Here is a 144,179-nt window from a genome sequence, read left to right as displayed (position 1 = left end):
TTTTCTTCTAGGAGTTTTCTGGTTTCAAGTCTTACATTTAAGTCTTTAATCCATTTTGAATGTATTTTTGTATTTGGTGTGAGAAAGTAGTCCATTTTCATTCTTTTGCATGTAGCTGTCCAGTTTTCCCAACACCATTTATTGAAGAGATTGACTTTTCCCCATTGCATATTCTTGGTTCGTTTGTCAAAGATTGACCATATGAGTACGGGTTTATTTCTGGGCTCTCCATTCTGTGCCATTGATCTATGTGTATACTTTTGCACCTGTAGCATACAGTTTTGGTTACTATAACTTTGTAGTATAGTTTGAAATCAGGGAGCATGACCAAGTGAAGCTTAATTTTCCTTTATTTAGATTGTTTTGGTTATTTGGGGTCTTCTGTGGTTCCATACAAATTTTAGAATTGTCTTTGGTAGTTCTGTGAAAAATGCCTTTGACATTTTTTTGTTTTGTTTTGTAGATTGAATCTCTAGATTACTTTCAATAGCATGGACATTTTAACAATATTAATTCTTCCAATCTTTGAGCATGGTATATCTTTCTATTTATTTGTGTAGTCTTCAGTTTCTTTCATTAGTGTCATAGTTTTCAGGATACAAGTCATTCACCCCCTTGGTTCAGTTTACTCCTAGGTATTTTATTCTTTTTGCAATTATAAATGGGATTGTTTTCTTCATTTAGTTTTCTGAAAATTCATTATTGGTATATAAAAATCAACAGATTTCTGTATATTAACTTTGTACCGTGCAACTTCAGGGAATTCATTTACTAGTTCTAATGACTTTGGTTTGGTTCTGTATATTAATTTTGTACCCTGCAACTTTACTGAATTCATTTACTAGTTGTAATGGTTTTTGGTGGGGTCTTTAGGGTTTTCTATGTAGTATTATGTCATCTGCAATTAGTGAGTTGTACTTGTTACTTTCCAATTTGAATGACTTTTATCTCCTAGACTGTGTTAAATAAAAGTGACAAGCGTGAGCCTCTTTGTCTTGTTCCTGATCTTAGAGGAAAAGCTTTTAGCTTGTCACTCTTACGATGTTAGCTGTAGGTTTGTCATATATGGCCTTTATTATGTTGTGGTATATCCCCTCTTTACCCACTTTGTGAGAGTTTATGTCACAATGGATTTTGAATTTTGCCAGATGCTTTTTCTGCATCTATTGAGCTGATCATATGATTTTTTCCCCAGTGGCTCCAAATTGACGTGTTCCTTTATTTAATCATTGCAGCTTCAAACATTTTTTAACATTTGTATGATTTCTCCCCCTCCCCCAACCCAATCTAGAGTGATATTTAATCCTTTGCATTCTTCAAGCTCTCACAACTGCCGTTAAAATTCACTAATATAAAGCATTGACCACAGCTGACAGCTTGGCTAAAAATGGGCATCTTTCATCATATTGGTGCTATTCTGAAGACTGAGTTAGCCAGGAACTCTTTACCTTTAATTTGAAAGTAAAATGCACTTTGAAAATAGGCAGTGTGATTTGTTCAGTCAGAGCATTATGTAGTTACTTTCGCTTGAGATGATCATATGGTTTCTATCCTTGTTTTGTTAATGTGGTTTATCACATTGATTGATGTGTGGATATTGAACCATCCTTGCATCCGTGGGATAAATTCCACTTGATCTTGGTGTGCAGTCCTTTTACTGAATTGTATTTAGTTTGCCAGCATTTTGTTGAGGATTTTTTATCTCTGTTCATCAAGGATATTGGTCTGAAATTTTCTTGTGGTTTCTTTGTCTGGTTTTGGTAACTGGATGGTGGTGGCTTTGTGGAATGTGTTCAGGTGTTCCTTCCTCTTCAGTTGTTTTGGAAAAGTTTGAGAATGATAGGTGTTAATACATTTTGGGGTGTTTGGTAGCATTTACCTGTGAAGCTATCTGGTCCTGACCTTTGTTTGTTGGGAGTATTTTTATTACCAATTCAATTTCTTAACTGATAATCAGTCTGTTCATGTTTTCTACTTCTTCCTGATTCAGTCTTGGGAGATTGTATGTTTCTAGGAATTTATTCTTTTCTTCTAGGTTATCCATTTTATTGGCATGTAATTGTTCATAGTAATCGCTTGTGATCCTTTGTATTTCTGTGGTATTGCTGACATCTCTTTTGTTTCTGATTTTTATCAGCTGAAAAATCTGTTGATAATCTTATGGGGGTCCCTTGTAACAAGTTGTCTCTCTCTTTCTGCTTTTAATAGTCTCTCCTTTGCTTTAACTTTTGATATTTTAATTACAGTATGTCTTGGTGTAGATCTCTTTGGGTTCTTTTTGTTTGGGACTCTGTGCTTCCTGGACTTGGATGTCTGCTACCGTATCTTCCAGATTGCTGATATATTCTTCTGCATCCTCTAATCTGCTGTTGATTCCTTCTAGTGTATTTTTCATTTCAGTAACTGTATTCTTCAGTTCCTTGTTTTCTCTTTTATATTTTCTATCTCTTTGTTTAATTTCTTACTGATTTTATTTTTTTTCTCCCAAGTTCAGTGAGCATTTTTTGTGACTATTACTTTGAACCCTTCATCTGGTAAATTGCTTATATCCATTTCATTTAGTAATTTTCCTGGGGTTTTGTCTTGTTCTCTCATTTGGAAGGTATTCCTTGTCTCCTCATTTTGCGTTAACTCTCTGTGTTAATTTCAGTGATTAGGCATATCAGCTACATCTCTCACTCCTGAGAGAGTTGCCTTGTATAGGTGTCCTATGGGGTCCTTTGGCTCAATGCCCCCTGGTCCCCAAAGCCAGGTGCTCCTGAGGTACCTTCTTTGTGGGCTGTGTGTGCCCTCCCATTGTGGTTGTGGATGCACCAGTGGGCAGGGCTGGCCCCTAGCTCATCTGGCTGGTTGTCCCGACCATGACTGCTGTGGGTGTGCTGGTGTGTGGGGCCAGCCCTCTCTGGTGGGATCTGCTTTGGGGGGCATTGGTGCTGGCCAGGGCTGCCTGTCAGTTGAGTGCGGTAGGAGCTGCTTTGGAGAGGTGGGTTGGGTGGGGCGGGTCCTCAGGGGAACACCAGGGCAGGGCGCATGGTGTTAGGTAGGTTGATTGAGAGTGATAGAAACGGCCCCACCAGCACCGGGCCTGCTAGTTGGAAGGAGAGTAAAAAAAAGCTCTCCAGCCAGTACTTATGTCCTTGGAGAAAGTTTCCCCAGGTCCTTCCCTGCCTCGCATCCACCCTAATATTAGTCAGTGAATCTACTTCAAGAGTGGAGTCTCAGTTCCCCACAGCCCCCCAGCCTTCCCGGATAGAAGCCCCACTGATTTTCCAAGCCAGACGCGATGGGGGCTTGTCCTCCTGTAGCTGGTCAGACCCGTTGCTCCTCAGGGGAACGTTGCGGTTGTGATACCCTCCTGCTTGTGGGTCACTTACTTGGGGCTGTGGGTTCTGACTGGACTGCATCTCTGCCCCTCCATCCCGTCTCCGTGTGGCCCTTCTTCATATCCTTAGTCATAGAAAACCTGTCCTGCTGGTTTTCAGGTTGTCCTCAGAGAGTTGTTCTACGGGTACTTGTGGTTTTGGTGTGCCCGTTGGGGGAGTGGGGCTCAGGGTCTTCCAACTCTGCTCTCCTGATCTGGACTCTAGTCTCTAATAAGTTATTTTTTAATTCTATAAACAACTTTGAAAAGTAGTTATTCTTTTTTTTTTTTAATTTAATTTATTTATTTATTTTTGGCTGCTTTGGGTCTTTGCTGCTGTGCGCGGGCTTTCTCTAGTTGCGGCGAGCGGGGGCTACTCTTCGTTGCGGTGCGTGGGCTTCTTATTGCGGTGGCTTCTCTTGTTGCAGAGCACGGGCTCTAGGCGCACAGGCTCAGTAGTTGTGGCTTGAGGACTGTAGAGCACAGGCTCAGTAGTTGTGGTGCACAGGCTTAGTTGCTCCGCGGCATGTGGTATCTTCCCGGAGCAAGGATGGAACCTGTGACCCCTGCATTGGCAGGCGGATTCTCAACCACTGCGCCACCAGGGAAGCCCTGAAAAGTAGTTATTCTTACCAGCTTTGTTTTAAGATGAGAAAACTGAGGCTCAGAAGAACTCACAAGCCGTGGTGTGAACCTAGATCTGTCTGGCTCCAAATCTCCTTTTCCTTTGATTACAAAACACTGACTCACATACAGGGTATTATTTTGTTATTGAATTCCTGCAAAGAGAAAGACATTATTCCAATTTCGGGGCTGAAGAAGCAAGTTAGAGACATTTGAGGTCTTCACAGAGTTAGGAAATTGCCAAGAAAAGATGTGAACTTATTTTGGAAGGGTTTTATAAACTATGTTTTATTTCTTTATACCTTGCTGGATAAGGTTTGCTATTATTTTATTTAGGATTTTGTTTAGGATTTTTCTTTCAGATATTTTGTTTAGGATTTTTATTTCTATATAAATTAATGACACAGACCTGAAAATTTCCTTTCCTATGTTTGATTTTTTTTTTTTGATTGAAAAGTTTATTTTAGACTCAAAATAAATTGGGGAGCATTCTTTCTTTTTTATTTATCTTCTATTTATGAACTGTTTGATGGGATTGGAATAATATGTTCCTTGAATGATGCTTTTTATTTTTTTAATTGGAGAAGAGGATTGGGGTAAATTTTAAATGTTCGTTTATCGGTCTATTAAAGTTTTCTTAATAAATTTATTTATTTTATTTATTTTTGGCTGCATTGGGTCTTTGTTGCTGTGCGTGGGCTTTCTCTAGTTGTGGCGAGTCAGGGCTACTCTTCATTGCAGTACGTGGGCTTCTCATTGCAGTGGCTTCTCTTGTTGTGGAGCATGGGCTGTACGTGTGCGGGCTTCAGTAGTTGTGGCACGCGGGCTCAGTAGTTGTGGCGCACAGGCTCTAGAGTGCAGGCTCAGTAGTTGTGGCTCACTGGCTTTGTTGCTCCATGGCGTGTGGGATCTTCCTGGACCAGGGCTCAAACCCGTGTCCCCTGCATTGGCAGGTGGATTCTTAACCACTGCACCACCAGGGAAGCCCTAACGTTTTCTATTTCTTATTTAGCTTGGCATATCATACGAAAATTTCCACTTTATCTAAATATTCAAATTTCTTATGATATACCTGTTGATAGTACTTTTTCTAATTTGTAAAATTGCTGCCATTTTTGTAGTTCGGATCTCCCTTTTATTCCTAAAATTATTTATTTTTGTTATCTCTTTTTTTCCCTGAGAAATGATGACAAACTGTGTTGATTTTATTATTTTCAAATAATTAGTTTTGGCTTTATCAATCCTTCTTTTTTACATGTCACTAAAATGTTAATCTTGATAATTTCTTTCTGTCACTTTCTTTTTTTTTTTTTTTTTGCGGTACGCGGGCCTCTCACTGTTGTGGCCTCTCCCATTGCGGAGCACAGGCTCCGGACGCGCAGGCCCAGCAGCCATGGCTCACGGGCCCAGCCGCTCCGCGGCATGTGGGATCCTCCCAGACCGGGGCACGAACCCGTGTCCCCTGCATCGGCAGGCGGACTCTCAACCACCGTGCCACCAGGGAAGCCCTATCACTTTCTTTAAAAATGTTCTCCTTTTAACTTCTTTAGCTAAGTTTCATGCTTAGCTCACTAACTTTTATTCTAACTTCTTTTCTAATATAAGCACTTAATGATATAAATTTCTGTCTATTCACAATTTTAGAGGCATTCAGTACATTTTTATGAATATTTTTGGTGTTATTTAAATTCAAGTATTTAAAAAATTTCCCATTAATTCTTTTTGCCCTGCAAAATTAATTAGAAGTGCTCTTATTAACTTGCACATGTAAGACATTTTGTTTTATTTTTCTTATTTATCTTCCATTATTGATTATGTGGTTAGGGAACATAGTGTCTAAGACACTATGAATTTTGTAGCCTTACTTTGTTATTTAAGATATTTCAAACATGTTCCTTATTTACTTGAGCAGAATGTATTCTATATTAGGAGTCATAGCAATCAGAGAAAGGTTTTTAAAAAAAATTTTATTGGAATATAGTTGATTTACAATGTCGTGTTAGTGTCAGGTGTACAGCAAAGTGAACGAGTTATACATATACATATATCCACTCTTTTTTAGATTCTTTTTCCGTATCGGTCATTACAGAGTATCGAGTAGAGTTCCCTGTGCTGTACAGCAGGTCCATATTAGTTATCTATTTTATATAGAGTAAGAGAAAGGTTTTTAATTAATATCCTCATTGTTCAAAAGTTCCCTGACCTCCTTGATACCTGTAGCATGAAAAATATGAAGAAATGTGCTTAGGTCAGTGGTGTGGTGTTTCTCTGTCCCGTTAAAACCTCGAGGGAGGTTCGTTGGATTAGTTCTCTGCATTTTGTTACCGAACAGAAACTCTCCACTGTCAGGTTTTATGCTCCATCGGACCGGCAGGTTATTTTTGAGCACATACGATGTTTTCAGTTCTAGTCCACACTGATCAGGACTCTTGAGTTGATGAAGAAGAATTCTCAGTGGATCTCAAGGCTCCAATTAATTGTCCCAAGATGTCAGGTGTCCTTGCTGTAATTCTTGTAGACTTTACAAGGTGGACAGCAGAAGGAGGTGGAGGAAGGTACGTGTAGTGTGCGGGGTGGCTGGGAGAGTCCTGGGAGAGGCTGGTAGGGGCGTGTGCAGACTGCAGCTGGCCCGAGGCGGGTGTGTGCACACACTTGACCTTTGCCTTCAGTGTCCTATAAATGCACTTTCACAGAGGGTGTGGCCGAGGAAATGGGATGAAGCAGAGAAGCTGTGATACCCTGCTTGCTCTTCCTCTTCTCTCAGCCTCTCCAGGAATCGAAACCTAAGGCAGGAGACTTGGCTGGTGTAGAGAGGGCACTGCCAGGGCCTCGGTCTGAGCAGCAGTGCGCTCTGTTCCAGGTCTTCCCGGGGCCTCCCAGGACACCTGACCCCATCCTGCAGCAGCTGCCGGCCGTTGGGTGTGAGGAGGGAACCACAGATCACAGGTAGGAGGGGGTTTGGTGCCTTGTTTACAGATAAGGCAGAGAAAAAAGTGAGCGCATGTGTTTGGGGATTGTTTAAGGAAAGAAGTGACTGCTAATAGCTGAGATAAACTTGAAAGTTAGACTCGGGGTGGCAGAATGGTGCTGCTTTCAGTCCCAAGACTAAGTCACTTATTTGAAAGTAAATTAAGTCCAAATGTCCCCTTTGGATTGAATTCATATTTTTTAAACATAGCAAGACTTGGTACCAGCTTGATTATTTTAAAAAACGTGATGCACAATTTTGCATTAAGTTTATAGCTTAATGTAACTGACAGACATGCGAAGGACACAAGCGTTTGTGTGAGTGTGTCTGTACGTGTGTGTATATGTGTGTGTATCTGCGTGTGTGTGTTTATATCAATGAGGAGCTTGGCAGCATTGATAGAGAAATAATGGCATTAACAAGTGAGAAATCTACCTTAAATGCTGGTTTATAAACTTGGATTTAAAAATACTGTCAGCATAGTTTTCTTAACTGTATTTCTATGTTTAATAGCTAAGAACTGCCTTTTACTTTAGGGTAGGGGGTGATTTGTGACTCAGCTAAATTGGGGTTCTCTGAACAGCGAAGTGTACTTGCAACATTTCAGTGAAACTGGAAATCAAGGGCAAAGTCAGTTCTTGTCTGTAGTTATCCAAGTCCAACTGTGCGGCTCCCTGGAGCAGCTGCGTACCTGCCTGTGACCTCAGCAGTGCTGTTAGCCTCCTGGGAAAGATGGGGCGTGGCATCAGACAGACTCACCGCTTCAGCTTACTCGCAAGCTTTTACAAAACCTCTCTGATCCTCTGATGACTCGCCTCTAAAATGAGAGATAATAACTCCAACAATATGACATTATTCAGAGGGCTATGGGAGAATGTCTGGAAAAGACTTTTCAAAGAAACTCCTTTTATATTAAAAATACTGATCTATTATGTGGTAGAATGCAACATTTATATGCATTTTTACTAAAAAAGGTAAAGTTAGAGGTTTCCCCAGATCCTGTGCCGTTGGGTATTTCAGGGGAAGCATGTGAGAAAAAAAATATCATTTGTGCTCATCATTAAGACAAGCATGATTGTCTAGGAGGATGTGCTTGCAGCTGTTTCTTGGTACAATTGGCCGGTGGGCTTAATCGAATAATGTTTACACGTATTCTGTCTGGGGACCAGGGAAGACCCTGATGCTCTGTGAGCAGCACACCTGGGGCGAGTCCAGGGTGGGGCTACATTCCTCAGAACTGCTGCCGCCCTGTTTCTCCAGAATACTCCTACCTGGTCTTTATCTGACAAACCCCTTCGAACTCAAGCTGAAGCATCCTCTCCCCTGAGAAGCCTTATTCACTTCTCCCGGGCACTACCCCCTGGTGTTGTGCTCTAAATACTTTGTTTACCAGCTGCAGTGCAGCCCTCATCATGTCATTTCTTAGTCTGCGAACTTGTCTCTCACTTTCTCTAGACTGGGTTCTTCTAGACACTAGCGGCCTTGAGAATATTGCCTAGAATAATATCTAATATTATATTAAATGCCCAGTAAAAGATGATTGAGTGGATTAATGAATGAACGAATGAACATTCATCAAAGTGAAATTATATTTATGGGCAATTGCATTTGCTGAAAAAAGCCAGAAACAGGAAGGGTTGGAAATGCGGCAGAGTGGTCAACACTTTTACTTCTTCTCACATTATATTTATGCTTTCATGCTTTGTGAGGGAAATATATTTTTACTGCTATTTTAAAGAAAAGGAAACTGCAGCCCAGAGAGATCAAATGATTGCCCACTTACTGCATTGGCAGTATCACAGTGATGCATTTTGATGATGTTAAAAAACAAAATTCAACTGAGTAGATTTGAAGGTCTAATTGGCTGTATTCAAAGACTCATGAATCAGGTACCATCCCATCCAGCAAGTAGAAAGGAGCTCCAAGGAGCTGTGCAAAATGGAAGGTTTTTATAGACGTAAAGGGGCGAGATAAGAGAAGAGCAGATGACCTTATCTTTCTTTGGGCGATGGAAGGGGTCTGTCAGATGGATTGCCTCACCACTGCTGACCAGGAAATTCCAGACTGACTGGTTTTAGACCACGATTGAGGTACAATAAGTCCCCTATGTATGAATGAATTCCGTTCCGAGAGCACGTTCATAAGTCCAGTTTGTTGCTAAGTCCAACAAAGTTAGCCTAGGTACCCGACTAACACAGTCGGCTGTATGGTACTGTACTGTAATAGGTTTATAATACTTCTCACACAAATAATACATAAAAAACAAGCAAACACAAAAAATAAAGAAAAGCTTTTTAATCTTACAGCTCAGTACCTTGAAAAGTACAGTAGTGCAGTGCAACAGCTGGCATCCAGGGGCTGGCATCGAGGGAACAGGCAAAAAGAGTTACTGACTGGAGCGGGGGAGAGGAGGTGGGAGATGGTAGAGCTGAAGGATCGTCAACAATAGGAGACGATGGGCAGGCTGCAGTTTCACTCACGCCTGACCTTGATGGCACAGGATCTGGTTCCTTGCTGGACTCAATTCTATCCACCCTCTTAAAAAAATGATCCAGTGATGTCTGGGTAGTACTGTACCAGCTACATCACTGCTGCTTTTACGCTTGCTTCCGGACATCCTGGGCTTGAAACAAAGATACTGAACCACTGTGCTCTATACAGTCCTGTACAGTAAAGCACACGAAAGCACAACCACTTGTACGGGATGCATGCATGTGACAGTGTATGCCAGACACGTGTGCTAACTTACGTGATTGGACATGCAAGCGCACGTTCGCACCTTTGAAAGTTTGCAACTTGAAGGTTCGTATGTAAGGGACTTACTGTATATTTGAAACGAGAAGACATGAATGTTCAGTTTAACGGTAATTTGAAAATTTTGTTCTGGGAATTTTACTTATTGCAAGAGATAAAAATATGATAGTAGCATTGGATAAGTGAGCAGGGCAAGCAGGGAGCAGGGTAGAGTGACGTAAACCCGGATTCCATCCCAGCCCTGCTACTTAGCACGTAGGTGGCCGTAATCAAATTTCTTCATCTGTCAACTGGGCATCATACCAGTACCTACTTCAAAGGATTGCTGTGAGGATTGAATTAATGAATATATGTAGCGGGCTTAGAGCAGTGCTTGGCATATAGGAAACAATACGTGTTAGATCTTATTTTCATAATTGTCATTATTTACGGACAAAATGACTGGCCCCTGAAAAAGACAAAAGAATCAGCAGAAAAATAAGTATTCAGATGCAGAATAGATTTAATGAAATGTATAGCTTTCCCATACACTAAAGTGATGAAGAAAATAAAGTGTGATGTAATCTCCCCAATAGCAGAATAATGGGAATTAACAAGATACTGCAGTTCACTCGTTAATCTGGCAGAGATTACAACGAACGGTTATGTTGATAGGATTGTACTTAGATGGATCCTTTACCAATATTCTTTACTATAGTATTTATACTATAAATTTATACTTAGAACTATATGTCCATCCAGGCTTTTAAAAATATTGTGACCCTGTGTCTCCCAGACTTGGTATCCTGTACTTGGGCTTTAACTAGTTACACATTCCCCTGGTAATTCTGAAGGACCTTCCCAAGGACTTTGCCGCTATGGTAGAGGAACACAATGACAGAATTCAAAAGAATTCTGCTTCCTTCCTCCCAACAGTTTCTAAGCTGGCTGACATGAGAAAAGAATACCAACTGCCTCTCTCAGAAATTGGTATGGTTGAGAACGTCCACGAACAGACTGTGTAGTCAATAGCGGAAAATAAATGTCAATATTTTGAGATATTCAATAAAATTAAACTTTAGCATATAAGGAGAAAACTCTTGCAAAAAGAACGCTTAGGAAACGAACATAATCCTTCAGATCTATGCTGTGCAAAAGTTATACTGAAATATATTATTTGGAATTAGCTAAGCCACCATGGATTTGATTTGACACTAAATGCTTAAAATACTTTTACATTTTCTAGTGTCATTATAAGCTAACAGACCATGCAATTGTCTAAATTTAGTCCAGACTCTCCCCTTTCCTCTTGATGCTATTTGTCTTTTGGTCAATAGTGATGCTCTTCACTAGTTAAGCTTTCAAATCTGAATAACTTTGGAAATATAAGAAAAGGACTATTGGCATATTTATGGGGTTCATCAGTATGTTAGTACTTTCTTGAGTACTACGGGGGTGGCAACAAGGAAGTTGAGGCATTGCCCGTGCCTTTGAGGAAAGGACAGAGTAAAGGAAAAGAACATGACAAAAATATAAGGAAAATGCACTAATGTGTGCCAGAGGAAGTAAAGGCTTTGGAAGCAGAGAATACACTCACCGCCCCAGGATGAAAAAAGAAGAGGAGAGACGCCTAAGAGGAAAGGGAGAAGGGGGTGGAATTCTCTCCCTCACCTCCAGAAGCAAGGAGGAAAAAATGGAGCAGTAAGGGCTGCTTGGGTTTATTCATATTTCTGGATAGATTATTACACTGGAATGTGGAAGGCTTATGAGGAACAGAGAGAAAAGGGTCAGTTCATTCGATCATGGAATACGAAATTAGCTAGCAATGAGTCAACTTCATAGGAAAGAATTTATGTGCTTCCAGGAAATTGCCTACATTTGGGACTTAGAGGGGTGAATACATTTATCTTTTTTTGTTTTTCTCTGGGCCAATGTGTGTAGGCATAATAATGCCTCCTCCCCACGAAGGGGTCTGGGTCCTGATCCTGGGACCCTGTGAGCATGTGATGTAGCCAAAAGATAGTCTCTGTGATGCTGTTAGAGAACAAGTTGAGAGGAAGGAGGGGATGCAGGGGGGGTACAGACACAGGGAGACCACGTGAGCCGTGGCAGTAGCTTCTCCTCCCAAGTTCACCTCTCAGGCCTGGGGGGCTCAACCAGAGCCCGTGGAGAGGGAGGTAGGAGTTTCCTCCCTTCTGCTGGGATATGAAGGGGAGAGATAGCCTAAGTGGGCAGCGATGCCAATTTTAACTCTGTTATGGGAAATCTTGCAGTTTTTGTAGCTCCGTAGCATTTTTTTAAAATTATTGAAATACAGTGATTTACAATGTTGTGTTAGCATCTTAAAAGCAATTAACTGATAATGAAATACGTTTTAAAGGACAGGCGGATGGTGCCTGAGATCCTCAGATCACTAGGGTCCAATGAAGTGCGTTTTCTGTTTTGTAAATGGTGTTCATCCCTTTTCTGGGTGATAGACACAGAGTTACCCCACTGGACCAGTCGATGAGGACAAATAACAGCACCTCTAACAGATGCCAGAATGAGTTTAGTTTAAGAAGAATGCCTTCCCAGTGATGGTCCAGCAGTATAATTCTTAAATTTTCATCTTAAATATTTTCCTTTCTAAAAATCTTTAATCATTTGCTTAGTAATAATGGTATAAACAAGTCTGATTTGTTTTAAATAATTCGTGTTGAACAGGAGAACAATTTTCAACTCACTTCTTCTTTGATTTTCCACTTCGTTTCTTACTAGACTTTTCAGGTCAAGAATGTGTGGACTCGGAGCTGGTCTGTCGTCTGATGCCCGGGGCAGACGGCAGGACGGCAGTCTCCCCATTTGTCTGGCTGTCCAACGTAACCAATCAAGATTTGTTTGACATCATTGTGGTAAAAGATGTACGTGAGTGTATGGGTGCATCTTTCTTTTATCTTGTTTATTCATTTAAGAGAAATAATTTTTACACGATGATAGTAGTAGCAAAGTGTCCACTCTACCAAAGCCATATTACTCGTATTCCAGAATAAGAATTCCAGCTTTTCACTGAAGTGGAAGAACAAATCTTTTTTTAAAATACCTGAGTGGTTTTCAAATAGAAAATTAAATTAGGTAAGGAAGAGAATGTTACATTTTCAGTTAATCATCATGTACGGATTATGCCTTACTGTGGGGATCATTACGCCAGAGGCCCTGGCTGCTCACCTGTGGACCAGAGACCAGCACCAGTAGCGTTATTAGCATTACCTGCTGGAGATGCCATCCTATAACCACTGAGTTCCGACGCACATCAACATCGGGCACCCCTGTGATAGGCAGTTTGTGTTTGTCCTTATTTTTGTGATCCTTGCACCTAAAGAAGAAGGTGTGTGATATACAGAGTAGAAATAACAAATATATAACGCACACTTTAATTTTTAAGATGAACACATGAGCCACTGTTTCCTGTCACATGTGATTGGGGGTAATGAGTCTGCCGGCCAGTCCTGCCTGGGGCCCTGGTGACTTATCCACAGCATGTGGAGGGGCAATACATCCCTATTTTAATTTTGGATGGAAGGTTCTAGGAAATATTGCCTTGCTCTTTTTCTTTTAATTGAAGTATAGTTGATTTACAATGTTGTGTTAATTACTGCTGTACAGCAAAGTGATTCAGTTATACATAGATATGCATTCTTTTTTTATATATTCTTTTCCATTGTGGTTTATCATAGGCTACTGAATAGAGTTCTCTGGGCTATATAGTAGGACCTTGTTGTTTATCCATTCTATATATAAAAACTTATATCTACAACCCCAAACTCCCAATCTATCCCTCCTCCACCCCCCTCCCCCTTGGCAACCATAAGTCTCTTCTCTATGTCCATGCTTCTGTTTCTGTTTCATAGATAGGTTCATTTTTGTCGTACTTTAGACTCCACACATAAGTGATATCATATGATGTTTGTCTTTCTCCGTCTGACTTACTTAGTGTGATAATCTCCAGGTCCATCCATGTTGCTGCAAATGGCATTATTTCATTATTTTTTATGGCTGAGTAAGATTCCACTGTCTATATGTACCACTTCTTCTTTATCCATTCATCGGTCATGGACACTTAGGTTGCTTCCATGTCTTGGCTATTGTGAGTAGTGCTGCTATGAACATAAGGGTGCATGTACCTTTTCAAATTAGAGTTTTGTCTAGAATGGGATTGCGGGGTCATATGGTAGCTCTATTTTTAGTTTTCTGAGGAACCTCCATACTCCTCTCCATAGTAGCTGCACCATCTTCCCACCAACAGTGTAGGAGGGTTTGATGGGCAGTACGTTCTAAATGACTGTGAGGACATCATTGGCCAAAGTCAGTTAATTATATTCTGAAAGGCAGTTTAAGAAAAAATAGATGTATATGGAAAGGGGAATGCTATTCTTGTTATATGTAGCTGATACAAGATAAGTTTGTAAAGCCATGAATACTTTTTCAGGAAAAATGGGTTCAAAAAATTTTTGTAGTATAATTCCGGGATGATAAAAGTGACTGTGACTTCACATTTCTAGTAAATGAGAGACATTATTTCTATGATTTCAGAGTCAATATTTTGAGTATTGATTTTTTTAAACTGATCTTATTTGGTCATTTATATTAAAGTGGAGAAAACCTTAATAAACTGTTTGCATGTTTGACAATACTTCATTAAAATATAATGAGTTATTGTTTTAGTGAGCTAGATGTAAAGAACCAGAATGATCACATTTTATAACAGACTAAGGCATATCTCAAAAGAAAGATACTAACAATCTAAAATCTCTGCATATACTCAGGCTATGTTACAAACGATTCATGTGGATGCAAAAAATATTCCTCTCCTTTGCTTGAATAAATATGATAAGAGTGGAAGGGGATGCCCTCTGAACAGTTACATATTGAACTTCAACAAACACAGCTCCCTGTCGGCGCTGACCAAGGATAACTGGTATGACCTTTTCTGTTTTAACATTCTTTATGTGTTTGTGTAATGAATGCTGTTGCATTATGACTTATGAGAATAATTTCAAGATGCAATAATTTGGGTCATTAAGGTGCAATTTATTTCAAACAGTTTAAAAAACACCTTTTCAAATTATGATTGTGGTGAAGCTCACGTATCATAAAATTGACCATTTGAAAGTGAAGAGTTCAGGGACATTTGATGCGTTCATAATGAACAACGACCGCCTCTATCCAGGTATTAAACATTGTCATTGACCCAAGGGGAAAGTCTGGACCCCTGAAGCAGTGACTCCCCTCCCCTCCCTCAGCTCTGGCACCTACTGTTCTGTGTCTGTCTGTTCTCCATCTTGTGGATTTAGCTAGTCTGGGTGATTAATGAATGGAATCATACAATTATGTGACTTTCTGTGTCTGACTTCTTTCACTAGGATATTTCGAGGTTCGCCCATGTTGGAGTGATAGCAGTACTTGACTCCTTTTTATAGCTGGATATTATTCCATTGTTTGTATATATATACGATTTGTTTATCCAATAAATGAACATTTGGGTTGCTTCAACTTTTGGCTCCTGTGAATAGTGCTGCAGTGAACAAGCATGCCCATGTATTTGTTTCAGTGCCTGTTTTCATTTCTTTTGTGTATAAACCTAGGAGTAGAACTGTTGGGTTATGCAGTAACTCCTTGTTCAACTTCTGTAGAACCGCTGAAATGTTTTCCACAGCAACAATTTTACACAACCAACTGCACTGTACAAGGGTTCTACTTTCTCCACAACCTCACCACACTTGTTGTTTTCCTTTTTTATAAAAAATTATAGCCATTCTAGTGTGTGTGAAGTGATCCATATCTCACTGTGGTTTTACTTTACATTTCCCTAAACACTAAACATTTTGAGCTTAATTTTATGTTACGAAAGAGATGTATATAGTCTTTGGAAAAATGTCTATTCAAGTCCTTTGCCCGTAACTCTACAAGTCATTGCCCTCCATACAATTATGTTGTTTATCTTTTGTTGTAGAAGTTCTTTAGATATTCTAATACTAGACTCTTGTCAGATATATGATTTGCAAATATTTTCTCTGACTCTGTAAGTTATCTTTTATTTTCTGGATAATGCCCTTTGATGCACAAAATTTTTAATTTTGAGGAAATCCAACCTACCTAATTCTTCTTTTGTTACTCATCCTTTTGGTGTCATATCCAAGAATTCATTCCCAAATCCAAGGTCATGAAGATTTCTCCCTATGTTTTCTTCTAAGAGCTCTTATATTTAGATTGTTGATCCATTTTGAATAGATTTGGTGTATGGTATGAGATAAGTTTACAACTTCATTCATCTGCATGTGGATTTACAGTTGCCCCAGAACCATTTGTTGAATTCTTTCTCCACCGAATGGGGTTGGTAACTCGTCAGACCTCAGCTGACAGATATGTGGGTTTATTTTTGAATTCTCAGTTCTATTCCGTTAGTCTGTCTGTCTATTTTCATGCCAGTACCAGCCTGTTTTGATAACTATAGCTTGTGAAATGTGTGGGTCTTCCACCTCTCTTTGTGTTCAGTACTGTTTTGGCTATTCAAGGTCCTTTGTAATTCCATATGAATTTGAGGATTGTCTTTTCCACTTCTGCAAAAAAGGCTGTAGGAATTTGGATAAGGATTGCAATGATCTGTAGATCACTTTGGAGTACTATTGGCATCTTAACAAGATTGTCTTTCAATCCATAAACACAGGATCTCTTTCCATTTTTAGGCCGTCCTTAATTTCTTTCTGCAATGTTGTAGCTTCCAGTGTACAAGTCGTTGACCTCCTTTGTTACATTTATTCCTAGGTATTTTATTCTTATGCATGCTATTGCAGTTGGAACTTTTTCCTTAATATTATTTTCAGGAAGTACCTCGCTTTCATGTAGAAACACAAATGGTTTTTGAGTATTGATCTTGTACCCTATGACTTTGCCAAATTTGTTTATTAGCTCTGATAGTTATTTTGTGGATTCTTCAGCATTTTCTACATAGGGGATCATGCCACCTGTGAAAAAAGGAGTTTTACTTGTTCCTTTCCAATTTGAACGCCTTCTTTTTCTTCCTCTTACCTAAGGGCTCTGCCTAGTACTTCCAGTAAAGTGTTGATTAGCAATGGTGAAAGCAGACATCCTTGTTTTGTTCCTGATCTTCAGTCTTCTGTCATTGAATCTGACCTTAGCTGTGAGCTTTTCATAAATGTTCTTTATCATGATGAGAGAGTTCCCTTATATTCTTAGTTTGCTGAGTATTTTTATGAAAGGACTTCTTTTTCAAATGCTTATTCTGCACTAACTGAGGTGATCTGGTGGCTTTTTTCTTTTATTCCATTAATGTGGTGTGTTACATTGATTAGTTTTCTCATGTTGAATCATCCATGCATTCCTGGGGTAAATCTCACTGAGTCATAGTGTGTAATCTTTTAAATATACTTTTGGACTCAGTTTGTTGGTACTTTGCTGAGGATTTTTGCATCTGTGTTCATAAAAGAAGTTGGTCTTTTCCTGTGATGTCTTAGTCTGGTTTTGGTATTAGGGTAAAATGGGCCTCATAGAATGAGTTAGGAAGCATTCCTTCCTCTTCTGTTTTTTTGCAGCAGTTTGAAAAAAATTGGTGTTAATTCTTCTTTAAGTGTTTGGTAGAATTCACTACCAGCTGATCTGGACTTTTGTTTGTTAGGAGGGTTTTGATAACTGACTCAGTTTACTTAATTACTATAGGCTTTATTAGATTTTCTATTTTTTTGAATCAGTATTGGTAATATGTATATTTCTAGAAATTCATCCATTTAACGTAGATTATCTAATTTTTTGTTGTAATGTTATTTGTTGATAATAACCTCATATAATCCTTTTTATTTCTGTAGCATCTTTCCCTATGTTTATTTCTGATTTTATTTGCATCTTCTTTCTTCTTTGTCAATCTAGCTAAAGATTTGGTCAATTTTGTTGATCTTTTCTGAGATCCAACTTTTGTTTCACGGATTCTATTTTCCTATTATTTATTTCATTTTCCACCACACTAATCTTTATTATTTCCTTCCTTCTGCTAGCTTAGATCACACTTGTTTCTCTAGTTCCTAAAGTGTGAAATTAGGTTGCTGATGTGAGATCTTCCATCTTTTTTAATTTGGGCATTAACTGGTATAAATTTCCTTCTGAGCAGCTTCATGTATCCCATAAGTTTTGGTATGCTTTGCTTTTGCTGTCATTTGTCTTTGTTTTCTGATTTACCTATGATTTCTTCTTTGACTCATTGTCTGTGTGCTGTTTAATTTCCATAGAGTTGTCAATTTTCCTATTTTCCTTCTGTTAATGATTTCTAGCTTCATTCCACTGTGCTCTGAAATGGATCTGAAAAGACTTTGTGTGACTTCTGTAATTTTAAATGTATTGAAACTTGTTTTGTAGCCTAACTTATGGTCTCTTCTGGAGAACGTTTGATACGCTTATGAAGGGTGTAATCTTCTGCTGTTGTTGGGTGTGGGCTTTGAAATACGTCTGTTTTTTTTTTTTCCCTGTAATTCATTTCTAATCTCATAGTGCTGTGGTCAGAAAAGATGCTTGATATGATTTCAGTTTTCTTAAATTTACTGAGGCTTGATTTGTGACCCAAGATGTGATCTATCCTGGAGAATGTTCCGTGCGCACTTGAGAAGAAAGTGTGATCTGCTGTTTTTGGATGGAATGTCCTATAAATATCAAGTAAACCTATCTGGTCTATTGTGTCATTGAAAGCTTCTCTTTCCTTATTTATTTTCATTTAGGATCATCTGTCCATTGGTGTAAGTGAGGTGTTCAAGTCCCCCACTATTATTGTGTTACTGTCGATTTCCTCTTTTATAGCTGTTAGCAGTTGCCTTATGTACTGAGGTGCTCCTATGTTGGGTGCATATATATTTGTAATTCTTATATCTTCTTCTTGGATTGATCCCTTGATCATTATGTAGTGCCCTTCCTTGTCTCTTGCAACATTCTTTATTTTAAAGTCTATTTTGTCTGATATGAGAATTGCTACTCCAGCTTTCTTTTGATTTCCATTTGCATGGAATATCTTTTTCCATCCCCTCACTTTCAGTCTGTATGTGTCCCTAGGTCTGAAGTGGGTCTCTTGTAGACAGCATATAGACGGGTCTTGTTTTTGTATCCATTCAGCGAGCCTGTGTCTTTTGATTGGAGCATTTAATCCATTCACATTTAAGGTAATTATCGATATGTATGTTCCTATGACCATTTTCTTCACTGTTTTGGGTTTCTTTTCGTAGGTCCTTTTCTTCTCTTGTGTTTCCCACTTATTGAAGTTCCTTTAGCATTTGTGGTAGAGCTGATTTGGTAGTGCTGAATTCTCTTAGCTTTTGCTTGTCTGTAAAGCTTTTGATTTCTCCATCGAATCTGAATGAGCTCCTTGCCAGGTAGAGTAATCTTGGCTGTAGGTTCTTCCCTTTCATCACTTTAAGTGTATCATTCTACTCCCTTGTGGTTTGTAGAGTTTCTGCTGAGAAATCAGCTGTTAACCTTATGGGAGTTCCCTTGTATGTTATTTGTCATTTTTCCCTAGCTGCTTTCAGTAATTTTTCTTTGTCTTTAATTTTTGCCAATTTGATTACTATGTGTCTTGGCATGTTTCTGCTTGGGTTTATCCTGTATGGAACTCACTGCACTTCCTGGACTTGGGTGGCTATTTCCTTTCCCACGTTAGGGAAGTTTTCAACTATAATCTCTTCAAATATTTTCTCAGGTCCTTTCTCTCTCTCTTCTCCTTCTGGGACCCCTATAATGCGAATGTTGTTGCATTTAATGTTGTCGCAGAGGTCTCTTAGGCTGTCTTCATTTCTTTTCATTCTTTTTTCTTTCTTCTGTTCTGCAGCAGTGAATTCCACCATCCTGTCTTCCAGGTCACTTATCCGTTCTTTTGCTTCAGTTATTCTGCTATTGATTCCTTCTAGTGTAGTTTTCATTTCAGTTATTGTATTGTTCATCTCTGTTTGTTCTTTAATTCTTCTAGGTCTTTGTTAAACATTTCTTGCATCTTCTCGATCTTTGCCTCCATTCTTTTTCCGAAGTGCTGGATCATCTTCACTGTCATTATTCTGAATTCTTTTTCTGGAAGGTTTCCTATCTCCACTTCATTTAGTTGTTTTTCTGCGGTTTTGTCTTTTTTTTTTTTTTTTTTTTTTTTGCGGTACACGGGCCTCTCACTGTTGTGGCCTCTCCCATTGTGGAGCACAGGCTCTGGACGCACAGGCTCAGCAGCCATAGCTCATCAGCCCAGCCGCTCCACGGCATGTGGGATCTTCCCGGACCGGGGCACGAACCCGTGTCCCCTGCATTGGCAGGCAGACCCTCAACCACTGCGCCACCAGGGAAGCCCTGCGGTTTTGTCTTGTTCCTTCATCTGGTACATAGCCCTCTGCCTTTTCATCTTGTCTGACTTTCTGTGAATGTGGTTTTTGTTCCACAGGCTGCAGGATTGTAGTTCTTCTTGCTTCTGCTGTCTGTCCTCTGGTGGATGAGGCCATCTAAGAGGCTTGAGCAAGTTTCCTGGTATCTTAGATTAATTTTTAAGTGTATTTTCTGCCAAACTGTAGATGGCTACTGATGACCCAGTTTCAATATTGAAGAGCTGCCATTTAGACTCTAGTTATTTTTGGAAAATCTCTCTCTTCAGAATGCAGCAATTCAGTGAGCACTGAGTTTTCCATGTGCCAAGCATACCTCCTATATACCAGCCACTCCTCTAAGGACTAGTCTAGAGGCACAGAGATGAAAAGAGCCTTTGCTGTCAGGGAGCTGGCATTCCAGTGAGGGAGACAATACATGAGGTGAAATTTTCTCAGGCAAGTGAATGATGAGCAGGCATCTTCTGTGTGACTGCTGGAGCCACTGGACTTGTCTAGTAGGATTCCCTGCTAGTGTTGGAGGGTCTCCTGCAGAGGCAGGGGTGGCTGTGGCTCACTGTGGGGATTAGGACAGTGACAGCAGAGGTTCTGGGAAGTACTGCTTGGCGTGAGCCCTCCCAGAGTCCCCTTTAACTACTATTTTAGAGCTGTCACTTTCTCTCTTAAATTCTGTCAGTGTTTTGCCTCATATATTTGGGGGAGTCTGTTATTTGGGGTCTATATGTTTATTGTATCTTCTAGATAAGTGTTATATCTTCTACATGAATCAATCCTTTTATCCACATATAATGTCTTTTTTGTCTCTTGTAACAGTTTGTACTTAAAGTCTATTTTTTTCTGATATTAGTACAGCCACCCCAGCTCTCTTCTATTTACTGTTTGCATGGAGTATCTTTCTCTGTTCTTTCACTTTTCAACATCTTTGTATGTTTGTATCCAAAATTAGTCTCTTATAGACAGTAAATTGTTGGATCATGTATTTTTTTTTGTTTTTCAGTACGCGGGCCTCTCACTGTTGCGGCCTCTCCCGTTGCGGAGCACAGGCTCCGGACGCGCAGGCTCAGCGGCCATGGCTCACGGGCCCAGCCGCTCCGCGGCATGTGGGACCTTCCCGGACTGGGGCACGAACCCGTGTCCCCCGCATCGGCAGGTGGACTCTCAACCACTGTGCCACCAGGGAAGCCCTGATTATGTATTTTTAAATTCATTCTGCCAATCTTTTGATTGGAGAATTTAATCCACTTACATTTAACGTAATTACTGATAAGGAAGGACTTACTTTTACCATTTTGATTTTTTTAAATAAGTCTTATGCTCGTTTTTGTTTCTCAGGGATAGTTTCTGGCAATTTTATCTGTCAATGGGTATACTTTCTAGTTTCTCTTTACGCTTCATACATTTTTTTTGAGCACTATACATTTTGAATACAATAATGTGGTAATTCTGGAATTGTCCCCCTTCTCAGGGTTTATGTTTCGAGGGGTCCGTTGTGGCGTTGTTTGGTTTAGTGACTTTTCTAAACTATTTTTATAAAAATCTGTGTATATTTTTCACCATGTATGGCCTCTGAAGTCCTTGTTTCTTTACTTTTTTAATTTAAAAAATATTTATTTATTTTGGCTGTGCTGGGTCTTAGTTGCGGCATGCAGACTTCTTAGTTGTGGCATGCGGACTTCTTAGCTGTGGTATGCATGCGGGATCTAGTTCCCCGACCAGGGATCGAACCCTGGCCCCCTTCACTGGGAGCGAGGAGTCTTACCCAGTGGACCACCAGGGAAGTCCCTGAAGTCCTTGTTTCCTTAGATTGTATTCAGCTAGTGTTTGGACAGAGATTTTTTTGAACACAAGGGGGAGTGGGAGAGAGAGAGGAAGAAGAGAAACAAGAAGGAGGAAGAGCAGGAGAAGGAGAAACGGGAAGAAAATGAGAAGTAGGAGAAGGAGGAGAAGGAGAAGGAGAAGGAGAAGAAGAAAAGGAAAGAAAAATCTTCCTTCCATTCTTTGCAGATTGGCTCTGTGCTGGGATCTCCTTCAACACTGAAGCCGTTTATGACTCACCCTTCCCCCACGTCCTGCTTGCACTCATCCTGGAGACGAGCATTAATGAAGGCTTGGGGTCTTCTCAGGTCTTTTCTAAGCATGTGTCCTGCCCTAGGCATCTGCATGGCTGTCTGAATTCCCCGACGTATGTGGGTTCACCTAGATTTTCATCAGAGGTTTTCGTTACTCAGTTGTTTTGTCACCTACAAATTGGCACTTGCCATCTACCTCTGCAAAGGATCAGCTGCTGACCTTCAGCACCCCCTGAAGGGAGTTCAGGGTGGAGAGCAGAAATGAGGTGCTCTGGGCTCTGGGGAAAACAGGCAGAACAGGTCTTCAGATAGGTATTTTGAGGAGAAGATTTTATGAGCCAAATTCTTGCATGTCCTCATATCTAGCAAAGCACTAAAATCCTTCATGGTGAACTCTGCTCCTCGTGACCAGCAGTAACCTTCGTGAGACTAGCGGAAACCTTCTGCAAAAAATATGTGCTTGATTGCATGTACTCCCCCTTCACCAAAATCACATCTATGCTGACTTCTCCGCCGCCTCTTCAGAGCTGTTTCTCAGAGCTCTCTGAAACGCTGTCTCCCGGGCTCTAGTCCTCATTTTGCCCCAGATAAAACTTAACTCACAACTCTCACGCTGTGCATTTTTTTCAGTCGACAGTCTCGACTGTCGTCTTTCACCCTCGGCAGCTGCCTCGCTATCTCCCTCCCTGACTGAGCTCTGAGCTCGGCCAAACAAAGACAAGCCTCTCACCTCAGTCCTTCCTGCAGCTCCCAGACAGGTTAGGACAGACAGATGAACAAGGCCGGCTCTGCTCCCTGGGGAATCAGGGACTGGGAAACAAGGCTGATGCTAAGCTGGAAGGAGGGTGGGGAAAGGGTGAATAAAAATGTCTCAGTGCTTTCCTACTTTTCTAACCTGTTCTTGACTCTGAGTTAAACCTTGGCTTATTTTCCACCCTTCTGGCAGCCTTTGCTTGAGTTTTTGATGTTTCTGTGCAGGGCTGGGCCCTCCTTCTGCCTGCTCTGCCGTCTTTGGTGACGTCACTCACGTTTGGCACTGTTTTAACATGTAAAATAACAACTTTGGTCATAATAATGGGCTACTCTATAAGAGCACTAAAAGTCATGCTTCTCTAGCCAAACGATTAGCCTCTTTACTAGTTTGGTCACTTTAGGGCTACACGGAACAGAGTAAGGCTCTGGATGCAAAGCACAGGGGTATGTCCTGAGGTATCCCCATGTCTGGCTTTATTTTGTCTCTGGAAGGGCCAGCAATTCAGTGGTAATTTATCTTTTCCTTGGCTGTAGATTGAGAACCCATCAAAACAAAATGTATTCCTGTAATGTTACTCTCTTTTTTTGTATAGGTTAAACATGGGCAGTGCGTTTAAGTTAATCACAGATTTTGTGCCTGTCACTCAGACCATCAGATAGAGTAAACGCCCCTGCATGTGAATTTCCTATAAGCAGCTGAACATCTTTAAGTACGAAAGACCATGATAATAATTGAAACACTTCATCTCGTACAGGATCTCACTAAGTGAATTACGCGATGACAAAGATGACAACGTTGTGTTGGCATTTAAACAACTAAGTGAAGCATTCGACAGAAAACTTGGGGGAAAAGAACGACCCTGACCGTGTCCAGTTTTCCTGAGTCCTGTGCGCCTAGGAGACAGAGATAGCCAGAATGCCACCCTTTGTGTTTCAGGACATGGGTCACTTGCCCCTTCCTGCATGACTAAGAGGAGGCTTGCAAACAACCCCTTGTTCCCTGTGACCATCCTCAACACACCCTCCAAATTCTCATGCTTTGTCTCATAAAGGATTAGCTGAACTGCTTTCTCCTGCTGACCAGCTGGGCAAAATACCTGCTAACTTGACCAAATATTAGTCAGGCTTCTCCCGTCTGCCCCACAAGTCCCTGAACTTTAATCCACCCTTAGGCTCCTCCTGAAAGCTGCCCGGAGGGGTCCCCAGATCACCTGTCCCTGCCCCAACCGCAGGTCACTGTGAGGTCAACTGTGTAATCACACCACACACACCCCCATTCCCCCTCACCTGATCACTTCCAGCCTTGTTTACTAATCCCTATAAATTGAAGATCTTTTTCTGCTGACCTTTGAGACCCCTGCACGTCCCACAGTCACAGTGTTTTCCCTTTGCAGTAGGCTTTTCCACTTACTGCAATGGTCTTTTCCAATAAATCTCTTCTTACCTAAGTCCAGATTTGTTTTTGATTCGATTTTCTCACTGCGCTAAAGACGTAAAAGATATTACTTAACTATAGATTTCACCATTTATTGAACAGCGTATATAAAGATATCTTAGGGTGGAAAGTTTTTTGTTAGATTTCTAAGTTCTCATCAGGAATTCTAACATTTTTCTTCTAAGAGTTTTAGCTTGTGTAATAGCTATGCTAAATGTCTCAAACAATTACTACCTTGGCTTGAAATGCTAATGATTTTTTTAAAGGCAGAAATAAAACCCAAGTTAAAATTATACATCATACACTGTAGCAGTGAGCTGAACCCTTGAAAGTAGTTTCAGATATCTAATTATTACATGTTTCTAAATGTCCTGCATTCTTCCCCCAGGCAGACCCCAGGTCCTGAGCACATTTTCCATGTCCCTGAGACCAGTGGGGACACATCTACAGAGACTAGGCTGTGAGCCATTGAGAGCTCTCCACGTGGAATAAAGCACATCCGCCAGCGTCACCAGTACGTCTAGATTTATTGCCTGCGTGTCCACATTAGCCTTGCTCGCCTTCCTTAACCGCTGCTTTCTGTGACCTCATTTGTGTGTCCCCCCTGCGTATCCTGGGAGCTTATCCCTTGGGCTCACCCATCTCTGTCCCTGCTTTTGCTCTTGGCTAGACTGTGGCGTCAAACTAGATTCTCCTCCAAATCTGACTCAGTGAGTACTTTTTCTTTGCTGCTCCTAATTTAGCACATCTTCAGACACAGAAGGGAACAGCCTTGACTAATGGCACAAATCGTAGAGTTACTTCCCAGATAGGCTTTGATGCTGATGTTAAGGAGTGAAGACAGACAAGCAGCAAGGACTCTGCTGACGTTGCCTGGGCAAGTGGCTGGCTAGGCACTAACGCCAAGAACAGCAATAGCTAGAGATGTTGCCTTTACCTGAGTGGCTGTCAAATACACAGCACTCATGCACACGCGTGTGCACACACATGCCTGTTTTTCCATCTAAGTCTCTTACACAGCTCAGCTTGACAAGTATATATCTGGCGGTATTCTGCTGTTTTATACCTTTATTTTCGTTTAAAGGGGACTGAGATGTTCACTTTGGCTTTACTGCGTTTGTCCAGAGTCTCGAGTGGGGAAGGGGATGGCCATGCACCCCGTTTCCCTCATCTCTCACAGCATGCTGGGACAGCTGTAAGCAGACCCACTCCTTGTAGGGAATTGACGGTTCACATTAAATAACATATGTCAATGCAATAATGTCTTTTATTATTCTGTTACACGCAGTCTAACGAATTCCTGATTTAGATATGTGCAAATCCAGTCTCATACACTTTTGTCAATAGGTTTTTCTTGAATAACCTATTGATAATCATTATTCTTGGAATAATTTTAAAGAGAGAAAAGAAAATATGATTCTGTCGTTTTGTAATAATGCTACTAACAATGCATATTAATCACAGAATCTATATTTTGACGTGTCTCTGAAGATGAGTGCATCCTCCAAATCCTTCTTTTTATTTAGTAATCGTCAGCATCACCGGCACAGATGGCAAGCAGAGCCTTCTCGTAATGCCCTGAAGCGAAATGCTGAAAGGAAGAAAATGTAATGTATTTGAAATACAATGTCATAGTATTTCTAAAAAGAAGCATAATTCCTCTGAACTATAGAATGAAAGACCATGGGCCGTTAGCATCACAAGAATTATTTATTTTTTTCATCTAAGTATTTAATATGCCCTGAGAACTATTCCCTGGAAGTTACTGAAAAATAATACCATGGTTATAGTCAATAGAACGAAGTTTATATGAAGTTGATGGAACCCTAATGTGTTTTTATAAGAAGAATAACTTCCAGTAGAATCAAATCTTCTCCTCAGCTTGAAAGAGGTGTCCTCATTTATTGTTGTAAATCAGTGTAGAGTCTGGAGGGCAGATTGGGCAGTATGCCTCAGATGGCTTAAAAATGTTTATACTCATTAATGCAGAAATTCTACTTCAAGAAATCTGTCCTAAGGAAATAATGATCAATTATTAATGAGCCCAAGATTTATGCTCCAAAATATACACCATAATGTTATGTATAATAGTGAAAAAGTAAAAAGCAATAAATAATAATGTGGGGCAGTTTATGTACTTTAGAACTTTTACAGTGGGATCCATGATTTAATAAAAATATTACTTTAAGTAGTAAAACAGTTTTTAAAAGAAAACATGTACAAAAAAATTTTGTTATTGGTTATCTGTGGTGGAGAATTAGGGCCATTTTAATCCTTTTATCATGCTTCCGTAGTTTCTAAGTTTTCAAAAAAAAGATAGTAATAAATAAAAGGAATTATAAAACTTATCTTTGTTAAAAGTCAACTCTCACATCCATGTTCTCTTACACAAAGTTGTGTAATTATAATTCACTGCCTTAAATGCACATAGTAAAGTTGCATTAATCATATGTGAATATTAGTAGATTTTGAGGTGGCTGTCGTTAATTGCTGTATAAGTATTAGAACTAGTTTATTCATTTAGAAAATGAGTTATGACACGCATTTCTCAATGAGAACTGTTTAGCACCACTAAAAGTTTAAGGTTTTGAAGGTGGCTGTAAGGAGAGTTTTATCAAAGACGAAGGAGGAAGATGTCTCTTAAATGCTCCCTTAACCCTTCCTCTTGGAAACCACTTCAGCTCCCTGAGGGCCTACAAGGTCTTCTGGGTCGTGTGATCTCTTCCTCCTTGGGTTGTGAAGTTTCTTCCGTATCTTTCAATAAACTAAAAAGCTATTTTATGCAATTGAAAATTTCAATGGAAACAACGTGGACAAGGTAACAGGACTTAGCTATGTGCAAAATATACATTAAGATACATTCTAGGGCCCTGTGCTTGGGTTAATGCTCTGAGGGTGCCATCTTGAAGTTCTTTATACTTATTTGAACAAGGGATCAAATGTTTTCATTTTCCATGGGGTGCCCCAAATTACGTAGATGGTCCTACATACTCTGATAATTCTTTGCTAGGTTTTATCAAAATCCAGGCTCAAGCTTAGGTGTATCAGAATGAAGAAACCACCAGCCTGTTGACTTCTGAGTCATCGCTTCTAGGCATGAGCTTCAAGGGCTCATGGGATGGCAGTGTGCAGAATTTTGCACCCGTGTGATGGGATCTGACTGGCTGCCCCCTCCTGTGACAACACAGGAGAGCTGATCTCAGAAAGCTCTTCACAATTAATGGGCTCTTCTTGCGAAACGTTTTCTTGCTGGTGCTAGTCATGCTTGGCCATTTAGCTTGTAGAGCCTCATCACATGATCGTGGGATGAAGAGTTTGCATGACAAACCAATGACTTTTGCTTAAAACACATCAAAGAGGAATAAGTTTTGTCACCGAGGTGAAGGGATTTTTCTCACCTGTCGTGGTGCAGTAAGGCTGCCTGACCTACTAATGTAGATGATCCCAGCCAGAATAGTTAACTTTTTAGATTCCACCGTGAGGTTACTTAAATTACAGCCCTTGTTTCAGTTTCGAAAAGGATCAAATATGGCTGCAAATAAGTCACGAGGAGGAGACTTACTTTGATGTCATGGAAGAGGGACTTCCCGTATCTCTCTTTGTATCGTTTCCTTATGGTCATCAGGTCTATTTCACTTCTGGCAATGAGAATCCTGATCACGGTTTTATTATGGAAACCAAAGTCCTAAAAGACACAGCCAAGGGGAGAAAAACAATAAGGAAACAGCACCTTAAAGTCAGTCTCTCTAAAATCGACTCATCCTCTTTTCTGTGGCCGTGGGGTCCTGGTCCTGTGTCCCTCAAGCCCTGGCATCCCCACCCACGGGCATCGACTCAGACTCCGCCTCCCCTCTGTGACCCGCCCCCGCCTCCCCCGGCCCCTCGCACTGTACACACACAGTCAAGTGGTCCATCTACTCTGCTTCTTAAATGCCCTCTAATCTCTATTTTCAGGGTCACAGCCTTGATGCTGGCCCCCATCACTTCACCTGATTCTGCAATAATCCTCCCTTTTATTTAAGAAAACATTTTTTTATTGGAGTGTAGTTGATTTACAATGTTGTGTTAGCTTTTGCTGTACAGCGAAGTGATTCAGTTATACATGTACATGTACATCTATCCACTCTTTTGGATTCTTTTCCCATACAGCCCATTACAGAGTGTTGAGTATCGAGTCCCCTGAGCTATACAGTAGGGCCTTACTAGTTATCCATTTTACGTGTGTTTATGTGTGTATATGTCAGTCCCAATCTCCTAATTTATCCCTCTCCCCTTTCCCCCTGGTGACCATAAGTTTCTTTTCTACTTCTGAGACTCTATAATTCTCCCTTTTAAACCTGGTCAACCTCCCCGCTGTCTCCTGAACGCTGCATCTGAAGGTGCAAATCTGATCATGTGGTCTTTCTAGGTAAAAATTCTTCCTGGGTTGGGAGGTGGGTCCCAAGCCTGTTAGATGAACGTCAGCGTTTCTAAGACGGCAATTATGTTTTTATTTTATCGTCTGCTTATTGTGGAAAACTGTAAAAGTAAGAATTCCAGGTGCTCAAAATATTTGCTGACTTAACCTCCACTACTGAACAATACACAGCCATCCCTTCCTGTGTACTAGGTCCGGAACGAATACCGCTTCACAAAGCAATTGCAGCTTGTCTGTTCAAATGGAGTACTGGTGACATCCAGTGGCCAGGAAGCAGCAGCGAATTTTTGATGTCTGAATGTTTTGGGTATAGACCTACTAACAAACTTCTCCATAACTTGAAGTGATAAAAATGAATGATCCAACCAACTTCCCATATTTAAGTTGTGTATCATTTGCTTAGAATACACAGGAGAAAAACAGAGATTTTTCTTTGGTGAGAGCTGGTGAAAACAGCTTTTGAACAATACTTGACATTGGCAGGAGGCCCTTGTATATGAACACTCTGATTACTGGAATATACACTCCTCTGCTGTACCTGCAAACCGTTCGTGAGTACGCATACCTTCCTTTTGGCATTGACACACACAGCAAGGGTAGAGTTTTTATTTATTATTAGGATAATTGGCCCTCGCTTTGGGCATAATTGGAACCAGAGTAATGTGATTATTTTCCCAAGGTCATTCACAAGTGAAGCTTCACTCTTTTTGTTGGAGAAGGAAACGGTTGATGTCATCCGATATCCTTGCCCAATACACTTTTAAATATATAGTTAATCCACCTTTATTCTTGGAAACAGAATCAAAAAGAAGCAGAGGACTGTGAGCTCTGATCCTGTGTTCTGAGGATACATGGGTTCTTGTACCTAATAGAAAATACTTGCGCATCAATAAAAATAAATAAAATATTCTTGATGATTCACGTCTTATCCAAGCTTGCTGGCTACCTCTAAGAAGCTGGTCTATGACAATTACTTTGAGGATAAAGCACTCCCGTGAAATTATTGTACCACTGAATTGATTTTAATGATTTTCTTGGAGTTTTCAGGGCTATGACATGTATAGTGATTTGTATGAGACCTTTTCATTTTCTCAATATTTTCGTGCGCATTGTGGATGAGATACGCATTGTCTCATGCACATAAGTGTTTGTTTCTTTGAAAATGAATGCACCAAAGATGTGCAGTTGACTATCACCCGAAACTAAAAAACATTCTCACTTAATTACAAAAATAGCTTTAGAGTTTTTTGTTGTCTAGATGTCTCATTTTAAGTGTTTTTTAAAATAATACTTTATGTTTAAAAATAACCACTCACCTTTTGTGTTTTTAAAGCTCAGGAATGCAGCCATTTCTTTCTGAGAGTTTGTAATGCTTTGACATTTTCTGCTTGATGCCATATGTTGTGTAATTGCCTGAGTATGAGGGGGTGGTCTTCATATGCGGTAAAAGTATTTGGACCTACCAGTTTCTCTAGATGCTAAGAAATGCTAAAGCACATCTCCCTGGGGGGAGAGGCCCCAAGGAATACTTCTTAGGTACCTCTGTTTGATACAGAAAGCAGAGCATTATCTTTATTTGATGGGTCTCATTTTGGTGTATAATATATTTCTTCACTGGAGCATATTTTCTTTGAAATTAATATATTTGCATACAAATTCAAATATGGGAATCAATATTTAAATAATTGAGGTAAAACTAGTCCTTTGAGAAAGTAGACATGATTTCTGGAGAAATTTTAAAAATACGTGGCTCATACTTACATGGATTGCACTGTATAATCTGTAAGCAAAATAGCCTGGTTTGTCTCGAACACAGAGAACTAGGAAAAATCAGAGAGAAAAGAAGAAAGTTTGGGAGTGACAGTACATGTTTTCTTCAAAATTTGGGAAACAATGAGAATGCTTTTTTTTTTTCCAGTTACAGTCCTGGAAGACTGATACTTTGTGAGTTCTCTGTGGGATCCCTCATTGTACATTGTATTAAAATGTCAACATTTAGAATAGCGGTAAAACCATAACCTTCTTTACAAGGGAAAGGAAGTTAGTATGTACAAGATGAATTTAAAGGTGTGAGATCCCAATTACCTGAGAATTCAAGGTTTCCTAGTGTGAAAGTTGACAGCTGTTAGGAAGGGTGTGGGTTCATGAAAGTTATTAGCTTGACAGTTCAGTGCATTGTATCAGTAGCCGATGCATGTTTCCTCTACAGAGTTAACATTCTGTCTAAATAATTAAATTCAGGGGAAAGTGGCTCAATCAACAGCTTGCTCATGCCTCTTTAATTCAGTCAGAGCTAATCAGGATTCATTGTGCCAAACACATTATTACTCACCAATTGCAACTAGCAGCTCTTGAAAGGATCCATCATAACATCCATTAATGGCGTCTACTATGTCTTGCCCAGAAATAGTTTGAAATTCCTGGAAAACTTCAACAAATGATATAATTCAAAGGAGATTTTATGAATATTATAAATTTAAAATGCAAACATGGATTTGATTGCTTATACACAGTGAAGGTAAATAAAGTATAGGGGTGGGTGTTGGGTTGCAGTAGGCCATCTTTTAAAATTTTTTAATCGACTTTTGTGTGTTATATATAGTAGAAAAAAAACAAAAAAGTATTTTAAAAAATAAGGGAGACAGGAAGGTACAGCAGTTTGGGGAAAGTTGAACAAAGTAGGACCAGTAAGGCAGCTTCACATAAATCACGACTTCATAATAATGGCCTTGGTTCGTTACGGACTGTGTTCACCATATTCTTTTTTTTTTCGGTACGCGGGCCTCTCACTGCTGTGGCCTCTCCCGTCGCGGAGCACAGGCTCCGGACGCGCAGGCCCAGCGGCCATGGCTCACGGGCCCAGCCGCTCCGCGGCATGTGGGATCTTCCTGGACCGGGGCACGAAGCCGTGTCCCCTGCATCGGCAGGCGGACTCTCAACCACTGCGCCACCAGGGAAGCCCCCACCATATTCTTTTTAAGACAACATATGATGCACCTAACAGGAGATAGGTAATATAGGTAAGTTCTCCATCAGAAATAGAGGTGGTTTTAAAAAGTTTAGTTTTGAAAGGTTATGTGATTCAATTATTGGCAAAATAAAATTCTAGGGGAACTTCATCCTTAGTAATGTTATTAGATGAGGCACGTCTGTATAAACATAACCCCAAAGAGGTACCTTTGAGATAACTGGCTTTCCTCTCTTTATATGTAACACCCCCCTTTCCCAATTACCTACTTGCTTTTTATTCTATAATCAGGGGATAGCTGTAAAGAACAGAGGGCAGTTACCCAGCCATAGCTGCTGGTAGCTCTTGTTACACAGGATCATTTGCAAAAGCGTTTTGTGCTCCCCTGTCCTCTTCTGGCAGGTCTCCCACAGCACCTGAAACATCACAGGCCGCCAGGTAGCACCGCGGCCCCAGGCTGGAGTGCCCAAGGTCCCGCGGTTGCCCCAGGGCTGGCCCATTACCATGGCGTCCTGGGCAGCCGTGGCAGGGTCCGTGTACCCTTCTTCCCTGGTTCCCTGTGAAGTAAGCACAGGTTTCCCTCTGTAAGTGCTCTGAATTGACAACTTAGTAGGGTTACCGGGACACAAATCTTTGAGCCACCAAATACAATGGAGACCCCTAAGAAAGTTCTATCATTAGTCGGAGTTAGTCTACATTTCTTGGGTACTTTATGCAATGCAGGTCTTTTTAAAAATGTGGGCACTTTTCATTTTTTTTTTGTAGCCGAGGTAATTTTTCAAAGGAGTTGACAAGTTTTTCGCTTTTCCAATTCCCTGAGTGGTATCTCCGCCGCCCACCCCTTCAAACAGCGCCCACTGCCTGGCCGGCTGGTAGAGACGGGATTTTAACATCGTCAGAAGGAAAAGGCAGAGAGAAAGCGTGAGTTAATGCTCGGTCTCTGACTTGTAACATCTCATATTGGCAACAGTAAAATAACCATGAAATCCAGAATGTGTGCAGTGAGAGTATTTTGTAAATTTGTTTCACTCCAGCCTCTTTATCATATGAAGAAAGAACAGACACGGCCAAGCTGCCCTAAGAGAAGTCCTTTCAAACAGGAGGGAAGGAGAGCTCACTAATGCAGGACCCCCTGGTCCCTGAGGGTTATGAGGACCAGAGGGCAGAAAGAGGTAGAGACATGTGATGAGACAGTTTATTTAACCTTTCCTTTCCTTTGGGTCCAGATCTGGAGGAAATGCTTTTTTTTTGTCTTTTTTGACTTTGCTGGAAGAACACAGAGGTCACTGTCTTCTGCTCCTGTTGTCTTTTCGGACTCTGGAAATGAACTCGGTGACAGAGCAAGATAGGACAGCCGAGGCCCTGAGGACACCTTCCTGAATTCATTTCAGTTCTGAAGCAGCACGAATGGGCCCCAAATCTCTCATCTGCTCCTGATGGAGGAACTTGCCTGCTGGCTGCCGAGCCAGAAGCGGAGCCTGACAGGTGGAGTGGTTTATGGCCGCAGCAGGGCAGACCCTTCCAGCAGGCCAGGGCTGTGAGACAGACCGCGCTGGCTGGAGCCCTGTGGGGAACATAGCCGGGCACTAGTGGGAGTCTTAGGCTCCAGAGGGAGCAAGGGTGAGGCCAAACCATCATGAAGGTTACCTGGTTCTGATCAAACTGAGACAGAAAAAGCAACATAAGTTAACCAGCTTAACTGGTCAAGTCTCGTCTTCTCACTGGGATTTGCCCTGACCAAGCTGTGCAACATCATAACCTACCCGCCATCCCCTCCCCTGCCCTGCCGTATCCTTCATCGCCTAACATGCTCTGAAATGCACCAATTTATTAGATTTCTCCTTAGCTGTCTGCATCCCCTGACTAGAATGCAAGCTTCTTAAGACTGGGGTCTTTGTCTCTTTGGATAATTCCCAATTGTCCTTGGCACGTTGTAGGCTTTTGAGAAATATTCACTGAGTCAATACTAAACGAAGGAAGGGAAGTTAAAGAAATACCTTTTAGATGGCAGAATTTAAACACCAGTTAGTAGAAACGGGAAGATTTTCTGGATCATTGAAGTGTTTTTTGTGATTGCCAATCAAACGATGTAGCTAACTAAACACCTACGCATGCAAAGTTTGTGAGAAATATTTAAGAAATTTCTGCCGTTCTGAAATTTTTGTGAGAGTTTTGATTTTTGGACATTTAACTTGAAATGGTGCCCATCTGTTTACTTCTTTGTGCAGTTAATTGCCAAAAGCCCTTTAAGCAGACTGGTAGATTAAAAAAATGTGTATCAGTTTAATGTGTGATTTAGCTTTTCCCAGCAAGTGGATTTTGTCGTATAAAAAGCCTAAGACAGTAGACTTCTGGTTGAGTGGTTTTCTTATTAGAAATAGCTCTGTTGGAAAATTCTTTATAGATTAAAAGCTCTTTTTTTCCCAGAAAATATGACCGTAATTTAAACACTTCACATTTCATGAATACCTTAAAGCTTCCAATTCCCTCAGTCTCTATTAATTCACAAAAAAGATGTGTATCTGAATGTTCATGATGTCAAAAAGATGAAAGCCATGGGCGGTGTTTCCCTTGATTCTGGAAGTGAAGCTGCAGAGGGAGGGAGGAGGAAATGATTGTAATTGCTGAAGAATTTTAGAATATGGGTACTGGGAGGGAATGGAGCAGAATGGGTTCACTTCCTTTAATTTACAGGGTAAATATCTGGAATCTCAAGAAAGCAAAATGATAAACCCAAGGACACACAGCTGACTTAGAGCCAAGAGCAAAAGATACATAGATATATATACCTGGTTGTTTTACACAGAGTATCTGTCTGTTTATCTATTATCTATCCGTCATCTATCTACCTGTCTACCTATCTGTATCTCTATCTATCTGTCTATCTATCTATGTATCTATCATCTATCTATGTATCTATATGTATCTATCATCTCTCTATGTATATATGTATGTATGTATCTATCATCTACCATCTGTCAAACATCTATCTATAGAGAGAGATAGGGGCAGAGAGAATAAGGATCCCAACTAGAGGGTAGAAGGAACTTGGTCATGTGACAGTGCCAGTTATTTGGCTGGAACTCATCACCCCTTTTTGTAAGATGTCTAGACAGAGTCTCTGAAACGGTGTACACTACAGATAGTGGTCAGAAGTGATGGACTTCTTCAATTCTCTAGTTAACGTTACATCATTTTCACTCTTGGAAATTTACTGATCCAAAGCCTAAACCAGGAGGTCCAAAATGAAGAGCCATTAATGTAGAAGTCAGAAGTCAGTGGTCAGACTTCAAAATATTTAAACATCTATGAGAAATTATACATTTTACTAAGCATTACATGGGACTCCTGATCTTGAAATATAAGTTTTTTACTTCCATTTTCTATTATGAGTTAAGTGCTTTCTTTGAAATATGTATTATCTTATACTTATGTATTATCTTATACTTAGAAATACATAATATTTAAGTAAACCTCATTAATTCCCCTTGGCTTCTTATAAAATCTAGGTCTTGCTTCACCGTCAATTTTTATATTCTATGTTGAAAGGACAATTTTACTGCTCTGAAGAGCTGTTTCAAGATTAAACACACACACTTAAGTCCCAACTCTAGAAATTGAACTTAAGACGTAATACTTTATCCTGTAAAGTCATAATCCAAATTAGGTGAAACCCAGTGATAAAATAAATTGTGTATTATTTTAAAATACGTGTGTCTATACAAATAATATTATATATACAAATACACATCCTCACATTTATACTCTATCAAAAATAAAGCATTATTGTTTAATTTCAGGAAAAAGGACCTGCAATTGTGCATAAGATAGATAGCTCTATTACATCAAGGGAAAATATCGTTCACTGATTTTTTTCCCCTTGTGATTTATTTTCTCTCAAGTTTAGTTTTCAGAACTGTGTGTTTTTCCCTGAAATATAAGAGCTTTGCTTTATAAAAACACACTGCGATCCTGATTCTTGGCTGTCAGTTACTTTTAGGGGGGTTGTAGCATAACCTTTGACGAGGTGCAGAGATTCTGAGAGGTTATTTGAATACTTGATCATTGGAATTTTACCAGATGGAAATAGAACTGGAGTACAAATAGATGGGGTTGGAGGTGGGAGCAATCACATTTAACAGTGGAGGTGGAGGTATGGTGTCTTGGGGCTGTTTTCATGTTAGTCTCTCACTCAGCAGACGTGAAACGTCAGGTCAGCCACGGAGCCCATCTGAGTTCCCAGGGACGGGGTGCAGCCATTCGGCTCCCCTGGGGAGCTGACTCTGAGATGGAGACCAGCAGGTACCTTGTTATATTTTTTTGCCTTTTTAAAAAAACAATTATTGAAGTATAGTTGATTTACAATGTTGGGTTAGTTTCACGTGTATAGCAAAGTGATTCAGTTATACACGTACACATATTGAAAAGATACCTGCACCCCTATGTTCATAGCAGCACTGTTTACAATAGCCAGGACATGGAAGCAACCTAAATGTCCATCAGCAGATGAATGGATAAAGATGTGGTCCATATATACAATGGAATACTACTCAGCCATAAAAAAGAATGAAATAATGCCATTTGCAGCAAAGTGGATGGACCTAGAGATGATCCTACTGAGTGAAGTAAGTCAGACAAAGACAAATACCATATAGCGCTTATATGTAGAATCTAAAACATGATACAAATGATCTTATTTACAAAACAGATTCTTGTTATTATGGGATGTGCTGGGGATCAACCATGGATGGGAGAGAAAAGAAGCCAAATTTGGAAGGAGAGGCTGGACTGTGATATAGGCCTAGTGGAATGCAACATAGTCCTAATGAAATATATTTTTTGTCTTCCTAGAAAGCTTATATATTTCTTTAATAAATTGACATAAATTTCTTTTCGGATACTAAGAAAATAAAAACGTGTTTGCTATTAAGATGCAACTCATGGATTTATAATAGGGCTTTTGGTTTTATTAGGGGCAGTACTAATGCCAACACGAATTTCTGACTGGAAACTGTTGTTTTAATTTACATTACAGAGCATCAGTCTTAGAAAACCAAAAGATGAAGACCCTTCTAAATTGAGAGAATGTTTTAATTAATCTTACAACGTTGAAAAGTTAGAAAATATTCAACTGATGTTGCCAAGTGAGATTATTTTTAATATTAATAATGATTATTAAAAACTTTTTTCCTATAATGACTCAACTTCTGTCACAAATTTAAATAAGCTTATTTCTACAACACCTTACACAGAAGTCTCAAGTTGGACGATATCTATTCTCTATTGATGTTCTCATCCCAGAGATTAGAATCTTCAGAATAGGACTTGAGGAATTGATACAGGCAGTTTTATGAACTATGCGGCCATGCCATGCACATGCAAATTAAACCACAGCAAACCAAATTAAACAAGAAAGCAAATTCTTGATTTTGTTTTTACAAATAGAATTTTTACTTTAATTGAAAGGTCAATAGATTTGCTCAGTACTATGCCATTTTTTTCAGTTGAACAATTTTGAAGAAATCCAACCAGCCCTAGTCACCAATCTCTCCTCCGTCTGGGACAGCTAATACTTGCTTCCTCTGGAATCTTTCCTTTTGGATTTCTTTATTCCTAATTCAGAACTGACAAGAACTTGGGCTCAAAAGAAAAATTTTTAAATCCTTGTTGCCTGGCAATGAATGGAATTGTTAGTTTGTGTTCTAATCTGGCTGATATATTTATTCATTCTTAAATTATAGAGACTATTGTGAAGTACAGTATAAAGTTTTTAATCACAATAAACACACATTAAAGAAACCACACCTCCTGTGTTTTATTGGATGTGTTAATCCACCCCGAAGGAGGAAGATAGCAAAACTGCCCAATCAGAAAAGAAGGAAAATGAAGTAGTCACTTAAATTTGCACACTGCCATTGATATTTTAAAGGAAAAAAAATCATTATCAATAGTCATTTTCTCATTTTAACTATTTTCTGTATATAGAGTAGTTCTAGACAGGGTAGAAAGAATTCTTAATTTTTATCTTTCTTGTGTAAAGTAATACAGCACTTTAACTTGAGAAATAAAGTTGTTCATTTTTGTAAAAAAAAACTTTGTAGCGTTAAAAAAAAAAAAGAACCTCTCTCTAGGTAAAAGTTTGAACCTGCGATTTCAGAAAGAAAAATTAGCATATGGCTGTGGGTCTATTTTCTGGAGTGGTTGGGAGATTTTCTGTATTTTTTTCCTGATGTGATGTTCCCTTGTTTTCTTTCATTCTATAAGTTCTATAACCTGCCCTGGAACATTGAGTTCCATCCACTGCTCTCCCTGCTAGAAGATGGCTAGTCAACAATCTGAGTGATAACAGAGGAACCGAAATAGCTTTTCTTGCCTAAATCCAAGCCCCTTGTTTCCTGCTGAATCCTCTCCCGTTTCCTGCATCACTTCATCAGGTACTGAGGGTGTGTCTGATCGATTTGGTCAACACAAGCTGAAGGAGAAGATGGAATTACAGAAATAAAGAGATGGTAAGAAGGGAAAACTAGTTTTTATTTTCAGTAATCCAGATTCTCCTCATTTAAAGTCATGCGTGAGGCTCCTGGATCCCTATGTATATTGTACTCTCATCTGGTGACTCTAACTATTCACCTGTTGGTGCGGTCCTGGGTCCCTGGGGCCTTAGGCGATGCTCTCATTCTGCTAATTGTAACCGTAGTATTTTAAATCTGTTAACACCCTTGTAATATATAATTATTTATGCATTTACTGATAATTATAAACATTTTACTTATAGCAGATTGTTTTGAGAACAGAGATGGTGTCTTATGCATATTTGTTTGTTTCTATATCCAACCCAAGTTTCTATCACAGTGCCTTGAATTTAGCTGGCATTCAGTACTTGTTATTGTACAGAATTCACTGTTAAACTGGGGTAAACTGGAGTTTTCTGTCCTATTTTTTGAAAACGAAACATACCTGTTTTTTTAAATAGTGCGAAATGGTGTGAATTTTGGAGTTTCATACCTGGACCAGGTTCACCAGCGTATCTCTGAAGTGTCCCGAGGTCTCTGAGTAAATGTCCTCCTGCAGGTCGCGGCTGTATTCTGGGTACGAGAACGCCCGTGTTGGAGGGTTGGTTTATGATAGAACCACGTATCGCTGTGCTTGCCTAGGTCAGTGCTACTTCCCCCGTATGAGTGGAAAGTGAGGAGACATCTAATCTGCTGACATTTCTTTGTCTTTTACCACATTCTACTCACATGAAGCCAATAAACAGTCCACCCAAGTAATTTGACAGCAATGGTAACATAGGTCCAGGTCGGTTTTCTTAAAAAAAAAAAAAGTACTATGTCTATTCCAAAACTGAGAAACAATATTGAGAATCATTTTGCATTCTGCAATCTTTTTTTTTTTTTTTTTTTTTTTTTTTGCGGTACGCGGGCCTCTCATTGCCTGGGCCCCTCCCGTTGCGGAGCGCAGGCTCCAGACGCGCAGGCTCAGCGGCCATGGCTCACGGGCCCAGCTGCTCCACGGCATGTGGGATCTTCCCGGACCGGGGCACGAACCCGTGTCCCCTGCGTTGGCAGGCGGACTCTCAACCACTGAGCCACCAGGGAAGCCCGCATTCTACAATCTTTAAAATTCAGAATCCTGCCTTCTCTTTCCTTAGCACACTGCCCAGCCCAGCTCTCCCCAAGTCTTTGTCCTGTCTTAATATTTTCAGTGAAGGGTCTTACTTCACTCCCCTTGGGAAAGTCTTGTTTTTGTTTGAATGCAATAGGGCTGATTGTCTGGAACATTTTCTTGACAGTTCAATGTCACATAATACACGATGCAGTGGAACTTAAGGCATTAAGCCTTTTTAAAAATGAAAAGAGTTAACCTTTCCACTTTTAACATGCGTAAAAACCTGATTCTGAGGTGGATCGCAGTGATTATGAGGTTTATGTAAATTGAAGTAGTTGCCCATATTTGTAGAATTCGCTGAGCGATCATCGCGCTTTGCTTTGTTCTGTCTTTATACCTGGTCCCTCCTAGGTAAGAGATACGATGCTCCCTGAGCCACTGTGCCAAGTACTTGCTGTCCTAACGTAAACACCCACCTCATAGAAACTAGTAATTATTTTCCTGGAAAGTCCGCTTAACTTGATTGTCTAGGGAATTGTTTCATTTTTAGTACCCTAATCATCGATTCTACCTAGTGAATTAATTAGTCTTGAGTGAGTGGTATTTCACACATGAGTGTCTTAGAAAATTCTTTAAAATACATAAACTGGAATATTTTACATGTTATTTGCAAAATATAAAGTTTATATGAGTATAAAACATATGTACAAATGTACATTTCCTTACGCAAATAGTAGGCTTCTCGCATCTGGAAAATTTCTCCGTTTGTTCTTGAAGCTAATATATCAATGAGGCAATTCTCATCAGTGCCTGCTCCCTAGAAGGACAGAGCGAGAGAAATATAAAGGCATCTGCGCTGGAAATAACAGTGCACTCTGCAGTAAAGGGATACAGCCTCCCTGGTGTTCTGAGAGGTGGCAGAGGGCAAGGAAGTATGTTTGGGTTAAAGACAGGCCCAGTTCCGTCTGCCTCTGCTACTTACTAGCTGTTTGGTCCCAAGAAGATAATATTATCTGAAACTCTGTTCCTTCATAGAGTAAAACAGCATGGGCATTTCTAAATAATGTGGGAAAAGATGTTTAAACAGTGCTCATGACACTGATTTTTTTCCTGCTAGAATATCAATTCTTGGGCAAGCTCGAATTTGATCCTGGGTCTCTAATTTTGCACAGATGTTTTAGAGACGTCTCCCTGCCTCTCCCAGGATGTGGACTTCTGCACCGTTTGCCTAAACATTTGGACTGGCTACTTTCTGTAATCTCTTTCAGCCATAGGCATAAACTCTTCTCTGATGGTGATTTTAAAGACAACACATCTTTTTCAGAAAGCTTCAGAAATCCTTTCCATCCTATGAGACATTGATACAATGTAACAGTGTCATCTAAACAGTAACATAGGACTTACTTCACATCATTTTGCAAGAGGTAGGGATTGACATTATGCAACACTCAATACTCTGTAATAGGCTATATGGGAAACGAATCTAAAAAAACGAATAAAAGTGGAGTGGATGTATGCACACGTATAACTGACTCACTTTGCTGTCCACCTGAAACTAACACAACAGTTTAAATCAACTATACTCCAATACAATTTTTTTTAAATAGTAAAAACAAAAATCAATACTTTTGAGATTCATATCTACTCACTGAATTTTAACTGAGTAAATTCCACATACGGAATTGTAAAAAAAAATTAGTTGAAATTCATATTTTACATAAGGCTTATTCTGATCTACAAATATGATGGCCAAGATCCAGATTCCTCAATATTTTTTCCGTTTCCCTTTTCGAGTCACACATTGTTCCCAGACCAGGGTAATCAGGTCATTGGCAGGCATTGTATTGGAATGATTTCAGCAGCTCTGCAGGTGTTTCATATCAGCATTTGGAAAGATGTGAAAAGCCGTTTGGCCTCCATCCCTAGCCAACAAACCTCTAACAAATCTGTAGTTAATTTCTTTCCTGTAAGAAAGAATTGTTCTAATCCTTCAGAAGTAACATTTTGCTACATTTGAGCAATAGTTTTTGTAAAGGATTATTTTAGGGTCACAAAAATAAAGATGTCATCTATATTTTGTCTCTGACTCAGTATTACTGCTGACTCATTACTTTATGAGCCCAATTTATACCACAGTGTAAAGAGATTCACATGAATTATAATATTTCCTCTTAATGTATGAAGATATACTTGGGAGAGACAAATCCAAGCAGCCCCGGAAGCTTTCCTTTTGGCAGATTGGCACAGAGCGGGGTTGGTAGGTCTGAGTTTGCACAACAGGAGAATCGACTGATCCCGCCGCTGGGCTCTGGAGGTACCCCCTTTCCTGACAACCCCCCCCCCCAGCATTTCTTTTGTTTCTTCTTTGTGCAGAAGTTCCCTCCCCTCCCTGATCACACATAGCAGCATCATAGGGCAGGTCCTGCACTATGGAAATATTTTCTCATCCGACCTCTACCTTCATGGCATGCCAGAGCTCGTGGGCATCGTAGGAGGGTGGTGGGTACATGAGGCCCACCATGACTTCCTTGAAGTGATTGGAAAGCTTCTCCTTCAGGTCACTAACCAGGTCCTGTGGAGGGAAAAACAAATACCTTCATTATATCGCTTACCAATTTTATGAGAGAAATGGGATAATTGCAGAAAGTCTTCTAGTACGATTTCCTTTTCCACGTCACTTCACATAATAACTAGTCTGGTTTTAGTTCACACGTGTGTACGTGGATTACATGAGATCGTGGACTTGAGGGTTTGAAAATGACTGATGTGATGACATCTCTGCATGAAACATCATCTGTATGGATATTCTAGCCACGTAAACACAGAGGGATACTCCTTCCCTAATCCCAACCCGACCCCTCTTCTCATCTCATTATGAAAATAAATAAAATTTGAAACCTGAAAGCATGTTACTTGGGAGTGCTTAGTTTTCTTGTGTGGAATTAATGAAAGAAAGTCCTTAAAGAATATATGCATTTTATTTTATCATTATAGCAATGTCTTTTAGCAAAGAGTTTCTGGTTATACTATTGCCAAAAAGCTTGTATAAATGAATTAAGTAGTCTTAGAACTTTCTTCAAATAGTCACATGAATATACTTACTGAAAATATTGAAAATTAAACGCTTAAAAGGAAAAATAAGTGTGCTGGATTTTTGGCCTTGATATACAGGTACAAGAGCATGAAATTGATCGTTTTAATGTGACTTTCCTTTTACTCATGTAGAATGGATTGTTTAAAAACATATATGTTCAATTTATTTTTTGTAGGGTTACAAAGATATCTGAAAGATATTTAAAATTTACCATTTCTTGCTAAAATGTATAGTGTATATTCAGTTTTATGTTGAAATACACAATATTTTAGTTCTGACTTGGCTCAGTAATGATTCAATAAGGCATAATAAATAAGCTTTGTTACAATAAAAACGAAATAGTCATAATTTTCATTTTATTTAGTATAATCTGGAAGCACGTTTCCTATACTGTGGGTTTTCTTTTTTTAACAAATAAAAGCATCAGCCACAAGGTGGTAATTGGTAGCAGAGAGAATCTATTGAATTTGCACCCAGGTCAGTGCAATTTGTTTAATGAGCAGTTAATAGGGGTCTGGAGTTGTGGCAGGTGCTTGGAGTAGATAGATATAAGACTTATAAGATCGCTTCCTCATGGAGATGGTAGTCTAGTTAATTCCCTCGTTGTTCACCATCGACTGTTTCTAATCCCTTTACCAAATAGTCCTTACGGTGCTATTAGGAGACAGGTGATAGCAATGGATAAAGCTGACGTGAACATCTGAGCTCGTGAAGGCTTTGTTCTCATGCTTCCATGAGCTCAATACATCTTTTTTGAAGGAAAGATGGCAGTGTATTCAATGAGTGTTTATTTCTACTCTTTCCCAGACATGGTGGTAGGAGCTGGAGAAAAATAACACAGGCTCTCTGTTTTCAAGAGGACCAACATCCCATAAACCCAGACGTAGCGTAAGTAAAAATGTGAGCTAATGCTTTTGAAGACTCTGATCTTCATTTTTCACTTTATAAGATCCTAAAGCAGTAGTTCAAGAGAGTTCTAAGAATTCAGATAAGATATCAGAATGGCCTTACAGGATCAGAGGACACAAGACACAGTTACACAAGGAAGGACAAGTGGCATGGAGATAGGAGTTCAGATGCCATTTGTGATGGTTAATTTTATGTCAGCTTGGATGGGCCACAGCACCCGGATATTTGGTCAAACATTCTTCTAGATGTTTCTGTGAAGGTATTTAAAAAACTGTTTTTTAAAATTGAAGTATAGCTGATTTACAATGTTGTGTTTGTTACTGCAGTACATCAAAGTGACTCAGTTATACATGTATATGCATTCTTTTTTCCTATTTTTTTCCATTACGGTTTATCCCAGGATATTGAATATAGTTCCCTGTGCTCTACAGTAGGACCTTGTTGTTTATCCATCATATATATAATAGTTTGCATCTGCTAACCCCAAACTGCCAACCCATGCCTCCCCCACCCCCTCCCACTTGGCAACCACAAGTGTGTTCTCTATGTCTGTGAGTCTGTTTCTGTTTAATAGATAATGTCATTTGTGTTGTATTTTAGATTCCACATATAAATGATATCCTAGGGTGTTTGTCTTTCTCTTTCTGACTTACTTCACTTAGTATGATTATCTCTAGTTGCATCCATGTTGCTGCACATGGCATTATTTCATTCTTTTTTTATGGCTGAGCAGTATTCCGTTGTATATATGGACCACATCCTGTGAAGGTATTTTTTAGATGATTAACATTTACATCAGTGGACTTTGAGTAAAGCAGATTACTCTCCACAATGTGGGTGGGTCTCATTCAGTCAGTTGAAGACTTTATAAGAAAAGATTGATTTTCCTTCAAGAATTCTACCAGCAGACGGCCTTTGGAACTGAGCGGCTACCCTCTCTGAGGCTCTAGCCTACCATAGTCTCTGCTGGCCTGCTGTGTGTATTTGGGCTTGCAGGCCTCTGTAATCACGTGAGCTAATTCCTCAAAATCTCTCTCTCTCTACACATCTGTTGACATTGTTCCCAACAGTGAGGACCTTGCATAGTTGGAACAGCATGTGGTTGAGATGTTTCCTTCAATATGGCTCATAATGTGCCTCTCACAGGTGTTTATTCTCCCACTACAACAAAATTAACTTCAAACTAGCAATAAAAATATAGCTGGAGAATCCCAAATGTTTGGAAAATTTAAAATGCACTTTTGTATGATCCAAATCTCAAAGAATATATCACAAGGGAGTTAGAAAATACTTTTAATTTAATGAAGGTGAAAATGCAACATGTCAAAATTTGTGAGATGTGGTGAAGATAGTAATTGAAGATACACTTTTAGCTTTAAATATTTATGTTAGAAGAGAAACATACAGTCAATGACCTAATCTTCCACCTCAAAAAATCTAGAAAAAGGAAGAGTAAATTAAGTCCAGGATAAGAAGGAAGGAAATAAGAATAAGATCAGAAATCAATGAAACTGAAAATTAATAAATACTAGAAACTGTGAATGAAATCAAAATGTAATTTTCCGAAAAGATGAGTAATGTTAATAAAATTCTAAATAGACAAGAAAAAAAGAACAAAAATATTGGCAAAGAGTGAGATATACAAATACTACAGACATTAAAGGAAAAAAGCAAATTATGAACATATTTATAACACTATATATGTAAGTGAAATATAGCTGATTTACAATGTTGTGTTAATTTCAAGTGTATAGCAAAGTGATCCAGTTATACATACATATATATTTTAATTTTTTCCAGATTCTTTTCCCGTATAGGTTATTACAAAATATTGAGTAGCGTTCCCTCTGCTATACAGTAGGTCCTTGTTGTTTATCTATTCTATATATAGTAGTGTGTGTCTGTTAATCCCATACTCCTAATTTATCCCTCCCTCTCCAACCTTGGCAATCACAAGTCTCTTCTCTGTGCTGTCAGTCTGTTTCTGTTTTGTAAATAAGTTCGTTTGTGTCATATTTTAGATTCCACATATAAGTGATATCATATGATATTTGTCTTTCTGTTTTACTTCACTTCATATAATTATTTCTAGGTCCATCTATGTTGCTGCAAATGGCATTATTTCATTCGTTTTCATGGCTGAGTAATATTCCATTGTATATATGTACCACATCTTCTTTATCCATTCATCTGTCGATGGACATTTAGGTTACTTCCGTGTTTTGGCTATTGTAAATAGTGCTGCAGTGAACATTGGGGTGCATGTATCTTTTTGAATTATGCCATCATCAAAAAGTCTACAAATAATAACTGCTGGAGAGGCTGCTCACCACCTATAGGTTATGTCTATTGCCTTGCTGGTGCATCCCTAGAAGTTGCCTGTGGCTGCATCACAGAAACAGCCAAGCAGAAGCCAAGGCTTGATTTGCTGGAGAGGGTGTGGAGAAAAGGGAACCCTCCTACACTGTCGGTGGGAATGTAAACTGGTGCAGCCACTATGGAGAACAGTACGGAGGTTCCTTAAAAAACAAAAATAGAGTTACCGTATGACCCAGCAAACCAATTCCTCAGCATATATCTGCAGAAAACCATAATTCAAAGATACACCACTATATTTTAAAATTTAGTTGAAATGGTTCGATTCCTTGACAGACACAAATTACCAGAATAAACTCAAGGAGAGTTTGAAACTCAGTTGAAATTTCCTTAAATTTATTTTGAAAAACTGGATTCACAATTAACCCACACTCTTAATCTCTAGACCCAGGTGAAATCACTTGATACAATCTATGAAACATTTAAGGTGGAAGTAAAATCAACTCTACACAAAATCTTGTAGAAAGCAGCAGATGAAAGAATACTTCTCAATTTATTTTATGTGACTAGTGCTGTCCTAATACCAAAAAAAAAAAACCCAAAACAAACAAAAAAACAAAAAATTAAATCCAGCGCAGTGCCTTAAAGATTGAAATGCAAACAGACCAATGGAATAGACTTTTATGTAGAGAGTAAAGGGTCCTGGCAGCTGATGGAAAGATAGAAACGTTAGAATTATCATCACTTTTGCGAGCCTTCCTCTGACCCTCGGGGAAGCTGATTATTTCTTTGCCACCGCTGCTCCACCCTCGCACTTATTACACTAGATTTAATGACCATATTATATGCATTTATGTCCCCCCAACGTCTGTCAGACACGGACTTTCTCACAAATGTCCCCAAATCCATCATCTCGCTCTGGCACAGTGCTGAGTACTCAAATGTGCAGAGTACGTGGTATATAATGCATAAATGAACATGTGAACGAGTGCGAGAATAAAGGAATAAATGTGGGAGGAGAAAGCCCTGAATTTACTGATTAAATGTAAAAGATAAAGGCAATGGCCTGGGCACTGCAAAATCTTCCATTTGATCTTCAGTCACTTTTTGGGTCCGTATCCCTCCCAAACATTCATAACAGCATCTTCCCTTACTTCACCTGTGATCGCCTTGGGCGCTGACCCTGAACACCTGTGCGGTTTCCACTGCTGATAGGGATCAGCGCGGCCGCTAGATGGCGCGGGGGAGCTTTGCTTTGGAGCGCAGGTGTGCGTGCGTGCGTCTGTGCGTGCGCGTATGCGTGTGCGTGCGTGCGTGTGTACATGGCTCTAGCAAACTGATTTCATAAGGTAGCTCGAGGAAGTCAGAGAATTTGGGTGGTACAGGCAGCGCCAGGCGTCTTCCCAACCCGTCGCGCCCAGGCCTGGGGGTGGCGTGTGGTTCCGGTCCTGGCCGAGCATCAGCTGTGAGGTGACAGGTAGGTGCCCTTACTTCTGTGTTTGCTTCCCGTCTGTACAGTGAGAATTCTAACAGCACCCACCTCATAGCATTGGCCTTAACAGAATATATTTAACTCAGGTGGAATTCTTAAATTATTTTCTGGGAGGTATGAGGCACTCAAAATGTCTTCCCCCCCCAAATATTAGGTAATTTGCTGCAGATTTAAAATGGCTGATACTAGCTGTTTCCTCTCTCCCCTCTTTCTGTCTCTCTGCACCCCAGAAGTTTGCGTGTTACACTGCATTTCTCACACGTTACCAATATCCATTGTCAGTAAATTCTGTGGTCTCTAACTTTCATCCAGAAACTGACGACTTTGTCCCACTTTTACCGCCATAACCCTGGCTTCGGCACCGTCGTGGCTCCTTACGTCAATGCAGCAGCCTCCGAGTGAGTCCCCTTCTGCCCTTACACCTGTCCTCCCCACACACACCTGACAGGTGCTCCTGGAAAAATGCCGATCAGTTAGTCACTCCTCTGCAGAAACACCCTTTGCCACTCCCAACTCCAGGATGAGTTACAGCTACTTTTGTGCGGCTGAGCTCGGGATAAGCAAACATGCAGGTGTTTTATGCGATGGTCACCAAGGCACACGATGTCCCCTTGGCCAATCTGTGCCCTCACCTCCTGCCCCTCCTCTCCCTGCTCCCGACCCCCCTCCACCCCCTGGGCTTCCGGTGGCTCCTGGCACAGCAGACCTGCCGCCTCAGGGCCATTGCTTTCTCCTCCCTGTAGCTTGAATGTTCCTTCTCTAGCCCAGCACGTGGCTCGCCCCTTGGACTTCTTCACAGAGCCTGCCATCGTCAGGCTATTTACAATTACAGTAAGTCCTCTACATACGAACGTTCACGGTGTGAACTTTCAGAGATGCGAATGTGCCCAGAGAAAGGACAAAGAGAGAGAAGAAGAAGTAACTGAAGAACCGAAGAGGTTCACGACGCAGGAAACGGCAAGGGGATTTTCTCTATCTGAGGAGGCACTGTTAGCTTCTGAGGCACAGAACCCGAACGTAGAATGGTACACGAAGGTTGCAGCAGCCGTTCAGAATGCAATCCAGTGCTACCGTGTCATCTATGACGAGAAAAAAAGAGCTACTACCCAGACATCACTGGATCGTTCTTTCAAGAGAGTAGATAGAAGTGAATCCAGCAAGGAACCAGACCTGTGCCATCAGCGTCAGGCGTGAGTGAAACTGCAGCTTGCCCTCCGTCCCCTATTTCTGACGATCCATCAGCTCTGCCATCTCCCACCGCCTCTCCCTCCTCCAGTCAGTAACTCTTCTTGCCTGTTCCCTCGATGCCAGCCCCTGGATGCCAGCTCTTGTACTGGACTACTGTACTTTACAAGGGACTGTACTGGAAGATTAAAAAGCTTTTCTCTATTTTTTGTGTCTCTTTGTTTTTTATGTATTCTTTGTGTGAAGAGTATTATAAACCTATGACAGTACATACTATACAGCCGACTGTGTCAGTGGGGTTCCTAGGCTAACTTTGCTGGACTTACGAACAAATCGGACTTGCGAACGCGCTCTGGGAACGGAACTCGTTCGCACGTGGGGGACTTACTGGCCACTTGGTCAGCCAGCACTCCCTGTCCTTCTCACCAGGCTTCATCTTTTCTCCAGAGCACTAGTCCCTTCTAACAGGACACGTTTCACTAATTTTTCTCTCTCTCACCAGGTAAAGACCCTGGCAGGGCTTCTGGTCTGTTTTATTCATGGCAGTTTCCCCAAGCCATAGCACGGTGCCAGCTACACTGCATTGGTATAAAATAATGAACGAATGGGTCCACTCGTATTTCCTCAGTTGTTTGTTTGGAGGCATTGGCTGCTCAAGGAAAAACAAGCAATGGTCCCCATCTGCACGCACTTTGATTTCATGGAGGGGCCTGGAACTCAGGAATTACAGTGCCCTTGCACTGCAAATGGGCAAAGAGTGCTACAGTGGTTTTTCAGGGCATCACAAGAACATATCACTTTCATTTGCGAAGATACGTATTGAATAATATGTTTAAGTAGCTAAACTTTGCAAGTTCAAAGAGGAGCCTTCAAACACATTCTCTAGTTAGAGTCTTAAATTCTGTCCGGGAGGGATAGAAATAGCTTTGCCAATGCAACCTTTGGAGTGTGCCTTTCCCCAGGCCGACTGCCTCTGCTTTCTTGTTTGCCCTAAAGGGACGCTATGGACCTCACAGCTTGGCCCTGCATTAGGCTAATGAGTACATGCTGTTCAAGCTGCGCTGCTCTGAGCTCCTGGGGGCTGCAGGTGGGCCACCCACGGCAATTCCGACAGCTCCATTTAAACAAAGTAACATGGCGGTTCCTTTTCCTTTCTTCTTTTTACCTTTATCTAATTGTGTGCACTCAGGGGCAAGACATAGAAGGATGACTAGCACTCTGTTTGTCTGAATATGCTCAGGGGAATAGTTTTATATGCTTTTAACTTGTATGCCTTTTCTGTTATCATAAAAAAAATACTTGCTGTTGAAACACTCTGTGATGTAGGCCTGTACAAAGTGTAACTTAGAAGTTGTCTTCATTCTACCCCCACTGGTATTCATTGTGTAAATACTTGGGCAATTTTATATTATAAAAACACTTGTGCAAGCTGCTTTGTCACTGTGCAGTGATAAGTAAATTTTTAAAAAATTTATTTATTTATATTGAAGTATAGTTGATTTATTATATTGTGTTAGTTTCAAGTATACAGCAAAGTGATTCAGTTATAGGTTACTACAGGATGTTGAATATAGTTCCCTGTGCTATACAGTAAACCCTTATTGTTTATTTTATATATTCAGCGTGTATCTGTTAATCCCAAACTCCTAATTTATCCCTTTCCCCCACTCCCTTTCCCCTTTGGTAACCATAAGTTTGTTTTCTATTCTGTGAGTCTGTTTCTGTTTTTTATATAGATTCATTTGTATTATTTTTTAGATTCCACATGTAAGTGATATCATGTGACATTTGTCTTTCTCTGTCTGACTTAACTTCACTTAGTATGGTCACCTCTAGGTCCATCCATGTTGCTGCAAATGACATTATTTCATTCTTTTTTATGGCTGAGTAATATTCCATTGTATATATGGGCCACATCTTCTTTATCCATTCCCCTGTCGATGGACACTTAGGTCGCTTCCATGTCCTGGCTATCGTAAACAGTGCTGCCGTGAACACGGGGGTGCATGTATCTTTTCAAATTAAAGTTTTCATGTTTTCCAGATATATGCCCAGGAATGGGATTGCAGGATTATATGGTAACTCTATTTTTAGTTTTTTGAGGAACTTCCATACTGTTTTCCATAGTGGCTGCAACAATTTACATTCCCTTTTCTCCACACTCTCTCCAGCATTTGTTATTTGTAAATTTTTATTGATGGCTATTCTGACTGGTGTGTGGTGATACCTCATTGTGGTTTTTATTTGCATTTCTCTAATAATTAGTGATGTTGAACATCTTTTCATATACATATCGGCCATTTGTATGTCTTCTTTTGAGAAATGTTTATTTAGGTATTCTGCCTATTTTTTGATTGGGTTGGTATTTTTGTTTTTGTTTTTTTTGATATTGAGCTCTATGAGCTGTTTGTATATTTTGGAAATTAAACCCTTGTCTGTTGCATCATTTGCAAATATTTTCTCCCAGTCCATAGGTTGTCTTTTTGTTTTGTTTGTGATTTCCTTTGCTGCACAAAAGCTTTTAAGTTTGATTAGGTCCCATTTGTTTATTTTTGCTTTTATTTCTTTGCCTTGGGAGATTGATCTAAGAAAATATTGCTAGGATTTATGTCAGAGAATATTTTGCCTATGTTCTCTTCTAGGAGTTTTATGGTACCATGTCTTATATGTAAGCTTTACGCCATTTGGAGTTTATTTTTATGTATGGTGTGAGGGAGTGTTCTAACTTCATTGATTTACATGTGGCTGTCCAGCTTTCCCAACACCACTTGTTAAAGAGACTGTCTTTTCTCCACTGTGTATTCTTGCCTCCTTTGTTGAAAATTAATTGACTGTATGTGTGTGGATTTATTTTGGGGCTCTCTCTTCTGTTCCATTGATTCATATATCTGTTTATGTGCCAATATCACACTGTCTTGATTACTGTAACTTTGTAGTATTGTCCAAAGTCTGGGAGGCTTATGCCTCCAGTTTTTTTCTTTTTTCTCAGGATTGCTTTGGCAATTCTGGGTCTTCTGTGGTTCCATGTAAATTTTAAGATTATTTGTTCTAATTCTGTGAAAAATGTCATGGGTAATTCGATAGGGATCACATTAAATGATATGGGAGTATGGCCATTTTTTTTTTTTTTTTTTTTTTTTGCGGTAGTCGGGTCTGTCACTGCTGCAGCCTCTCCCGTTGCGGAGCACAGGCTCCAGATGCACAAGCTCAGCGGCCATGGCTCACAGGCCCAGCTGCTCCGCAGCATGTGGGATCCTCCCGGACCGGGGCACGAACCTGCGTCCCCTGCATTGGCAGGCAGACCCCCAACCACTGCGCCACCAGGGAAGCCCGAGTCTGGCCATTTTAACAATATAAATTCTTCCAAGATCATGGGTTATCTTTCCATTTCTTTGAATCATTTTCAGTTTTCTTTATCAACATTTTATAGTTCTCAACATATAGGTCTTTCACCTCCTTGGTTAGGTTTATGCCTAGGTATCTTCTTTATTTTGAAGCAATTTTAAATGGGATTGATTTTTTAATTTTCTCTTTCTGATATTTCATTGTTAGTGTAAAGAAATGCAGCAGATTTCTGTACATTAATTTTGTATCCTGCTACTTTGCTGAATAGTTTTTGTGCGGGGTCTTTACAGTTTTCTGTATATAGTATCATGTCATGTGCATATAATGACAATTTTACCTCTTCCCTTTGAATTTGGATACTTTTTATTTCTTTTTCTTGTCTGATTGCTGTGGCTAGGACTTCCAATATTATGTTGAATAGAAGTGGTGAGAGTGGGCATCTTTGTCTTGCTTCAGAATTTAGTGGGAAGGTTTTCAGCTTTCACCACTGATTATTATGTTGGTTGTGGGCTTGTCATAAATGGCTTTTATCATCTTGAGACATGTTCCCTCTGTACCCATTTTGGTGAGAGTTTTTATCACAAATGGATGTTTAATTTTATCAAATGCTTTTTCTGTGTCTATTGAGACTTTGTCCTTTCTTTTCTTAATATAGTGCATCACGTTGATAGATTTGTATATGTTGAACCATTGTTGTGACCTTGGAATAAGTCCTACTTGTAATATGCTGTTGGATCCAGTTGCTAATATTTTTGAGGAATTTTTCATCTATATTCATCAAAGATATTGGCCTGTAATTCTATTTTTTTGTAGTGACTTTGTCTGGTTTTGGTATCAGGGTGATGGTGGCTTCATAGAATGACTTTGGGAGTGTTCCCTCCTCTTCAGTCTTTTGGAAGAGTTTGAGAAGGATAGGTATAAGTTCTTTGTATGTTTGGTAGAATTCCCCAGAGAAGCCATCCAGTCCTGGACTTTTGTTTGCAGGGAGTTTTGTTTTGTTTGTTTTTTTTTAATTGCAGATTCTATTTCACTTCTAGTATCAGTCTGTTCAAATTATCTGTTTTTTATTGGCTCAATTTTGGCAGGTTGTATATTTTTAGAAACTTGCCTATTTCTTCTAGATTGTCCAATGTGCTGGTATATAACTGTCAAAGTATTTTCTTACAATTTTTTTTGGTATTTCTGCGGTATCAGTTGGTATTTTTCCTCTTTCATTTCTTTCTTTTTTTTTCTTTGGCGGTACGCAGGCCTCTCACTGTTGTGGCCTCTCCCGTTGCAGAGCACGGGCTCCGGACGCACAGGCTCGGTGGCCATGGCTCATGGGCCTAGCCGCTCCACGGCATGTGGGATCTTCCCAGACCAGGGCACGAACCCATGTCCCCTGCGTCAGCAGGCGGACTCTCAACAACTGCGCCACCAGGGAAGCCCTCTCCTCTTTCATTTCTTATTTTGTTTATTTGGGTTCTCTCTCTTTTCTTCTTGGTGAGCCTGACTAGAGGTTTGTTGATTTTTTTTTATCCTTTCAAAAAACCAGTTCTTGGTTTTACTGATTTTTTTCTATTGATTATCTCTATTTATTTCCTCTCTGATCTTTAATATTTCATTCCTTTTGCTAACTTTGGGTTTTGTTTTTTCTTCTTTTTCTAGTTCTTTTAGGTGGTAGGTTAAGTTGTTAATTTAAGATTTTTCTTGTTTCTTGAGGAAGGCCTATATCACTGTGAACTTCTCTCTTGTAACTGCCTTTGCTGCATCCCATAGGTTTTGTAAGGCTGTGTTTTCATTGCCATTTGTCTCGAGGTATTTTCTGATTTCCTCTTTGATTTCATCATTGACCCATTGGTTTTTCAGTAGCATGTTGTTTAGTCTCCATGTGATAATTTCCCCATTCTTTCTGTGGTTGATTTCTAGTTTTATGCCGTTGTGGTCAGAAAAGAGGCTTGAAATAATTTCTCTCCTCTTAAATTTCTTGAGGCTTGTTTTGTTCCTAGTATGTGATGTATACTAGAGAATGTGTATTCTGGCGTTTTTTTGGATGTAGTGTCCTGTAGATGTCAATTAAGTTAAACTGTTCCATTGTGTCATTTAGGGTCTCTGTTGCTTTACTGATTTTCTGTCTGGAAGATCTGTCCATTGATGTCAGTGGGGTGTTAAAGTCTCCTACTATATTGTATTTTTGTCAGTTTCTCCCTTCATATCTGTTAGCATTTGTTTTATGTATTTAGGTGCTCCTATATTGGGTGCATATATGTTAATGAGTGGAATATCCTTTTGTATTGATCCTCTTATCGTTATATAGTGTCCTTCGTTGTCTTTCTTTATGGCCTTTGTTTTGAAGTGTATTTTGTCTGACATGAGTATAGCTACCGCTGCTTTCTTGTCATTTCCATTTGCATGAAATATCTTTTCCGTCCCCTCACTTGTAATCTGTGTGACTTGTGCCCTAAAGTGAGTCCTTGTAGGCAGCATATTGTAGGTTCTTGTTTTTATCCAATCTGCTACTCTGTGTCTTTTTAACAGAGCATTTAGTCTATAGACATTTAAAGTAATTTCTGATAAGTATGTATTTATTGCCATTTCAAACCTTGTTTTCCAGTTGATTTTGTATTTCTCTTTTGTTCCTTTCTTCTTTTTGTTTTTTCTTTTGCGATTTGATGATTTTCTTTTGTATTATGCTTGAGCTCCTTTCTTTTTGGTTTTTGTGAATCTCTTGTATGTTTTTTATTTGTAATTACCCTGATTTTCAAGTATGTTAGCCCTTAACCATCTAATTGCTTTAGACCGATAGTCATATAAGCTCAAACACATTCTAAAAGGTCTACATTTTCTTACTCGCCTTCCCACATTTTGTAATTTTGACATCCTATTTTTATCTTCATGTTTATTCTTTTGCTGTTAATTGTAGTTACAATCACTTTTACAAAAATTTTTGATTGTTTTTAATCTATGTATTGGCCAATTTAAGTGATTTTCAGTCCTTTTATATATTTGCCTTTCCTGTTATGTTTTTCCTTTTCTTATAGATTGTTGTTTCTTTTCTCTTTTGAGAAAACCTTGCAATATTTCTTTTAGGATAGATTTAACATTGCTATATTCTTGTAGCTTTTTCTTGTCTGAGAAATTCTTTATCTTTCTTTCTGTTCTAAATGATAATCATGCTGGGTAGAGTATCCAAGTTTGCAGATTTTTCCCTTTCAGGACTTTGAATATATATTGCCACTCCCTCTGGCCTGCAAAGTTTCTGCAGAGAAATCAGCTGATAGCCTTATGGGAGTTCCCTTTGTTTTTCTTTTGCTGCCTTTAGAATCCTCTCTTTGTCTTTCACTTTTGCCATTTCAATTATGATATTCCTTGGTGTGAGTCTTTTTGCATTCATCTTGTTTGGGACCCTCTGTGCTTCCTGTTCCTGGATAGCTATTTCCTCCTTTAGGTTTGGGAAGTTTTTAGCCATAATTTCTTCAAATACATTTTCAATCCCCTTTCTTCTTTTTTCTCTTTCTGGGATCCCTATTTAGCATAGGTTGGCACACTTTATATTATCCCATAGGTCTCGTATGTTGCTTTTTTTTAATTTGTCTTTTTGTCTGCTGTTCTCATTGGGTGATTTCCATTATTCTATCTTCCAGATCACTTATTTGTTCTTCTGCATTATTTAGTCCGCTATTCATTGCTTTTTGCTCAGTTTTTGTCTCAGCAATTGAGCTGTCTAATTTTGACTGGCTCCTCTGTATAGTTTCTAGTTGCCTGTTACAGTGATCTGCGTTTCTATTGAAATTTTTCTTAATTCCTTTAGCATTTGTATTACCTCCTTTTTGAACTTGGGAGCTGTTAGACAGGAGTCAAGTATATAATAATAGGTATTTATGGAACATGCCTAGAATTGTACCTTACTCAGTAGCTAAGAAAATAATTCCCTCTAATCTTGATTATTCACATTAATAAAAATATAAGAATATCAATGATTAACATACAAGAAATCTATAAACTCTCCTGCAGAAAGGGAAAGCTAGCAGAAGACACACCTTGTCCAGGTGGAAGAAATCAATCTGAACGTGAGCACTGGGGGAGGTCAAGGAGCCCTCACCAAGGTCAGGCAGGGTGACCCGGGGCAGCCAGAGCGGGGAATGAGGGAGAAGGGAAAATGTAGGCAATTTGTGAATGTTCTTTTTAGCTATTGAATTCTAAAGTGATGGTTTTCTTTTTCTCCTTTGTTTTTAGAGGCAGAGTGGAATTCTATAAATGCAGTGCCTGTTCTGTGTCAGACCCAGGCAGGACTCTGGAGGGAAGGATGGCGGCCAGTTACCCGGTGCCTGATTTCCAGGAGGTGATGGTCGAGGGGTCAGGAGGTAAGTAAACCCGAACCCCTGGCGGGGAGGAGAACAGCATGACCACCTGACCTGGGCGCCTGCAGGAGAGGATGGGGCAGCAGCTGGAGAGATGTGGTGCAATGGTGTCAGGTGTCAGGTATGCGTGTCTAGGGTGGCCTGGCTGTGCAGGTCCGGGCCCTGGAGTACACGGAGGACCAGGCGGGCCGGGCAGCCCGCTGTCAGTTCGCAGACCGCAAGGCCTGCCTTTGATGCGGTGGATGAAGCAGGAGGTGGTGAGCCGGCTTGAGGTGCGGAGCAGAGAGGGGCTGGGGGACTCGGTGAGCCTGTGGGCAGGTGGGTTGAATTTGGTGCCCAGATGGGTATTTGTGAGGGGAATTGAGATTAACGCTCAGGGATTAAAGCAAGAAAGTGGAGTTTTAGATTTGGACTCTTTCTGGCTTCAATTTGGGGGGTACCCAGGGGAAGGGCTGGGGGGCAGCAGCTCTGGGGGTGAGGGGCATTTCCACATCCATCTGGGTACCACATGGTGAGGGCCCAAATCAGGACAGTGTGAGCCAGGGACACGGGACAGGAAAAGTGACTCTGAGACCCGGTAACTGATGTCTGACGGGGCATTTCAGAGCAGAGAGGCCCCTATCAGCTCGTCTAAGGGTCCCTAAGTTCCCCGATGCCCAGGGACCTCAGCACAGGGGATCTGACCACTCTGAGACCTTGGGCGTGTGGTGAGTGCTTTACCCTGGAGGATCCGTTGTTTGATGAGTTGTAAGCACCTCATTTCTGAATTATTTTAATCTGTTTTAGGGTAATTTTGTAGAGAGTGATAAAGTAATGCTGTTACCTAAGTTAACCTGATCTATGAAAAGCACAGATGTATGCAAAGTTTTGGGTTAAATATTTACTGCAAAATGACCTCTCTTATGGCAGTATGCATATTAAAACAATATTGGATTACTAATGCTGCAACTTGTGTAGCTTTTACATTCTCTTTCAAAAGAGAACTAGCACTGGGGTCATAGGAACATAAGAAAAGTAACAATTTTACTTGGAAAAAAGCAAAACTGGTTTCCAACTACGGCTTAATTCAGCCAATTTCATGAGTAGTGGTGGCTTTTTGGACTCGTCATTCATTTGAAAGCAGAGGTATACCTTTGTTTTGTGTACTGTAGTTGTTGAGACTGAGGTTTGGAGATTGAGTAAGTTTTTAAGGACTAACGTTACAGAAAAAGATTTATGATGGTGTTTCATCGATCATGCTCAGTTGACAAAGAAATTGCTATTCCAGGTCCTTTTGGCCTGGAGAGTTTTTGTTCTGAATCTGTGGTTTAAATGCATAACAAAAGAAAGCTTTAATGGCACTTGCTTTGAAATTGGGTGTGATGACTTTAAAGTCCTGTGGGTAGTTTTATTGCCTGAAACTAGTTTTAAGCGCAACTGCAGCTGTGGGAAGAAAAGCTAGTGGGGAATTTGCTTGGGTTGAGAGGTGGGTGAGGACCTCTGGAGAAATGCAGGAAAAGATCTTATTTGGGGGCCTTGGATTATCAGCCCCTTGTGCACCTTCCCTAGAGCTTGACGCAGGGGTGTTTTTAGCCTAACTGGACCAAGTGGTGGTGTCGGGCTATCAGAACTTTTACTTTATGAAGCTGAACAATTTCTGAGAAAGGGCTGGTGGGATCACAGGCACATTTGATGTGTCTCTTTCCGACATTCTGTGCAACACATTTGGGGCAGAAGAACTGTTTCTGATGTTTGGTGAAGTCGGAAGCCTTTGTAATCAGAGGCTGAAAAGGGTAATGGTACCAGTTCTGAGGCTTCTCAGGAATTTCCTTGGAAAGGGGTGGGGAGGGAGTGACTCACCCGGCCAAAGGTGCTCAGGTAGGCCTCCGCGATCACCAGCCTCTGCGCGTTGCAGCGCTGGGTCAGGATGTCGATCAGCAGGTCCTTGTCACAGCCTGGAAAAGGGGCGTATTTGGAGAGTCATGAGACTGCTACCCTGTAGGTAGGAAGAACTCAGTGTCCAGGGATCAAAGCCAGCATGCAAGCTTGTCCCCATGATGCTTCCAGCAGGCAGGGAACAATTCCAACTCAAATGGAAGTCACAGGGCAGCCCCTGACATGGCGAGGTACCTCCTGTCTCTCCTCTTGATGCTACAACTACAGATTTTTCTTCAAAAGGATTCAATAAAAATACAGAGGACTGAAGAATGTGGTCTTTCTTCCACCACCCCTCCTACCCCACCAACAAAAGGCTTTCCCGGACGCCAAGCTGATTCCTGTTTGAATTGGCCACGTGTCTTTCTTACTGTACGGTTTGATATGACTTACAACAAATGTACATTAAGAGAAAAGTAACTGCTGTGGTGCTGATGTCAGCAGGTGAGAGGATCCCGGTCATTGTCTCCTTTGGAGAAAGAATCCCACAAAGAGACACTGTAAAGCAGGCACAGAGTTTATTGGAAGCACAGTATGTGCAAAGAGAAAAAAGAAGCGATTTATTTAGAGCAGAAGCAAAGCACAGATACACACCCAGAGAAGAGTGCAGGAGTCCTGAACGAGGAGAGTGGATTTAAATCACTTATATGGGACAGTTCTTCCAGGCCTCTGTTCTCCTCTGGCCAATTATCTCCCTTCTTCTTCCACATCTGACCTGTCTCAGGGCCCTCCCGGTATGTGTGCACATCTTTTTGCCGAGATGGATTCCAGCGCCGAGGCTGACGGGAGGTCTGACAACACATATTATGGGGTAGTACCCCCTCCCTTTTTGACCCCCTGAGGAGCCTCTCTGTGCATGTGCGCTTGGAGAGGTTTCCCTGACCTCAGGAGATGTGATAGTCATGGTCATCTCACCTCTTCAGCAGAACTCAGCTCCTGCCATTAACTTTGTCCTTGGAGTGTCAGGGGAAAACCGAGCTCCAGTTGAGTCCACTTGACAAACCCTAGCTGCTCAGCCCAGGGGTGCATCTGCCTCATACCTCAGTCCAGACCCCAACAGAAGGAAGAGTCCTGGGGAAGGGGCTGTGAGGGGGGGACCATGCCCCTGCCCAGGGGTGGGCGGCCCCTCCCCTTAACAGAGGCTCTGCTCCTGGGCTCTGAGGCCCCACTTCCTCCTGCACCAACCCATGAACCTGAATAAACGCCTGAATGCACAGCTGCTTCAGGGAAATTTAGCTGCAACGTTAGTGGTGGTAGAGTAACCAAGAAGGTGTTAGCATCCCCTCAGCTTGACCAAAATTCAGACAAACTTCTCCTGATTAGAAGCCTTTGACCTCTTTCCTTCCTCCTTTCTTTCTTTCTTCCTTTCTTTCTTTCTTTCTTTTCTTTCCTTCCTTCCTTCTTTCTTTTCTTTCTTTCTTCTTTCCTTCCTTCCTTCCTTCCTTCTTTCTTTTTTTCTGAGAGCGTTTACTTCAGAAAACTTGCAGTTGTAAATTCTTTCTTTTCCCCTCAAGACATAAATCTTGTCCCAACCACCTGCCAGTTTTAATGCCCAGAAATGCCTTTCTCAAGGACTTGGGATGCATCCCTTTGAATACAATTGCCAGGAAAGATGGAGCCACTGTCTCCCAGCCTCTGTGGCAGGCAGGACCCTGAGTACCAATGAGCAGCCTCAGAAGTCCTCATTGTGTTGACCAAGGCCCCCGCCCCTGTGACCTCTAGAACATCCCAGGGCTCAGACCTCGCCTGCCTTTTGTTTCAGAGGAGCTGAGTTCAGTCTCTCTCCTCTTTCATAAAGGCTTCCCTGCCTGTTGAATTCTGTGTGGTATACTTTCCCTTTGACAAATGATGGAGATGAGGAGAAGAATGAGTTAAAGTGCTAGGATGTTAAGCAGATCATCTTTTTGGAAGTTAAAGCCATCCTGGATGTGTTCAGATCATGGGAGAGTGATGAGCTGCATGTGAAAACGTTCAGTGAATGAGGGCACGGGACTGGATATACACAGATGACCGTGCCTGGAAGAACCCAAAGGGGGAGCGAGGTATTTATGCAGGTGAGAGAAATGGTCCGGCAGCTGCAGAATGGAGGGAGGGAGGCAGAGGATCAGCTCCAGAGCCTGGGATTTCGGGTTTGGGAGCAAAGGCAGCCTGTAGAGAAAGGCACAGAGCATCAGGTGCCCGGGGCCCCAGGTTCAGCGCTGGAGCCAAGGGACATTTGGTGGTTCTGAAGGGATCTGCTGACTGCGTGATGGGTGGTCCAGATGAACATATTTTTAATAATAAATAGAAGGTTTTTCAATTGGATCCATTGTTGATTTTGCTATCGTCACACTTTTGTAATTTTTGTAGCCTTCTGGTTTTCGTTGTTGTTCTGTTGGGATTATCCACAACCTACCTCTCTGAATTACTCTCCATTTTTCAAAGTTCATAGCAACTCTGGCTCATTTATCCTTCTAGAGATATTTCAGAGTAATATCATATGGATCTCAAAAATATTATTAAAATTTCAATTAAAATAACTGTAAACTTAGGAATCAATTTAGAGAAATTATATTTCTGTCACTAACATGATGAATCTGTTGAATTAATTATGTGTTTTTGTTTTCTAAAAGACTTAGTAAAGATTTGTAGAGCTTTTACAAATAACAAGAAACTTGATTTTGTTGAAATTATTCATATTTGCATTTCTATTGATATTTCAAGCTATATTATTTTTGCTTTGTTTCTTAACACATAATTGCTTAATGAAGTAAATGATGTCAAATTTTATGTTGACTTTGTATCCAGAAAAATTATTGAACTCTCATAATTTTTAATAATGCTTTTGCTTGATTACCTTGGATTTTGAGATATATTAATAATGTCCTCTGCAAATTCAGAGAATTTTGATTTGTTTTTTAGAATCATCGTATCTATTTCTCTTTCTTGTCCTATTATATTAGGGGCAGGAATTTCTAGATAATTTCTATCCGACGGTTTAACAGAAAAATCTGACATGATGAACCATAGCAGTCTTATAGGTTTTTATGATGTACAGTTGATTCTTGTTATTAGTGAAAGCTTTCTACAAAGTCACCGTGAGCGTGAATTAGTACATGCTGAACGACTGCTTCTAGGGGAAATATAGGAAAACTCAGCCGCTAGGAATAGAGGGAAACTCTCTCCACTTCTGTAAAGAAGGTCTACACACACCCTACAGCTCACATCATATTGGTGGTCAGTAAGGCCTGGGGCAGGTGAGGACGCCTAGTCTGAATAGCACCCAGTGTTTCACAAAGATTCATTTTGTCCTGTATGCAGCTTTACCATGAGTTAGGCATATAGGTTAAAAATAGTTCCCCTTGCCCAGGATCTCATAGGCATGATCTGGAAATTATATATGTTAACTGAGACAAAATAAACACAGTTGTTCTAAGAGTGCGTGGGTAGGGAAGTAGCTTGTCGCAGTTAGGACTTGGCAAGTGGACTGCACTGTTAGACATTGTTACCTGAGAGGTACTGCTTCTCCTTGGTGAATTGTTATACAACTTAAGACAATTTTTGTTAAAACTACTCATTTCCATTTGCGTCAGAGAATATTTTTGCTTTCTGATTTTTCTATGTAAAACACAGTAGCCAAGTCAAAAACCAACAAGTGAGACTACATTAAACTCAAAAGCTTCTGCAGAGCAAGAGAAACAATCAACAAAGTGAAAAGGCAACCTATAGAATGGGAGAAAATATTTGCAAATCATATACCTGATAAGGAGTTGATAGCTGCAATGTATCAGGAGCTCATACAACTCAATAGTAAAAAAAAAAGTAATAATAACCTGATTGAAAAACATGGGCAAAGGACCTGAATAGAATTTTTTCCTAAGAAGGTGTACAAATGGCCAAGAAGTACACGAAAAGCTGCTCAACATCACTAATCATCAGGGAAATGCAAATCAAAACCACAGTGAGGTGCCACCTCACACCTGTCAGAACGGCCGTCATCTGAAAAACAAGAGATAAAAAGTGTTGGCAAGGATGTGGAGAAAAGGGAACCCTCCTGCACTGTTGGTGGGCATGGAGATTCGTGCAGCCACTATGGAAAACATTACGGCGGTTCCTCAAAAAATTAAAACTAGAGCTACCATATGATCCAGTAGTTCCACTCCTGGGTATTTATCCACAGGAAATGAAATTGCTATCTTGCAGAGTTATCTCCACCCCCATGCTCATTACAGCATTATTCACAATCGCTGAGACATGGAAACCACTTAGGTGTCCCATCGCCAAAGGAATGAATAAAGAAAATATGATACACACACGATGGAATATTACTCAGCCACAAAAAGAAGGAAATCCTGCCATTTGTGACAACATGGATGAATCTTGAAGGCGTTACGCTAAGTGAAATAAGACAGAGAAATGCAGATACTGTATGATCTCACATACATGGAATCCACAATAGCTGAATTCATAGAAACAACCAGGGGCTGGGGGATGGAGGAAAGGGGGAGGTGACAGTCAAAGTGTACAGACTTCCAGTTATAAGAGGAATAAGTTCTGGGGATCTAACATCCGTCATGGTGACTACAGTTAACAATACTGTATTGCATACTTGAAAGTGGCTAAGAGAGTAGAGGGTAAATGTTCTCACCATAACAGTAATGACAAAAATGGTAATTCTGTGAGAAGAAGGATGTGTAAACTAACCTTATTGTGTTGACCATTTAGCAAAATATACGTCTTTGAAATCATCACATGGTACACTTTAAACTTACACAATGTTATAGGTCATTTGTGTCTCAGCAAAGCTGGAAAAAACCCACAGTAGCCGAGGAAAACATTTGCAATTGTCGTTTTCGATTGCCCTTTGCCAGGGGCATCAGGATGGATAGACTTTCACAGCATCTTGAGCTGTGTTCTTGCTTTGTCGTACTAGAGCAGAGGTGTGCCGTCAAACCCCAAACCTCCTGAAATTCTTCAGCTAAAACACTGACAAGCAAAAACCTACAAGGGTCAAAATGAATCCAAATTCTGACCCTAAAATTGCGATGACAGGAAAATTGAAACTGGCACAAAGAACAATTTTCAGTGAATAGATTGCTCTGATTTATAGTTTTAAAGCAAAAATTATTCTCCTGAAGAAAAAGTTAATCCATAACTGTTCGTTGCCCTGTCTCCAGATTTTTCTAGCGATGATTAATATTTTTAAAGGCATAAGCATTGCAGACTCTTAATGTTGACTTTAGAGCACATTCAAAGTCCTTTATTGTTTTCCTCCAGGGTCCTGCTAGTGGACACACACACACACACACACACACAGTATAGCTCGTGTAAAGATGACCTTGTCTTCAAAGCTGAGAGCTTGCTTTCTCATGAAAGGCTTTTTATGTTTCATGCAAACGTTTCCTTTCTGTTGTCAGTGTTCATCTTCGTGCTCACCAGAAGTCTCCTTAGGACAGGTTGGATGTTTAACAGCTCCATATCATATCTTAAAGATTAAACCTTTTTTAAAAGAACCCAACAATTTCCCACTTCTCTCTACATTTCTTTCCTAAACTCTAGTTCATTCACTGGACATGCACTTACAAGCACCTGACCCAGCCTCCCGCCCTGGGAGCTCAGAGGCCAGTCAGCAGGTGATGGGGGTGGGGGGAGGGGACAGGCCTGGTGGAGGTGGGGTCAGAGGCAGGACCTTGCAGAAGCAGGTGCTGGGCTTGGGATGACTGATGAGCTTGGAGGGCAAAGAAGGGTTCAAAGAGGAAGGCTCAATGGAAGGGATTCCTGAAGGAAGAGAATTTGAATTCCAAGTAGATGGGAGAAGAATATAGCCTTCCAGGCAGGGGGATTACTGGGCCAATTTGCAGGGATGTGGAAAAGCAGATCCCCTGGGGGAGCAGCAGGAAGTCTGATTTGGCTGGATGTGGAAGTCTCAAAGGAAACAGGCTAGAAAACAAACAAGGGCGAAAAAAGGATGTTTATCCCAGATTAAGTTTTTTGGTTTGGAATTTCATTTAGTTGTTAGGCATTTAAGCATCTAAGGCAAAAACACGTCCAGGTCAGATCTGCCATTGCGAGAGGCAATTCTGTTGATCTTTTCTATTATTTTTCTTGTTCTACTTTTTTGCCCAGCTTTTTGTTTGAATCTGTGTTTGCTTTCTGTTAGACATCAGCTGTTTACATCCATGTTACAGTCTTAAGACAAGGTAAAGCACAGGAAAAAAATGACCAAGAAAGGTGCTAGAAATCACCAGGCTTACCAAATCCCTGGAGTGCTTCCCCCAGCATTTGGGCGTCCATCATGGGGTTGAAACTGGGAGCTGGGAAGATGGTTCCTTGCACCTGGTGGGGAGAGTCAGAGAGAAAGGGATTGCAGTAATGCACTCCAAAGGTTTCAACATTTTTTTAGATAAATAAAAACAAAAGTACATTCTATGTGTTTGAATTACTCTAAGACATACACACGGGTCTATTAAACAAATGTGTTAATTGTATGTCAATTGCAGAGACTTAATTGTGTTCTTTATAGTCTATTGGCTTCTCCTGCACTGGCATTGTTCATCTAGGAAACGGAGAAACTAGAACTAATAGTAGAAGAGTGTAAGAATCAAATAAATACATGTCTTCTTAGTAAACAGTAAGCATTTTCTTAGGAATTGGAGACTATTTTATAGAAACTGAAAAGAAATGAATTGTGGGGATTCATCCCATTTAAATGAGTTATAAGTGGCAGTTAACCACCACAGCTTTTTTTTTTTTAACAATTCAGGGGCCCTGAAATCATATTAGAGGAAATTGAAACATTTGAATTTGGATTAGGGATTCATGATGAAGACGGGGCAGAGATTTTTGGCAAAGCCTCTGCAGCTACAGAGGAAGACGTGAACTCCTGATAATTCTCTGTTTAAGTTCTCCCTCGTGCTAATAATAAAATGGCAGAAGACACAGGTGAGGCTTTGAGTCGCTTATTTGAGACAGAGCCAGCAGGACTGGGCTCTGTAGGGTGACACTCAGACCACCAAAGTGTATTAAGAAGGGGAGCTCTCCCCTGTTTGTCGTGAGTTTGCCCAGAAACATTGGGAAAAATGTCTTCCTGTAGAAAACAGGTCTCCAGGCCTTCAGCGGGCAGGTTCACCGAGCTCTTTTGCAGAAGGTGAAGTTTTCCAGGGCCCATCGTCTAACAGCAGAAAATTCATTAATTGATGAGCAAAAGACTGGACCGAACTTCTAGTCCAAGAAATATGCATATACCGATGCCAAAATATTTATGAAAAGATTTTTGGGGGATTAAGAAAACTGTTCACTTGAGTTAAAACTAAGAATTCAATTCCATTTGTATTCCACTTCACTGATGTTAATAAACAGGAAGCTGCCTGTTTGAAGTAGACTGGAAACCATAGAGTGGTTGTAATATGGACATATTTTCGTACGTAGAAGTACAACCAAGTTAGTGAAACATTCTTCTTAAATCCTAGACGGACAGACATATGTAATTAAAATATGAACACAGTTTGCATCTTCTGATGCCCGTGCCTGAGTTTACGAACCAATGTCCAATTTGCTTCTAATAGTTCAAGCTTCTTGGCAATGATCCAGAAACTAAGTTCTCTTGAGTCAACCCGTGATTCTAGAAGCTATTTATTAGGAGACATCATGAATTTTATCTCCCTTATTCACTAGCCAGTCCCATTGGCTGAGATTCTATTAGGAAAACAGACTATGATTCTTCTTATATTTACTAAATTAGGTTCAGAGATCAGATTCTAAAATAAATTTCCTGATTGAGTTCTCCTCACCTCAGTCATTTTGTTTTGAATCTTATAACCCTAGAGAAATTTAAGATTTAAACTTTTGAAAGAAGAGCCATGCCTTTAAGTGTAAAATTTCTTTTCTGCTCTTTGTCACTGCCTTTTACTAAATCCTTTTTTGTCTGTGTAGCTTTTTCTGTTTTTTTTTTTTTTTTCATTGGAAATATTAAAGGTTTTTTGAGGCATGGGAAAGAGATACTTTAGTTCCCTGTCTCAGGAGTTAGAAGGCTTGTTTGGACAAGTCTGGAGGGGCAGTACCATTCAATGCCTGGTGACCTTAGTCTTGCTGTGTGCTCTCAACCAAAGGACTGTTGTAAAGTATAAAAGAGAAAATGTATTTGAAAACAATGGGACATATTGTTAAATAAGTGTAAGTTACCTAGGCAATTTCAGCACTGAGTGTGGAAATGTCCATCACAAAACAGAACATTTCATTCCTGGCCGGGCTAGGATCCCCCAGTTTTCTACTGGAGTGTGTGCTACAAAATGAAACTGTTTATCTTTTGCACAAAATAAACAAATAAAAGATAGAAAAAAGAAAAAAAAAGCTCTGAAAGTTATACATAAAGTTAGAACTGTCTATAGTGATTTATCAGACACAATTTGTATGTGAAATAAGAGTCCACAGTTTTTTTCTTCACAGTTTTTTTAATCCTTATATAGACTACTAGTACAATGTATTTTTACAGTGTAGTGCAAAAATTATTATTCATTTATTTATTTATTTATTACAGTTCCAATATCCTTTGTCACTTAAAATTATCTCCTTATCAATTGGCCTTAAACGAATACACTAAAAATTTTTTTTAAGAAAACATCGTGAATGTTTAGTAATTCAGGAAATAGTTTTATAGTACTTGTCATTCATGCCCATTTATATAGCGTATTAAATCATTGTATTCATTTTATGTCAATTATACTTGAGTTAAGCTCAAGTGAGCAGCATTATTCCGTGTAAGACACGTACTTAGTGTTCCTTTTACTTATTTTCTCATTGGGATGCTCACTTTGTCTTTTAATGGTCATATTTTTCCAGTTTCATTGGGGTATAATTGACATGGAACATTGTGCAAGTTGAAGGTGCACAATGTGACCTGATCCACGTGTACACTGTGAAGTGATCCCCACGGTAAGGTGAGTTAACACACGCCTCACCTTGCACATCCCTTTTTTCTGATGAGGACATTTGAGACCTACGCTCCTAGCGGCTTTCCTGTATACAAGACAGTGTTGAAAACTGGATGTGATGAATTGGGAGATTGGGATTGACATATATACACTAATATGTATAAAATGGATACCTAATGAGAACGTGCTGTATCAAAACATAAATAAAATTAAATTAAAAAAAAAAGAAAAGAAAACTGGAGTCACCGTGCTGTACGTGACATCCCAGGACTTGTTCACCTCAAAACCGGGAGTTTGTACCTCTGACCAACATCGTCCCTGACAATCACCATCCGTCAGGGGCCATTTTGACTGAACTGACCAGTTAAGCTATGGAAACAGTTCAGTTACCAGTTTTAACTTTGTCCCCTGAATTAAACAATTATTTGAAAAAATTGATTGATTAATTGCTTTGGGCCATAAAACTTTTTTCAAGTGATTACAATATACCTGAGGTATGTATTCCTCTATTTTCTTTGGACTGTTTTCCAATATTTGTGCTCGGCCGCATTCTATGCATCCTTACACCCAACACCAGGCTCCCTGATGACGTCAGTCTACACTGAGAGCTTCTTAAACTTCCCTACCACTCACTGACCTTTTATTTTTCATTAGTATCTTACATTTTTCTATTTGATACAGTTCTTTTTTTTTGTTTTTCGCGGTACGTGGGCCTCTCACTGTTGTGGACTCTCCCGCTGCGGAGCACAGGTTCCAGACAAGCAGGCCCAGCGGCCATGGCTCACGGGCCCAGCCGCTCCGCGGCATGTGGGATCCTCCCGGACCGGGACACGAACCCGTGTCCCCCGCATCGGCAGGCGGACCCCCAACCACTGCGCCACCAGGGAAGCCCCTCTTTTTTTTTTTTAATTATTGAAATACCATTGATTTACAATGTTGTGTTGATTTCTGCTGTACAGCAAAGTGACTCAGTTATACATATATATACATTCTTTTTTATATCCTTTTCCATTATGATTCATCTCAGGATATTGAATAGAGTTCCCTGTGCTCTACAGTAGGACCTTGTTGTTTATCCATCCTGTATGTACTAGTTTGCGTCTGCTAATCCCAAACCCCGAGTCCATCCCTCCCCCACCTTGCCTCCCCCTTGGCAACCACATTGTGTCTGTTCTCTGTGTCTGTGAGTCGGGTTTTATTTCGCAGATAAGTTCATTTGTTGATACAGTTCTTAAAGTTGGGGCTTTGCCTATGTCAAGTACAGTATTGTTTTATAATTTGCTGCCGTACAAGTAGTTGTTCTGTGGCTTCATTCCTTATCCTTCTAGTTATATTTTATGTCCCTTGTCTGCAGAGGGTACCTCAAAACTATGCGTGATTTTCTATGCAGTGAGACATCTTTTTAAAATGTTCTCATTCACTGGTGATGTCACTGAAGTTAACTGATTGCTTTAAAAAAATTCATTAATGAGATTTTTGGCCAAATGACCTGGCTTTATATATAATTACTATGATAAGCTTTCTTTTTGTTTGTTTTTTTTTTTACAAATACAGAATGTACATGAATTAAGCAGATTCTTGAAGTCATTATACTGATCATATTTATTGTTTGTATCAGGAAAACTGAAGAGAGACAAACAGATCAGACAAATGAGAATTGTCCTGGAGAAGAGGGTGTGGGGTGGGAGACGGGCCTAGTTAATGGGGCACGTCTGGCTTGACAGTGACTCGGGTGGGAAGCAAAGATAGAGGTGAGCTGTCACGTGATTACCAAGGGACATCGAGTGTTTTTTTAAGCAAGAGAGTGAAATAATCTGACTGGAGTTCCACTCTACAGCCACATAAAGAAAGAAACCAAAAGAAGTGATAGAGGTTGTAGGCATGGCTAATTCAGAACCTCTAGCAGGTATAATGCACACCTGAACTGAAGCAGACTGTGTGTTCTTGATGAATGCAGTTTTGCTTGTTGACCGAGTGTAATTTAACTTACTAATTTTTGAGGTGTATTTTAAGTTAACCCAGTCACGTTAGTTTAACCTTCTGAAAGAGTAAGAGACTGTCGTGTCAGGTATTTCTCAGCGTGTATACCTTTTAAAGCAAAGTCCTTTTTAATGTACGTGTTCCTAATTTGTTCACATCTTAGAGCAGAATGGAAATTTTGAAAAAGTGGACACTTTCCAATGTGACATGAAAATAATGTGTATATGGTAAAATTATTTTCTTACCTTGAAAATGGTCAGATTTAGAAATAGTATCACTTGTCGCAGGTAAACACTTGTCGCAGGTAAAGTAAGTTCCAGTGTCTGTCATTTCCATTTGAACTCTCACCACAAGGTGATCAAAATATAATCTTTGCTTCTAGTCATTTGCGAATTAAGGTTTTGACAGAGGCATAAAAAACACTCCCTTTTTAAATGACAGAATAAACTGCGTCATGAACTCACTGTGCAGGAGATCATGAGTGATTTGAAGATTTAAACTTGGTTCCAGAATCTACCCCCTGAGCAAATAATGAACCGAGTTCTTTAACTGACAGAAGAATTTCACAGTTATTGTCTGGAACTGAATACAGACTGGAAAAGTCACATATAGACGGCTCATGAAGTTGATAAAAACATGTTCATCATCTCATATCAGTAGGTACATGGATAATGCGTATTTCACTCATTCATAGTGACCCAGGGGCCCGGGGTCCATAAACCCATGTTGCTTCTTATTCAACACCCACATTGTAGTCCTTTCTCTCATCTGGCTTTTAAGTCACCCTCATCCTGACCACCTGAGAACCTAAAGAGTTTGGACTTTGAAATATCAGCTGGACTGACTGGGCACCTGCCAGCATGTGGGTTTCAGCGAATAATTCAGCTTTGTTTCGGTGTAACAGAGATTCTTAGATTTCTAGTGAACTGAGGGTTTTTGGAGCCCTGTGAGGAAATCCTACAGAAGTCCTGGGCCTCCGTTTCCATAGGGCACATACTCACCTTTGGGGCACTGGCCCCTGGATCTCCAAACGCCCTGAACCCCACTCTCCTTTGACTTCTGTCTGACAAGAGCTTCCTGAATGGTTTCAGTGGCTTCAGCATGACCAGCCCTAGGGGTTGAGTAACCAGCGTGTTAACCCACCCTCTCTCATCTTCCACGAGTGTGTCCTTCAGTCCAGTCCCGTCCGTCCTCTCCCCACAATACCTTCCACAGGGCCCCCTTGTCTTAACCTCTGCTACTGCCCCCTTTACCCCTTCCGCCGGCGCACCCAATGAGCTGTTCCCTCAGCCAGAATGGTCCTTCCCAAGATCAGACACGTCCTGTGTCCTTCTCTGCCTAAGTCCTTCCTGCCCAGAGCAGTGCTTCTCTGTTTTCTGCTCTGACCCACGGGGTGTTTGATTTCCACATGAAAGAAACATCCCCGGGAGCACCTAGGTTTACAAACACATCCCAGTGTGCTAGCCTTGAGGACACTGCAGTGTCGTCCACTCAACAGAGTATATGGTCATAGGTCGGGGTGAGAATATCATATATTGGGCAAAACGTGAGTGTATAGAATAGAAAAAGATGTTCGAGCTTTGGCTTGTTGGTCTTGATGGGAGTATTTTCAGTGTTTGCGGCAACTCGTTCCCATGACTGAGAACAGATGACTGTGGGGCTCAATGGGATATTTTAACAGTGTGAACAGTGCTCTTCAGGACTGGTCCCTGACCGTCTGCATGGGTTCGTGTCTTACTTTCTCGCCCTGAACCTCTTGGCTCCTATACACGACACACAACCCACACCCCAGCCCTCAGTGACTCTGGCCTTGTCCCTTCTGTTTGGCTTCTTCTCCACCTGTGCCCATCTCCACACACACTCGCATCCTCCGACTCCACCGTGAACATCTGTTCAGGATTTAACTGATGGCTCCAGGGCCCTCTGTGCAGGGAGTCCTTCCTGACACCACCCCCACCACCTGCCGCCCCAGGAATTGTCTACCCTCTTCCTGGTGCCAGAGCTGCAGGACATCCTACTCGAGTGCCAGGAGCACAGCAGAAAATATCCATTCCTAGTTCTACCAGGTTTCCAAGAGTAGTAACTCTCATTAACTGGGCGTCCTTTGTTTTGTGGAAAACGGACCTGAATGTGAGTGGTTGTGCAAATTTAGAGATTGGACTGTTCTCGTGAATAAAGGAAGAATATTTGGATTTCCAGGAAACAGTTTGGGAAGAGGTATGGTATGACAAGTAACACGAATGGATAGTGATGCAGAATTACTCTCATTCCAGCCAAACTCTGGAGTCAACTCAAATTCCACCTGTTATGTGGGGTCTTCCCAGGTTTTATCGAGTATTACCTATGGTTTACTTTGCACCTCTGTTGACCACGGCCTTGCATTTTTTGCATTTGCCTTTTCCTCTAAATTTTCAATTTCTGAAGGGCAGGGACACTTCTTCTCTTGCTTTCCAAAGCATTTAGGGCAGCACCTTAGGTAGAAAGTGGGCTCTAAGAATGTTTATAAAATACTAAATAGAAAAATACATGGACTCAGAGACATCTGCTCTCATCCAGCAGCTTAAAAATTCATTATTCATACAAGCAGGCTGTGCTCTGGGCATTTTCACCTGCATTTCCTGGGTAATCGCCTCAGCGGTCTTGTGAAGCTGGTGATACTAAGCTCATTTCACAGATGAGGAGATTCTGAGGCTAAGTTGTCTGAAGCCATGCGGGTCGTGTGTCGTGAAGCTGACACTCAAATCCAGATCTAACTCCCTGGCTGGAGCCTTTTCCCTTAGAGCTGAAACTGATGTAAAATAACATGTACGATTGAGGCCCTTTATTCATCTTTGCAACTGAAAAATACCTCTATTTGCAAAGGATCTTGTGGGTAAAACCAAAACTCTAAAAGCATAAGTTCTTCTTCTTATACCAATTCTAAGAGAAAAAGAAAGGGGTGTGTGTGTGTGTGTGTGTGTGTGTGTGTGTGTGAAGGAGGGATTGAGGAAATTAGAGAAAGACAGCCAAAAATAGATTCCCATTAGCTGGGTCACCAAAGTGCATTTAAGAACAGAATGTCTAATATTTAACTTCAGTAGAACCCCAGTATAGATCCCCCCTGTTATCATGAACCCCCGTTGTTTTCTGTCTCTTTTGGTGAATGCTATGGACGAGAACGGTGCCAGGCAGAGTAGACACCCTGGCCCGGCACCTGGCAGGGCAGTTGGCACGTCCAGCTCCAGCCCCAGATCCAGGACACCCAGACCGTGTCCTCGAGCGGGCAGGAGGCCGGCTGTCCAGCTCGTATGTCCCTGGCCAGTCCCTCTGAGTGTCTGAGCTGCTGCCTGCACATCCCCACCCCTCCCTCGTGGTGGGGCTTTTGGGCACACAGAGTGGCAGCCCCCGGGGTTCTGCCAGCCTGCTGCCGGCCACGGGGAGTGGGGCTAGCATGGGACGTGGCAGGGGGCCAGGCACGGTGTTGGTGGGGATGGCTTTCTCTTGATGGTATTTTGCGGGAGGGAAGGAATTAGGGTTGTCCCGTGATGGGTCACCAGCCACTGAGAAGGGACAGCATACATGAACAAAAAGAAACGGAAGCATCGCTTACGGTGAGTCACAGAACCATTGATCTTTATTCCCTGGGTTCCTCTGGCCTCAGATAAGAATCTTTAGGGAGGAAGAGTAACCGGGAGAAGAAGTTTTGTGAACTTAATTTGAGTCGTAAAGGACAGGATGACTGCAGCTTACATCTGGGTTACACTTGCAAAGGAAATATGTATCTATCATATAATCAAAATAAAGCTTAATGATCTGATGTCTGCCACAGCTACTGATATTAAGATAGGCTGAGTCATATTTTCAGATTGATGCAGAAGTGTTTATGACTACGGACCAATTACTAAATTAGTTGCTGTAAAATCTTTACAGCTTAGTAGATGGATGTCAAGGAGTTTAAGAAAAGCATGGAGGAACCTGGATTCACCCACACAGCCTCTTATGATTACCATCCAAGAGCGTCTTCACTCACGTGACTGTATGTTTTGAGGAAACAGTTGTGTAGGAAGATGAAATTGATGATAACTTTATCTTAATAACAGGTACTGTAAACTTTATCTTAGTAATATGTAGTAGAAGACCACAAAACTTAACCTCATTAGAGTAAAATCGATGGCATCAAATGACTGCTTACTCTTGAAGGCTCAAGACATTCGAATCCTAAACCCTGGTATCTGCGAATGTTACCTCACCTGCCAAAGGGGACTTTGCAGCTGTGATTAAGTGAAGGATTTTGAGATGGAGAGATTATCCTGGATTAACCTGGGAGGCTGTAAATATAATCCCACCTGCCCTTATGAGAGGTGGGCAGAGGGAGATTTGACTACAGGACAAGAAGGTGACAGGAAGCCGAAAGCAAGATGCCACAGTACTGGCTGTGAAGATGAAGGAAGGACACATGGTCCAGGGACGTGGGCGACTGCTGGCAGCTCGGAAAGCTGAAGAGGCCATCCTTCCCAGAGAGCCTCCAGGGGGAGCCAGCCCTGCTGACAGCCCCACTTTTGCCTGGTAAAACTGTTTTCAGATTCCTGACCTCCAGAACTGTAAGAGAGTACATTTGTTTTAAGCCACTACCTTGTGGTAATTTGTTATAGCAGCAACAGAAAATTAACAGTCACCATGGAATCCTTGTTTTCACGTGTCCTCCCATCCTAAACGCTTACATCACAAACTTGGTCATTCCCAGTCAGGCCCACACCCCCTCATCAAAAGATACACTTAAACCAAACCCCCCAACCCTCATAAATATCCTGCTGTTCCCCCTCTACTCTGAGATGCTGTTAAGATCATCAAGGTAGACCTTCCCCTTAGATGTGCTTCATCCTCGGAGGGTTTTTGGTGCTGTTTTGGGGAAGTTAGCATTTGATAAGATATAATGAGGAAATTTGAAGTAACATTCTGTCTGGATAAATAAAAGGCAATGGGTTATTACTGTCCTATAAGTAAATCAAGAAAGTCACTGAAGTTACCAGAAAGAATATGTTTCATAGTGTAAAAGATCATAGAAGAATTTCATGTGACTGATGCCACCTAAGGAGGATTGTAAGGAAATTATTGCTACTTGATAATTCTGTCCAGGGTCTTTCAGAATAAATGGAAAAAAGACTTGGCGATAAATTATGGAAGAAACAATAAAATATGGAGACATAATTTAGGACATTATATTTAATGTGTTATACAGCTGGGAGAGAGGAGAACAATGGAAGAAAAACAATAACAAAAGAAAAAGTAGAAAAAATTCAGGCAGTGAAAGAATCACATTCTTGTGATGTGATGAAAAGGGACCATCCGTATTGGGGAATATTAATGAAAAAATCAACACTTAAGGGACAACATATTCAAGTTTGCTTACAAGGGAAATAATCAAACTGGGATCAGAATCCTCTTCCACAAAATTCAATGTTAGAAGGCATTTGATCAGTCTTTCCAGAATTCAGAGGAAATAATTTAGGATTCAAAAGTTTTAAACCCAGCAAACTGTAATTTAAAAGAAAGGGCAAAAGAAAAAGATACCACCTACATACCCTTTTCAGATCATGATAAGAATGATTCAGCCCAGTGAAGCTGAATCAGTGCAAGGAAGTCAAGTAAAGAACAGAAGTAGTTCAATACTATTAGTACCTCAATCCACTAGTCAGCAGCCATTGAGTTTCCAGTATGTCCCCCAAATCGTGTTAATTTACACTACTGAACTCCAAGGAATTAAACAATCAAAAATACACACAAGCCAGGTTGGTACTATTGCTACGAGGTTTACAGAGGTCAATTTCTGTTCGTAGATCACATACTTAGTGAGCAATGGTGCCCAGATTCAGACCCAGTCCGGTCTGATTCCAGTCCCCGTGTTCTTTTTTTTTATTTAATTTTTTAGTTTATATTGGAGTATAGTTGATATACAATGTTGTGTTACTTTCAGGTGTACAGCAAAGTGATTCAGTTATACATATACATGTATCCATTCTTTTTTAGATTCTTTCCCCATATAGATTATTACAGAATATTGAGTATAGTTCCCTGTGCTATACAGTACATGCTTGTTGATTATCTTTTTTTTTTTTTTTTTGCGGTATGCGGGCCTCTCCCTGTTGTGTCCTCTCCCATTGCGGAGCACAGGCTCCAGACGCACAGGCTCAGCGGCCATGGCTCACGGGCCCAGCCGCTCCACGGCATGTGGGATCTTCCCGGACTGGGGCACGAACCCATGTCCCCTGCATCGGCAGGCAGACCCTCAACCACTGCGCCACCAGGGGAGCCCTGATTATCCATTTTATATATATTAGTGTGTATCTGTTAATCCCAAACTCCTAATTTATCCCTCCCCCCAATGTTTCCCTTTTGGTAGCCATAAGTTTGTTTTTGAAGATGTGGTACATATACACAGTGGAATATTACTCAGCCAAAAAAAGAATGAAATAATTCCATTTGCAGCTACATGGACAGTCCTAGAGATTATCATACGAAGTGAAGTAAGCCAGACAGAGAGAGAGACAAATATCACGTGACATCACTTACATGCTGAATCTAAAAAAAAAAAAAAAGTTACAGATGAACTTATTTATAAAACAGAAACAGACTCACAGGCTTCAAAAACCAACCCCTGTGTTCCTAACTGCTAGACTCCCTTCTTGAACATTGAAGGAATTCAAGTGGGAATTTTTTATCATTAAATAATAAACCTACACTCAATATAATCGAGTTAGCCAATAAGAACATCTCTGACAAAAAGTTAAAACATCATTTATGATCTCATTGCCTACAAATTATTGTTAAATATTTAATGTCTATAACAAAATGAAATATCTCCCACATCCTTTTCTTGTGCTTTTCCTATCTTTACATATAATTGTATTTTTCCAAATGGAATCATGTGTTACGTATTTGGTAGTCTTTTCCTGGTGTACCACTGTATAGGAGATACCTTAAAGTCTCTTCTGCTCTTTTTTTATCTTTGAAGATAAAAAGATCATGCAGCAGATCTAAAAATACTGCTCAACCTTACGTATGAATAGTCTAATTAATACTGTGTCCTAACACTCTTAATTTTCATCCATAATATACTATTTAAGAGACCTGAAATCACATTTAAATCTAGTAAACATATCCACGTGCCCAATAAGACAATGTGTAAGGGTATTTTGCAAACCTGGTTTTCTGAGGTGAGGGAGGCTCTATACTTCTTGCTTGCCGTATAGCTACTTTGCAGTTTAAACAGCACCTTTGCGTTCTTTGTTTAATTTGAAGTTATCAACAAGGCTGTATCAGGCAAGGCAAGTGTTCTTATTTCTACATTACATATAAAAACTGATGACTCAATATTTACATAACACCATTGGCTTAATGATTGGCAGACCAGAATAATAGTGTTCTGACTTTAGACCCAGTGCTTTCCCTGTATATCCTACCTCTCATTCTTCTTCTTTTTTACTCTTTGTTGATTATTATTCTTATATTTCGAAAACCTAATGCTACTTTCATATTTGTTTATGTCCCTTATAAAAAGATTAAAATATCTTAATGCCCGTAACATAGTCTAGAGGAATAGAGCATATCATAACTTCAACTTTTTAAAGGTTAACTAGGAAGCACATTCAATATAGGATCTATAGCTCAAACTCAAGGGACACATGTAGTCCTGAATTTCACTTTTAAGATAGAGATTATGTTGACATTTAATGTGTGAAGAATTGCATCTCATGGGTTTATTAGAACAATTTCTACAAAATGAGGTTGCAGCTCTTAGATGAATGGTGATTTCAGCCACTCTCCTCTAATTTGATATTTTTAGAGGTTAGTAACCAGCACTCTCAAAGCCCAATAATCTGTTTCACAGATAGAAACAGCCTCCTGGTGATAAGAATTCTTTAGCTTTCCTTAACAGAAATCAGTGATAATGTTATCTAGTGAACTGCATGTCCTTGAGATGTTAATGAGAAAAAGAATGGCTTCTTTGGCCTACCATTTACTTCCTTTTAAAACGCTGAAAGGCTACTGTGAAAAAAATCATGATGTTCTTTTCCCAACAGATTTTACCTTTATAATAATGCCTGGTTCTAGCTGGTATGACAATTTTTCTTTTCTCTGAGTTAATATAAACTAAAGCAAGAGAATATGTTTTTCTTTTTTTTAATCTCCAAACAAGCTTTATTTACATTTACTTTTAATAAGAGCTATAAAACAAATATCAACAAGCAGAAATTTAATTACATCCATGCATTTGATCTGATGAACATACTGTTCACAGTAAAGCTTTACCTGTAAATATATGTTGAAAGTACGAATTAAGCATCCGTGTTAAGCAGTGTGGCCTGTTTTCTAGATATCGTAAATTTTGTTCTGGAATTATCTGTATAGTCTCAGGAAGGGCCTATGTTTTTATTTTTATTTTTTTTTAACATCTTTATTGGAGTATAATTGCTTTACAGTGGTGTGTTAGTTTCTGCCTTATAACAAAGTGAATCAGCTATACGTATACATATATCCCCATATCCCCTCCCTCTTGCGTCTCCCTCTCACCCTCCCTATCCCACACCTCTTGGTGGTCACAAGGCACGGAGCTGATCTCCCTGTGCTAGGCATGGACTTATAAATACTACCAAATGTAAAATAGCTAGCTAGTGGGAAGCAGCCGCATAGCACAGAGAATATGGTTTTTTTTAAAAAACAATTCTCAGCTAAATAAAGTTTTGGCTGGATAATCCGTAAATTAAGTTGTTTAGCTATAAAACGAAGAAATTTTATATTTCTCTATTGAGGGAAATTTAACCCAAACAAAAGTTTTAGAGTTTTGCAATTAATTTTGATAGACATATGACTAATATATTTTACAGAGTTAGACTAATATATTTTACAGAGTTCGACTAATGGCCAGTTTGTTTAGGGCAATTTTTGCTTTGAACTGTTTTAAATAAGTATGCGGCGAAGCATTTCTATTTCATTCAGTGAGTGAAGATGTATAAATCTAAAACTAAGCAAAACCAAACACCAAAACCCAAAAACACACACAAAAAACAAAAACAAAGAATTATACTGAAGAAAAAATATGGTGTCACAATAAACATGGAAAAAATATGGAATCATAATAAAGGTGAAAATATGGAATCACATTCGTTACTAGAAGATTTCTTTATAGACATTAGCTGTGCCTCAGGCCATCATTTGCTCTGGGGATGAAGGAGGCAGAGGACCACCTTGTACCTTGACTGGTTTTACATCAGTTGGTTCACAGCTTTCTACTTCCTTAATGAAATACATTGATGGCATCATAGTAAGGAATCCAAGATCAGGGAGACATTAATTAACTTTACTAATAGATAAAATGCTTTTAAATTGTTTAAAGTATTTAAAGGTAATTTTTAATTTCTCAAGAGTACCTGGGTTCTTGGATTTACATTTTGTTATGCTTTTACTTGTAAAAGTTGGTGAAGGTTCTGATAAATAGCAATTAAGAAGTGACCTCATTGTGAAGACTAGATCTCAGAAGTCATCTAATGTTTAGGAAGGGAAAAATTCAGAAAATATTGAGGGCCATCTGATTATATGGTAAAGGTGTCCCCCTTTTTTTAATCTTCAAAGTAATCTGTCAGCTATTTGTCAAACCCCACAGTGATACCAGGATACATTCAGGAAATGATCATCACCTACTCAAGGGGGGAATCCAGTCCTTTTATTTTTTAAAGTAATTCTCAATTGGTTACTTTTACACTTTGAAGCATTGGTAATGCACCTGTAATTTTCCTACTATGCACTTAAGTACAGTGCCATAGTCTGCTCTAAATTGCATTTGACATGCTTTTATGTTACTTTTCTTCATTTAAGAAATGTAATAGCTACAGAAATGTAAGCGTAAGAGGTAAAGCAGTACTAGTATTCAGATACTTTACAAAACGTGAGAACACGTGCCGAGGAGACCAAAATCCGTCAACATTCATATGGTGCCTTATATTAAAGGGAAAATTTCTACCAAATAAAATATGGGTGTGTTGGATGCGAATCAGTTATGGGTTGCACCACATGAGACATATATTAATCTTCTTTCTGGAAAGTGAAGATTGGTAGAGAGATTCATTTCATAGACAAACAACAGGGAAAAAGTGGCAAACAGTCAAGATGTTTATATAACACTGTAGTAGGATTTTAACTTTGGTCCCTACATAGTTCCATTTCCCTGAGGCTCTAATTTTCTGGCAAAACAGTGGCTGCCAACGGCATCCACACTCCAAAGTGAAGGGTGGACCACCTGGGCGGAGGTTGCAAAGATGGTTCTAGAAACCAGTTTTGTAAATCTTAGCCACTCAGCAACCTGGAGGAGGTGAAGTGGCTCTGAAATTATAGGTGGGAGTATTTGGGTCGAGGTGATGGTGTTCTGAGACCTTCCTGTGCTGCCATGGGAACCGGGGTGAAGGGTACAGGGCGGGGGTGTCTTCAACAAGGGGGCTGCCTGGAGAACTTGAATATGTCCACAGAGTTCTGGGGACCCAGTGACACACACTGCAAATGAGGCCAAGGCCGAGACTCTGGCTAAGCAGGTGCCCAGTGTGAGGAGGACGGCTTTACTGGGGATGCCTCAACTCCAAGTGTTTATTCCATCCCAGAGCTAGTGGGGATGTAGGGCGTGTGCGTGTTTACTGGGGACCCAGTGAGAGCCCCAAAGTAGGACACGTTCGTCACAAGTCATTTTGAAGGGATCTGGCTCCAAATCGTTCTTCAGGGGGACTAATAGGAACTCTGAGAACAGACGGATAAATAAACTTCAGGAGAAGATTCCTGCCAGTGAGAGGTGTCCTGTAAACCCACAGTGGTCCCAAAGAGACATCTTCTACGGCCACAGAGCATCAGTGACTAAAACACCTGTTAAGTAAGACCCAAGACGTTCCTGAACTTTTCCCCCACGTACACACTCTTCCCCAGTCCTCGGGGTGTTGGGTGCCTCAGTCAGGGGACTCACAGGTGGAGGGGGCCACCCACAGAAGGATAAAAAACTCAGTCTCACCCTCTTTACTAATGCAGGGTTTTGACCTGAAGCTGGCAGGAGTAGGTGAGGGAGAGATGCTTTAATTAAGAAGAAATGTTGCTTTTATATATAGAATGGATAAACAAGGTCCTACTGTAGAGCACAGGGAACTATATTCAATATCCTATGATAAACCATAATGGAAAAGACTATGAAACAAAGAATTTGTATATATATGTATAACTGAATCACTTTGCTGTACAGCAGTAATTAACACAACATTGTAAATCAACTATACTTCAATAAAATAAATAAATTTAAAAAAGAAATGTTCAAAATTTTCACCTTGCACAGATCTAGATATTTTTAATTTCTATACATTAAAGATATAGTGAAAGTGATTTATGAATATTTAAGTACCAAAGAGCAAAAGTCAAGTCATGAGATCTCTTATGTGCAGAATGTTTGTGTCCCCCAAATTCATACGATGAAGCCCTAGTCCCCAGTGTGAAGGTGTTTGAAGGAGCCTTTGGGAGGTGACTAGATCTGGATGAGGTCATGAGGGTGGGGGGCCCCATGATGGGATTCATATCCTGATAAGAAGAGGAGGCCAGAGCTGAGTGTCTCTGTCGCATGAGGACACAGTGGGAAAGAGGTCTGTGAGCTGGGAAGATGGTCCTCAGCAGACCCAGAATCTGCTGTCACCTTGATCTTGGAATTGTAGGCCTTCGAACTCTGAGAAACAAATGTCGGTTTAGCTACCCCAGCCTATGAAATTTTCTTACAGCAGCCGGAGCTGACTGAGACAGGACCCAGGGGAAACTAGCCCTGTAGAGTTTAAACGGACAAAGTAGGAATCAAGTAAATGTATATATTGTTTTCTCTATGATAAGTAGTCCAAGTTTAATTTAACTACCTGAAAAAAATTGTGTTTTTCCCCCCAAAGTACCTGTTAAATAAAGTATAAATAATAGTGCATTCATTTATCTAATCAGAAAAGTTAAATTAACAATGTGTCAGATTCACTTAACAAAACCTCTTAGGACTTGCTCCCCACCTTTCACTGAAAGTCTTCATTCTGCTTTGCTCTGTTACCCGCTTTGTCGATTTTCTCAATCCGTACTTATTTCATTCCCAAAGAACTATCTAACCATGGAAACTGCAACGAACTATGAGCCATTTTGACTACAAATTATAAGGGTTTGTCTTTATTTTTTTTTTATTAAAAAAAAAAGCCCAATCTAAGAAATTCCAATGCAGCAACATATAAAAAGAATAAGTAGCATGACCAAGTGAGGTTTATTCCAAGAATGCAAGGCTGATTTGACATTCAAAAATCAGTCAATTTATTTCATCATACTGAAAGTCAAAGGAATTAGAACAGCTGAAACAGATTTGAAAAAGAAAAACAAAATTAAAGGAATAATGCTAATTGATTTTAAGAATTATTATGAAGTCACAGTAATAATGAGATTGTGGTATTGGCTAATGTTATAGAAAATAAGATCAGTGGAACAGAATAGAGAATCTAGCAATAGATCCATATAAAAACATAACTTTTTTTTTTTTGCGGTACGCGGGCCTCCCACTGTTGTGGCCTCTCCCGTTGCGGAGCACAGGCTCCGGATGCGCAGGCTCAGCGGCCATGGCTCACGGGCCCAGCCGCTCTGCGGCATGTGGGATCTTCCCGGACCGGGGCACGAACCCGTGTCCCCTGCATCGGCAGGCGGACGCTCAACCACTGCGCCACCAGGGAAGCCCAATACATAATTTTTGACAAAGTTGTAAAAGCAATTCAATGGAGAAAGAAAGTTTTTCCAAGAAATGGTGCTATAAAAACTGAACATCCATATGAAAAAAAAAATTAAGCTTGACCTATACCTCACACCTTATACAAAAATTAACCCCAAATTGATCATAGACCTAAATAGAAATGTTAACTCTGTGAAATATCTGGAAGAAAATGTAGGAGAAAATCTGCATGACTTTGGGTTAGTCAAAAATTTTTAGACATGACAACAAAAATACAATCTATAAAGAAAAAAAGATAAATTGAACTTCACCACAATTGAAAACTTTGGCTCTATGAAATATATTGTTAAAAAATGGAAAGATAAGTCACAGAATGGGAGAAAATATTTGTAAATCGCATTTTTTATGAAGCCCTTTTATCTAAAATATATAAAGGCCAATAAAAAATAAACAAACAAACAAAAAACCAACTTAGAAAATAGGTAAGCATTATAAACAGACACATTTCCAATGAAGGTATAATAAATAAGCATATGAAAAACTACGGATATCATTTACATTAAAAAATGCAAAGTAAAACTACAGTGAGATACTGCTACATACACTGCTGGTCGGAATGCAAAATTGTGGGTCACTTTGGAATAACAATTGGACAATTTCTTATAAAGTTTAAACACAGTCTTAGCATATAACCTGGCAATCCGACCCCTAGATATTTATCTAAAGCAATGGGAACTTTACTCAAAAACCTTAACTTGAGTGTTCTTAGAAGATTTGCTTGTAATTATCAAAAGTTGGAAACAAGCCATTTGTCCTTCAAGCTAAATGGATATACAGACGGCGGTATACTCATTCAAGACTGCTTTTCAGCCATAAAAAGACAGTTAGTGATTCATGCAGCAACTTGGATAACTGTTAAATGCACCCCACCAAGTGAAAGAAGCCATTTCCAGATGGGTTTATAGTCTGTGATTCCATTTATATGACAATCTGGAAAAGGTAGAACTAGAGAAAAGGTAAACAGATCAGTGTTTGCCAGGTTTGAGGGCTGGGGTGTTGGTTGACTACAAACCGGGAGTGTGGAGGATGTTTGGGGTGATGGAAGTCTCTATAAGGAAATGGATCGGATACATGACTCAAAACTTACGAGTGTATATACCACAAAGAACACATTTTACCACACATAAATTTAAATGTAACAAAATCAGCTATGAAGTAAGGGAACCCGACAGGGAATGCAGATTGTAGCAAACAAATCTGTCTAAATTACACACGAACCTTGTAGCCACAGTTAAGTGGGCTGGGAGAAGGGACGTGCCCTAAGTAACTTCACAAAATAGTGTTTGTCGGGACACTGTAAAGCTAAGGATGGAAAGAACCCAAACAACGTCCTCTCCTTTCTGACAGGGCTATGGCTTAGCAAACTGCATGTACATGTATGATGGAGTTAAACAAATGAGCACATGTATTTTAGATATTGATAGTTACCGTTTTTATTGTGTGAGAAAGAATTTGTAACTAATGGTGATGGTTAAAATGTGGGGCTGAATTAGATTGGATGTATCACTATGAAGGTAGATGATAGGTAGCTAGAGAGAGAGGGAGAGACAGAGAACCAACACCGCAGGTAACTTTAATATGAACCAGGTGTGTCGACAGGGAGGGACCTGCAAAGTCTGTTAAAATCCCTTCTGTGCCCCTTGTCTCTGCTGGCCCAGCAGACACGTGTTTATCAAACGTGTGCTTTTCCGTCTCCATGTGAATTGCCTTCCTCCCCTTTGAGGTCCCAACCCCTACCCCGCAACATTCTCTTTTATCTTTGAAGATGTTGTATAAGCTGAGGGTTTCAGCCATTTTGGCAAGTGACTCAGTTTTCCTGGGTCTCTCCCATGTATACATGCTTTTCAACTTCTGTGTGATTTTCTCCTGTTCATCTGTCTCATGTCCGTTTAATTCTTAGACCAGCCAGAAGAACCTAGATGGATAGAGGAAAATTTCTTCCTCCCTGACAGGCTTACTATTTGTACTTATTTCCCTCTGCTAAATAACTAAAGTAACATTTTCCAAAACCATTTCCATCTTTGAAGCATTCAAATTACTCCAAATCAGTATTATTATACATAAGAAAAAGACCGGGCTTCCCTGGTGGCGCAGTGGTTGAGAGTCTGCCTCCCGATGCAGGGGACACAGGTTCGTGCCCCGGACCAGGAAGATCCCACATGCCGCGGAGCGGCTGGGCGCGTGAGCCATGGCCGCTGAACCTGCGCGTCCGGAGCCTGTGCTCCGCAAGGGGAGAGGCCACAACAGTGAGAGGCCCGCGTACCGCAAAAAAAAAAAGACCAAGTCCACTAAATCAAGAAATCAGCTCCTTGCAGGAAGACTTGGCATATCTGTACATGGTCACCCTATCAGGCAGTGTCTGGAATAACACAGAATAAGGGCTGCAGGGGCCTGAGATCTCCAGGAGCTTCTACTGGCAATTAAGTTGCTGTATGTTCAGTTGTGACCACGGTTGCACCAAAAATTCCCATTTCAAAACCAGTAATTGACATGTCATTGAGGGTTCACAAATCTGACCCTTTTTTGCTTTGAAAGGACTACTGTACTCACGATGAATATTTGCTTTTTTTATGAGTTACATGCTTGATTAAACACACAGTAGTCGGTAAACAGGTGATGAAAGGTACACAGAAGGTGTGTGGCTCCAGGTACCTGTGTCTCTATCTTTCAGCACCCTTGTCTTTTTTTTTAATTTACCCTTTAAAACAATATTTTGAGACTGGCAACTAAATGAAAACTTAGCAGAATGTGTACATATATTCAGTATCTCTAAAGAACAGAGCAATAATTCAAGCACATTAATACGGTAGTGATGACAAGAACACAAGAGTCATCTACCTATAAAATACAGTAGGATTCATATATTTTTTAAACCATTACTAATACACATTTCTAAGAACAATGTGTCTGCTGGGGTTAAAGTGCTTTTTGTTAGTAACTTGAAAAAATATTTCTGCCCTGGTATCAATTCTCACTCATTTAAAAATAAAATAGTACAAACATTGCAATTGAGAGATAGGATGGTAAAATACATTGATATTCAGTTGCTTTATTACAGACTGCCACAAAATAAAGATGAAAAGACAGTCCAAAGTAGCCTGTGCGTGAAATTGATTCCCACTTTCTCCATAACAGGACAATGTAAAACACAGTATCTTGTGCACAGATAACCTAGAATTACATTTGTGTTTCGTACATGATACATGTCACGGCCTGTTAACATTTTATTTTCCTGGTTCCTTTGAGCATAATTACCAGAATGTCTGAAGGATATACATCAAAGTATAATTGAGAAGGAATATAGTCACAACTACGTGTTGTGATAAGATGGGATGCTGGAGAAGAAGATGGGTCTTAAGAAGCAGTCTTTTCTACTCCCTGGATTGAGAAAGGCATGTCCGCAAACTGTAAGCAGAGTTTTAGGAATTCCTGGAGGCAATTCGAAAGAGGCTGAGGCAGGGAGATTGCCAGCGTGAACTCTGAAAGACTTAAAAATACTCCCATAATCCTTTCTTTTTTTGGTGAATAATTACAAGGAATTTGTGCTGATAGCAGAAATCTGTGGTAGATAGAGGGCTGGGTGTTGGTCTAGAGGTGGTGCTCCAGCAATGAAAAATCAGCAAGTAACGCCCTCTAAATGGTGTCTCTCTATCTGCTTTCCCCAGTTCCCTTCGTCCCAGGAGGACGTGACTCATTAAAATCGCTCTGAGCCTCATTGCTCCAACATCATTTCTTCAGTCTTTAACCTCGTGACTTAACAAAAGAAGTACAGTTTTTGAAAGTGGTTTGTGATACTCCAATGACATTCTCCTTGTACTGTTGAAGTGGGTTGATTCATCCGAAAAAGTTAAAATATCATCAACCGTATTTCTCCTGTTCCTTGGGTTTTACAGCCCCCAGTGCTGTTGACATTTGCAGCGGGTTCTGGCTTTGCCATAATGCTTATTGAAATGAGCACAATGTATTAATGTGACGTTAATACATTGTATAACGTCAAAATCTGGAAGCCTCTAGCATTTAAAAGAAGTCAGCATATCCAGAGAGGTATGTTAGAAAGGTGTCTTATCTTCCCTAGAACCTGTGGTCCGTATACTGTAAGCACTTGGGAAAATGGAAATGACCCTACACATTGAAGCCTCATTCTTCTTCTTCCTATCATGGTAAATACTCTAAGAACTGGTAAACCAGGACCAAAAGCTTGTTCACAAGCTCCTCTTTAATGTTTTTACCTCCTACTCTGTAACTCACTCCAGGATGATGATGGCTCCTACACCATCATCAATGTGTCAATAGAATGCGTGTTTTTGACAATCATTCTCACTGTCGTGTCCCCAAGACATAGAAGCTAGAGCAAAGATAGAAGCAGGGGACCAGGTAGGAGGCTACTGCATGGAGTCGGCAAATGATGACGTTGCTGGCATGGACCAGGGCAGTTGGAGAGGGAGTGATGAGAGGTGGTCCTATAATGAATACTGTGAATGTGTAGAGCCAAAAGGTTGTGCTGATGGATTGTTTGTAAGGTATGAGAGAGACAGAGGAATCAGGGATAACTCCGATTTTTAGGTTTTTACTTTTCTTTTCCCCCTTTGACCTAAAAGGAGGATAGAGTTTTCACTTCCTGTGTAGATACCTGGTTTTACGAATCTGGGGTTTGGGCATAGATGCTGGGTTGAGGTACATATTCAAAGAAGACTCTGTGTGTACGTTGTAATTAAAACCGTCAGATCGGGCACAATGACCAAAAGAGTGGCTATAAGTTGGAAAGAGAAAAGTCTCCAGAATTTAGCCCTGGGGCTTTGCTGGCAAAAGGAGACTGTGTCAGACCACACTCATATCTAGCAAGAAAAGGCATGAGAGTCGGGTATGGGGTCAGGAACATGGAGGTCGCTGCTTACCTCTGTCGGACCCTTCAGGCGGAGGGGCTTTGGGTGAAAGCCCAGTTAGGATGGAGTCAGAGATTTGGAGGAAAGGAATTGGATACAAAGGAATTGGATGCAATTCCTACAATGAGGCCTTTTGCCATAAAAAATAGAATTTGGCAATAATTGATGCGGGAAGTAGGATTGTGAAATTTTTTAGCATGGTAGAAACTATTTAGAAGTAAATGTTATACTGAGTTTAAGATAATATATTTCCACCCATGAAACTTTTGATGTTATTAAAATTTATGCATAAATGTTATGAATAATCACACACATATATGAATATACATATATATGTCCCTATGACTATGTGTAGGAACAATCACACACACATATATGAATATACATATATATGTAGCTATGAATATGTGTAATGGGTGCAAACTCAGCCTCCCTTCCAGAAGCCGTGTACCGGGCTGTTGAAAGCCAGGGCTTTTGCATTAGTTGGGTTCAGGCTTTGGCACAACTACTTAATTAAAGCTGTTAATAAAGTTCACCTTTCCAGGTGCTATTTATGCTCCTGGTCTTCTTGGTGTTTTGCCTGCCACTTAATTCTCAAGAGACTCTTCTAATACACGTGCTATGATAACACCCATTTTACAGGTAGGAAAGTTGAGATGCAGAAAGATTAAGTACCTTGTCCTCAGTCATGGATCCTCAGGGTAAAGCTGGCCTGAGTGCTTGTTCAATTATTATTCTACAGTCATGTTTGCCCAGCCCTTACCACAAAAGCAATCTATAGCTGTTAAAAGGGAGTTTTAAAATTTTAACCGACATGCTTACATATCACAACTAGGAAAAAGTGACTGCATTTAATTTTCCAATCTAATACGTGTTAATTCAACAGAAGCTTCAGTTAAAGTGGAGGCCCTAACCAGTATGATTCATAACTTTTGTTGAATCCTAGTGTGTAAAGTTCAGACAGTGCAGTCTTGTGATAGTAAAAAGCAATCTACAGTATGAATAACCTTTTATTAATATTTGTTCAGTGAGTCGTATTGCAGATAAGCCATCAAAATCAGATTTCTTGGTTGGAATGTTTCTCCCAGGAATCCCTTTCAATAGGAGAAACCTGCTTTTAAAATGATCTTGCTTTTAAATCAGCTATACTCCAATAAAAATTTAAAAAGTAAAGATCTTGCCCCTCAGCAGCTTCTGCCCCCACGGGAGGCCTGCTCGGCCTGCGGCCCCTCCTGGATTGAAAGCCCGGAATTTGCTTCTGATTTACTGAGTGTCTGCCTTCACCACCTGCCATTCACACCTGAGCCGCAGCGCAGTTACTTCATGTTAGTTGGGCTAACATGCAGGATGTCTCGCTGCCCATGCTGGACGTTGCCTCAGTTGCTGATGTTCGACTGTTGTTGAGTCATTCTGGGAGCACATTTATGAGTAAGAGCATCTTTGTGAAGATACTGGTGCGCATTTTCTCTCTTAATTGGGCTCACAAAGGATCTGCTCTTTCCTTCATAGCGTAAAGTCTATATTATGTAGGATAATCACGCTTAGGCGTGTTTGACCTCCTTCTGCTGGGAAAATTATCTAACTTCTCTAAGCCTCAGTATATTCATATGGAAAATGGGGATGATAATACTTTCCTTGAAGATTGTGAAGCCTAAAAATAATACACGTAAAACCACTGAGCAGAGTATCTGGAGCCTCCAAGAAGAATGGCAAAACCCTTGCATGTTCAATGGTATTTTTGTAAAAAGATTTTCTGTGACTATTAAATTAGAGAAGGCACACAAAGCTCCTGAAGTTTAGTAGAGACTCAGGAAATTTTAATAGTTTCTCTCTACGTAATAGAGAATGTTAATTCACGTTCTGAATATGCATTCCATATGTTATATTGCTTGTGATACGCCTCTGTGTAACTTTTTTCTGTTAGTCAATAAATACGGTAGAAATAGGAAAGCTGTCAAAAGAAAAGGAAAAGGAATAGGACTAAAGTCTCCTTAGAGGCATAAAGGAAGGGTGTAACCCAATAAAGAAATCTATAGTAAATATAATGCTTCTGTACAAAAAAAGGGGGGGATCAGTTGATGACAAAACAGGACAACGGCAGCCAGCAATTTCTCTAGAAGAATCAGGGCAATATATTTGGAAGAGGCAGTATATTTTAGTGGACAAGAAGAGCTTGAGTTACAATGACAGAGAGATACCTGGTTTAGATCCTGGCTTGGGCAAGTTTTTTTTAACACTGCAGTGAAATTTCCTCTGCTCCAAGAAGTAAATTATAATAACATCTTCCTGAAGGGGGATTCATATCTGGCTAATAAAGAGATCAAAACAATTCCAGGGCTTCCCTGGTGGCGCAGTGGTTGAGAATCTGCCTGCTAATGGAGGGGACACGGGTTCGAGCCCTGGTCTGGGAGGATCCCACATGCCGCGGAGCAACTGGGCCCGTGAGCCACAACTACTGAGCCTGCGCGTCTGGAGCCTGTGCTCCTCAACGAGAGAGGCCACGATAGTGAGAGGCCCGCGCACCGCGATGAAGAGTGGCCGCCGCTTGCCACAACTAGAGAAAGCCCTCGCACGGAAACGAAGACCCAACACAGCAAAAATAAATGAATTAATTAATAAACTCCTACCCCCAACATCTTCTTAAAAAAAAAAAAAAAATTCCAGGCTTGCCAAAATCCTTTAATTAAGTCTTGCTTTCAATAGACAGTTTTACAGCTAAGCACATAGTAAAATACTTGCGTGCGTCAAGGGTAAATTTACCATCCCAGTGTAACTAACTCAAATTACCTTAATCATTGAGGATCATCTAACTCCATAATTCTAGAAAGTAATTTTAAAGGAGTGCATATGCTTATTTCTTATAGAAATATAACTACCTTTCTATAATTCTTGCCTCTTGCTTGATTTATATTTAAATTTTCTGTATTTTGTAACTGACATAACACATTACTTTGGTGTTCTCAAAAATAGTCATGCATTTATACGAAGGGGGTAAATTCAGACGTCATGTATATTGAATTAGAACTGCAGAGCAAAGGGGCTGGGAGTCTGTTTTTAAGAAGCCACCCAGTCAATAATTATCTGCACTGTGATATGAGGACTTCCGCTTTCCTGCCCATGGAAGAGCTTATCTTTTGCTTAAGGACGCCAGACCCAGAATGGAGATTAAACAGACGAACTTAACCTCAAATATTGGTCTCTTTAATACCAAATTTTTACGAATTGGACCATATATCTTAAGAATATAAATGATTGCTCTAAAATATAATAATATTGATGATGTAAAACCATTTTATCATCAAAACTTGCTGAGATAATACATAAAACCTAACATCTGGCCCTGAAATAGCTGATCAAAATACTTAAAGTGAGGGCTTCCCTGGTGGCGCAGTGGTTGGAAGTCTGCCTGCCGATGCAGGGGACACGGGTTCGTGCCCCGGTCCCGGAGGATCCCACATGCCGCGGAGTGGCTAGGCCCGTGAGCCATGGCCGCTGAGCGTGCGCGTCTGGAGCCTGTGCTCTGCGACGGGAGAGGCCACAACAGTGAGAAGCCCACGTACCGCAAAAAAAAAAAAAAAAAAAACTTAAAGTGAATTTTCAGGTTTGCTCCAATCCAGCTTTTTAATCTCTGATTTTTTTTCTTTTTTAATCTCCGGTATTCTTTATCTGTTCCAGAAGCATGGCAAATTATTGCATTTCTTTGTTTTTTTGGTTTGTTTTGTTTTGTTTTGCGTTATACGGGCCTCTCACTGTTGTGGCCTCTCCCGTTGCGGAGCACAGGCTCCGGACGCGCAGGCTACCGGCCATGGCTCACGGGCCTAGCCGCTCCGCGGCATGTGGGGTCTTCCCGGACCGGGGCACGAACCCGTGTTCCCTGCATCGGCAGGCGGACTCTCAACCACTGCGCTACCAGGGAAGCCCCAAATTATTGCATTTCTTTAAAAGCTTGTTATCATTGGTAACTTTTAACAATCCCTGAAATATAATTTAAATATCCTATAAATGTTTATTTTGATACATTGGCATATAAATGTTAATATAAAAACCATACATGGCACACAGAATATAGTATTAATTACTTCCAAATAATTGTACTAGAATGAATAGAAAGGGAGAAAATTTCTATTCATTCAAGTACAATTATTTGGAAGTAATAGTTGGGAGAAAGCAACCTGATTTTTACAAACTAAATCATTTACTGTACTGGCCTAAATTACCTAATGGCTTTTATTTCTGTGGTGAAATGTAACTGCCTCACAATTAATAAGACAAAAAAGTAAGTTTCAACTGCAAATGAGATCCTGAAATCTCAAGATAAAATTAAGATTCTTGAGCCAACAGTGATGGAAAGTGGCCGCATTTAGGTACTCCTTCAATATTTGAGAAACAATATAAGTAAATAAAATTTTCTAGGAATTAATACTTCGTAAATAACATTATTTTTGTGCCAAAGTTTAACCAAATAGTTATGCTGTATTTTTTGCATAAAATTTTTGCATTAAAAATGCAAGGCTTCCTGAAAGCATATTTCATAATACAGATTTCTAAAACATCGTCATCAACACACAACACATTTATGTGTAATTTCCAAGAGCACGTGAAATGGATATCTTTTCAAACAGTGTATATTTAGATAACTCAGTGTCTATGTAGGCTCTTCCAAAGTTCGTGGACCATTAGAGCAATTGGGTCAAAATGATTCGGACAAGGAAGAAAAATAAAATGACTAAACTGAGTTTTGCATTTGCTTAAATTCAGCAGATAATTAGTCAAAAATGAACTGTACTTTCTGAAGATATCATGGATTTAAAATAAAAATGAACAATCACGTTTATTTTTAGTTCCTTATAGAAAATAAATATGGAGACAAAAACATCTTGTTATAACTTCAGTTAGAATTCTGAGTCAGGTTACTTAAGAAAGTAGGCGTCACTAAATTGCCTCTAGAGAACAATACATTACTTCAAAATTAGCACGAATTTGACATTTAATAGTATTAGCTTTGTTTAATGGTTACACTGAGCATCTACTAATTAAAACTTTAATGAAGATAAATTAGAACACCAATATTTCCTGTTGAAAATGTCAAGTCCTGCAAATGAAATTTTATAGACAAGGTTCAAATCTCAAAGGACTGGAAAGTTTTACAGAAATAGCCATTATACTTACATAGTCTCCACAGAACATTTTGCTGTTAGTGGTTAAGTTCAGAGCAGTTCAGAAGGTCTTTGGTGTGTGGTCAGATGAATAGACTTGTTTCACTGTGTCACTAGAACAAAGTGAAGTTCACTGTTCAATCCAATTTAAATATGTCCACTGTCCACCTCAGTTTCTCAGGCAAGAAAGTGAAGGGTCAGTTCTGGACACAGCAGGTCTCAAGACACAGCATTTATACTTAGCTACCAGTCACAGGTGAGTAGGCAGAATCTGTGTACAAAACAAATAGAACCAGTAGCCTAGCCCCTGGCCCCATGTTGATATAAGAAACATAAATTAGCGAACCAATGAAAGAAGTGTAATCTTTTGAGAAGGCTGGTGACTTATGGAAAGTAGGTTGATTAACCACGAAGTTAATGATTTATTTTCTGCTTTGTCGTTTTTTAACACCCAGACTCTTTCAGGTACTCAAGCCCCTAGCTTCATGCTTGAAGTTGGTAGATTTTATGTGCATCTATACCATTCTCTAAATTCTCTAAATGTTTTGAACTATTATGTATCCCGTCATATGGTAAAAAATAATTGATTTAGGACAGAATTGATTACCCAGCAGGAAAAGTCTTTGGAGAAGTCATATATGCACCATGATTTTCACACTTTCATATATATATTATTTTAATATTTAACTTTATTACTTTTTTTTTTTTTTTTTTGTGCTGTATGCGGGCCTCTCACTGTTGCGGCCCCTCCCGTTGCGGAGCACAGGCTCCGGACGCGCAGGCCCAGTGGCCATGGCTCACAGGCCCAGCCGCTCCGCGGCATGTGGGATCTTCCGGGACCGGGGCACGACCCCGTGTCCCCTGCATCGGCAGGCGGACTCTCATCCACTGTGCCACCAGGGAAGCCCTAACTTTATTACTTTTTAAGGAAACAAAATTTAAAAATACCTTCAACACCCAATATATTGTTAGGAAATATCTATAATCATAAGTTTCATACATTATTCCAAAAATCACACAATAAATGTGTATTATATCATTTTACTGCTACTTGCCATTTAGGGAACAATACAGTGTTCATTTAGTCTATAAAATTTTTTAAAGATTTTGAAGACAAATTAGGGATAAATAATTCTTGGTTGAAAGAACAGAGAATTTTAAGTATTAACTGATCATGCATAACTCTAGGACCACTTTCCCCCAAATAAATCTGATGTTAAAATATGAAAAAATCATTAAGCAGGATGTTTTAATTTAATATATATATTATGAACAGAAAAATGTCTGATTTCTGCAGAGTTCAATTTATAATAGAATATGATTAACTTAATAATATACTTAGTACTATGAAATATGTAAAGAAGCATGCCTGTTTCCAAGGAAGTTAAAATCTAATAAGTCATACTATGTACATGTATGTGTGTGTATGCACATCTGTATTTGTGTCTGGATTTGGTTCTTGTGTTTTTTCTGTGTAGATTTAGAGAGCATATGGTAATTACTAAATAATAGTTATATGTATAGGATTCAGAATTTTAAAACAAATTTATGATTATTTTCTTTTTATGATTGTTTTCAAATGTTGTGTGATTTATGGCTTTAATTATATAGACTCAGTGTGACAATGTGAAATAAAAATTGTCAAAAAATTTGAAGCAAACATATGTTCTTCAAATATCAGATAATTGAGAGAAAAGAGATTTGATAATATTCCCTAATTTCCTGCCAAACAATTATTACTTACTGTTTATTTTTATTCATCATTATTTTATGATTTAGCTTTTTTTTAAAAAAAAATATATGCAGTTTATAATGTCTGGGATTTGTTTTATAATAGTTCCTGCAAATAAAGGTTTGGGAGATATTAATCCAGTATGGAAAAATCTTGAAAACTGTTCAGAAGATAGAAGTCCATTAGATAATTCTAATTTTTATGCATTTGAACATTTTCATAGTAAAATTTTAAACATTTTGCATTTAACTTATTTACTCATATTTAACTATGCTTTGAGTATCTGCTGTATGAAAAGTAATAAATGCTAACAATACTTGAGCTTTCACTCTCTATGAGACACTGTTTCACTTGAATTTACCTGTATAAATAAATTTAATTCTCACAGCAACTCTACGGGCTAGGTACTATTATCACCCATATTTTAGTGGGGAGAACACTGAGGTACTGTGTAGTCAGAAAATGTGCCGAAGATCACACTCTAAAAAAAGAGTAGAAATTTCAGCCTTGACAGTCCGGTGTCAGGACTTATAACCTCAGTCTCTATGCTGTTCGGGTACTCTGTGAACCTCAGTCTCTGTGCTGTGTAGGTACTCTGTGAATAAAGCAAGACAACTGTTAAAAAGAAAAAAATTTAAAAAGCACATTTCTTGATTCAAAGGATTTATATTTTGATAGGTGGATAAAATTAATAGAATACAAGATGAGAAGCAGTAGGTGCCGTGAGCAAGTTACATAAGACGTTATGGACAATTCCATGAGAGGCAAGTTCTTTTAGGCTGCAAGTAAATCCAGAAGCCTTCCCAGGTGAAGTAGCATTTGAAATGTAGCTTAGAGATGGAAGAAGAGCCTTCCAGGTAGGGAAACCCAGAAACTAGCGCTCACACGGATAGGGTAGGGAGGTGGAGGTCATGAAATGTGTACTGTAATTGTTATCAGTTCTAAATCTGACCCTGAATAGTTAGTTATATATGGCCAACAATAAAATGCATTTTTTTCTGCTTCATTTTTTGGAGTTAAAATTCAATGTGATAGACTCAAAGGAGAAGTATTAGCAGCATCCAATATCTTCGAGTGAATATGTCCCCTGGTCATAAATCAATACATCCTGGATTAGAGAGGATCACATCTTCTTAGCCAAATCAGTCTAAAAATACAAAATGACTTGTAGGCCAAGAAGACATGATCCTAACCTATCAAAGTTAATAATTTGTTTAAAAAAGTAATGTGGATGGGGCTTCCCTGTTGGCGCAGTGGTTGAGAGTCCGCCTGCCGATGCAGGGGACACGGGTTCGTGCCCCGGTCCGGGAAGATCCCACATGCCGCGGAGTGGCTGGGCCCGTGAGCCATGGCCACTGAGCCTGCGCATCCGGAGCCTGTGCTCCGCAACGGGAGAGGCCACAGCGGTGAGAGGCCCGCATACTGAAAAAAAAAAAAAGAAATGTGGATGAATTCAAAGGCAGGTGGGTCAGTTAGTAAAGCATAGACAAGTGGGGCAAGGATTGGTGGCACCCACATAAGAATTACATACTTAGATGGCACATCGGCCCAAGTACCAGGCATGTGGGGTCTTTTGCTAAGTGCAGATGCACTTATGCTTGTGGTAGATTGTATTATTGTTCACAACGATTCACTCGCTTCACTTCTGTTATATGGTGTGTATTACTTTTACACCCCTTCGATTTGGGGTTTGCTCATGTGCCCTGCTTCAGCCAGTGGAATATGAGTAGGCAATTTTATAGACATCTGAGCACAAACTTCTAGACACATTGTAACTTTCTGTCCCTCTTTGCAAAAACAGTGTGTGCCAGAATAGAAGAAGCTTAAATGAGAGGCCAGGGGAGCAGCCTCTTAGATCTGCCTTAGCTAACTAACGCAGTCTCAGTTTTGGCAATAGTCGTCCTAGTCTCAACATTAACTTTACGATTTTTATCTTCTGATAACTATACAGCAACGATCTTCTAGCTAAAATGTGAATGCCTGTGTAGTGCGCCATACCAAACAAGCATTTAATCCCCCTGAGTGTGTAATTTCATATTATTCATTCAGTTTATTAGCAAATATTCATTAGGCAGCTAACATGTGCCTGGAGATGCACTGGGTGCTTGGGGTACTTCATTGAACAAGACAAAGATCCCTGCCTTGTGGCGCTTTTATTTGTTAATGAATAATTTGGAATTTTTATTTTATATGTGATTCAAAAAAGTGTAATTAATGTATGTTGTTCGATGCAGGCTTATGCATACTCACGTGTAATGAGACTCCTCCTTGAGCAGTCCTCACTGCCTGCCACATCATAAGAAGGCAGCTCTGAATAGCACAGATTTCCTTCCTGTTAGGCAGTGGTCTTCAAACCATTTGGCGTCGGTGAATTTGGAAAAACTATGTACCTCTTTATCCTTTTAAAAATGTGGCATATAAACACTTTAATTCAAGATGAGATAGTTGCAGTTTGGTTTTTAGTCTTCCAGAAGCATTCAGTGAGATCCAAAACCCAGAGCAATTCAACACCCACAATCATTCACATAAAAATGTGCGACAAGGCCGTGTTTAACAGTCGAATGTTTAGCCTCTCCCCTCTCTCTCTCAACCCCTATTTCCATTTTGTTTCCCTTATGTTTATCATGAGGTGATTTATGTTTGAATATCTTTTGAGGTCACCTTATCATTTATTTACAAATTATGTATATACATTTTTTTCTCTGCTCTTGCCTGTAATGATTTCTATTTTTATTTACATCTGGAAGCCACTGGCTCTTTTCCACGAATCTTTGCTAATTTTCATAAGTAACTTTAATATAAATTATCTGCAAGTAACTGTATCCGTTTAAAGTGTATAATTTGGTGGGTTTTGAAGGTGTACGCATCTGTGAAGCTAAATCCACAATCAAGGTTCAGGTCATTTCCACCAGCCATGATGTTTTCCCACCTCCCTCCTGTAGTTTCTCCCCCCATCCAGGAAACCTCTTGCCCCAGGAAACCACTGGTCTGTCTTCTGCCGCTATAGATTAGTTTGCTTTACCTAGAATTTCATATAAATCGAATCATATGATATGTACTCATTTTTCCAGCATAATATTTTTGAGATTCATTTATACTGTATATATATCAAGAGCTCCTTTCTATTTATTTATTGCTGAGTAATATTCCATTGTATGGATATACTACATATTATCTACCCACTTACCTGATAATTGTCTGCTGCTATAAATAAAAATGCCTTAATGCCAACACTTGACATTATCATCTTTTAAAATTTTAGTCATCTAATTGTGTAGTCGTATCATGTTGTGATTCTACTGTGCAAATTCTTTTTGACTAAGAATATAGAATATCTTTTCATATGCTAAATGGCCATTTTTACATCTTCTTATATAAATTGCTCAGATCTTGTATCCATTTTCCAACTGAGTTGATGGTTTTAGTGTTGAGTTTCAAGAGATCTTTGTACATTCTAAATACACGTTCCTTATCAGCTGTGATTTACAAATTCTTGCTCTCAGTGTATACCTTGTCTTTTCATTTGTGAAATGGTGTCTTAACGATAGAAAAGACTTCTTTATTTTTAATAATTGTAAAAAGTCCAATTATTAATTTTTAACTCATATTTTTTTTACTCTAAAAGATTTTTGCCTACTCCAATGTCACAGTGTTTCTTTTAGAAGTTTATAGTTATATCTCGTACGATATACATGATCAGTACTCAAATTTGTATGGTATAAAGTAGAAGTCATGTCTCATCTTTCTCCCCATAGGGAAACTCAGTTGTTACAGCACCATTTGTTTAAAAGATTTTCTTTTCTCCATTGATTTATCCTGGCACTTTGGTCAAACATTATTTTACCACATATGTGTGGGTCTAGTATGGACTCTATATTATGCTCCATTGCTCTAAATCAGTGATCTTTCACCTGTACCACACCGTCTTAATGAATAACTGTACTCTATAATAAGTGTGGAAATCAAGTAATGCGAGTTCTCCAACTTTACTGGTGTCCCCCTCCGCCACCCCTTCCTCATCCTCTTCGTCCTCCTTTAATTGCTTTGGCTTCTGTAAGTTATTTCCATTGTTTTATGAGTTTTAAAACAGCTTGTCAGTTTCTTCAAAAAAGCCTGCTGGAAGCTTGATTGAGATTTCATTGAACTTATATTGGGTGGGCCAAAAGGTTTTTTCCAGTAGAATGGCTCTAGTAGCAGTTAGTTGTCTTTAACTTCATTTGAAACAATTTCATTAGATTGTATGTGACAGCTGTCACATCAGCGTGCATTTAAAAAAAAAGACTTATCAAAATTGGTGAATTTTTGTGTAGCCATTTTAATATTGAAGATGGAAGAAAAAAAGCAACATTTTCGGCATATTGTGCTTGATTATTTCAAGAAAGGTGAAAACGCAACTGAAACACACACACAAAAGATTTATGCAGTGTATGGAGAAGGTGCTGTGATGGATCGAACATGTCAGAAGTGGTTTGTGAAGTCTTGTGCTGGAGATTTCTCTCTGGACGGTGCTCCACGGTTGGGTAGACCAGCTGAAGTTGATAGAGATCAAATCAAGACATTAACTGAGAACAGTCAACGTTATACCACGTGGGAGAGAGCCGACATACTCAAAATATCCAAATCAACCGTTGAAAATCATGTGCACCAGCTTGGTTATGTGAATCGCTTTGATGTCTGGGTTCCACATAAGTTCGGTGAAAAAAAATCTTGACAGTATTTCCGCATGATATTCTCTACTTAAATGTAATGAAAACATTCTGATGTAAAAAAAATTGTGACGGGCAATGAAAAGTGGATACTGTACAACGCTGTGGAATAGAAGAGATCGTGGGGCAAGCGAAATGAATCACCACCAACCACACCAAAGGCTGGTCTTCATCCAAAGAAGGTGATGTTGTGTATATGGTGGGATTGGAAGGGACTCATCTATTATGAGCTCCTTCTGGAAAACCAAACGATTAATTCCAAAAAGTACTGCTCCCAGTTAGACCAACTGAAATCAGCACTAGATGAAAAGCGTCCAGAATCAGTCAAGAGAAAATGCATAATCTTCCATCAGGTTAACGCAAGACCCCTTGGTTCTTTGGTGACCAGGCAAAAGCTGTTACAGCTTGGCTGAGAAGTTCTGATTCATCTGCAGTATTCACCAGACATTGCGCCTTCAGATTTTCATTTATTTTGGTCTTTACAAAATTCTCTTTTTGTTTTTAGTTTATTTTTATTTATTTATTTTTTGAATTTTATTTTATTTACTTTTTTATACAGCAGGTTCTTATTAGTCATCAGTTTTATACACATCAGTGTATATATGTCAATCCCAATCTCCCAATTCAGCACACCACCATCCCCACCCCCCTGTGGCTTTCCCCCTTGGTGTCCATACGTTTGTTCTCTACATCTGTGTATCAACTTCTGCCCTGCAAGCTGGTTCATCTGTACTATTTTTCTAGGTTCCACATACATGCGTTAATATACGATATTTGTTTTTCGCTTTCTGACTTCCTTCACTCTGTATGACAGTCTCTAGATCCATCCACGTCTCAACAGATGACTCAATTTCATTCCTTTTTATGGCTGAGTAATATTCCATTGTATATATGTACCACATCTTCTTTATCCATTCGTCTGTCGATGGGCATTTAGGTTGCTTCCATGACCTGGCTATTGTAAATAGTGCTGCAGTGAACATTGGGGTGCATGTGTCTTTTTGAATTATGGTTTTCTCTGGGTATATGCCCAGTAGTGGGATTGCTGGGTCATATGGTAATTCTACTTTTAGTTTTTTAAGGAACCTCCATACTGTTCTCCACAGTGGCTGTATCAATTTACATTCCCACCAACAGTGCAAGAGGGTTCCCTTTTCTCCACACCCTCTCCAGCATTTGTTGTTTGTAGATTTTCTGATGATGGCCATTCTGACTGGTGTGAGGTGATACCTCATTGTAGCTTTGATTTATATTTCTCTAATAATTAGTGATGTTGAACAGCTTTTCATGTCCTTCTCGGCCATCTGTATGTCTTCTTTGGAGAAATGTCTATTTAGGTCTTCTGCCCATTTTTTGATTGGGTTGTTTGTTTCTTTAATATTGAGCTGCATGAGCTGTTTATATATTTTGGAGATGAATCCTTTGTCCATTGATTCGTTTGCAAATAGTTTCTCCCATTCTGAGGGTTTTCTTTTTGTCTTGTTTATGGTTTCCTTTGCTGTGCAAAAGCTTTGAAGTTTCATTAGGTCCCATTTGTTTATTTTTATCTCCATTACTCTAGGAGGTGGATCAAAAAAGATCTTGCTGTGATTTATGTCAAAGAGTGTTCTTCCTATGTTTTCCTCTAAGAGTTTTATAGTGTCCGGGCTTACATTTAGGTCTTGAATCCATTTTCAGTTTATTTTTGTGTATGGTGTTAGGGAGTGTTCTAATTTCAGCCTTTTCCATGTAGCTGTCCAGTTTTCCCAGCACCACTTATTGAAGAGGCTGTCTTTTCTCCATTGTATGTCCTTGCCTCATTTGTCATAGATTAGGTGACCATCGGTGCGTGGGTTTATCTCTGGGCTTTCTATCTCGTTCCATTGATCTATATTTCTGTTTTTGTGCCAGTACCATATTGTCTTGATCACTGTAGCTTTGTAGTATAGTCTGAAGTCAGGGAGTCTGATTCCTCCAGCTCCATTTTTTTCCCTCAAGACTGCTTTGACTATTCAGGGTCTTTTGTGTCTCCATAGAAATTTTAAGATTTTTTGTTCTAGTTTCGTAAAATGCCATTGGTAATTTGATAGGAATTGCTTTGAATCTGTAGAATGCTTTGGGTAGTATAGTCATTTTCACAATATAGATTCTTCCAATCCAAGCACATGGTATATCTCTCCATCTGTTGGTATCTTCTTTAATTTCTTTCATCAGTGTCTTATATTTTTCTGCATACAGGTCTTTTGTCTCCCTAGGTAGGTTTATTCCTAGGTAGTTTATTCTTTTTGTTGCAATGGTAAATGGGAGTGTTTCCTTAATTTCTCTTTCAGAATTTTCATCATTAGTGTATAGGAATGCCAGAGATTTCTGTGCATTAATTTTGTATCCTGCAACTTTACCAAATTCATTGATTAGCTCTAGTAGTTTTCTGGTGGCATCTTTAGGATTCTGTGTGTATGGTATTATGTCATCTGCAAAGAGTGACAGCTTTACTTCTTCTTTTCCAATTTGTATTCCTTTTATTTCTTTTTCTTCTCTGATTGTTGTGGCTAGGACTTCCAAAACTATGTTGAATAATAGTGGTGAGAGTGGACATCCTTGTGTTGTTCGTGACCATAGAGGAAATGCTTTCAGTTTTTCACCATTGAGAATGATGTTTGCTGTGGGTTGTCATATATGGCCTTTATTATGTTGAGGCAGGTTCCCTCAGTGCCCACTTTCTGGAGAGTTTTTATCATAAATGGGTGTTGAATTTTGTCAAAAGCTTTTTCTGCATCTATTGACATGATCATATGGTTTTTATTCTTCAATTTGTTAATATAGTGTATCACATTGATTGATTTGCATATATTGAAGAATCCTTGCATCCCTGGGATAAATCCCACTTGATCATGGTGTATGAACCTTTTAATGTGTTGTTGGATTCTGTGTGCTAGTGTTTTGTTGAGGATTTTTGCATCTATATTCGTCAGTGATACTGGTCTGTAGTTTTCTTTTTTTGTAGTATCTTTGTCTGGTTTTGGTATCAGGGTGATGGTAGCCTTGTAGAGTGAGTTTGGGAGTGTTCCTTCCTCTGCAATATTTTGTAATAGTTTGAGCAGGATGGGTGTTAGCTCTTCTCTAAATGTTTGATAGAATTCACCTGTGAAGCCATCTGGTCCTGGACTTTTGTTTGTTGGAAGATTTTTAATCACAGTTTCAATTTCATTACTTGTGATTGGTCTGTTCATATTTTCTGTTTCTTCTTGGTTCAGTCTTGGAAGGTTATACCTTTCTAAGCATTTGTCCATTTCTTCCCGGTTATCCATTTTATTGGCATAGAGTTGCTTGTAGTAGTCTCTTAGGATGCTTTGTATTTCTGCTGTGCCTGTTTTATCTGATGTGAGTATTGCTACTCCAGCTTTCTTTTGATTTCTATTTGCATGGAATATCTTTTTCCATCCCCTCACTTTCAGTCTGTATGTGTCCCTAGGTCTGAAGTTGGTCTCTTGTAGACAGCATATAGATGGGTCTTGTTTTTGTATCCATTCAGCGAGCCTGTGTCTTTTGATTGGAGCATTTAATCCATTCACATTTAAGGTAATTATCGATATGTATGTTCCTATGACCATTTTCTAATTGTTTTGGGTTTTTTTTTGTAGGTCCTTTTCTTCTCTTGTGTTTCCCACTTAGAGAAGTTCCTTTAGCATTTGTTGTAGAGCCGCTTTGGTGGTGCTGAATTCTCTTAGCTTTTGCTTATCTGTAAAGCTTTTGATTTCTCCATTGAATCTGAATGAGATCCTTGCCAGGTAGAGTAACCTTGGTTGTAGGTTCTTCCCTTTCATCATTTTAAGTATATCATGCCACTCCCTTCTGGCTTGTAGAGTTTCTGCTGAGAAATCAACTGTTAACCTTATGGGAGTTCCCTTTTATGTTATTTGTCGTTTTTCCCTTGCTGCTTTCAAAAATTTTTCTTTGTCTTTATTTTTTGCCAGTTTGATTACTATGTGTCTCGGCATGTTTCTCCTTGGGTTTATCCTGTATGGGACTTGCTGCGCTTCCTGGACTTGGGTGACTATTTCCTTTCCCATGTTAAGGAAGTTTTCAACTATAATCTCTTTAAATATTTTCTTGGGTCCTTTCTCTCTCTCTTCTCCTTCTGGGACCCCTGTAATGCGAATGCTGTTGCATTTAATGTTGTCCCAGAGGTCTCTTAGGCTGCCTTCATTGCTTTTCATTCTTTTTTCTTTCTTCTGTTCTGCAGCAGTGAATTCCACCATCCTGTCTTCCAGGTCACTTATCCGTTCTTCTGCCTCAGTTATTCTGCTATTGGTTCCTTCTAGTGTAGTTTTCATTTCAGTTATTGTATTGTTCATCTCTATTTGTTTGTTCTTTATTTCTTCTAGGTCTTTGCTAGACATTTCTTGCATCTTCTCGATCTTTTCTTCCATTCTTTTTCCGAGGTCCTGCATCATCTTCACTATCATTATGCTGAATTCATTTTCTGGAAAGTTGTGTATCTCCACTTCATTTAGTTGTTTTTCTGGGGTTTTATCTTGTTCCTTCATCTGGTACATAGCCCTCTGCCTTTTCATCTTGTCTATCTTTCTGTGAATGGTTTTTGTTCCACAGGCTGCAGAATTGTAGCTCTTCTTGCTTCTGCTGTCTGCCCTCTGTACAAACTTTTCTTAATGGAAAAAATTTCAATTCCCTGGAAGACTGTAAAAGGCATCTGGAACAGTTCTTTGCTCAAAAGAATAAAACGTTTGGGGAATATGGAATTATGAAGTTTCCTGAAAAATGGCAGAAAGTAGTGGAACAGAAGCGTGAATATGATGTTCAGTAAAGTTCTTGATGAAAATGAAAAATGTGTCTTTTATTTTTACTTAAAAACCGAAGGCACTTTTTGGCCAACACGGTAGATTCATTTGGAGGAAAAATAATTTTTCTAAAAATATGTAATCTTCTGATTCATGAACGTAGTGTATTTCTCAATTTATTAAACTCTACTTTCTTTCGTGAATGTTTATTTTTTTCTGTGCATTTATTTTAAATTTATCTGAAATAACACATTTTCTAATTTCATGAAAATCATATTGTATTTATTTAAATTTACAGTTATTTAGTAATAATAATTGGGTATACTACTTATTTGTGATGTTTACATTTAACTCTGTGACTTTGCTAAGCTGACTTGTTAGTTTTTGCAGCTCTTTTGTACATTTTTTATGGTATTCTACAAATACAATCAGGCCAATTTGAAAGAAAAATAGTTTCACCCCTTCCTCTCCAATCTGTGTGTGTCTTTTTAAAAATTTGTTTTTGTTATTTTATTGGCTAGGAATTTAGTATAATGTGGAATAAATGAGAGAGCTGACATCCTAACTGTTCATGAATCTTAGAGGGAAGCACTCCGTTTTTCTTCATTAAATACATTATTAGCTTATTTGTCTTCAATAGATTTCTTTTTAATTTAAGGACGTCTCTTTCTAGTCATAGTTTAGTAGCAGATTCTTTTTTTCAGCATGAATGATTAGTGGATTTTTAAAATTTCTTTTTCTGAAACTATTAAGATAATGAAATGGATTGTTTCTTTTTTTTTTTAATTGCAGTATAGTTGATTTACAATGTTGTGCCTATCTGCTGTACGGCAAAGTGACTAAGTTATACACATATATACATTCTTTTTTAAGTATTCTTTTCCATTATGGTTTATTGCAGGAGATTGGATACAGTTCCCTGTACTGTACAATAGGACTTTGTTGTTTATCCATTCTATATGTAATAGTTTGCATCTGCTAATCCCAAACTCCCAGTCCATTTCTCCCCTCCCCCTTGGCAACCACAAGTCTGATCTCTATGTCTGTGAGCCTGTTTCTGTTTCATAGATAGGTTCATTTTTGTCGTATTTTAGATTCCACATATAAGTGATATCATACGGTATTTGTCTTTCTCTGTCTGACCTACTTCACTTAGCATGATAATCTCTAGTTGTACTCATGTTGCTGAAAATGGCATTATTTCATTCTTTTATTTACGGTTGAGTAGTCCATTGTATATACGTTCCACATCTTCTTTACCCATTCATCTGTTGATGGACATTTATGTTGTTTCCATGTTTTGGCTATTGTGAATAGTGCTGCTATGAACATTGGGGTGCATGTATATTTTTGAATTACAGTTTTGTCCAGATATATGCCCAGGAGTGGGATAGCTGGATCATATGGTAGCTCTATTTTTAGTTTTCTGAGGAACCTCCATACTGTTCTCCATAGTGGCTGCACCAACTTACATACCCACCAACAGTGTAGGCGGGTTCCCTTTCTTTTTTTTTAAACATCTTTATTGGAGTATAATTGCCTTACAATGGTGTGTTAGTTTCTGCTTTATAACAAAGTGAATCAGCTATACGTATACCTATATCCCCATATCTCCTCCCTCTTGCGTCTCCCTGCCACCCTCCCTATCCCACCCCTCTAGGTGATCACAAAAGCACTGAGCTGATCTCCCTGTGCTATGCGGCTGCTTCCCAGTAGCTATCTATTTTACATTTGGTAGTATATATAAGTCCATGCCACTCTCTCACTTCGTCCCAGCTTACCCCTCCCTCTCCCCGTGTCCTCAAGTCCATTCTCTACATCTGTGTCTTTTTTCCTGTCCTGCCCCTATGTTCTTCAGAACCTATTTTTTTAGATTCCATATATATGTGTTAACATACGGTATTTGTTTTTCTCTGACTTACTTCACTCTGTATGACAGACTCTGGGTCCATCCACCTCACTACAAATAACTCAGTTTCGTTTCTTTTTATGGCTAATATTCCATTGTATATATGTGCCACACCTTCTTTATCCATTCATCTGTCAATGGACACGTAGGTTGCTTCCATGTCCTGGCTATTGTAAATAGAGCTGCAATGAACATTGTGGTACATGACTCTTTTTGAATTATGGTTTTCTCACGGTATATGCCCAGTAGTGGGACTGCTGGGTCGTATGGTAGTTCTATTTTTAGTTTTTTAAGGAACCTCCATACTGTTCTCCATAGTGGCTGTATCAATTTACATTCCCACCAACAGTGCAAGAGGGTTCCCTTTTCTCCACACCCTCTCCAGCATTTATTGTTTGTAGATGTTTTGATGATGGCCATTCTGACTGGTGTGAGGTGATACCTCATTGTAGTTTTGATTTGCATTTCTCTAATGATGAGTGATGTTGAGCATCCTTTCATGTGTTTATTGGCAATCTGTATGTCTTCTTTGGAGAAATGTCTGTTTAGGTCTTCTGCCCATTTTTTGATTGGGTTGTTTGTTTTTTTGATATTGAGCTGCATGAGCTGCTTGTAAATTTTGAAGATTAATCCTTTGTCAGTCAGTTGCTTCATTTGCAAATATTTTTTCCCATTCTGAGGGTTGTCTTTTCATCTTCTTTATGTTTTCCTTTGTGGTGCAAAAGCTTTTAAGTTTCATTAGATCCCATTTGTTTATTTTTGTTTTATTTCCATTTCTCTAGGAGGTGGGTCAGAAAGGATCTTGCTGTGACTTTTGTCATAGAGTTTTCTGCCTATGTTTTCCTCTAAGAGTTTGATAGTGTCTGGGCTTACATTTAGGTCTTGAATCAATTTTGAGTTTATTTTTGTGTATGGTGTTAAGGAGTGTTCTAATTTGATTCTTTTCCATGTAGCTGTTCAGTTTTCCCAGCACCACTTATTGAAGAGGCTGTCTTTTCTCCATTGTATATTCTTTCCTCCTTTATCAAAAATAAGGTGACCATATATGCATTGGTTTATCTCTGGGCTTTCTATCCTGTTCCATTGATCTATATTTCTGTTTTTGTGCCAGTACCATACTGTCTTGATTACTGTAGCTTTGTAATAGAGTCTGAAGTCAGGGAGCCTGATTCCTCCAGCTCCATTTTTCTTTCTCAAGATTGCTTTGGGTGTTCAGGGTCTTTTGTGTTTCCATACAAATTGTGAAATTTTTTGTTCGAGTTCTGTGAAAACTTCCATTGGTAGTTTGATAGGGATTGCATTGAATCTGTAGATTGCTTTGGGTAGTATAGTCATTTTCACAATGTTGATTCTTCCAATCCAAGAACATGGTATATCTCTCCAACTGTTTGTATCATCTTTAATTTCTTTCCTCAGTGTCTTATAGTTTTCTGCATACAGGTCTTTTGTCTCCTTAGCTAGGTTTATTCCTAGGTATTTTATTTTTTGTTGCAATGGTAAATGGGAGTGTTTCCTTAACTTCTCTTTCAGATTTTTCATCATTAGTGTATAGGAATGCCAGAGATTTCTGTGCATTAATTTTGTATCCTGCTACTTTACCGAATTCATTGATTAGCTCTAGTAGTTTTCTGGTAGCGTCTTTAGGATTCTTTATGTATAGTATCATGTCATCTGCAAAGAGTGACAGCTTTACTTCTTCTTTTCCAATTTGGATTCCTTTTATTTCTTTTTCTTCTCTGATTGCTGTGGCTAAAACTTCCAATACTATGTTGAATAATAGTGATGAGAGTGGGCAACCTTGTCTTGTTCCTGATCTTACAGGAAATGGTTTCAGTTTTTCACCATTGAGAACATAACATTTGTTATTTGTAGACTTTTTAATCATGCCCATTCTGACTGGTGGGTGGTACCTTATTGTAGTTTTGATTTGCATTTCTCTAATAGTTAGTGATGTTGAGCATCTTTTCATGTGCCTACTGGCCATGTGTATGTCTTCTTTGGAGAAATGTCTATTTAGGTCTTCTGCCCAGTTTTCAATTGGGTTGTTTGTTTTATTGTTGTTGAGTTATATGAGCTGTTTGTATATTTTGGAGATAAGCCCTTTTCGGTCACATCATTTCCAAGTACTTTCTCCCAATCCGTAGGTTGTCTTTTAGGTTTTTTGTTTATTTGTTTATTTTATGGTTTTCTTTGCTGTACAAAAGCTTGTAAATTTGATTAGATCCCATTTGTTTATTTTTGTTTTTATTTTTTTGCCTTGGCAGACTGACCTAAGAAAACATTGGTACGATTTATGTCAGAGAATGTGTTGCCTATCCTCTCTTTTGGGAGTTTTGTGGATTGTTTTTTTTATCTTATTAGTTTGGTGAGTTATATTAATTTATTTTGAATGCTAAATTAACCTGTATTCCTGGAAAAACCTCTGCTTGGCCATTATACATTATATTTTTAATATACTGTTGAATTTAATTTGCTAATATTTTCTTTAAAAAATTACATCTAATATTCATAAAGGGTATGATATTTGTATCTTTTTTTTTATAATGCCTTGTCTAGCTTTGTTATCAGGGTAATAGTGGCCTCATAAAATGTGATGGGAAGGATTTCTTTTTCATCTATTTTCAACAGAATTTTAATACCATTTGTGTAATATTAACAATATTTCTTTAATATTTGATTGATTTCATCTGTGAAGCCCAACTTGTCTGGAATTCTTGGTAAAGTTTGTATTTTTATAGATATAATGTTAATAGCCGTTCAAATTTCCATTTCTTCTTATGTTCAAATGTTTATAATAGGGGATTTAGAGTCTTTTTCCCTAAATTCATGTGTTGGCCCACCTAGAATCAGTTTCTATCGACTCTCTTCCTGGATTTGTGTCATACTTTGCTGTTTCTTGGAATGGCTAAAAATTTTTTAAAAATTTCCAGCTGCTATTACAATCCTAAACTCTCATTTCTGGTACTTTGCCCACGTAAAACTATATTTTGTTTGTTTTTGTTTTTTTTGAGCTATAGTTGATTTACAGTGTTGTGTTAGTTCCATGTATGCAGTACAGTGATTCGGTTGTGTGTGTGTGTGTGTGTGTGTGTGTGTGTGTGTGTGTGTGTAGTCTTTTTCATATTCTTTTCCATTATGGTTTATTACAGGCTACTGAAATAGTTCCCTGTGCTATACAGTAGGTCCTTGTTGTTAATCTATTTTATATGTAGTTGGGTGTATCTGTTAATCTCAAACTCTTAATTTACCCCTTCCCCACCCCCTTTCCCCTTTGGTAACCATAAATTTGTTTTCTATGTCTGTGAGTCTGTTTCTATTTTGTAAATAAGTTCATTTGTATCATATTTTAGATTCCACATATAAGTGATATCATAATTTTCTTCTGCTGATTTACATCATTGAAGGGCGTTTGAGAAGATCTGTAATCCAAAAGCCACAAATTCAGGACTGAAAGCATCAAACTCACACATTTCTTACTATTTGAAGAGCTGTTTTTTCACAGCAAAATTTCCTGCAGCCTCTGTCTGATTTTGGATACTTTCTACTGCCTTTACATAGTTGAATTTTTATTTCATCTGGTTCTGTAATTGTTATCTATTATAATTTTTATCTAACGTGCTTGAGTCTGCACAACCCTTTTACAGGGACACCATCCCTGGAAGTTCTCTCTTTATGCATTGAAATTTAATTATTAAAAATCCTATGAATGTAATCCTCTAAGTATTAAAATTGTTTCTCCTTTAAGGAGATTTCCTTAGAGTAATAGCGCACAATTTGTCAAAAACATAAATATTTTCAGGTATATTGTAATGTAATGAGATAAATGATCTTCTCAAGTCTCCATGGGTAAATGTTACTGGTGGCTGGAATGAGAGAGTGATAGCATACATTCTGGTTTTTTAAAAATAGGTGTAAGCTTTGCAGAGCATATTCAGTTAAGTATTTTGGTAGGAACGGGAGAAGTTTTTTTTACAAGAATATAATTCAATTCTGTGAAGCTCTGATTAGTATGAACATTGTGATGTATCACCAAAATATTTATCAGTTTATTAGTTGACAAATTTGGTTCAGAAGGATTTGCTCTTCAATCATTATAATCATTCATCTCAATTTCTAGTAAATACACCAAAAAGCAAGACCTCTCTAAAGACTATTCATTTTGCTGTTAGTACTTTCTTAGGTATATCTTGTTGTCAGAGTTAGAATTAAACATAACTGGGGAAAGGCAACTCTATAAACAGGAAAATTTTTAGTCAAATTGTTTCTGTCACCTGGTATCAAAGACCTCTATTTTTATACCAATGTTCAATTTTCTTGGTTATCTTTAAGTCCCTTGAGAAGACTCGACAAATTGACAGAAGTCAGACACTGTAGAAGTATTAGACGTATTAGTCGCTAAATATCATGTTTGAAAATAATTAAGTTTATAATTTAGACTTCCACAGAATTAGAACAGCAGTGAACATCTGCAGGAAAGTAATTATCTTAAGCTGATGAAGCTGGTTTTCCAAATTCCTAGGCATTAGTCCCAGACTGCAATGAGGAATATTTTGCCCTATATCTGTACATAAGTTGATATTCTTAAAATGAAGGTCTCTATACTTTGCAGACATTGATAATAAGGATGTGAGTAACTATTGGGTCATTAAAAGGTTCAGGGCTTACAAGTCATGGTAATAATTATTGCTAAGTGAATTTGTTTCCTATAAAATTCACATTTCTGTTATGTTGATCTAAACCTAATAAGTATGTGGTTGAAACTTGTGTGTGAAGAGTCACAATGAATAAGGAGACATACACAGAATAGAAGCACTGTATTGATGGGGTAAAACACAAACGTGCGACAGGGAACCTCAGGGGTGTGGGGACCAGCTCTGAAAAGCCACTCTTTTTAAGGCCTATTTCATATCTTCATTCCATCCAGCCCCTGCCCTACACTCTCCACCCTTCTTCCAGTTTTAGCTGAAACTGCTCTTGTTGTTTCATTGAGGAAACACCCATTAATGCAAATAGATAAGAACTTTTTCACCCATTCGCCATGTGCTACCCTGCCCTGTGTCTTCCTCACCCCCTTAGCGATGCTCGCAGCTCCTAACCTAGGACCTTTCCACATCTGTATCCAAGCACTGGACTTGTACCTTCTTTCTCACTTACACGAGGTCTTTCATCTGGAAATTATCCCGTTTCTGCTCAACATCATCATTTTATTCTCTTAATATTTCCATCAACTCCAAAACACGTTATAGCAACTCTCATTTTAGAAAGCAAGTGACCCACCAAATAGAAAACAGCTTCCCTTGACTCCCCGTTCCCCTCCAGCCACATCTCCGTTTTCCTTCCCCCAAAGTTGGGAAGCTCCTTCACAGGGTCCTCCATCCCCCTCTTTCCTCTTTCCTCTCATTTCAGTCAGCCCCTCCCCCCAACACTGAAGCTGCTCTTGTCGTGAACAGTGGTCCTCTTTGCAAACCTAGTGGCCTGATCTCTGTTCTCATCTATTGGGAATGGTTGCCTTACCCCCTTTTGGACGCCTGTTCTTCTCTTTCACTTGGAGGGCCACCGTCTCCTGGTTTTACTCTGACTCTGCACTGGTTGCACTTTCTCAGTCTCCTGTTCTGGAAATTCCTCCTCTTCCCAACTTCTGTATTTAGAAATGTTCCCAGGGTTAGTCTTTGTTCCTTTTCTGTTTCTATGTAAACACTTGTTCTAAATGATCACATTTAATCCCTGAGCTTGAAAGCCATCCCTCCACTTAGGAATCCCGATTTTACATCTTGTCCCTGAGCTCCAAAATGTTTATTCAGCACCCTCATTTGACCATCTAAAATGTACCAAATAGGACCGTACCTTTTCTTCACATCACTGCACACCTGCCCTTCCACGTGAGTCAGGGCCACCACGATCCACCCACAACCCACAGAGCTGCTCAAGCCGAGAATCTCCGTCTCACCCTTCAAAGCCTTTGTCTACCTCGAGTCATCCGCAGGTCCTGGTGGCTCTGCCTTTACGATGCATCCTGAATGCATCACTGTATCCTCATCCCCCATGGCCACCTAATCCCAGCTAGACTTCTGCACACACCACCTCCCAGAGCTGCTTTGATGATGTGCTTTACTGTACAGGGTCCATTCTCCACACAGGACCCAGAGTGAGTCAGATCCATCGCTCATCCCTTCCAAATCCTTCACTGAATTCTGACATTTCAAATAAAACCCAGACTTCTTCCCCAGTCGTGCAAGGCTGTACGTGGCCTGGCCCTGACTGCCTTTCTGCCCTTTTGTCCACCTCTTCTCCCACAGTTCATTCTTCCCAGACTAAAGGCCATCTCCCTGAGGTCTTGCAGACACCAAGCTCACCACTTACTCAAAACCTTCACACAGGACATTTAAACTTGCTCTTCATTTATGTAGACCCTTCCCTGTCTGCATGTTTTGACCAGGGTGGCTCTTTCTTCTTATCTAGAACTCTGCTTAAATATTGCTTCCTTAGAAATATCTTACCTGGCCAACCTGTCTTTAAAAAAAAATTTTTTTTTATTGAAGTATAGTTGATTTGCAGTGTTGTGTTAAATACTGCTGTACAGCAAAGTTATTCAGGTGTACATATATATATATATATATATATATATATATACACATTCTTTTTTAAAATATTCTTTTCCATTATGGCTTATCACAGGATATTGGATATAGTTCCCTGTGCTCTACAGTAGGACCTTCTTGTTTATGCATTCTATATATAATAGTTTGCATCTGCTAACCCCAAACTCCCACTCCATCCCTCCCCCACCCTCTCCCCTTTAGGCTAACCTGTTTTTAATAGACCCTTCCTCTTGCTTCACTATGTCTACCTTTATTCTGTTTTCTTCTTCACATCTTCTGTAGCGGGAATGATAGTTTTTCCTTTATTTTTTAAAATGTGTCTCTACCACTAAAATAAACTCTGCGAGGCTAGAACATTTCTTGGTCTTGTTCACACCATACTCACAGAACGTAACATAGTGTATAAAATATATACAGCATCCAAAATCATTTTTGAATGAATGCATTTGATTTTCTAAGAATTTGGAGCTGAGAGCAAGGCTGTCAGTCATGTTGGTGGGGCCGTGGCAGTGCTGTCACCCTGAAACATACATACAGATTATCTGCTAATTTAAAGACCAAAGTTATACATCATCCGAATTCATCTACTTTTCACAAATACTCTTTTCCACGACCTTAGAAATGTTATTATTGGTCATCCTAGCTAGGAATCTCCGTAACCTCTCTCTTTGTAAATCTCAAGATTCTTTCCAAAGCAAAATAGGAAAGGTAACCTTTCCTGAATTGTGTGGCTTATCAATTACAACAATAAATTTTTATTGCATATACCACACTCGTCCTGCTCAAAGTGCCATTGTCAATTTCATACATTGACGAAGAGAATTGCTGCTGAAATCTAAAGCAATTTTTCCTGTAAATTCACATAGAACACGCAATAGGTATCCATGTCATGTATAAATGAACAAAAACGTGATTGTGAAAATTCTCTTTATCTCTGCACTTTGGACATGGGCTGATATTTGAAAGCCCATTTAAGGCTCACTCTAACTGGAAATTTGCACTGACCCTTTCCATTTCGTAGCAATAGAATTCACGAATAACAATAACCCATTTTAAATTATTTTTCAAATCAGATCTTCAAATCCTTATAGGAAGAAACTTAATTAAAAGTCAAAGAAAAAAGTAACATACTATAAAATTATTTTCATCACTTTGAAAATTAGTTTCTAGCACATTAGTTATGTATATTAATTTGAAACAAAGTTCACATTTCTGGTATAATAATTTTCATATATTTCACAGAGCTTAGGAGTCAGAGAATCATTATCATTAAAGAAGAAGAAATATTTATGATGCTAAATTGGCCTCATCTGAAATTAATACTAAAAGCAAGGCATATTAAAAAGTGGTATCACATGTTTCTGGATCATATTTACCTTTTAGTTTATCAATACCTCTTCTTTTGTTTTGAAATGAAAACACATGATGCTCCTTATTCCTGTAAGACATGTTTAACCTGGTCATACGGAGGAGCATGAGCTCTCGTGGAGCAAATGTGGCCAAAGTAGAGCCATAAATGTGATTTAACTTTTCTTGAAATCAGTAAATAAAGCTCATACCGTCGGATGAAAGTACTCTGTTTTTAACATACATATGCTAATATAACAAATATATTTTTGGTAAAATAAGAGATTTCATTTTGATGTGTGACTATGAAGTATTTAAAAAATAGACATGCTAGAATGTATATATCCAAGTGTGTATGGTCCTTGACCTTGGGAGATTTTTTTTTTTTTTTAGATGGTAGGTTTATTTTTATTTTTTATAATTGCTTTGCAGTGGTGTGTTAGTTTCTGCTTTATAACAAAGGGAATCAGTTATACATATACATATGTTCCCATATCTCTTCCCTCTTGCGTCTCCCTCCCTCCCAGCCTCCCTATCCCACCCCTCCAGGCGGTCACAAAGCACCGAGCTGATCTCCCTGTGCTATGCGGCTGCTTCCCACTAGCTATCTACCTTACGTTTGGTAGTGTATATATGTCCATGCCTCTCTCTCGCTTTGTCACAGCTCACCCTTCCCCCTCCCCATATCCTCAAGTCCGTTCTCCAGTAGGTCTGTGTCTTTATTCCTGTCTTACTGCTAGATTCTTCATGACATTTTTTTCCCTTAGATTCCATATATATGTGTTAGCATACGGTATTAGTCTCTCTCTTTCTGACTTACTTCACTCTGTATGACAGACTCTAGGTCTATCCACCTCATTACAAATAGCTCAATTTCGTTTCTTTTTATGGCTGAGTAATATTCCATTGTATATATCTGCCACATCTTCTTTATCTGTTCATCCAGTGATGGACACTTAGGTTGTTTCCATCTCCGGCCTATTGTAAATAGAGCTGCAATGAACATTTTGGTACATGACTCTTTGAATTATGGTTTTCTCAGGGTATATGCCCAGTAGTGGGATTGCTGGGTCATATGGTAGTTCTATTTTTAATTTTTTAAGGAGCCTCCATACTGTTCTCCATAGTGGCGGTACCAGTTCACATTCCCACCGGCAGTGCAAGAGTGTTCCCTTTTCTCCACACCCTCTCCAGCATTTATTGTTTCTAGATTTTTTGATGATGGCCATTCTGACTGGTGTGAGATGATATCTCATTGTAGTTTTGACTTGCATTTCCTGAATGATTAATGATGTTGAGCATTCTTTCATGTGTTTGTTGGCAATCTGTATATCTTCTTTGGAGAAATGTCTATTTAGGTTTTCTGCCCATTTTTGGATTGGGTTGTTTGTTTTTTTGATATTGAGCTGCATGAGCTGCTTGTAAATCTTGGAGATTAATCCTTTGTCAGTTGCTTCATTTGCACATATTTTCTCCCATTCTGAGGGTTGTCTTTTGGTCTTGTTTATGGTTTCCTTTGCTGTGCAAAAGCTTTGAAGTTTCATTAGGTCCCATTTGTTTATTTTTGTTTTTATTTCCATTTGTCTAGGAGGTGGGTAAAAAGGATCTTGCTGTGATTTATGTCATAGAATGTTCTGCCTGTGTTTTCCTCTAAGAGTTTGATACTGTCTGGCCTTACATTTAGGTCTTTAATCCATTCTGAGCTTATTTTTTGGGAGTTTATATGTATACGATGGCAGTGATGCCATTGTTTCAGTGATAAAAAGAATACTTTTGAGCACCTGATGTGCCAGCTTTCTTCTAAACTCTTCAAATAGTTTAATTTACTCCTAAAAACAATGCTATGAAGTAGGCATTATTATCAGTCCATAATGTAGTTGGGGTTGAATAGACTGAAAACTAGATTCAGATAATCGACTCGCAAGAGTGCACAGAGCATCCTCGTGTAAGGCTTTTAGTGAAGAGAAGGGCCTAGAGTGGCAGGGGAGAGGGTTCAGGGAAGCAAAAGGCCTGCTCATCAAGGGCCTCCTCCTTTGCGAGGATGTGGCATCTCCAGGTGGAACCATCGTTCGTGCAATGTATCTTGCTTTGGGAGATTTTGCTAAAAGTTCCTGGTGAGATCTGTATGTCTCTCTGGTTATGTAGCCAAGCCAGGCTGACTAACCAGTACCAGCAGTTCTGGGGTTATTGTGGGAGTTATTTGAGGGTTATTTTGGACATGCTGCATTTTGATACCCACCCACGATTCTGAAAGGAATACAGCGCTTTGCATTGGGGTTCTTTTCCTTCCAGGCACGTCAAGCCTGTTTTCTGGACTGTATCACAACCTCGTTGGCTAGTACCCAAGAGCTGGCAAAAGTCACTTTTGCTGTTGTCTGTGTCCCCTGATGTTGTGAGGAACACCACTTAGTTCTGCCCACTGGGAAGGTTTTTCTTTTTCCTCTTGAGTTAATGTAACATCATCAGTGCGTCAGCAGAGCCCCTGTTCTCTAGATGGAATATAGCTTGGTCATCTAGATCGTTGATGAGCATCTACAATCCATGCTGCTTGGACCCTTTGATAATGTGTTACGGGGGGGATCACTCTGTCACATCCTTCCATAAGTCCACAGGGAGTTGTAGGACCCAAAGGGATGCCAGCCTCCTGTTCATACACGTGCTGAGGACCCCAGTGGTCCCCCCATTGGATGTTCTTGAATGCACTATTTCTTTTAAAGATAACGAATTTCATTAAATTCTTCCCTTCATTTACCTCCGTGTAGTTTGATGATATGACATAACCAACAATGATAGGTATCTCAAGTCTTAAATTTATGTCCTTTATAATGGGAACAGTTTCAATTAAGTCCCCAGTAACAGTAACAAGCCCAGTCGTTTTCACATGGTGTCCGGGAACTTGCATCAGGTTACTTTCCAGTCTGAATACCAGCGGGTGCCACTGGGTGGCAGCAACAGGCTTTTGCCAAATGCTCCAGCCAGCTTCTAAGGGACAGTGGGAGAGGGGGGTACAAAGGCTTGATTGTGCTATGGTTCTTTCTTATTTATTTATTTACTTTTGTCTGCGTTGGGTCTTCGTTGCTGCACGCGGGCTTTCTCTAGTTGCGGCGAGCGGGGGCTACTCTTCGTTGCGGTGCATGGGCTTCTCATTGCGGTGGCTTCTCTTGTTGTGGAGCATGGGCTCTAGGTGCCCGGGCTTCAGTAGTTGTGGCTCTCAGGCTCTAGAGCGCAGGTTCAGTAGTTGTGGCTCACGGGCTTAGCTGCTCTGCGGCATGTGGGATCTTCCCGGACCAGGGCTCGAACCCGTGTCCCCTGCATTGGCAGGCAGATTATCAACCACTGCGCCACCAGGGAAGTCCCTGTGCTATGGTTCTTTGAGGGCCTGAAAAAGTCAAAACTGCTGTTTCTCAAAGCTGTACTCAAATTTAGAATTTTTTTCCTTGGTAATTTTATGAGTAGGGGCTAATAAATTTCTCAGATGTTACATGTGGTTTCTCTACAAACCAACCAACCTACCTAATCAATTTTAGTGCTCCTTGCTTTGATTTTGGAAATGGCAGGACCAATAACTCAGTTTTGGTTGTCTGAAGGATGCCCTAGTCACCCCTGTCCAAGAGATGTCAGGGCATTTCACGGTTTTTGCTGAACCCTGAAATTTAGTTGCTTTAATCAGTGTCTTCTGGTGTCATATGGCTAACAAGTATCAATCCTTCTAATTCAGTTTTAGCTTAGGGACCAGATTGAGAAATACACTTATCAATAATGTAATAAATAACTGTGCTTTCCAACTGAATCTTTATCTCTAGTGGCAAAAATATGTAAAGAACTCATACAACTCAGTAGAACAAAAAAGCAAACAAGATGATTAAACAATGGAAAGAGGAACTGAATAGACATTTCACCAAAGACTTAATTATACAGATGGCCAAGAGGTACATGAAAAAGTGTTCAACATCACTAATCATCAGGGAAATGCACATCAAAATCACAGTGAGATGTCACCTCACACTTGTCAGAATGGCCATCAAAAAGTCTATAAACAATAAATGCTGAGAGGGTGTGGAGAAAAGGGAACCCTCCTACACTGTTGGTGGGAATGTAAATTGGTGCAGCCACCATGGAGAACAGAATGGAGGCTCCTTAAAAAACCAAGAGTTGCCATATGATCCAGCAGTTCCCCTCCTGGGTGTGTATAGAAAGGAAATAAAAATGGGATATTGAAGAGGTATCTTCTCCCCCATGTTCACTGCAGCATTATTCACAATAGTCAGAGTGTGGAAACAACCTGAGTGTCTGTCAGTGGACGAACGGATAAAGAAGATGTGATGTGGAATATTATTATTCAGCCACAAGAAAGAAGGAAACCCTGTCATTTTTGGCAACGTGGATGGACCTTGAGGGCATTATGCTAAGTGAAGTATGACAGAGAAAGTCAAATGCTGCATGATCTCATGTGTGGAATCTAAAAAAGCTGAGCTTATTGAAACAGAGAGTAGGATGGGGATTACCAGGGCTGCGGGTGGGGAGATGGGGAGATGTTGGTCAAAGATACAGACTTCAGACTTCCAGCTGTAAGGTGAATAATTTCTGGCAAAAGCAGGGAAATTTAAATATCTTCATGAAAACACAGTAAAAGTGTATTTTTCTGTCCATCTCACATGAATGCAAATTGGCTTTGAATTTCTTCTTAAGTAGAAATGGAGGGAAAGCATTAGACACATTGATCCCAGACCTGCGGTCTCCCTTAGCTTGTCTCCCTGTCTGAATATTTAATGTCACACCATGCACTACTTGTGGCCTGGAGGCCATTGTTTTTTAAGATTTTCCTCATCTCCAGCGAGTCTCCAGGATTCTTCAGCTTTTCTCACAGACCATTAAACAGGAATTTGTGGGTATTGATGCACTGCTTGTGGCCTGGGGGCCATTGTTTTTTAAGATTTTTATCATCTACAGGGAGTCTCCAGGATCCTTCAGCTTTTCTCACAGGCCATTAAACAAGGAATTTGTGGGTATTGATGTCCCTGCCTCTAAAAGAACTTCAATCAAAATTTCTTTTTGCACCTCAGGTGTCCAACCCTGGTCTCTCCTAATTGTTTTAAATTAGCCACTTGAGTGGGCTTAGATAATCGTCAAAGTTCTCATTACCATGCTCCATTAAAAGAGAACAAAGAACAGATTTGCGGGACAGCCTCTTCCCCAATGATTGAGGTGAGATAAGACCTTCCATTAGAACATCAAGTCCATCCCAATAATACAGTCTGGTGGGGTGAGACAGCACACAGACACACACACACCTTTTGTTCATAAATCCCTACATTTTAAGCCACACTGTTACCTGTATCTGAAACCAAGCAGGACCCTGTGGGGCTCCTGGGCATGGAAGCCTTTCTGTCCCCTGTTTCTTGTTTGTAGGGAACAGAACCCAGCTTCCATGACCTTCCCCGAGTTCCAAAGGGCAGGTTCAAACAGTTGCTGATCAGGGAAGGGAGGGGATGCAGAGACAAGGGGAGAAGCAGTCAAGAGGCAATAGTGTAGCCTTGGGGCAGGGTCCTGGTTCCCTTTCAAGGGATACACAGAACCATATCTTTGGACTCTTCTGCAGAACTAAAGCCCCCACCAAATGGAAGATGTTAGAATTCTTCATTCCAGAGAGGGTCACAGTTTGATAACCTTGAGAAGCTCATCAGGAGACCACCTGAGGCCAGATTACAAGAACGCAGGCCCTGCCCACACCCTGATCCTTTACTGGGAACCCTGCCCTTGACATTACTAGAAGACTCCTCCCCAAATCTCCCCAGGTTGGGGCACACAGTGTTTCAGGGCAGGAGACCGCTGTGGCCCCCTTTGCCTCGCAAAGCAATAAAGCTCTTCTTTTCTACTTCACCCAGAACTCTGTCTCTGAGATTTGATTTGGCACTGGTGCACAGAGGCCGAGTTTTCAGCATCAAATTCTTTGCACTGGCTCACCATCTTTCCTGATGTAATTATAGTGCCTGCGAACTTTTCATCAGTTTCCAGTGTGGCATCATGTCGGGCACCCGTGTCTGGCCATCTAACCGAAGTCTCTTTGTGTCCTCAGGCTGCTTTACCCACATCACTGTCCACAGCCTCGGGCCCCTCACTGGTGGCTAAGCCTAGCGACCTTGGCCCTTCTGTCATTCAGATTCTTTCTTTACCTTTTTTCCACACAATTCTAATTGGCCTTTACTCCAGGAATTATAAATTCCTTTTTGTATTATAATCAGATTTTAGAAAATTCATTAAGGCTAGAGTAACGTGAGCAAATCTGTCCCAGTTTTCTCAGAGCTTGAGGAGTTGGTGATGCAATAAGATCATCTCATCATTAAAATGAGATGTATAGTGACTCATTAAAAATTTAGTACTTACACCATGTATTGTGTCCTTTTAACGCTATTTTAAAATTTTGAAATTAATTAAAATTAGTTTTTAATTAAAATATAGTTGGGGCGTCCCTGGTGGCGCAGTGGTTGAGCGTCCGCCTGCCGATGCAGGGGACGCGGGTTCGTGCCCCGGTCCGGGAAGATCCCACATGCCGTGGAGCGGCTGGGCCTGTGAGCCATAGCCGCTGAGCCTGCGCATCCGGAGCCTGTGCTCCGCAACAGGAGAGGCCACAGCAGTGAGAGGCCCGCGTAGCGCAAAAAAAAAAAAAAAAAAAAAAAAAAATATATATATATATATATATATATATATATATATATATATATAGTTGATTTACAATGTTGTGTTAGTTTCCGGTATATATATATATATGTATATACATATATTTATTTATGTATATATATCTTTTCTTTTTTAGATTCCTTTCCCATATAGGTTATTACAAGATACTGAGTAGAGTTCCCTGTGCTCTACAGTAGGTCCTTGTTGGTTATCTATTTTATATATAGTAGTTTGTATCTGCTAATCCCAAACTCCTAATTTATCCCTCCCCCACTTGCCCCTAACCATAAATTTGTTTTTTATGCCTGTGATCAACCTACTGAATACATAAGATTCAGTTTAAATGTTCTGAGGTACTTTTTACCCCTTTTCTCCTTATTTCCTTTCTTTAGAATAACCCTAATCTTCTCTCATCATTAGCCCCCCACCCCCCTTGCAGTAACTGGGCAAACAGCCTCCCAGTTTCCCACACCCGAGCTCATCCCTGCAGCAGTAAAGCCTTGCACGGAGCCGGAGCAGTAGGGGCCTCTGACAGCACAACACTGCCGTTATCTTGATCAAAAGTATGGAGTTAGGAGAAAATTTAGGACTATTAAAACTAATCAAAGTGACTTGTACTCAGCACACTTCAGTGGCCTCAGAAAGAAGTATTCCACTGAATATCTGAGGGTGGGTTTGGACAATTCTCCTTTCTGGTTTGTGTTATTTACCTCTCCCCTTGCAGAGGTTAACAGATTGGGGGTTGGCCCCTGTATCTACGTTATGGCCAAAGCTGCCGGAAGTGAGGGTCCTGAGTACAAACTAACACGCTTGTCCGTTTGACAGTACCCCATGCAGGGGAAGCGGCTCTTTGATTTCCACGCAAAACATTTGATCTCAGTAGAGGTTTAGAAGTGAGTTTGTGACTATCTCCAGTGTGGCTTAACCTGTGCAGCTGAATATCCTAGTGTTTCTGTAGTCTCTTGATCCCCTCCCCCGTTGTAAACAGTTCATGACTTTTGTTCATACAGGGGACATATTTTGACAAAACAGTTATCTCCCCAGTCCCCTTGGGCGTTACAGGCTGAGCCACGTGCCACGGTCTATGGCCTTGGAACCCACCTGCTGCTTCTCTTCGCTGTCATTTTCTCCCCAAGAGACAGAGGCAGCCAAGGTGCAGAGCTGGGTCGACTCCCAAGTTCGTTTAGCTGTTTGCCCCCGGGGTTGGGATCTTCCTCTCGCACATCACTGACAGGCATGCACCCTCCCACAATGGGCGCAGCATTTGTGCGAGTTCCTGCCAGGGATGGGGGGAGGCATCGGGTTCCTGACCCCCCCAATCCTTCTTCATTGCTTATTCTCCCAAACAGAGGCGTCGCCATTATTTAAATTATACAGTCTGCCACCTGCACAGATTGCAACAAGTTATGTAATTGAAATGACTGACAAGAGTGCCTGGAACACACACCCAAAAGGTTATTTTATTTTATTTATTTATTTTATTTTTTAATTGAAGTACAGCCGATTCACAATGCTGTGTTAATTACTGCTGTACAGCAAAGTGATTCAGTTATACATATATATATATATATATAACCTTTTTTTATATTCTTTTTCATTATAGTTTATCAGAGGATTTTGAATATGGTTCCCTGTGCTATACAGTAGGACCTTGTTGTTTATCCATTCCATATGTAAAAGCTTCCATCTGCTGACCCTAAGCTCCCAGTTCATCCCTCCCCCACCCCCCTCCCCCTTGGCAACCACCAGTCTGTTCTCTCTGTCTGTGAGTCTGTTTCTGTTTGTGAAACCATCTATGAAGCAGAAAGAAAAGGTTTTATTCAAGGCACGAGCAGCGCAGTGGCGAGCGTACGGGGAAGTGTGAGGTCCTGGTCCAGGTGCAGCCTCGCAAAGCCTTCTCGTTTGCCCAGGACACACTTCATCGGCAGGTTGAACCCTCACGATTGTGTGATGAACTTTAGTTTGGGAAGACGTCCCTAAGGTCTCCAGGGGGATGTTTTACACCCTGATCACATAATCAACAAGGCTGTGTAACAGGAAATACCAGGCGTAAGCCAGAAACAGCTTGAACAGTTTGTCACCACCAGGGAAGTTTTCACCTTTACATAGCACATTACGAAGTATTGGTTATAACACCGCCTCCCCTTACCTTGATCAACAGTCAGTTCCAGACTTCCAGGTGACCCCGAGATAAGCATAGAGGGGGGTAAGCCTAAAATAACTCGATTTTACACAGGCAGCCTGAGCATGGACGGTCTGGCCACAGTACAGGCAGACCTCAGAGAATTAAACGGTCATGGAAGGTCCTCATGAACAAATATTTTGTTTACTTGTAGATTTTAAAGGAATAAAATAACATTTATTCATTATCTTTCTTCCTAATCAAATCATAATATATTTGGCCCCTGTTTTGTTCTTGTTAAATATATATTATTCTGTATGTATAGTGGTAATTAGTGAAAAGTTTATATTTTCACTTAACATATGACACACTTTTCATGCTCCAAAGGAAGTTTTATATTTATTATTTTAATGGCTGAATAACATTCTATCAAATGACTGTACCTTAATTTAATGCCTAGACTATTATCTTTTTCCCAGTTTGCTTTCTATTATAAATATTATTTTAGTAAACTAAACTTATTTCCTTTTATATTACTTTTAATAAACTTTATTTCCTTTTACATTAGTTCCTTGGGTTAAATTCTTAGAAGTATGATATTAAGTCAAAGAGTACACTTTTTATTTGTATAAGAAAAAACATTTTTATTTTATTTTTGAAGTTTTTGCCATCTTATGACTAATAAACTGAATCTATATTCTTTCAAGACACTCTTGCTAGCATGGATTAGTTTCTTTCTAATTAAATATGCATTGAACTGTATCTCATTACACTTTTAATTTGCATTTTGAAATTATATTGTGCATGTCAATTTTCCACTTTCACATTAATTGATTTTTACCCTTGTATGAATAGTTCATATGCTTAGCCCATTTTTCTTCACATATTTCTTGCAAATCTGAAGGGGTTCTTTATGTAATACACACCAATAGTGTAATTTATGCCACTGCACCGAATACATCTGTTGTAAGAGAGTTGCTAGTGAATAAGATGCTCATTTTTGCCATTAGGTCACCCAGCACGCGTTTGAGCTCTTTCTTCTCCTTCCATTCTGCAGAGGTGGGTTTGGGATTGTGGGCAGGAGAGAGTCCTGTTTAGAATATTTGTAATCATCTTATTTAACTCTATTAGATGGCAAGGAAAGCCTCTCTTTTCCATTTATGACAACAAATGCAACACCTTGGTGGTATTTTCCATTGATCCACACATGGATTTGAGATCATGAAAAGGTGTATTAAATCATGATTAAAATATGATGACACTGACTGGAGGAGGTTAAAGACCAATTATCCTAACCGGGCTGTGGGGAGAGGAGGGAAGGTGAGGGAAGAGAAGGGGAGGGGGGAGGGGAGGGGCAGAAAGGGGGAAAGGGGAGGGGAAGGAATGGGGGAGGGGAGGGGAGAGGGGGAGGGAGGGGAGGGGAGGATTTCTTGGCTCCCACCGAGTCAGTCACAGTGTTTTCAAGATTTAACTATTCTGCTAATCTTCCTGCAACCCAATGAGATGGGTATGATTATTTCTTCCATTTCACAGAGGAGGAAACTAAGGCAGCAAGGAATTGATCAAAGTCAAGAGGTTTATTAATGATGGTACTGGAATATGTCTGGGCAATTTATTTCAGTCTGTTCACTAAACCACTACGCTGACCTTCTCTAACGGAATTATTATTATCTATTATAATGCATGGAACAAAGTTATTAAAAATAATATTGATAACATATTGAATTGTTCTATACGACTATCAAATTATTACAGGTGTACTAGTGAGCTTTAGTGTCTTACGTTTGTGGTTGTAACTCTTATTCTTTAGTGACAATAAAATATTTGTGATGACCCGTTAATGATAGGCAGTTTCTATACTTTGCAAACTGAAAGTGAGATTCTTGCTGTTCTGTTGATCACTGACTATTCTGAAATAAATAGAAAATGGACAACTAATGAAGGGAGAAATTTTCTTCATACCTAATTTTTTCTTATAGATATATAGACTGCTAGATGTTTTTCACTTTTTTTCTAAACCGCGATAGGTCTGAGACATTTAAACGTATGTCGTCAATGTTACACGTGGCAGTGTTTTTATATGATACACGTATCACTGACACAGCAATTTCATTATGATGCCTTACTGTTTTCTTCGGATTTATTTTGCTTGGAGTTTGTTGAGCTTTTCGAACCTGTGGGTGTACAGTTTTTGTTTATTTGGAAAAACTTGGCCGCTTTAAATATGTTTTCTAGTTCTTGGCTTCTCTCTTCTCTTTTCTGGAACTCCAACTATATATCTGTTAAACAGGGTGATATAATCCCATAAATGACTCAGACTCTATTTGTTAGCTGCCGTTTTTTTCTTCCTGTGTTTCAGTTTGTATAGTTGATATTATTTTGTCCTCAAGTGCACTGGTCTTTCTTCCTATACTGTTTAATTTGCTTTTAATCTCAACCAGCACATTTTTTCATTTCATATTATACTTTTCAAGTTCATTTGTCTGCCTAGTAATGTCTATATGTCTGTGTATTTTTCCTCTTTGTTTCCTATCTTTTTCCTCTTTTTTTTCATTATTGCTTTCAATTTCCTGAGTATTTTTGCAATACCTGTTTTAAGGAACTTGCTGCTCCTTTCAAGATTTCTACCATTTTTTGTCTGTTTTCATTAACTAATTTTTATCCAGTTTACAGATCAGATTTTGTTTGTATTTTTTTTTTTGGATGGGGGTTTACAGGACTATTTTTCATCAGATGCTGGTATTGCATTTATTATATTATTGAATATCTGTATTTTCTTGTCTTTCTCTATAGAATTTTGGGCTTTGATTTGGCAGGTAGTTAAATTGCCTGTTTCTGGCTTGTTCTTAAGCTTTTGTAGGATGGGTTTGAAGAGATGGCATATTAAAATTTAGAAAGTCCAATTACATTTGTAATTCAGATAAACAACAGAGCATTTATTTCAGGAAAAGTATGTCCTGTGCAACACTAAAAATAGAAAATGGGACATTAAAGTGAAACTTCAATCGCAATATCTGAGACATACTTATAAAAAATGTTATTTATCTAAAATTTATCTAACATTCAAGTAGACTATCCTGTATTTTTATTTGCCTGATTTGTCAGTCCTAGTAGTTGTCATTTTGGAGTCTTTACCAAATGGCCCAGGTATTCACCCAGAGCTCTCTGCTTTGGCGGGTTGGATGGACATCCATCCCCTGCCATCCCTCTCTGACCTCTAGGAATTTCTCAGCTTACACCTTGCTGGCAGTTCTCCTTTGCCCACCCTTGGGCATTTTCATCCTGTGGTTGTGCAGATCAGTCTTCCGACAAGGACTTTAGGAGGATCCCAGGTGCATTTCTTGGACTCTGTTTAGTTTCCTACGGCTGTAACAAATCACTACACACTTAATGGCTGTAGACAATAGAAATGTATTCTCTCACAGTTCTGGAGGCCAGAAGTCTAAAATCAGCACAGGCAACTATACTCAATATTTTGTAACAACTTGTATGGGAAAGGAATCTGGATAAGGATACATATATAAGCGTAACCGAATCACTTTGCTGTATACCTGAAACTAACACAACTTTGTAAATGAACTATATGGAAAGAAAGGAAGGAAGGAAGGGAGGTAGGGAGGGAGGAAGGAAGGAAGGAAGGAAGAGAAAGAGAAAGAAAGAAGAAAGAAAGAGAAAAGAAAGGAAGGAGGAAAAGAAAGCAAAAGAAAGAAAGAAAAAATCAGTACCCCTGGACTGAGGTCACACCCCCGGGTAGTTATATTACATCCATCTAAATTGGGCAGGTTCCTACCACATGTGTCACAGTGCTGTCCGATCTCAAAGCACACACAGGCTCTCCCCTTTTTGCCACCGCCTGTGTGCATCCCATCTCGTATGCTAGAAAGGACCTTCCTTCCATTGTTCCCCATACAGCTTCCCCACGAGCCCCGCTCTCTTCTGGGAAACTCTAACTCTCTTAGGTAACTAGCACATCCTCACCCTGGGCCTACCTGTTGTATTCTTCCTCTTTTGTAAATGCCACTCAAATTACTTTATTCCTTTTACATCATAGTGAAGTCAGAACATCGGCCAGGAGACCACTCTGACTGGATAATCTGCCGGGACCGGAGTTCCTGGAAAGCTGTTCCACTCCCAGTTAAGGTTGATTAGAGCTAAAGGCACAAACTGAAACCAGCCGAGGGAAAAGCTGCACAGGGCGGAGTGCAGCGAGGGCCACACCTGGAGCGTCCACCTGTCGGGTCTCCGTGGCGTCAGGACGGCCTCACTCCTCTCCTGCTGGCTGTGACAGCACACACGGAGTGTCGCCAGCAGAGACACTCACCTGCTCCTTGCTGTCTGGAGGCTTCGCTAGAGTCTGTTGACGGCATCACCGATCTGTGGTCTCAGCCCGTCCAGAGGTCGAGCAGGTACCATGGGATGTGAAGCTCCAGCCACCGATCATCCTGGCAGACCGTCCCATGGCTGCTGCAGGTGAACAAGGACACCCGCACCGGGCAGGACCCTCCGAGGGCAGAGTCCCTACCAGCAGCTGCGCAAGGTCCAGACCCATCTTTCGGTGAGTTTATGTCTTTGTTATAATTTTTGCTTACTACATTTTCACCTGTTTTATCCTTCCTGTTGGTGTTCCATGGATATTTTCATATGAATGAATACATATTTTCAAATGAGTGAATATTTTAACATGATGTATGTTAATTTAATTTTCAGCGTGTGAGCTCTTTTCTCAGCACGTGTTACTATTTTAGGGTAAAAGAGCAAGAGTGATAAATCAGAGTCTAAGCAGTGAATTCATGTATGAATTATGTGTGCATGTCCGAGAATCGACATAATGCTCATTTGGAGCAAAGCTCATTCCTCATGGTGGATGAGAGAGAAAGTCCAGGATGAAGCTGAGGGAGCAGGGCTGAGAGATGAGTTTAGGCCAAGGGCGCGGAGTCTGAAGGCCCTTTAAAAATCCTTATTTGCATGACTAAATTCTGGCTTATGCCCATTCTGAGGAAGGCAGTGGAATGTCTAAGGGGTCCTAACCAGCATCTTTATAATGACCTGCAAACAAGAGAGGATTCAGGCTGCTTCTCATATAATTCGTGCACTTTCTTCACGAAGGCTAAGGGTCTCTCTCTGGCTGCTGTGAATGCACGTCTGTTGTTTTAAGGAGAAACGTGTGAAAGTTACAGGCAAATCTTCCTCAGGATTGTGATGGGCTGAATTGTGTCTTCCTCACGTTCCCATGTGGAAGTCCTGACCCCCGGTACCTCAGAATGTGACTGTATTTGGAGACAGGGCCTTTACACAGATGGTTGAATTAAAATGAGGCCGGTAGGTGGGCCCCAACCTGACAGCATGGTGCCCTTAGAGGGAGAGGAGGTTAGGACCCCCAGAGACACCGCGGGCATGTGCGCAGGGGAAGAGGTGAGGACACAGTGAGGAGGTGGCCGCCTGAGGCTTCATCAGGAGTGACGCCTGCCCGCGCCTCGGTCTTGAGCTCCTAGCTTCCAGACTGAGAGAATTCATTCCTGCTGTTTAAGTTACCCAGTCTGAGGGCTTCGGTTATGGCGGCCCGAGCAAACTAATACCAGGATCCTTCTGCAGACTCCACAGGGATCTCTTTATTATGCTTCCAAGACCAGTCCACGAAGGATCAGTTGAAAAATGAGTGCATCTTAAAGCTCCAAATCCTGGCATCTGCTGGAAGTGTTCATCCTGTATACCTGACACTCCTCGTAGATTAAAGCGGTGGTGGTCCGTGCGGGCGAGACTTCAAGGGCTCTCACTCACAGATACCTGCCCAGCTGATGCCCTTTGAGACTCTGTGGAGGATTACACATGGGGGTATACTTCCGTCTCAGAGATCAACCTCTTTACGTTAGAATAAAACAGGAAGCCCCACAGCAAGAATCACCGCAACGTAGTGGTGATTAAGAGCAGTTAGGGATGAGTGATGCCCCGGTGCGTATGGGAAGGATCATTGAAAAGATACATTTTTCTGTGTGTCTAGACTTAGTGCAATGTTACAGGAGCTCCTGAGGAAGGAAGGAAGGAGGGAGGGAAGGAAGAGAGAGACAGAGGCAGGAAAAATGGTGAGTGTGTATTGTATGTAGCGTATATTGTATGTAGCATATTCAAAGCAAGCAGTAGACACGTTGTCATCGACCAACCCTTACTGGAAACAAACTAACATGATGTTCATGTATAAGAGGTCAATGCCTTGCAAGGATTGTAAATGAACTTTGCATAGGACGAGGAATTCTGATAGTGTTACTAAAAATATTCCTATTGCTGGCACAATAGGAAGTACAGAGGACTCTAAGCCTTTGAGTCCAGCTGCACAAAGACGTCCCCTTCCTCGCTCTTTCTAAGGCAGATCGTTGCAGAATTTTCTTTTACAAAAACATCTTGATAATTTATTCAGTAGTTAATTCGAGTGTTCTCTACTTCCTAGGTGCCACGCACTGTTTTGGGTGCTAAACTTAACAGCTGTGAATGAACAAAGCAGACAGAAATCACCACTGTCACAAAGGTTAAATTCTGGAAGAGGAAGACTGACAAAAGTTAAAATTTAAAACGTAAAGAATGTTAGATGGTGTACGTGCCATAGAGAGAAACACAGCAGGAAAGAGGAATAGGGAGTGCATGGTTGAGGAAGGTTCCATACAGCAGAAACTAACACATCATTGTAAAGCAAGTATATTCCAATAAAGATGTTAAGATAGGGCTTCCCTGGTGGCGCAGCGGTTGAGAGTCTGCCTGCCGATGCAGGGGACGTGGGTTCGTTCCCCCGTCCAGGAAGATCCCACATGCCGCGGAGCGGCTGGGCCCGTGAGCCATGGCCACTGAGCCTGTGCGTCCGGAGCCTGTGCTCCGCAGCGGGAGAGGCCACAACAGTGAGAGGCCCGCGTACCGCAAAAAAAAAAGATGCTAAGATAGATAGATAAATAAATAGGGTGGGATTTTGAGAAAGTGGCAGAAACTGACTTCTGGGCAAAGCCTTACACGAGGTGAGGAAGCATGACTTGAAGGTATTCGGGAGAAATGTGTTCCAGGCGCAGGGCGGGCTGAGGCCGAAGCCTCCGAATGTAAAGTGTTGCAGGTGTGTTTGACAACATGAGGGCTGGCATGTGTGAAGCAGGGGGTGGAGGTAGGGAGGCAGGGGGCAGACCCCGCCCCCCCCGCCCCCCCCCACGGACTCGCAGGCAGGAGGGAGCCTTTGACTCTTGTCCTCGGAGGAAAGGGAAGACAATGCAGGTTTTGTCCAGAGCAGTGACACGATCTGGCCTACGTTCTGACTCATGACTCTGACTGTGGGGCTGATGAAAGACCAGAGGGGAGGGGGAGCGAGCAAGTGGAGTGCTTGGGAAGCTAAAATTAAAACCTAGCCATGACATAAACCAGGGGCACAGTAGTGAATGTGCTGAGAGACACTCAGCCTTTGTAAGTAGAGCCAACTTGATTTCCTACACCTCAGGTGAAACTTTGTATGCTCGCTGCTAAGGGTGAGAAAAAAGGCACTTCCTGTGAACTGTATGGTCTTTATACCACAGTGGGAGGAGAGGGGGCCGCGTGTGAAGGAGGGCTCACTGCGGTGTGAAGGGAAGGTGGGAGCCGGGGTATGCGGGGTGTCCACGCAGTGGTACTGCATCCCCCCACCAGTCCACCAGTCTCATTTTCCGGCACGGCCCTGCCTGGTCCATGAGGACTTGCTAACCCGTCACCCTTCCTTCTGTTGCTCACTGTATACATTATTCATCACTTCTACTTCTTTGGGTTTCTAGAACCTGTCAAATGATATGCCTGTAAATTTGGTCCTGCCATCTGTGGTCCTAGAGAGCCCAGTGATACAGTGGCGCTGGGTTCAGGGTGCAGAGGTCGGGGGTTTTGTCCAGCTCTGCATGGAATTGCTGTGTGATGTAGAGCAGCCCCTTCATCACACTGGTTCAGTTCTGCATCTGTGAATAAAAACACTTGACAGTGACTGTACTTTATTCACCAGAAACCCAATAGCTGCCCCTCCCTCCGACAGAAAAGAAATGTTAAGAATGAATAGAGTTCCTGATTTTTAATTTTCCTACAAAGGGACCTTAAAAAGAGACTTGCTGTCACCGTTGTTTTAATAAAGAGAATGCATTTTTTTTTTTTTTTTTTGCAGTACGCGGGCCTCTCACTGCCGTGGCCTCTCCCGTTGTGGAGCACAGGCTCCGGACATGCAGGCTCAGTGGCCATGGCTCACGGGCCCAGCCGCTCTGCGGCATGTGGGATCTTCCCGGACTGGGGCATGAACCCGCGTCCCCTGCATCGGCAGGCGGACTCTCAACCACTGTGCCACCAGGGAAGCCCGAGAATGCATTCTTATAACCAGAAAATTCCAATCAGATATCATCTTAAAGTTTAATATTTTCTAAGGAATTGCTCCTGGCTGTAATTCTTTTCTGTGATGCTAGCTGGTATGATTTGTCCACGAATCAGTGTTACTCGGTGGACAGGTGTCTGGAAGCACTAGTCTAGTTCACTAGTTCTTACACTTAAACACGCCTCAGCATGACCAGAGGACTAGTTCAAAGGCTTTGCTGGGTCCCACCAACAGAAGGTCTGATGCCAAAGTTCTGGATGGGGGCCTGATGTTTGCATTTCTGACATGTTACCTGGTGATGCGACTTGCCCAGGGACCACTCTTAGACAACCACCCTACATAATTTCTAATATCCATACTCTACAAACTTGTATATTGTCCTGATTCTTTGATAACTAATCCTGAGCACATCGTAGAGACATAGCCAACATTGTTATGAATAAATACGATATATTTTCTACCTACTAAAGATTTTCAAACATCAAGATTTTAAAAGCCAATTTATATAATGTATTCAACTTGTATAGTTAATATAAGAAAATCTGAGCCTAAATGTTACTCGTTGGTAAAGAAGTGCTACAAAGTGTGCCGTATTTACACAACTAAAATTTAAGATTTTAACGGTACAGATAACTGGTTTGCAGGGCAGAAATAGAGACACAGATGTAGAGAACAAACGTATGGACACCAAGCAGGGAAAGCGGCGGGAGTGGTGGTGGTGGTGTGATGAATTAGGCGATTGGGATTGACACGTATACAGTGATGTGTAGAAAATGGATGACTAATAAGAACCTGCTGTATAAAAAAGAAAAAAAAGAAAAAATTATTCAAGTCAAAAAAAAAAAAAAAAGAACCAGAAGTACTTTTTTCATAGCATGAAAATGTCAGTGTATTCCAGACTTTAAGTTTACACAAAATGGCTCCATCTTCATCCGTGTGACTCTTTACCTGTATGTTCAGGAAGGGCTATGTACAGGTGGACATCTAATAATTGCCAGTTAGTGATAATGAGAGCTAAGGCTGGACAGAGAGGAATCTAGAATGTCAGTTAGTTGAGAAAGAAGCTATCAGCTCTAGTATGCAGAATTGGAGTTGATTAGGCTCACATTTAAATTTTAGTTCCACATCTTCCCAACTGCATGACTGGGGTCATATTACTTTATCTGAGTCTCAGTTTTTCCAATTGAAAAATGGAGATAATAACTCAAGCCTTGTAGTTTTGTTATGAGTATCAGGATAATACCTGTGAAGTACCAAGCCTAGCGTCTGGTGCACAGTAGGTGCACAGTAAATATTTTCTCCTTCCCTTTAAGAAAAAGAAAATAAATAAAAATAAAATTTAAGATTCTACAGATGAAATAACACCAAAGAAAAGTAGGTTACACAAAAATTCTTTTGTAAATGTATTTTTAAAGTTTAGAAAATCATAAATCAGAAAACGCACCATAAAGTGGTTCTTTTTAGGTCTTATATATAACATTAGTGTTGACTTTTAAAATTTTATATGTGATTTATAGGGAAGTGAAATGGACATAGAAAACTTTGCAAATTTTTAAACAAAGTGACTTCTTTTGAAAGGAGGAGAAGTCTTGCGATATTGGAAAGCATACTGTTCTAACGACCAGTATAGGAATGTTTCAAGATATAAATGCTATGTAATCATTTGCTTTAAAAACTAGACAAGGAGGGCTGCCCTGGTGGCGCAGTGGTTGAGAGTCCGCCTGCCGATGCAGGGGACACGGGTTCGAGCCCCGGTCCGGGAGGATCCCGCGTGCCGCGGAGCGGCTGGGCCCGTGAGCCGTGGCCGCTGAGCCTGCGCGTCCGGAGCCTGTGCTCCGCAACGGGAGAGGCCACAACAGTGAGGCCCGCGTACCGCAAAAAAAAAAAAAAAACTAGACAAGGAGGCAATCGAACATAATTAATAGTGTTGCAGTATAACTGTAGTGGTGGTGTCTAAATGCCAAAGGAAGCATAACTGACCTCAGCCTTGTAACCTCAAAGACGTTTGACTTTGTACCCTGTGCCCCAATCCAGGAAGCATATTGTAGAAGCCAAAGGAACAAAATACCCTCCATTTACTATTCAGCTGTTACCTTGACAACTGGTAATTGGTATTAACTGTTGTTTTCATTTGTAAGTGAGCTGATTTTTTTTAAACAGGCACTTTTATTAACAGCAGTTAGTTTAAATATATAGCTCAGTGCTGTTGGCATTGTACGTGCAGATGGCTGAAAATGTCACCGTAATTGCCTTTTATGATTTTAACTACAATATCCATTTATCAAGCAAATGTATTACACTTGGCTTTCTGAGGGTTATGGGTGAGAAAATAATTTCCTTATTTGCCATGTTTCTCTTTTCCCTCTCTCTCTCTCTCTCTATATATATATATAATATATATAATTATATATATATTTGTATTTGGCACTTCAATTTTTCTTTTAAAATTATTTGTTTCTTCAGATTATATTAGATTTTAGGAAAATGGTATGACCATACATTCAAATGAACAAATTAAAGAAACTTATCTTGCAGTAAGGTTATTTACAGTTATGAATCTGACATTAATATATACCTGATAACTTTCCTGTGGATCTAAGAGTTTGGATGAAAAGCCTTAAATTTTGTGCCACAGTTGCAGGAAGTAACTAAAGAGAGGATAAGTTCTTAATGGAAAAAAGGTCAGAATTAACCTTAGGCACAGCTTTTACATTATCAAGGGATAAGGTGAAAAAGGGTAAATAATAATGGGGTACCTGCTATTACTCTTTTTTTTTTTTAACATCTTTATTGGAGTATAATTGCTTTACAATCGTGTGTTAGTTTCTGCTTTATAACAAAGTGAATCAGTTATACATATACATATGTTCCCATATCTCTTCCCTCTTGCGTCTCCCTCCCTCCCAGCCTCCCTATCCCACCCCTCTAGGTGGTCACAAAGCACCGAGCTGATCTCCCTGTGCTATGCGGCTGCTTCCCACTAGCTATCTATTTTACGTTTGGTAGTGTATATATGTCCATGCCACTCTCTCACTTTGTCCCAGCTTACCCTTCACCCTCCCCATACCCTCACGTGCATTCTCTAGTAGATCTGTGTCTTTATTCCTGTCTTACCCCTAAATTCTTCATGACATTTTTTTCCCCTTAAATCCCATATATATGTGTTATCATACGGTATTTGTCTTTCTCTTTCTGACTTACTTCACTCTGTATGACAGACTCTAGGTCTATCCACCTCATTACAAATAGCTCAATTTCGTTTCTTTTTATGGCTGAGTAATATTGCATTGTATATATGTGCCACATCTTCTTTATCCATTCATCCAATGATGGACACTTAGGTTGTTTCCATCTCCTGGCTATTGTAAATAGAGCTGCAATGAACATTTTGGTACATGACTCTTTTTGAATTATGCTTTTCTCAGGGTATATGCCCAGTAGTGGGATTGCTGGGTTGTATGGTAGTTCTATTTGTAGTTTTTTAAGGAACCTCCTTACTGTTCTCCATAGCGGCTGTACCAATTCACATTCCCACCGGCAGTGCAAGAGTGTTCCCTTTTCTCCACACCCTCTCCAGCATTTATTGTTTCTAGATTTTTTGATGATGGCCATTCTGACTGGTGTGAGATGATATCTCATTGTAGTTTTGACTTGCATTTCCTGAATGATTAATGATGTTGAGCATTCTTTCATGTGTTTGTTGGCAATCTGTATATCTTCTTTGGAGAAATGTCTATTTCGGTCTTCTGCCCATTTTTGGATTGGGTTGTTTGTTTTTTTGTTATTGAGCTGCATGAGCTGCTTGTAAATTTTGGAGATTAATCCTTTGTCAGTTGCTTCATTTGCACATATTTTCTCCCATTCTGAGTGTTGTCTTTTGGTCTTGTTTATGGTTTCCTTTGCTGTGCAAAAGCTTTGAAGTTTCATTAGGTCCCATTTGTTTATTTTTGTTTTTATTTCCATTACTCTAGGAGGTGGGTCAGAAAGGATCTTGCTGTGATTTATGTCATAGAGTGTTCTGCCTATGTTTTCCTCTAAGAGTTTTATAGTTTCTGGCTTTACATATAGATCTTTAATCCATTTTGAGCTTATTTTTGTGTATGGTGTTAGGGAGTGATCTAATCTCATACTTTTACATGTACCTGTCCAGTTTTCCCAGCACCACTTATCGAAGAGGCTGTCCTTTCTCCACTGTACATTCCTGCCTCCTTTATCAAAGATAAGGTGACCATATGTGCGTGGGTTTACCTCTGGGCTTTCTATCCTGTTCCATTGATCTATGTTTCTGTTTTTGTGCCAGTACCATACTGTCTTGATTACTGTAGCTTTGTAGTAGTTTGAAGTCAGGGAGCCTGATTCCTCCAGCTCCGTTTTTCATTCTCAAGATTGCTTTGGCTATTTGGGGTCTTTGGTGTTTCCATACAAATTGTGAAATTTTTTATTTTAGTTTTTTGAAAAATACCAGTGGTAGTTTGATAGGGATTGCATTGAATCTGTAGATTGCTTTGGGTAGTAGAGTCATTTTCACAATGTTGATTCTTCCAATCCAAGAATATGGTATATCTCTCCATCTATTTGTATCATCTTTAATTTCTTTCATCAGTGTCTTATAATTTTCTGCATACAGGTCTTTTGTCTCCTTAGGTAGGTTTATTCCTAGATATTTTATTCTTTTTGTTGCAGTGGTAAATGGGAGTGTTTTCTTGATTTCACTTTCAGATTTTTCATCATTAGTGTATAGGAATGCCAGACATTTCTGTGCATTAGTTTTGTATCCTGCTACTTTACCAAATTCATTGATTAGCTCTAGTAATTTTCTGGTAGCATCTCAGGATTCTCTATGTATAGTATCATGTCATCTGCAAACAGTGACAGCTTTACTTCTTCTTTTCCGATTTGGATTCCTTTTATTTCCTTTTCTTCTCTGATTGCTGTGGCTAAAACTTCCAAAACTATGTTGAATAAGAGTGGTGAGAGTGGGCAACCTTGTCTTGTTCCTGATCTTAGTGGAAATGCTTTCAGTTTTTCACCATTGAGGATGGTGTTGGCTGTGGGTTTGGCATATATGGCCTTTATTATGTTGAGGAAAGTTCCCTCTATGCCTACTTTCTGGAGACTTTTTATCATAAATGGGTGTTGAATTTTGTTGAACGCTTTCTCTGCATCTATTGAGATGATCATATGGCTTTTCTCCTTCAATTTGTTAATATGGTGTATCACATTGATTGATTTGTGTATATTGAAGAATCCTTGCATTCCTGGCATAAACCCCACTTGATCATGGTGTATGAGCCTTTTAATGTGCTGTTGGATTCTGTTTGCTAGTATTTTGTTGAGGATTTTTGCATCTATGTTCATCAGTGATATTGGCCTGTAGTTTTCTTTCTTTGTGACATCCTTGTCTGGTTTTGGTGTCAGGGTGATGGTGGCCTCGTAGAATGAGTTTGGGAGTGTTCCTTCCTCTGCTATATTTTGGAAGAGTTTGAGAAGGATGGATGTTAGCTCTTCTCTAAATGTTTGATAGATTTCGCCTGTGAAGCCATCTGGTTCTGGGCTTTGTTTGTTGGATGATTTTAAATCACAGTTTCAATTTCAGTGCTTGTGATTGGTCTGTTCATATTTTCTATTTCTTCCTGATTCAGTCTTTGCAGGTTGTGCTTTTCTAAGAATTTGTCCATCTCTTCCAGGTTGTCCATTTTATTGGCATAGAGTTGCTTGTAGTAATCTCTCATGATCTTTTGTATTTCTGCAGTGTCAGTTGTTACTTCTCCTTTTTCATTTCTAATTCTATTGATTTGAGTCTTCTCCCATTTTTCTTGATGAGTCTGGCTAATGTTTTATCAATTTTGTTTATCTTCCCAAAGAACCAGCTTTTAGTTTTATTGATCTCTGCTATCGTTTCCTTCATTTCTTTTTCATGTATTTCTGATCTGATCTCTATGATTTCTTTCCTTCTGCTAACTTTGGGGTTTTTTTGTTCTTCTTTCTCTGATTGCTTGAGGTGCAAGATTAGGCTGTTTATTTGAGATGTTTCCTGTTTCTTAAGGTAGGATTGTATTGCTATAAACTTCCCTCTTAGAACTGCTTTTGCTGCATCCCACAGGTTTTGGGTCTTCGTGTCTCCATTGTCATTTGTTTCTAGGTATTTTTTAATTTCCTCTTTCATTTCTTCAGTGATCACTTCGTTATTAAGTAGTGTATTGTTTAGCCTCCATGTGTTTGTATTTTTTACAGACCTTTTCCTGTAATTGACATCTAGTCTCATAGCGTTGTGGTCAGAAAAGATACTTGATACGATTTCAATATTCTTAAGTTTACCAAGGCTTGATTTGTGACCCAAGATATGATCTATCCTGGACAATGTTCCATGAGCACTTGAGAAAAATGTGTATTCTGTTGTTTTTGGATGGAATGTCCTATAAATATCAATTAAGTCCATCTTGTTTAATGTATCATTTAAAGCTTGTGTTTCCTTATTTATTTTCATTTTGGATGATCTGTCCATTGGTGAAAGTGGGGTGTTAAAGTCCCCTACTCTGAATGTGTTACTGTCGATTTCCCCTTTTATGGCTGTTAGTATTTGCCTTATGTATTGAGGTGCTCCTATGTAGGGTGCATAAATATTTACAATTGTTATATCTTCTTCTTGGATCGATCCCTTGATCATTATGTAGTGTCCTTCTTTGTCTCTTGTAATAGTCTTTATTTTGTCTGATATGAGAATTGCTACTTCAGCTTTCTTTTGATTTCCATTTGCATGGAATATCTTTTTCCATCCCCTCACTTTCAGTCTGTATGTGTCTCTAGGTCTGAAGTGGGTCTCTTGTAGACAGCATATATATGGGTCTTGTTTTTGTATCCATTCAGCCAGTCTGTGTCTTTTGGTGGGAGCATTTAGTCCATTTACATTTAAGGTAATTATCGAGATGTATGTTCCTATTCCCATTTTCTTAAATGTTTTGGGTTCGTTATTGTAGGTCTTTTCATTCTCTTGTGTTTCTTGCCTAGAGAAGATCCTTTAGCATTTGTTGTAAAGCTGGTTTGGTGGTGCTGAACTCTCTCAGCTTTTGCTTGTCTGTAAAGGTTTTAATTTCTCCATCAAATCTGAATGAGATCCTTGCTGGGTAGAGTAATCTTGGTTGTAGGTTTTTCTCCTTCATCACTTTAAATATGTCCTGCCAGTCCCTTCTGGCTTGCAGAGTTTCTGCTGAAAGATCAGCTGTTAACCTTATGGGGATTCCCTTATGTGTTATTTGTTGTTTTTCCCTTGCTGTTTTTAATATGTTTTCTTTGTATTTAATTTTTGACAGTTTGATTAATATGTGTCTTGGCGTATTTCTCCTTGGATTTATCCTGTATGGGACTCTCTGTGCTTCCTGGACTTGATTAACTATTTCCTTTCCCATATTAGGGACGTTTTCAACTATAATCTCTTCAAATATTTTCTCAGTCCCTTTCTTTGTCTCTTCTTCTTCTGGAACCCCTATAATTCGAATGTTGCTGCGTTTAATGTTGTTCCAGAGGTCTCTGAGTGTGTCTTCAGTTCTTTTCATTCTTTTTTCTTTATTCTGCTCTGCAGTAGTCATTTCCACTATTTTATCTTCCAGGTCACTTATCCGTTCTTCTGCCTCAGTTATTCTGCTATTGATCCCATCTAGAGTACTTTTAATTTCATTTATTGTGTTGTTCATCATTGCTTTTTCCTCTTTAGTTCTTTTAGGTCCTTGTTAAATGTTTCTTGCATTTTCTCTATTCTATTTCCAAGATTTTGGATCATCTTTACTATCGTTATTCTGAATTCTTTTTCAGATAGACTGCCTATTTCCTCTTCATTTGTTAGGTCTGTTGGATGTTTACCTTGCTCCTTCATCTGCTGTGTGTTTCTCTGTCTTCTCATGTTGCTTATCTCACTGTGTTTGGGGTCTCCTTTTTGCAGGCTGCAGGTTCGTAGTTCCTGTTGTTTTTGGTGTCTGTCCCCAGTGGCTAAAGTTGGTTCAGTGGGTTGTGTAGGCTTCCTGATGGAGGGGACCAGTGCCTGTGTTCTGGTGGATGAGGCTGGATCTTGTCTTTCTGGTGGGCAGGTCCACGTCTGGTGGTGTGTTTTGGGGTGTCTGTGGCCTTATTATAATTTTAGGCAGCCTCTCTGCTAATGCATGGGGCTGTGTTCCTGTGTTGCTAGTTGTTTGGCATAGGGTGTGCAGCACTGTAGTTTGCTGGTCGTTGAGTGAAGCTGGGTGTTGGTGTTGAGATGGAGATCTCTGGGAGATTTTCGCTGTTTGATTTTACATGGAGCTGGGAGCTCTCTTGTGGACCAGTGTCCTGAAGTTGGCTCTCCCACCTCAGAGGCCCAGCACTGACTCCTGGCTGCAGCACCAAGAGCCTTTCATCCACACAGCTCAGAATAAAAGGGAGAAAAAGTAGAAAGAAAGAAAGAAAGAGGATAAAAGAAAATAAAGTAAGGTAAAATAAAATCAAGTTATTAAAATAAAATAATAATTATTAAGAAAAAAAATTTTTTTTAAGTAAAACAAACAACAACAACAAAAAAATGGACGGATAGAACCCTAGGACAAATAGTGAAAGCAAAGCTATACAGACAAAATCTCACACAGAAGCATACACATACAGACTCACAAAAACAGGAAAAGGGGAAAAAGTAATAAATCTTGCTCTCAAAGTCCACCTCCTCAATTTGGGATGATTCGTTGTCTATTCAGGTATTCCACACATGCAGGGTACATCAAGTTGATTGTGGAGGTTTAATCGGCTGCTCCTGAAGCTGCTGGGAGAGATTTCCCTTTCTCTTGTTTTATCGCACAGCTCCCAGGGTTCAGCTTTGGATTTGGCCCCGCCTCTGTGTGTAGGTCGCCGGAGGGCGTCTGTTCTTCGCTCAGACAGGACGGGGTTAAAGGAGCCACTGATTCGGGGGCTCTGGCTCACTCAGGCCACAGGGAGGGAGGGGCACGGAGTGTGGGGCGAGCCTGTGGCAGCAGAGGCCAGCATGACATTGCACCAGCCTGAGGCACGCCGTGCATTCTCCCGGGGAAGTTGTCCCTGGATCCGGGGACCCTGGCAGTGGCGGGCTGCGTAGGCTCCCCGGAAGCGGGGTGTGGATAGTGACCTGTGCTCGAACACAGGCTTCTTGGTGGCGGCAGCAGCAGCCTTAGCGTCTCACGCCCGTCTCTGGGGTCCGCGCTTTTAGCTGCGGCTCGTGCCCGTCTCTGGAGCTCCTTTAAGCAGCGCTCTTAATCCCCTCTCCTTGCGCACCAGGCAACAAACAGGGAAGAAAAAGTCTCTTGCCTCTTCGGCAGGTCCAGACTTTTCCCCAGACTTCCTCCCGGCCAGCCGTGGCGCACTAGCCCCTTCAGGCTGTGTTCACGCCGCCAACCCCAGTCCTCTCCCTGAGCTCCGACCAAAGCCCGAGCCTCAGCTCCCAGCCCTGCTCGCCCCGGTGGGTGAGCAGACAAGCCTCTCGGGCTGGTGAGTGCCGGTCGGCACCAATCCTCTGTGCAGGAATCTCCCCGCTTTGCCCTCCGCACCCCTGTGCTGTGCTCTTCTTCGCGGCTCCGAAGCTCCCGCCTCCGCCACCCACAGTCTCCGCCCGCGAAGGGGTTTCTAGTGTGTGGAAACCTTTCCTCCTTCACGGCTCCCTCCCACTGGTGCAGGTCCCATCCCTATTCTTTTGTCTCTGTTTATTCTTTTTTCTTTTGGCCTACCCAGGTACGTGGGGAGTTCTTGCCTTTTGGGAGGTATGAGGACTTCTGCCAGCGTCCAGTACGTGTTCTGTAGGAGTTGTTCCACGTGTAGATGTATTTCTGATGTATCTGATATATGTGTGGGGAGGAAGATGATCTCCGCGTCTTACTCTTCCGCCATCTTCCCCTATATCTCTTGCTATTACTCTTTATGAGTATGACATTGGGGGCTGTAAAAGTCAGGTTGCTTTGGAGGACAGTGCCTTTCTGTTGATTCAAGATTTCATCTAGAAATTAAGGGAAATTCTAGTTATATCCTCTAATATTCCAAATGATGCCTCCTGGCTAAAACACGTATTGAAAGTGGTCCAAAAACAGGAACAAATAAAGCAGTTGAGGGAATAGTTTAATCCAAATGAGAAATAATGAGTGCCAGAGGAGAGAAATAGAAGAAAAGTTCAAGAGATATTTTGGAAGTAGTGTGTCTCAGTGGTGTGCTCACTGACTATGTGGTGGTGTGTAAGTCTATGGTTCTGTGTACAAATAGGTGGCTTTTATTCCATTAACAAAGGGCAGTTGGGTATTTGAATTGCCAGTGAACATTTAGATGCGAATAACCTGTAGGCAGTTGGAAAGAGAAGTAGAGAACCTGAGAGCAAAATTTGAATTGGAGAAACAGATTTGGAAGTCCTCAGCCTACAAATTGCAAGCTGATAATATGGGTGTGGGTAAGATTATTGAAGGAGGGCATATAAAACAGTTGGAGAACAGAACTGGAGCAAATCCCTGGGGAACAGCAATATTTGAGAAGAATTAAAAAAGAAGCACAAAACAGAGGGAGAAATCACTCTCAACTTATTTTATGAGGCCAGTAATTCCAAAGCCAGACAAAGGTATCATAAGAGAACTATGGACCAACATCATTCATGAATATAGATGAAAAATTTCTTAACCAAGTATTAGCAAACCAAATTCAGCAACATATAAAAAAGATTATATACCATGACCAAGCAGGATTTATTTTGGAAATTCAAGATTGGTTTATCATCAGAACATCACTTAATGTAATATATCATATTAGTAGAATAACGTACAAAACTACAGGATCACGTCAGTAGAAATGGAAAAATAATTTGACAATATTCAACATCTGTTCGTGATAAAGAACTGTTAACAAACTGGGGATACAGAGGACCCTTCTCAACCTGATAATAGGCATCTATGGAAAAACTACAATTAAAATAATATTCAGTGGTGAAAGAATTAATGTTTCCCCTTAAGATTGGGAACAAGGGAGAGATACTCACTCTTATCGCTCCTATTCAGCATTGAAATTGGGGTTCTACTTGAACAACAATGGGAGAAAAAGAGACCAAAGGCATCTAGACTGGAAAGGAAATAGTAAAATTGTCTTTACTTGCAGATGACATGACTGTATATGTAGAAAGTCCTAAGGAATCCACAAAAGCACTTGTAGAGCTAATAAACATATTCTGCAAGGTCCCAGTATGTACTAATATCAGTTACGTTTCCATGCTATCAGTGAACAATACTGAAATAACACCAAGAATTCCATTCACATTAGCATCAAAAGAGTAAATTGCATAGGAATAAATATCAGAAAAAGTTGCAAGACTTGTACACTGAAAACTATAAAACATTGTTAAGAGAAATTGGAGATCTAAGTAAATTGAGACATATTCCATGTTCATGAATTGGAAGATTCAGTATTGTTAAGAATGTCCATCTCCATAAAAATTCCAACAGGCATTTTGCAGAAATTGATTTGCTAATCCTAAAATTTATGTGTAAATGAAAAATATTCAGAAATCCACAACAAAATTGTGGTTTCAAAATTTATTATAAAGCTACAGTAACAGAAACAGTGTGGTACTACCGTCAACATAAACATTTAGATCTATGGAATAGAATTGTATAGAAAAATTTTTACCCTTATGGCCAATTGATTGCCAACCAAGGAACCAACGGAATTCAATACAAAAGATAGTGTTTTCCACAAATAGTGCTGGGACAATTAGATATCCACACGCACAAAGTTGAATTTAGACCTAATTCCATAAAATACACACTCACCTAAAAGTAATTCACAGTGGGTTCCTGGCCTAATGGTAAGAGGTAAGATTATTAAATTTTAGGAAAAATGTAAGAGAAAATCTTTAAAACCCGAGTTCGAAGATTGGACACTAAAACCATAAACAAAAAGTGGGAAAATGATTATGGGAGCTTCATCAAAATTACGAACTCTTGACCTTAATATGATCATCTCAATTGATGCAGAAAAAGCATTTGACAAAATTCAACATTTCTTTATGATAAAAACTCTCAACAAAGCTGGAATAGAGGGAACGTACCTCAACATAATAAAGCAAATAATGACAAGCCCACAGCTAACATCTTACTCAATGGTGAAGAGCTAAGATCAGGAAGGAGGCAAGGATACCCACTCTCCCCACCTTTATTGAGCATAGTATTTGAAGTTCTAGCCAGAGAAATTAGTCAAGAAAAATAAATAAAAGGCATCCAGATCGGAAAAGAAGTAAAGCTGTCACTACTTGCAGATAACATGGTAGTATATACAGAAAACTTTAAATACTTCATCAAAAAACCATTAGAACTAATAAATGAATTCAGTGAAGTTGCAGGATACAAAGTCAAACAAAAATCTGTTGCATTTCTACATACTACTAAAGAGCTATCAGGAAGAGAATTTAAGAAAAGAATCCCATTTACAATGGCACAGCCATGTTAGAATGGCTGTTATCAAAAAGAGAAGAAATAACAAGTGTTGGCCAGGATGTGGAGCAAAGGGAACACTTCTACACTGCTGGTGGGCATGTAAATTGGTGGGGCCACTATGGAGAACAGTATGGAGGTTCCTCAAGAAATTAAAAATAGGACTACCATATGATCCAGCAATCTTACTTTGGGTGTTTATCCAAGGCAAATGGAAACACTAACTAGAAGAGATACATACACCCCCATTGTTCATGGCAGCATTACTTATAGTAGCCAAGATGTGGAAGCCACCTAAGTGTCCATCCATACATGAATGGATAAAGAAGATGTGGTGTGTAATATATATATATATATATAAAATGAAATATTAGTCATAAAAAATGAAATATTGCCATTTGCGACACCATGGATGGACCTGGAGGGTATTAAGCTAAATAAAATAAGTCAGACCGAGAAAAACAAGTACCGTACGGTATCTCTTATATGTGTATCAAAAAAACCGAGAAACAAATAAACAAAAACCCAAGCTCACAGACACAGTGAACAGTTTGGTGATTGCCAAAAGCAGGGAGTGAGGGGGGGAGAAACGGGCGAACGGTTTTTAAATTTGTTTAGTTTAAATAAATTTAATAAGTTATAATAAAAATACATTCACATAGTTTCTTTCAATAATAATTATACAATGTAAGTTGATGCTGAGTTTCTGACATAAAAAATAAATTTGAAATAAAAAATTCACAAAGCTATAGGGTTGAAATCATGTTGTGGTTTAACCTCCAAATTTGTGGACACAAAAAATCATCTCCTATTGTAATGATTAGAAACATCATGAAGTACAAAAACGCATACATAGAAGGATAGTTAAGCCACATGTAACACATTTTAAGCACGGCTTTATGCTTATTGCCAATCACGACGAAGTGCTGAAAACACATTTAGGGAGCGCTCACATCTTCCAAAGAAAGAATAGCAAATTCCATCTAAAATGTATGAAGGAAAGTTTCATTCTCAGCAGGACCATTACAAAGAATGACTGCGTGTTAATGAATGTTAATGACGTTAGCTCTACTGTCCTAAGACCACTTAGAGAGATACAGTGTAATAAAAGATACATGCTCATTCATTGATGTGCATATGTATCCAAAGAAGAAAAACTATTAATTATGAACCTTTATAGAATGGAGATTTTAAAGTATTTCAGGTAATTCAGATTTACCAATGATTATCTCCAAAAGAACATTTTACATCCAAAATAACATGACTAATGCAAGTGTAATGAATACTAGATTAATTAGTAATATCTGACAATTTATCTCAAATTGATATTACAGGTTTTAATGATGCATTAATTATCATTAATCAAAAAAATCATTGAAGAACACCTGACAGTCTTGTACCAATTTATTTCATTAGGATAATACTTGTTGGGTAAAGCAGAAAATTAATAATAAATATCGAGGTTTTAAACTGTTTAACACAGCATTTTTTTATCAGAGTATATCTAATTTTTATTGTATTTTCAGATTTCAGAGGAGGAAGTATTTTTCAGTTCATTGAAATATTAACTAGCATATAATTAAATATTATGTGAGTTGATCAGCAGAAGGGTGAGCATCGTTTTCAGAATTCAGTCCCACAGTTCTCACTTTTTCCCAAATGTAAATTGAGTTACATCTTAGGGAAGCATGGATACTCACTTGGTCAAAGCATTTAAAAAAGATACGCTGATGCATGGGCGCTAAGCCATAAAGTGTCATTTTGGGGGGGAGTTTGTGTCACTTTGGGGGGAGTATGTGATGGGACTGGGAGAATGAAAAGGGTTACATCTGCCAAAGGAAAATGTCCTTTTACATGGATTTC

The 144,179-nt window shown here is 39.8% G+C and overlaps 1 protein-coding gene across 1 annotated transcript; it reads right to left on the bottom strand.

Annotated features, from left to right (window-relative positions):
* Positions 1 to 25,753: 25,753 nt before the first annotated feature.
* On the bottom strand, positions 25,754 to 125,887 carry ANXA10 (annexin A10). Its single transcript, XM_089912585.1, has 13 exons — positions 125,842 to 125,887; positions 69,813 to 69,922; positions 64,156 to 64,294; positions 57,848 to 57,942; positions 41,780 to 41,899; positions 40,054 to 40,144; positions 38,725 to 38,804; positions 32,223 to 32,276; positions 32,042 to 32,135; positions 31,084 to 31,179; positions 30,513 to 30,571; positions 27,897 to 28,019; positions 25,754 to 25,925 (listed from the first exon to the last, which is right to left on the bottom strand). Exons 1-13 carry the CDS (start codon positions 125,885 to 125,887, stop codon positions 25,857 to 25,859), a joined length of 1,176 nt encoding a protein of 391 aa, XP_089768711.1. The 3' UTR covers positions 25,754 to 25,856.
* Between the last annotated feature and the right edge of the window lie 18,292 nt (positions 125,888 to 144,179).

This window comes from Delphinapterus leucas, chromosome 6, assembly GCF_059928025.1.
Source record: "Delphinapterus leucas isolate spDelLeu-1000000601 "Yukka" chromosome 6, BTC_Dleu_Yukka2, whole genome shotgun sequence".
In the NCBI taxonomy this organism is placed as follows: Eukaryota; Metazoa; Chordata; class Mammalia; order Artiodactyla; family Monodontidae; genus Delphinapterus; species Delphinapterus leucas.
Note: the sequence above shows the minus strand (reverse complement) of the source record. Positions and strands in the feature narration are given on the sequence as shown.

Excerpts from the sequence above, each read along its gene's own strand:
- ANXA10 (XM_089912585.1), bottom strand. The coding sequence starts at position 125,887 with ATGCCGTCAACAGACTCTAGCGAAGCCTCCAGACAGCAAGGAGCAG. Across the intron at positions 32,277-38,724 it reads CGCTGGTGAACCTGGTCCAG|GGAACCAGGGAAGAAGGGTA; the intron begins GTATGAAACTCC and ends CTTACTTCACAG. Across the intron at positions 32,136-32,222 it reads CGGCTGCCCAGGACGCCATG|GTGCTGTGGGAGACCTGCCA; the intron begins GTAATGGGCCAG and ends GTGATGTTTCAG.